This window comes from Pleurodeles waltl, chromosome 3_1 (genome assembly GCF_031143425.1).
Source record: "Pleurodeles waltl isolate 20211129_DDA chromosome 3_1, aPleWal1.hap1.20221129, whole genome shotgun sequence".
NCBI classification, from domain to species: Eukaryota; Metazoa; Chordata; class Amphibia; order Caudata; family Salamandridae; genus Pleurodeles; species Pleurodeles waltl.
This window is the reverse complement of record NC_090440.1, coordinates 308,537,662-308,681,840: the sequence shown is the minus strand read 5'-3', so window position 1 is coordinate 308,681,840 and position 144,179 is coordinate 308,537,662.

Genomic DNA, 144,179 nt, shown 5'->3' with positions numbered 1-144,179 from the left:
GCGGCGCAAATGCGCCGTTTTTAGCCACGCCCACTCCCGGGCGTCGCTTTTGCCCGGGAGTATACATACCACGTAAAGGCCTGGGAGTCATTTTTTAGACGGGAACGCCTCCCTTGCATATCATTAACGCAAGGAAGGGGTTCACGCTAAAAAATGACGCACATTCCGGGAACTTTGGCGCTATTCGCCTCTAACGCATAGTATAAATATGGCGTTAGTTGGCGTTAGTTTTGCGTCGAAATTGCGTAAAAAAAAACGACGCAATTTCGGCGCAAACGGAGTATAAATATGGCCCCAAGTGTTTTGGGCACAATGGGTACTTGAGTCAATTTTGGTTCCTTCCTCTGTTCTTTAACCCATACCCATCTAATCTATGAGTAGAAAAGATTGACTATAGCCGCCATGTTAAAAAAAAAACAGATAAGAAATATCTGATTATTTAACGAACGTCTTAATTCTTGCTTTGTCTTTAGAGTCGCACTAGGTGCAGAAGTCACGTACTCGAATCATACATACGCCATTTTTGGCTAAAATATGACCTCTCGTAAGAAACGGAGAGGGAGAGGTTTCCCAGCCTTAGCACTGTCATTCCCGCTCTCGACTTCTTGCAGCAATCTTCGCCTCGTGCTGCCAACGCACGTACACAGCTCCCTCTAGGCTTGGTTACCTAACACAGCAGGAGGAAAATGCTTGCCGATCAATAACCCGACTTTACATCTGTCCGTTTCCAAATTCACAAAACCCGCAGCCGCAGAAAGATTCAGCTCGGGATAATTTTGAAATTGCAGGTTTAAGTCTTACAGTTCTACTCTCCCTGCATGAACTAATCGCTTTATCAGGCTTTTTATATGCTGTCACAAAAAGAAGCCGAGAAAGAGCGAGTTGAATGTAAATAGAACATTGGGCGTCCCCGGAGATCAGATGCCCTATGTGGCCCTGGCCTCGTGCTCTCAAGCCAGGCTTGCGGCCATTTACTGTTCTGGCACTGCTGTCTTTCACTGCTCGTGGCTTTAGCCAGGTGGCGAGGGCCAGGCTCTGAAAAGCCCCCCAGGGATCTGTGCGTTCTAGGAACCATGAATGTGGACACTAACAGTTGGTCAGATCGCTGTATTTATTAAGCCTGGCATGTTCAGCATCATGCTGGTTGTTAGACTCCGGCTTAAAGTGAGCTTTGTGACTGCCAGCAAAACCCTGTTTATTCAAGTCAATTATAGATACAAAACGAGCAGCTTATTGTCAGCGTACAGTGTGTGTGGTAATCACCTAATGTTGGGATTTGATGAAAACGTCGCTTTACAGGTCCTCCCTTGCTCTTTGTCGTGTATTGTGGGTCAATAAGTAGCACAGCTCAGCCCCAGAAAGAAGCAAAGACAATTATAACTGACTCGTGAGTTTGTCAGGCCGCTTTCCTGTTACCCCATCCAGGGTCGGACTGGGGCCAAAAATATGCCTGGACCCCAAAACAAAGGTTCCCCCCATTTATGAATTAGATAGCTAAACAAGGATTTGCAATGCAATAGGTCTCGCATTTATTAGAGTTAGAGCTATTGGTGTTGTAAGTGCCTAACTGGACTTTTCTTGCACATAAATTGGTCAACAGTGTCTCACAATTTGGTCCTCTCTGCCCATAATTCCAGTGACCGGCATTTAACAAAAGCACTTCCATTTACTTTCTTCCTCTAGCTGCAACAAAAAATGAAAATGTTGCCATTTAGCATCCTAATTTAAATCTGCCATGCTAATTGCATTTGAACACCACTTTCACCACCCCACCATCAGAGTTGCTGGATGGCTAACACAATTTCCAAAAAAAGACACAAGACAGCCACGGAGGAGTAACAAGAGAAATAAACTAGTAAATATCAAGAGTGTTCAAACAGTTAGCCTGAATAATGGTTACAATTGCAATAAGGAGAGATTAATAAAAAAATACAATCATCATGTAAGCTCAATAAAAACCTTTATTAGAGCAACACGTCAAAAAGCAGCACATGCGCGTTGCTATGCTCGACCTAAAGAAGAGACTGCTTTCATTGGTAGGTTGGAGAAACCAGGAAAGGTAAGCAACTGTGAATATGTCACCAACTCAGTATGTTTTAAATAAAATCTATTTCTATATTTGTTGTCTTTCTCACATGATTTGATTGAATCTTCTAACCTTTTTCTTTCCACTAGTGTAAACATGCTAAGAGCTTGCAGCGAAGTACAGATACCGTTCATCATGCCCACTTTTTCCAAACGAGAAAACTGGAGAATATTACATTTTTACACACAAGTCAATTCGTGCACTGCACAGAAGCTCAAAATGTCATCAACAGGATTTTTAATGGTCCAATAAGTATAAAACAGACAATGTGACACTAGTATAAAACCTTGAGCCAAATCAACATTCATTTCTTAACACGCACATAATCCATTGGCACTTGTAGCAGTAGGAGACAAATCAACCAAGAAAAATATATAATATCAGAATGTGAGCATTGAGAGGGGGCACTCCCACATAAAGGAAATGTTGTGTACATTGGTAGGGTAATTCATGCCACTGCTCAATACACTGTAGTCCCTTGGCGCCATTTTTGTTTATCAATATCACAATCAAGAGCTGGAGTAAGCATTCAGTATGTTCCTAAACATGCTCTCATTAACAAAAAATGTCCTCTTCAGAAAATATAAGTGATTCTGAATGGGACCTTACCAGGATCACATCAAGAGTTTCCATTATCTTCAGCCAAAATGACTGACCTTAGAGCTTGCCATAAACCTCAAGTGTTACAAAAATAATCTGGAAAAGACAAAGCTCTCTTCAGTTGGCCGCTGATTTGAAGTAACGCATGTATTTCTTGCCTCGGGGTGCCTCCGTAACTCGAGGGATTCTTCCTGTTGGAAATGAGAAATACATACTTTTGGAGTCCTGAGGTGCAGAGTCATGAGGCACGGAGAGCATGTGAATGCCTTCAGCAACATAATGCATTTTAGGAACTGTAGTTGTAACCGGTAACTATGCAAAGCACTCCAATACCGCATATTGAGTTCGCGCTGTATAACTTCAAAGCACCATGGCTCCATTGACTACAAAGGGCAGAGAGAAAAGAAAAAAAGTAGTTCACCCTTGCTAAAGTATATGGGTGATCGTTTAAAAGTCCATGTAACAGGGTCAGTATCCAAGGTGTAACAAAACTGCCTCAAGGTGGGACAAACATAAACCATTTGACAATGAATTGAAGGGATTTTTGAAAGGCAGGCCCACAAAGTACATTACAACCCATCAAAAAGCAGCGCCTGCCCGCTACTATGCTCGACCTAAAAAGTTGCCCATGTTAGCAAACAAGGGTAGATTTGAACTTGTAAAGACATGGAGACATATTTACAAGCCCTTTGCGCTTCCTTGTGTCACATTAGCATAATTTTTTTAAGAGGCAATTTTCCCACGCCATATTTACAAAGTGGTGCAATGCAAGCATTACACCACTTTGTAACCCCTTGTGCCACATTATGCCTGCGCCAGGCAAAATGTATGAAAGGAGGGCGTTCCCCCTTTAGGATGCCCAAGATTTCACTGCACCATTTTTAGCGTAATTTCTAACGCCTGTCATAGGCAGGCATTAAGGTGACGCTCCCATTGTATTCAATGGGCCTCTCTTGACTTTGGTGGTTAGGGCCATGATTTTTGGTACTAATCCACCAATGCGCCACAATAGCTTCAACATTTTTTATGCTATTGGTCTAACATGTGCTATGGACACATGGTGTTGTTAGGGAGTGCAATGGGGTGCAAGAAAAGTCATGTATCATCTATGATGCGCCACATTCTTGAAAATATGCCCCATGGGGGCATATTTATATGCCCCTAGCACCAGCGGAGCATCACTTTTTGTAATGCTGGGGTGGCGTTGTGCACTGTGCCATTTTTACAAGGTGGTGCTAAGCCACTTTTTGTGGCTTAACATGTCTTGCAAATATGGCCCCTCCAAGGCAGTTTTCTCCTACTGAGAGGTGTGCAATGGGTGTTGCTCTGGGTGTTCCACCTCAATACCTGTTGCTTTTGACCCTGCCCCAGAATTTACAAGAATTTGTAAAACTGTGGCAGCGTGGAAAACAAACGCCACTGCAGGGGTGGTATTCGCATGGTACAATGAGGAGAATTACTTTTATTTCTCCTCGATTTTGCTTTTTCTATGCGTGCTGCGTTCTGTAGCACACTGAGAAAGAGCAAAATGCCATGAATGATCCTGCACATAAACAATCATTCAAAAATGACGATTTGCTACTTCTGTGTGTGCTTCATTATGCAGCACACTTAGAAGTAACAAATCACCACTGTAGATTGTTTATGTGCAAGAAGGGACACCTTCCTGCACATAAACAATCATTCTTGACGTTTTGCCCTTTCTAAGTGTGGGAAACACAGCGGTGCACCGTATTTGTGCAAATACGGTTCATCCTGCATTTGAGAAGTGACGCAGAGCGGCGCTGGCAGTTTTGGCGAAGCACTATGCTGCGCCATTTCTTTCTGCGTAAATATGCCACATGGTGTGCAAGTGATCTGCACGGCAGAAAATATTGCACAAATTTGTGGTTGCTGCAGTGAAGAGTAGTTTTATTATCAAGGAAATAAACAGTAAAAACCACTCAGCACACAACAAACAGGATAAGAAACAGCTAAAAAAAAAAAAAAAAACACCCACACACTGATCTGTGAGTCACGCATTTCCTTTACTGCCTGATTGTCCTATTGGCCAGCCTGACCTGTGCCCACCCACATGTAGGTTTTGTCCTACCCATTAATTTGTCACGCTATTCTTTTTGGTCTTCTTAAAGGAGAATTACCATTGTCTGATGTATATTCAAATGCATATAATTACTATCACTCTCACCAATTCTATTAATTACTTTTAAACAAGATATACTCTTTTGCATTATCATATAAAATCATCACCTATGTTACCAAAGTCCCTAAAACGGAATGTCGGAGACTCTCTGTTCAGGTTCTTCCACATTATTTCTTATTTAGAATGTTTACCAGGTTCTAAACTAACATAATATTTGTATCAGTAATTCAAAGTAGTTACTCACATAAAAAGTAGATGCGTTGCTAGGAGGAAAGCTGAGTCACTTGCAGCTGCTTAAGTGCAGCTACACTCCAACTTTTCCCAATGTTTTTGTACACCTGACAGGTGACCTGTCTGATTGCCCAGTGCTGGCAATTTGAATATTACAGGATTTTTAGTGCCCCGACCAATGCAGAAATTACCTAAGTACCCCTGAAAACGGCCTTCCGTCCTAAAATCTGTGAGAAGATGGACAAATTAAACACAGGCCTCATGACATAAAGGTCATCTTCAGCCATGCCGGCCTTTCTACCAACAACGCTTTGTATTCTTGGGCTTGTACTTTCACCTTCCTTAATCTATGTATAATTTCCAACATTTAGAGCTCTTATTGGCTAAAAACACTGGACAGCCGCTGCGATTCGATAATTACTAAATTTAGAGGTCGCGGTAACTGCAGCTTGTGCACCTCTGCTTCGCGTAATTTGAGGTTGTATGTAAGTACTTCAATAATAAAAAAATTAGTCTGAGATCCATATGGTGGCGTTAAAATCGTTTGAAATATATTGCTCCGTTTGAGTCAATTTTTTGTAATTAATTTCACTGAGAAAATATTTTTTCATAAAAAATAGTTAGAACATAATATTATTTTATAGATGATATTCGTCACAATATTGTAGTACCTTAAATCAAAATTGAATTGCCAGAGCTGAGGTCAAAACACCTATTGAGTTGAAATCTCATGAGTTGGGCTGCTGTTATACAGTTGTGAGGGAGATACTGTTACAATAACTCAACGCTGCCACTTTTGTCTGTTTTCAGGGGATGCTGACTTACAGTGTAAAGAGTCTGTGAAAATAAGATGAAGATGCAGAGCCACATAGTGTACACAAGACTGGAAAATGATACCTTTGAATAACTACACTCGTTTTCATTTCCATACTCACAAAATTACAGGTTTAGCGGTATTTGTAAGCACAACATCTACTGCATTGTTATGTTGGTGTCATATCCTTGCTTGTGGTTATCGCCATTGTCTTTCAGCCACATTAGTGACGCATGGATCATAGCCTAGTGTCCCCATATATTTGTGCCCCATTGAATCATTGTACCAAAGTTTCTATAGTACCATGTCTTTATGTGTGTATCCCCAAATCAGTGACTCATGCCTCTGTACCTGTGTCATTTTCCCAATGCTAGAATCTCTGTATATTTGTGGGTATTCCTGTTTCATTGTCACAGTACTAGTTCATACTTTTGGTTTTGTCATATGTGGCAGGGCTTTCTTGATCATACAGTGTACACAACCAACTGAATGCCAGTACGAGAACACTAACTAATTGTTGAAGGATGGTTATTCGTAGAGGTAAGTACACACCTACCTCTAGCAATAAGGTCCCCAAGACAATGTTAAGTCAAGTCAAGGTCTCAAAACATCAACCCCCTAGCTCAACCCCTCATGGCTTGTCAACGGGGAAGCAGGCTTAACTTAGGAGACAGTTATATAAAGCACTTAAATAGAACAATATATTAAATAAGTAAGACACCCAACACAAAAAAATCCCTCCCACACCAACTTATAAAATTAGTAAATATTGTTATCTTTAAAATAACACCAAAACGTCAAAAAGTCAATATAAGGAACTAAAGTTATGACATTTTTAGGATTACATTAAAAAAGTGCTTTCTCAAAGTTAGAGGCTGACCGCAATGGATCCCTGCTCGGATATACTGAGCAGGAGGCCTCAGTGCAAATTTTACCTTCACACTGAGAAACTTTTCTGGAGTTTTTCTCTCTCGACATCGTGCAGTCCTGCTCAGCAAGCCGATTTTGTTGCAGCGCTGTTGGACTGCTCTTCGGTGGGGCCCCGGTCAAATCCTGTAATCCTGGAGCTCTGGATCTTTTGAGTGGGTCAAACCTAAAATCATGGCTTGGTGACAGTTGAGGGTAGTCGGCTTGACTTTCGACGTCGAATCGGTCCATTTATGAAGCTTTTTACAAAAGTTGCTCCAAACTTCTCCAGACTTCTGGAACTTCTTCCTGAATTTTTTGAGGGTTCAAACTGTCCATAACACACATCCAAGGGTCTAGAAGCTCTGAGAGGATCTCTGGAAATTTAGGACCACAGTACCCACAATGCACCTGGCCAAATCCTTAAAAGTCCACTGGACGCACTCTGGGCTGGGAACATTTGTGATAGTTGGTGCAGGGAAGCTCTGTTAACCTGTTGTTTTCAGGGAGTCCATTCCTGAGTCCTTTTTTGAACCAAGGCAAAGTCCTTAGGGCTGTTGTTCCAGTGTGCAACAGGAGCAGTACTCCAGAGTGCAGTCCTAACGGTTGCAGTTCAGGGTTCCAGCAGGGCAGTCCTTCTTCTTCGTGTGATTTCAGGTAGCAGATCTGGGTGGCAGCTCAGCCACATTTATTCAATCATCTTGGGGGGACCAGCAATGGGGCGCACACCTGTCCAATGAGAAGCAGGGTACCACCCAAACGCATGACAGATTCCTCTGAAGTGTGAGATTTTCTTGTCCCATAAAGCACTACACTTTAAAAACCAAGATAGACGATTTTCCTTCAGAGGAGCAAGATCTGGTTAAACCAACCTACTAGTATGCCTCATTTCCAGTAACACCCTCCTCTAGACATCTGCAAATTTCTTTCCTGTGCCTGCTATCTATCTGGGGTGGGGGTACAGAGTGAGAGGGCAAGACTGGTGGGCATTCATTTCAGGCCTGCCTCCTTTGAAGCCTAGTTTGACTTACCCAGCCCCTTTCCTGGCCTGGCCTCTGCAGCTGCAAAACTCCCCACATCAGATAACCTCTGCTCAGTGCAGGCCACTTATCACCTCATCAAAGCCGCCTGTGTAATCCTGTTTAGGCCAATCAATCAGGAGAGGCTACTGGCAGGCTCAATTTTGGCTTACAGAAAAGAAAGTCCTATAACTTATTTTCTGCATTAGTTATGAGAAATGCAACAGCAGTAATTTGTTGGATTTAGAATTTCCAATATTCTGAGTCCTTTCATCACACTTTTAGCTCCTTCCTGGCAATATTTATGCCCATATAAAATATCCCATGTTAGACTATGGAGCTAAGTATCTATAATGAGGAAAAATGAAATGGGCATTTTTTCCCTCACCACAACCATATGCAACAGATTTTATCATGGCCCTGGTTATAGTTACATGGCACCTCACCCCTGGAGCACCTAGGGAAAACATTAGGGATGACAAATGTAAAATTAAGGTAGATTATCACTTTGGAAGGGTAAACATCCTTTATGCCGACTTTTTTATAACGAAGTCCTGGTTAACGAAAGCGGAACAACGCTTTCTTTAACCACAACATCGTTATTTTGTGCCTTAACCACGCATGTCCTGAACAACGAAGATGCATGGTTAAGGTACAAACAAGGTAGTCGGCTGAGGAGGATGATGCAGATGAGGCGACAACTCAGGTAAGTGGGGGGTTTTAGGTTTTGGGGAGGGGGTGGGGGGTTTTAGGTTTTGGGGTGGGATTGGGGGGTGGGGCGTTTTTGGTTTTGGCGAGGGGGTCGGGTTTTAGGTTTTGGGGTGGGGTTGGGGGGGTGGGGCGTTTTAGGTTTTGGGGAGGGGGTGGGGGGTCAGGGTTTTAGGTTTTGGGGTGGGGTTGGGGGGGTGGGGCGTTTTTGGTTTTGGGGAGGGGGTGGGGGGTCGGGGTTTTAGGTTTTGGGGTGGGGTTGGGGGGGTGGGGCGTTTTTGGTTTTGGGGAGGGGGTGGGTGGTCGGGGTTTTAGGTTTTGGGGTGGGGTTGGGGGGGTGGGGTGTTTTTGGTTTTGGGGAGGGGGTGGGGGGTCGGGGGTTTTAGGTTTTGGGGTGGGGTTGGGGGGTGGGGCGTTTTTGGTTTTGGGGAGGGGGTGGGGGGCTCGGGGGTTTTAGGTTTTGGGGTGGGGTTGGGGGGTGGGGCGTTTTTGGTTTTGGGGAGGGGGTGGGGGGTTGGGGTTTTAGGTTTTGGGGTGGGGTTGGGGGGGTGGGGTGAGGCATGCAGGATCAATGGGTGCCTGTTACTAATGACTTTACCAGGAATGCCTTTACAACGAAATATCGTTGTTAAGGCATTCGTGGTAAAGGCATTAGTAGTAACAACGAGGTCGGTGTTCCGACCTCGTTGTTTAGGCACCCGTTGTTTTGTCAGTCGGCATTCCGTCGTACATCCCTTTGGAAGCACCTTTAATTCCAACATTGAATTTGCACACAGTTTATTTTTTAAAGACAGTCTGCAAGGCAACACAGCAGTGCACACTCCAGTGCAGGAAATCTAATGGGCTTCTAAATGTCCCTCCCATATTATATACTAGTGACTTATAGGTAGTTTGCATCCCCTTGTCCGATTATCTACTAGGGACTTATAGGAGGCTGTCATTGCCAATTGTAATTGTGACACTTTACCATATATTTTTATTAAAGCACTGGACCTCGGCTTGGTTAGCATAGTCTAGGGCACAGTCAGGGTCATATACCACCATTATCAGTCAGATAAATTGAGGTGAACATGCTAAAAGGATACATTTCTCACGCTCATTATGGTGTGTCAGGTTTAAGGACTAGAAAACAAATATTTTGACTGGTAATGTTGATGGTGTATGCAAAGTTGCCATATTATTTTCAGACTTTTTTAGAACTGTAAGTTGACAGTAGTTGCTCTAACAAAACATACAGCTGAATCTTTCCGTTCTGAAATTCCGTATGAATGCAAGCAATGATTGGAGCTACAAGGCCATTCTCCCTCACACAAATCAGGCTTGGAAGGAAATTAAAGTGGCAACAGTTGCCTGGCTTCCATATTATTTTGTTGAAAAACATTGCTAGTGTTCAAGAGTAACAATTTGAGAAGCTGCACTTTTTTCCAGGTAGGGTGTGCCACAAATTGTTCCTCCTTGTGCTTGGGAGAGCTACCAGGGTATACTCCATGTGAAGTGAGATTCACAACTTCCTCTGTAAAACTTACTTTGCTTTTTGAATGCTTCAGAAAGAGAGAAAACTACAGGAAATAGAGAGCATTGATGTCTGATGGCGAGGCTAGAAGAAACATTTAATGGTCCAAAGAGTAAGCTATGAAGAATGCAAAGGTACAATGATGAGCCAGTCATTGTTATTTACTTTGCAATAAAAAAGGCAATACATTATAACTAAAAATGTCTATAATCTTCATGGACCTGTCTTGCACCTGCAACAGCATAAACAGATCACAACACTGGTCCATTCTTCTTGCTAAAGGTTTAAATAAAGACTTGATTGATTTTCGTTCTTAGACCTCGCCACCATGATCTCTCAGCCTCAGTCACATTCGCTGAAAAAGGAGAGTGTTCTAATTATTTCTCCTTAACCAAGGGATCCAAAAATGGTGTGTTCTTGCAGCAATACTGTTCGTGTTATATATCTCCAAATAAAAAGCATGACTCATTGAGTATGGTCAGGATAGGCTTTTAGTTAACAAAATGCCCCTGCCATTTCTTCTTCACATTGATGATTCAGTTTTGATTGGGGGGACCCCCAATGGCTTTAAAAAACTGATAAACGCCTTTGTAAACTTCTTGGAGGATTTGAACTTGGAAATTAATTTGTCCAAAAATGTTTTCATAGCCTGTGGTCATAAAAAACTGAAAATTCGAGCCTTTGTGATAAAGACACATCCGTTGTACCAGTTACTGTATTTGGGAGTAATTATTTCAGGCCAAGGCACCAGGGACACGTTCCTGTTGATCAAAAACAACAGTTGCCCAATCTTTAGGGTTTTTATTTAACCTGGCAGCGAGTATAAGCAGCAAACCAAATAGTTCATTTTTAGAAGTTTACAATCACAAATGCTTACCCATGTTATGGGTATGGCCCCTGGGGTTTAAAGGATGTAAGTAATCTCGGTTGAGGAAAATTGAGTTTGCAACGGCTGTTAGGAGTCCCTCCCAGAACAGGAAATCATGCAGTACATGGGTAGGCATAGTTTACTAGAGGATCATGTCAAGCTAGCTAGCCCCTTTTATGTTATGATGTTTCACGTGGGGTAATCAGCATGTAAATTTGAGCAAAGCCAAAATACAGGACTATGGGCCAGATGTAGGAAACTCTTTGCGACTCGCAAACAGCAAAAAATGCTGTTTGCGAGTCGCAAATGTGAGTTTCCAATGCAGAAATTCATTTTGCGAGTCGGGACCGACTGGCAAAATGCATTTCCGAATCGCAAATAGGAAGGGGTGTTCCCTTCCTATTTGCGATTCGCAGTGGTATGCAATACCATTTGAGACCGCCTATGCGGTCGCAAATGGTGTCGCAGTTACCATCCACTTGAAGTGGATGGTAACCCACTCGCAAATTGGAAGGGGTCCCCATGGGGCCCCTTCCCCTTTGTGAATGGACCACAAATTATTTTTTCAGGGCAGGTAGTGGTCCAAGGGACCACTACCTGCCATGAAAAAATACCGAAACTAAAGGTTTCGGATTTTTTTTTAAGTGCAGCTCGTTTTCCTTTAAGGAAAACGGGCTACACTTAAAAAAAAAAAAACTGCTTTATTTATAAGCAGTCACGAACATGGAGGTCTGCTGACTACAGCAGGCCTCCATGTTTGTGAGTGCCCATAGTCGCTATGGGGCCGCAATTTGCGACCCACCTCATTAATATTAATGAGGTGGGTCTTTGCGACCCCATACCGACTCGCAGACGGTGTCTGAGACACCGTTCTGCATTCCAAATACTGAGTTGCAATTTGCGAGTCGGAAGGACTCGCAAATTGCAACTCGCTATCTGTTTTTTTGCTACATCTGGCCCTATCTTTCCTTTGAATTGAGTACACAGACTCCCTGGAATTGTTATATCTGGGCCCGATAAACTAACTTCTGCAGGTCATCACTAATCAGTCATCCCCCGGGAAATACAAACATCGACAAAACATGAGTAAGACAGACCTGTCGGGCGGCTGGGATCATGGAGAGAAATGCACATGTACTTAGAATGCCCACTAATAGGGATAATTAAACATTTTAAACTTTTAATGGCTTGGAACCATATTTAGACCTTGTTATTTGTTAGGAGTGTTTGCTTCTTATCAGGTTTTGAATGCTCTAGTTGTTGGTAACTAAGGTTCCCTTGGAATCAGTTTGACAAGGTATCTATGTGCATATGTCAGTGTGGTGAAAGTTCTACACAGAGCCTGCTGCATTTTATCTTTTTTTGTAAGTTTTATGGAGTTTTTTCTAATAAAAAGGGCATGGGATTTCGGCAATGTAAACTGGTCTCAGTCTTTTTGGAAAGTCTTTCATCACTGGTTGAGCGTAGCAGAGTTTGCCAATTTGTAAAGTTCTGAATTCGTTCTCGCATGTCTATTATCTTTCAACAGAATGCCTTTGAAGAATCAATTTCTTCATTATAATATTTTAATATTTTATGGAATGTACTTTTTATTTTGGCTTCCTTTGGTTATACTTTGTTGTTTTATGATTATCATGATAACATTCCAATAAAATATTTTGATTGAGAATTGAAAAACACAAACCGTGATAAATAGATTTGCCAGCTTCATCTGCCAAAAGGGACTTCGGACAGAGTAAAACATCAATATGAACTTGCCAGACACTGCCAATCTCACCTGTTTCCATTTATGGCCTAGAAAACACATTAAACTGGCATCCAGGATGGCCTTGAGGACAGCTAACATTTTTGGGTTTAAATTGATCGGATGTCCTGACTAATAGACATGCTCTTTGTGCCTATGTTTCCAATTTTCAGATGCCATTGAAGATATTCTGGTGCTCATTTTACCTGATCATCCCATGACAGAAACACTGCTACTAAGCAGATAATGAAAATCATGCAAAAATCTCACCACAGTAAATTGTGCACTACATTTAAGAATGTGCTCACCAAATTGGAAGTGTGACTCATTGAATATGGTCAGGATATTCCATGTGTTAATAAAAAGCTCCTGCCAGTCCTTCTTTACATGGACAATGCAAGTTTAATCACTAGAACCCCAGAGGTCCGGAAAAAAACTGTTGATGCCTTAGTAAATGTCAGTGAATGATTGAACTTGGAAACTAATTTGTCTGAAACTATCTTTTTGGCCTGTGGTGATAAAAACCTGAAAACTCAGGCCTTCTTGATAAAGGGCCATCAGCTGTGAAGGTTGTAGCAGTTCCTGCATTCGGGGTAACTTTTGATGGAGCCAGTACCTGGGATCCCACTCTGTTGATCAAAAAACAACCATTTGCCCCATCTGTAGGCTTTTTACTTAGCCTGGCAGGGAGAATATTCAGTAAACTGATTAGTTCACACTTAGAAAGTTACAATCGCAAGTGTTTGCCTGTGTTATGTTTTAGATATAGCCTCTCAGTTGTTGTGTTAAAATATTTTGACTGAGAATTGAGAACTGAATGCACAAACCCTGATAAGTAGATTTTGACCCAGGAGAAGGTGCCAGTTCCACCTGCAGCAATGGAATTTGGGGAGAGTAAAACATTAATATGAACTTGCCGGGCTATGCCAATTTCACTTTATTCCATTAATGGTCTTGAAAAGAGCATTGACCTGGCATCCAGTGTGGCTTCCAGGACAGCATAAATGCTTGGGTTTATATTGATGAGATGTCCTGACTAATAGACCTGCTCCCTGTGCCTATCTCTCCGATTCTGAGATGTATTTGAAGATATTCTGATCATCCTTTTAACTGATCATCACATGACTTTTGTGATGGTAACACTGAATGCTGCTAAGCAGAAAATGAAAATCATGCAAAAATCTTACAACAATGAATTCGGCACCACATTTATGATCGTACTCACTGGCAGTCATATTCTAGATATGTTAGTCATAACGGACACATCACATCATGTCCACGGGGACTTTCCATTTGCACATGTTTCCCCCAGCCCCATCTAAGCCAACCAGACTTGCAAGGCAGAGTTCTATTCACAGTCAGATGTAGTATGAGTTTATTCCGAGTGATCGATACCATAACTATTAGTTGTAGTTCAAATAATTCTGTGTCGACAAACCTGTGTCTAGTGTTCTTATCTTCTTTCTTATGAACTGGCTTCAAATAATATTTGGGAGCTTTGTACCAGTCATGGACATTTCACAATCTATTAAGGCTTTGAGACTTGTTCAGAAAATCAACTTGATAATCACTTATCTTCCTGACACTTAATAAGGTAACTCTCTCTTTTGACATTGATATACCAGTTCTGAATTATGTACTTGCTGCACTTGATTCATTTGCACCCATTAACATAATCGTCTTTCAAGATTTGGGGGACAATTTATGTCTGGGTGAGCTTCCCATTTCTCAATCAGTGAAATGGAATAAATTACTCTGTTCTGTGAAGGCTGTACCACCCATCAGATTTAGAAACAACTGCCAACCTGCCTCCATTTGCCTTCACTCCGCAGGACTGTCAGAAGGGGTTAATCATGCTGAAGACAGAGTAGTATTAAACCTAAGATCTGCCCACATCTAAATTTGGAGGTTGGATCATTATCTTGGCTGTATAGATAGTCTGTTCCTGTTGCAACAGAGATTCTATACTGTCAGTATATAAATCAGGGCCTAAGTTCTCAAAAGGAGATAATCAGTATCTCCTTAGCCTCTGCTGTCTCGTTGTCCAGGTACTTTGCTCTTTCTTTGTCTGGGTGAAATGAAACATTCAATAGTCACACCATTATTTAATTGATCTACCTTTGATTAAGAAGACATGGTACCTATTGTGACAAAGAGTGAAACTGCATTGGAACAGAAGAGAGGGTGATGGTAGGCATAATATAAATAATAGATATTGAAAATGTAAAAGAGGCAGTGAGGAAAAGAGGATGACAATACAAGGGAGAAGATGAGGGCTGGTAGGGCAGGCCCTGCAAAAAACAAAAACTAATGAAAAAAATGGTGAAAATGCAGAGTAGGAAATCTGACATGCAAAACAAAAAAACGAGCACAAATTAGAACACAAAACTGAAGTGTAACAAAAATCCACTTTTTATCATAACCTTTTCAAAGGTTTATAGACTTACATGGTAAATATTAATTTATTGATATAAGTTATATCCATGAAAGTATTGTAATTGCCCTTTTTATAAGTCACTTTGTTTTGCATAAAATCAAATTGTTGACATATTTTGATGATTCATAGTAATGCCAAATCTCATACAGAACTCACAACATGTGATCCAGCATTTCTACCCATTGATCCCAAATATGTTTGCAGGATCATATTATACACATACTATCACAGATAATAAGACCCATTGAACAAAAGATTCACATTTAACACTATGGACCTCATTATGACATTGGCGGTAAATCCCACTTGCCGCCATGCTGACTGCCGCCAACTTACCACCGCCGCAGTGGACATCCGTTCACCATATTATGACACCCACTCATCAATCCTTCACTATTCAGCCACATACACAATTCTTCCACACCAAAGGTCAGTGCTAAACTGGCGTTATCAAAACCCACACCGCTACGCCAATAGAACAACGCCCGTAACATTATGACCCATGAATCACCACGGAGGACATTCAATGGCAGTAAACCATTGGCGGTACATACCGCGTTCTCAAAATACACACACACAAACAAAACAACACCACATTGGACAATTCAAACAACACACCTGACACCCATACACACACCACACCCACCCACTCACATCACTATAAGACATACACCCACATTACCCACAACCATTTACCATCACAAACCATTGGCAGAAGAGAGACACCAAGACCACAGACAGAACCAGAGCCACACACTACCTACACCTATACACCACCCACGCACCCCACATCACACACCCCAACACATTACCCTACATACCCTCACCTACACATCTCACACAACACCCATTGCACCACAAAGACACCCCTGATTCACAGAGGAGGAGCTAAGGGTCATGGTGGAGGAAATCATCAGGGTAGAGCCACAGCTATTTGGAGCACATAGAGCTAGGAAGATAGAGCTATGGTGGAGAATTGTGGACAGGTTCACACAAGAGAAAATCAGCTATCCCACCACATACCAACTTACACAAGTGAAAGCTGCCAGGGCAAATACAACCAAAGAGGGCAAGCAACGGATGCACAATATGTCAGACACAGAAACAATAACACATCATTTACATCCCCACAGGTATCCCAGCCAATGTCACTGGAGAGGAGGTGCCAGCAATATCCAGTCTCCCAACTGAAGAGGCCGACAGTGATGACAGCAACTCTGGTCTTCTGGATCTGGAGGACCAATCTGGCCCATCAGGGACCTCTGGACAGTCGGTTACCCAGGCCCAATCATACACCACCACAAAGCCTCCCCCACCAGGAAACACCACCACAGCACACACCCATTGTACCCACACCTCTGTCCAGAGGGCACATCAATCAGCAGTTTGTCCACCTCTACAAGGACCCCAGGCCACCCCTCATATCCAAGACAATCAGGGACCTGGGGTCAGTGGCAGTGGGCACGCGGTTCAGGGGGCAGAGGCACAGGCCAACAGGGAAACTGGGACGACTGCTGTGCGCCAGGGGGAGGACATGCCCAGGGAACCGACTCTCCAGGAAGCACTTGCAGAGATCCTGGGAGCATATCAACATTCCCAGGACACGATGGGCCAGATCCTGGACAATTTGCAGGAGAACAGGCGGCTGCAGAAGGGACAGTACCAGGGGATCAGGGAGGACTTGCAGGCCAACAACACCACCCTGTTCTCCATAGCAGGGGTGCTGGCAGACATGGCCAATATTATGAGGGAGGCAATCACACAACGGCGGGCCCCTGCCAATAGCCAGGCATCTGAACTGCCTTCCACCTCTGCTGACGCTAGTGGACAGGAGGCCCCGCCACAGGACCAACAGGTCACCAGCACCCCTCCCCCTGCAGAAGGAGAACCACCCTGCAAACGTTCCCTGTGATCCATACAGAAGCGAGAGACATTTGCCAAGACCCCATCAGGAAATGAGACTCTCCTGATTGTCACCCTTGTGTCCCACCCTGTCACCCTGTCCACCTTGAACTGCCATTGCTCCCCTTCCTATGCCCCCTTGGACAATGCATCTGTGCTACAGACTGGAACAATACCCTGGACTTTCCTCCATCATCACCCCATCCCGTTGCACTTGCCCCTCAATATTTTAGCACTTCAATAAACACCCTTGGAAAAATAGAAGTATGGAGTACATCAAATTTGTCAAGTATGTATTCATTGAACAATGTTCAAACATTGCAATTCAACTGTACAGTAAATGAGCATTGTTAATGACCTGTCGCCGGCTGCAGTGTTCAAACCAGGAGCTATTGTGAGGCACCAACATCTGTAAAATGAATTGGCAAAGGGTACAGTAAGTGGGCATAGAAGTGGGAAATAACAGCATTCCAGTGCCACAGAAATTCAAAATAATTACAATGAAATGTGAAGTAACACTGTCTTACCTGTGTGTCATTGGAAGTATTGTCTGCCTCCTTATCCTCACTGTCCACGGGGTCCACTGCTGCCACACAGGGATCTCCAGACTCCTCCTCCTGCAGAAAAGGCACACGGCATCTCAGGGCAAGGTTGTGCAACATGCAGCATGCCTCTATTATCTGGCAGGCCTTCTTGGGTGCGTAGCACAGGGATCAACCTGTTAGATGGAGGCACCGAAACCTGACCTTCAGGAGGCCAAAGGTTCTTTCAGTTATCCTTCTGGTTCGCCCATGTGCCTCATTATAACGTACTTCTGCCCTTGTCCTGGCATTCCTCACAGGGGTCAGCAACCAAGATAGCTTGGGGTAACCAGAGTCACCTGCAATATTGAGGAACATCATTTAGCCACACACTATCCCATATGTCCCACACCATACCCATACACCAACATATACTGGGTGGGGAACAGGGCTCACCTATTAGCCACACCCTGTGCCTCTGTAGTTGGGCCATCACATTTGGGATGCTGCTATTCCTCAGGACAAAGGCACCATGCACCGACCCAGGATACTTAGCATTGACATGGGAGATGTACTAGTCTGCCAAGCACACCCTCTATACATTCATAGAGTGGAAGCTCTTACAATTTCTGAACACCTGTTCATTTTGACGGGGGAGGGGGGACAAATGCAATATGTGTACCATCAATTGCCCAATTATGTTGAGGATATGTCCCATTGCATAGAAGTCGGCCTTCACTGTGGCCAAATCTTCTACCTGGGGAAATACAAAGTAGCTGCACATGTGTTTAATCAGGGCAGACAACAATCAAGGTGAGCACGTTTGAGTACATTGGCTGTGACATTCCTGCTGCCAAGCCCACTGTCACTTGGAAAGAACCAGTTGCCAGGAAATGGAGAACATGGAGAACTTGCACAAAAGGGCGGATCCCAGTGGGGTGATGGATAGCAGATATCAGGTCAGGCTCCAATTGGGCACACAGCTTTGTGATTGTGGCCCTGTGGTGAGGATGATGTGCCTGTCCTCCATTGTTGCCAAGTCCACCAGGGGACTGTACCTGGGAGTATGTCTCCATTTCCTATTCATCCACAGCGGTAGCAATCTATGGGCCAAAGGAGTGAGGAGCCGGTCACAAACTGAACCATGGGGCTAAAACAGAACATTGCATGCTGTTAACTCCTCCAGAGTATGTTGGCAAGTCACCCACTTGAGAGATTATGGCCTTGCACTCCCCAGGACCAAGCACTGGGCATGTTGACCCCTCCAGAGCATGTAGGCAAGTCACCCACTTGAGAGACTGTGGCCTATCACTCCCCAGGACCAGGCACAGGGCATGTTACCCCCTCCAGAACATGTGGGCAAGTCACCCACTTGAGAGACTGTTGACTTGCACTCCCCAGGACCAGGCACAGGGCATGTTGCCCCCTCCAGACACACAATACATTCTTCTATGTCTTTGCATAAACTGCAGTGGCAGTGGTTCATACACACCGATAGAGTTCAACACAGAGTCAATAGAAACTTGACAGGCTGAGTGAAGGCAAGGTACTAGACATAAAGTCCTCCTTCAGCCAAATAGCCTTTACTCTGTCCATTAGCCTTTAAAATAGGACCTCTCTTAGAATTCACCTGAGGGGACATTTCTACACCTCACCTGACCCCAGTGACATTTGCCTTCTTCAGTTAGCTCAGGGTGTGGTACACCCTGCAGCAGAGAACTGAAGAGGCTGGAAGCTTGCTAGTTTCCCCAATGCTGGTCATGTACAAAGAGTCAGGGCCGGAGGAAGGGAATGGTGAGGGGGAAGAAATCATGAAGTTGGGGCAGAGAAGGTGAGATAGCTCCATAAAGGAAATCGTGAGGTGGAGGCCTTGGGAGTCACAGTGAATAAAGCAATGCACTGCAAAGAATAGAACATGAGTGAAGACAGCAAGGCTCAGAAATTAGGGCCTTTACCTGGGGGAGGGGGGTGCAGTAATGAACCTGCAGTCCTTTGTGGCAGATGGAATGGCTTCCAACTGCCTCTAATGACCGATATTCTTTTTTAACCTTACAGGCTTTACACTTCTCAAACCTCATATGTTTAAAACAAATCAGAAAGTTGTAATTTACCAAATTTTGAAATGTAGCACTTCCGTATTCTATACATTGGCTTCTGGATGAGCGGAACATACAATTGAAATCTCTAAAAATAGTTTATAAGGCCTTTTATCACAATAAATATTTGGTGTCAAGAATGCTCATATATGAAGGCTGAACCCCAAGACCTGCTACATACTTTAAATGATAAGAGGAAGGTCATTTTGGGTATAGGTGGGCAACGTTTGGACTGTTCTACCCCTAAATGCAAGGCTGCTGTCTTACAGTCACTCAGGCCCTCATTTTGACATTGGCAGGCGGCATGCCATCCTGCCATCAGGCCACCTGTGCAGCCTGAACCCCACTGGCCCTATTATGTCTCCCTGTTGGGATGGCGGGCCGAAACAGAGTTTCCGCCCTCTGGCCCGGCGGGGTAAAGGGCCTTAACTTCCTAATGGAGCCAGCGGCAATATGGCAGTGCAGCGGGTGGAGCAGCACCCGTCACGCATTCGGGCAGTGGAATGCACAATGGAGCAGTGCAGGGGCCCCAGAGTGCCCCAAGTCCCTTATTGGTGTTTGCCGCCTTGGACAGGCTGGCAGATGGGGACTTGTAATCCCCAGGGCAGCGCTGCCCTGGTGAATTACAACCACCGGGACCACCAGGCTGCAGGCTGGCGGCAGCCTGGTGGTGTAGGTTGTTTGACCATGGCGGCTCCACCACGGTCATAATGTCGCAACCGGACCGAAACCACAACCCTGGCGGTATAGAGACTGCCAGGGTCATAATGACCCCCTCAGTTTCTTAACTTGCTTAACACCAGACCCTACCTATTTTAGACATCTGCCTCAAAATTGTGATTCTACATTGTGATATGTGCTGTTCTTATAAGACATCAAAATCCCAATTCTACCATCTGCTGACAACACACAGTTTTGTTTGAACTTCCTCTTCCAGACTAGATAGAAATAAGTCCTATAATGTGACTATTGTGTGCAAGAAGATTCTCAGGAATGGAGATATGGGACCTGATTTAGATATCGGTGGATGAGTTAGTCTGTCCCAAAGGTGATGAATATCCTGTCTGCCGAAATCTAAATCCCATAGGAAAAAATGGGATTTAGATTTCAGCGGACGGGATATCCATCACCTTTGTGATGGAGTAATCTGTCTGCCAATACCTAAATCAGGCCCATGGTTCCTCTAGGACCGTTAAGAGGTCAAACCTCATGCCCTTTAGTAGTAGTACAAAAGGAGACAGACATGAAGGGAATATAAACCCAGTCATATGTGGTACAGTCCAGAACAGTATATATGCAAGCAGCACTAATCCTGGATCACACACAGTACTGAACAAAGTAATAGCTTTCATGTAACGCAACACATATTTAAATGCCTTTGCAACCTATATTTGCAATTGTGTGTAGTCTTTTGCATTCATATACCTATAACTTAGATTTTGAAATGTACTCACTTATTACTTCTGTTTAAATCACTGATGCTATTTTTCTCAATATATTAATTATCTCTCCATTAAACTCGGTTTCTCCACTGCTGCTCTGTGGACTGCTTCTCAGGTGCTACTCCCCTTGTGTGGGAAGTTCCATCTCCCTATCAATGATTCATGTTTGGAAGGCCTGCTGAAATGGAATCACTGGGGGTGCAGTAGGAGGGGTGGTACCTCATTTGAAATTACCCTGTTACCCCTATACCCTGCCCCACTGCCAAATGACAGCTGCAGCCACTGGCCTCTCATCATTGGATTAGCGATGTTGTTTCCATTTCCATTTTCCATTTTACTTACTCTTGAATTTCCTTAGGATATTTGTTTTTTTCAGAGTTTTGTGTTTCTGTAGTTTTACTACATGCAACATCTTACTCATAAATAGGGTGTATTGTGAAAAGAGCTGCCTCTTTGTAACTTTATGACGTAAGGGTGGCTGTTTATAACATGCATCGATTCAGATCTGTGGGGTGCAGGCCATAGGCAGAGAGAATTTCCCACAGTACCTGTCAGTGAGTTAGAAATAGATTTAGAATAGATTGTCATCTAACCCTTTGCCTCTCTCAGAATATTAAGAGCAATGGCCAGGTGTGCCGATTGTAAATGTGATTTTATACGAACGAAAGTGAGTGAAAGAGGGATACAACTGTCAAAATGTTGCTAGGCCCGGAGATAAGGAAAATGGTTTGCTTACAAGAGAGTGACAGGTCAGTGAGAACATTTGTGTGTGAGGGGAAGGAGAAGCAAAAACGAATGAGCATGATGGAATGAAAAGAGGATGATGAAGAGGAAACAGCACATGGAGAGTTTATGAAAGATGTAAGGACAAAAAAATGCACGAGTGTAAGTGAGAGACTGCAGAAAAAGTGGGTCCAATTTACTAATGCTTTGCTCTGAGTTTGCAGCCCAAAAGTGACAAAACCTAGTGCAAATTGTTGGGCTGGGATTTACTATCCAGCGCAAACCAGGATTTGTCATGGAAAGTTCGCCAAAGTATCAATAGTTTGCACTATGTGCTACTTTGCATCACGAGGTGTTCCAGGGGTGATACCTGGGCGCAACCACCAAGGTGTTTTGAAACAAATCCCTATTTACTAACATCCATAGATAGGGTTTTTCACCAAAAACAATAATCCTCCTTTTAGCTGGAATTACAAGGAAATCTTTTTATCTCTCCTTATTTTTCCTTTGCACGTGTGCTGCATTTCCATCACACGTGCAAAATGGGAAAGTCTTAAAGGATAGTCTTGGTACTGGAAGTATCCCCTTCCACTACAAAGGTTATGCCTTAGACAGTGCAAACACTCTTGCACTATGGTGCAATAGTTTGCGTGCTGGTGCATGGCAGACAAAGTGTATACACGCTTGGACACAATCTTCATGATTGCCCGTTTTCATGTGGCTCCACCACTTCTGTCTGTGGCTCCCTCTTGCATCCCTCTAAAGTCCCTAGAATCATTTCTAAAGACACAACTGTCTCTGGGTAGAGGATCAGACTGCGTCCTTCTTACATGTGCCCTCAGTACGGCTCATGGAAATGCAGCTGAAACAGTCTGTGGGGTGTAATGTCAGGGAGAGGATGTCCCCAGATAAGAATGGGACCTCCCAGATGTATCGTTTTGGGGACGGCCATTGTGGGTCAGGCCATGGTGGAATTAGTAGACAATGGGTAGTGCCTGCTAACACACATTTGGTGTGTGAATTTCGGAATTGTTCCAGGGTCAATGCAGGTGGATGGCTCCCTGCCACCATAAGTTTCTCTTTCATGGATTCTATAGTTTTAAAGAAAATAGTGCTTCACAACTTTTCACAATCAAGTGCCCTACTCTAGAAAAGTCCAGCCAGACTTCCATTGAGGTCCAGAAAACTCAAGACTCAGAGAATAATTCTTAATAAATGACAGCATTACAGTTTAGCACTTAAAAAATAGAGCAAGGCCGAGTGGGATATGAACACCAGCCACTTATGTTACGTTTGTTTTTGTTCTTTCCATGCTCCCAATGTAGATTTTTTTCTCGCGATCTTTATGGCTTGGTGTCGTGAAAAGGCACATCTCATTCATTTTGTGCTTCATCCTGATGTGAAATGCCAGAAATTACACGTGAATATACTGTCCTAAATGAAATTTCATCCAGGCCCAAAGCACTCATTTATACATGCACCCAGTGGCTGTATATATTTGTGGTATTCTTTTCCTAATTGTGTCATGTCCTTGTGCAACACTTGCAGTGGAAAAAGGTTAGTGATTCTTGGCATTTGCATAACAATATCACTAGTGCTGTCTGAGGCCTCAGAATGTAGGAATGTTATAAGCTGTCAGCATCTATTTATGAAGTAACTCATTCAGGCATCCATTCATGCAGCGACTCATTCATTGAGCCATCAAGTAAAGTGCTCCCTCAGTCAACTTGTTATCAATGCACTCACCTACCTATGCATTAGTCACTCAGGCATTCATACATTCATGCCTTACCCCATCCACCCAGTCGTTGATCCATTTTCACATTTATCCACTCACCCTTCCACATAACCACAAACTCAAACTCGGCCATCAACTAAGAAGCCAGAACTACAGACTTTGCTAGTACTTGCCCTGTTCTTCATCTATAATAGTTACACTCCGACATTTTCATACGCAAAATGTACCACATAAATCTTAACCTCTGCCACCCAGTAGCACCCAGTACTAACTCTGACTATAATAAAATACATTTGGCAATGCATATGGGCCTTTATCAGTGGTCTGTACCTAACAGGGATTCCATTACCTCCAAGTACCTGGTTTAAGTACTTTTGGACGCGAAATTTGTTGTCCTCGCTCTCACTTTCACTAGAAATAAGCCTTTTCGATATTGCTTGATGAGTCACAAATTCAGCAGCATACCTAATAAATAGTGTTTACTGAATATGAACATATATATAGACTGTTAGACCTGACAGCCTTTCTCCCCCCATTTATCTGACCCTGTTTTTGCTGGTTTTAGGACTTTGCACACTTTACCACTGCTGACCAGTGCTAAAGTGCATGTGCTCTCTCCCCTAAACATGGTAATATTGGCTCTTACCCTATATACACCCACCTCCGAGTTCAGTGGACTCCATAGACCTAAATGTAGCTGCTTAGATAAACACAGTGTATTGTCAGTGTCCTCGGGCTCACTGCTTCATAAGGACGCTTGCAGCAAATGTGCTTTGTGCCCTACACCTTCTGATGGCTTCACTGAATGTTTTTGCACTTTTTGCTAGTTTTGCCCTGTTCTTCATCTATAATAGTTACACTCCGACATTTTCATACATAAAATGTACCACATAAATCTTAACCTCTGCCACCCAGTAGCACCCAGTACTAACTCTGACTATAATAAAATACATTTGGCAATGCATATGGGCCTTTATCAGTGGTCTGTCCCTAACAGGGATTCCATTACCTCCAAGTACCTGGTTTAAGTACTTTTGGACGCAAAATTTGTTGTCCTCGCTCTCACTTTCACTAGAAATAAGCCTTTTCGATGCTTTTATTGCAAGCGGCCACCCAATTGTGCCTTCAGTGGTCCTAACGCAGTACGGGCAACTCCCATAACCCACATTTCAGACTAAATAGGACTGTCATCGTACAGCCCCAAACTGTAATTTGGTAAGGACATCTGGTACACTTGTCTGTGTGGAGAGTGTATTCTACTGTATCGAAACACTGCTATTTAGGAGTTTTATAGGCATGCACCACTCGTATACCTGTGGATCTCAATAATGCCTTGTAATGTTAGACCAGTAAATGTGAAGAATATCTGGTGGGCTGTTGCCTTATTCTGCCTGAGCGAGCTACTAATATCCCAGCAACATAATGAAGACACCCATAGCTGAGTGATACTGAACGGTACTCTGGAAGATGCAAGTGGTGGCAGACATCTTGGCAGATTGCCTGGAACAGATTTAGCTCGGCTCAGTGATCTGTTTGTGAGTTTATGCAGTGGCGGTTCCTCCACTTGGGCAGAGGAGCGTCGCCCCTCCGCCAGCAGCAGAAGCTGAAAACCTTTCAAGAGGAAGCAACAATAAACTAAGTTTATTGTCCCTTCCTTGTGAATGGTGCAGGGCCATGGGGTGACGAGCAGTGAAGGGAGTGCTCTGAGCAGCATGCATCAGGATTGGCAGCAGGGCAGGCTGGGAGCCTGTGCCTGTAGCAACAAGATGGGAGAGAGGAGTGGAGCGGCGGGAAGTTTATTTTTTATTATTTATTAAAATTCCTTTACCTACCACCCCCCGCCCCGCCCGCCACCCCGCCCCACCCCACCCCCTGTAACCCTGGCGAGCCTCAACTGAGTTTATGAGTATAAATGTCTGTAAGGAATCCCCATAGGAATCACCAAGAATTCAAATGTTTCCATACTCAGTTGACTCGTGAAATATGAACCACTGTAAAACATTCTTGTTATTGCTTGATGTGTCACAAATTCAGCAGCATTCCTATTAAATAGTGTTTACTGAATATGAATATATATAGACTGTTAGACCTGACAGCCTTAGGGTGGTCATCCTCCAAAGTTTTGCCTTTCTCCCCCCATTTATCTGACCCTGTTTTTGCAGGTTTTAGGACTCTGCATACTTTACCACTGCTGACCAGTGCTAAAGTGCGTGTGCTCTCTCCCCTAAACATGGTAATATTGGCTCTTACCCTATTGCCATATTTCATTTACCTGTAAATCCCTAGTAAAGTGCACTAGAGGTGCCCAGGGTCTGTAAATTAAATGCTACTAGTGGGCCTGCAGCACTGGTTGTGCCACCCACATAAGTAGCCCCTTAACCATGTCTCAGGCCTGCCATTGCAAGGCCTGTGTGTGCAGTTGCACTGCCACTTCGACTTGGCATTTAAAATTACTTGCCAAGCCTTAAGCACCCCTTATTCTACATATATAGGTCACCCTTGAGGCAGGCCCTAGGTAACCTAAGGACAGGGTGCTATGTAAGTAAAAGGCGGGACACGTACTTATATGTTTTACATGTCCTGATAGTAAAATACACACAAATTCATTTTCCACTATTGTGAGGCCTGCTCCTCTCAAATGCCAGCATTAGAACTTGCGTCCTGTTCTGAAGTCTCTGGGCCACAAAGACTTCACCAAAGATCAGAAATACCCAGTGCATAGGAAAATCAATGGAACACCTGCAGAAATTAATGTAGTGCCTGGCTTGTGGTTGAAAAATCACTGCATCGCCTAACGGATTGACACAGCGCCTGCTCCTTCTCACCAGCATGTCAAGGATTTTCATCGCATCGTCCCTGGGTGTCAAAATATCCCCACATCACAGTTAGGGAAGAAGGCTGCACTCCTGGAAATCGACCCATCCTCTTGCAGCATGGAAAGAAACAACACATTGTCTGTGCCGTGCCGGAAAATCAGACGCATCTCCTCGGAACCAAGGCTGTGCTCCTGTAAATTAATGCCTCACCTTGCAGCGTGGAAAGAAACAAAGCATTATCTGTGCCGCACCAGAAAACTCTGACACAATATCTCTTTTTTCAACACATCTCGTCCTCTGTGACCCTGTGCGTCATTATTTTTGACACATCCCAGGTACTGTGTGTTACAAGGATACAACCACTGATTCTTAAGGATTGAGACTCATCTAAACCTTGACTTGTGCATATGGGATTTTGGGTGTTTTGATCCTATTTTATTCAGATAAATATTATCTATTTTTCTAAACTCTTGTGGAGTACTTCTTGTGGTGTTTTCACTGTGTTACTGTATGAGTTATTGCACAGAAACCTTACACATTGCCTTCTAAGTTAAGCCTGCCTGCTCGGTGCCAAGCTACCAGAGGGTGAGCACAGGATAATTTAGATTGTGTTGTGACTTACCCTGACTAGGACTGTGGTCCCTATTTGGACATGGGTGTATACCTATGCCAACTAGAGGCCCAATTTCTAACACAGACAGAAATCTATTTTACTACAGTGAAAACTGTTTTTTCTTACAGAGCTTGCTAGGACAGTTTTGCCCTTCCATAGAGCTGATGTTACAAATATTAATATTATCAAATTTAAAGGTACTCAATATGTGTCATTCTTCCAATTTCCTTTAAATATCTGCGTCTTCACCTTGGCCTCAGCTATTTAGTCCCTTTGGTTTCAAAGTAATATCCTCTGATGGCGACAAACTACTTATTCTGAAATCTGACAAATTAAATTAGGAATTTGGTGATTGCATAAACTCCTACTTCCCACAGTCTACTTCTGGATGAATGACAACTACCTCAATATCAACTCATCCAAGACTGGGGTCCTAATTCTCAGATAGAAGACACAATAGGGTAGCGAACTGTAGCCGACCTTCCAGGGAGACTCTCCATTTATTTCTCAGTAGGTAAAGAGCCTAGGTTTTGATTAGAAAAGGATCCTAATCAAGATCCCTTGATTCATTTGTTTGTATAATTCTATTATCTTCAGATCAGGTTATTGAAAGAGATCTGTACCAAAATCTCCTTCCAGGTTAGAGCTTGTGTTGTTAGTGACACAATTATGTTGCGATTGGACTATGTCAATGCTTAGTAGTCGGGGCTACTTTTCTCTGCTCTTCTGTTACAATTTGTTCAGAACTTGACAGTCTGAATGGTCTTTGGCCTTAGAAGATCAAACAACATATCATAGAAGCTGCACTCTTTATAAACTGGCAGAATCCAGCTAGCATAAATCAAAGTCCCTTTGTCTGGCACATAAGGCTAGTGGAGCAGAGACATTAGTTAAATATTTGATTTACTGCATAATCTTACAAACTCATCAAATCAGCAGTCCCCACTGTTATTCAGGTTAGGCCAACAGACCTTTGCCATAAGTGAGAATTATTCAGGAGCTACATATCAAACCAAATCAAACAGTCATCACAATTTTCAGATTCGGTCCTTTGGGAGTCAATGATGAGAGTTGGTGTGAGTTTCAAAGCTTTATTTAAAATCTTCTAGTAAGTAAATCTTTATTAATCAGTATCAGGAATAATTAGTTGATTATCAATATAATTAATTAACATCAGAGCAAGTGCAGAGCTCACATTCTATAAAGGATAAGTCCTAATTCTATGCTATGGAGGATGAAAGGAAAGCATCAGTTAGAACCTATAAAGAGCTCTAAATTGAGAGGTGAAAGCATGTATCAAATCTCAAATATTAATTCAAGCAGAACTTCCCATAAAGATGGGATAAAGAAATCAGTAGAGTCTCACAGCAGCGCAGATTCAGGGAGATAAAATGAAAGGGTCTTAGAATAAATCTGAGAGGCATATGCAAAGGGATCTGAAGAGAAGCCTGGAAAGGGTCTAAGCAGAATCTGTCCTTCCTAATCAAGAAACACATACTTTTATGCATCATATCAGTGTTCGAAACAAGTCATTTCCAGCTTCAAATCTGCTCATCCAATCAGTTTTCAGTGCCTTCATGAGAACAGGAAAACTTCTGTTGTATAAGCAGTCAGAAGACAAAGATATACAAATATTAACATTGGAATGAAACATTATGTGGAACATTTTGAAGAAGCTTAGGAGAGTTCTCACCATTAGCTTATCATGAAACAACTACAGTTCATGGTTATACCTCTGCATCACACTATTCGATAATAAGTTTCTCACCCATTCTAGCTAAGAAGACCTCTGTTCATACTGAAATGTTTTGTGGAAATTAAAATAAACACTTTAATAATTACATTAATTTCAATACTGAAAAATGTCTTCACAAGGCTTTTGTTGGTTCCTTATTTCCTACCATCCTACAGCAATAATGGAACCTTCACCAAAGTCACTGTCTTTGCTCTCTGTCCCTCATGTCCAAAATTCCATCCAGGTGGGCATACCTTTCCAAGAATTTCTTTCCTCCTCTAGAAAGCATTATTACTGCCCCTTCATTGAACTAAATGTCACTTGGCATTCCGTAAATGACTTATGAACTATCTATTTGTCTGAGCCCCCTCAAACAGAGTGTCAGTTTAACACTATAAAGCCCCTAAGAAAAAGTTTGCATTTCAAAAGAGCATTTCATTTAATTCATCCTGAAATATTTTGTGTTTACAAAATATGAGCTCCAAATAAAGGCATGCAATGCTTTTTGGGATACCTCACTGAAAAAACAAAGCGAGTTGGAAGACATTCTAGAATGAATATGGATCTTTGGAACTTAGTCAATGTTTTTAGAATCCAACACATGGAAGGTGTAGGGCTGCACTGTGTCTCACATGAGCATTCAACTTTATCCCACTTTTCCAAACCTAGGGTCTGATTTATATAATTACAGCCAGTCATTTCTACGACAGAGGCAGAAACCGTTGCCATGGCGGTTCCTATCTATGCTGTTTACAGTTTGCTGCAGGATTCTCTGTGTCAACATGACGGAACCTTGCACAAACCTCTTTGTTTTTTACATTCAAAAAGAAATACTGACAATGGATTTTTTTAAAAGATTTAAAGAAGAATGAAAATGTTCCTGTCTCTATGGTAGCCCTCTCCCATGTCAAGGGAAGCACTCAGCAGTTTTCCCTACCCCTTACCATCAGGGTTTTCCTGGCAGTGATATGGTGATGAGCAGTGAAAACTGACCTCTAATTCATCCCATGTGGGTGAAATTAGAGTTCGGCCTCTGATGGCCCTTACATCAGGAAAGTAGTCTCAATCGTAATTAAACCTAAGATCCGCCAGCTTTTAAATTTTGTGGGAAGACCATTATCTTGGTGGTATCTATACTCCATCTCCATTTCAACAGAATATATGTCACCAAGATATAAATCAGTTCCTTAATGTCATATTACGGCATACTTATCTAGTGTCATGGTTTAATGGCAGAATATATGCAGTGGGAATTAAGTTAGTAGTGCTCCTCTATACAGATGTAAAAATTGCTAGATATGGGTTTTTTTTTTGAATGGTGGAATTTTGCAAAAGTATAGACATTCTTTCAAGGACCCTTCAGTCTCATCATTGAAACGTAGCAGGAATTCCAGTGTCACAATAAGCTGAGGAACCCATATTTGCAGCTGAACAATCTGTTTAAGCCCTCGTTACAAGGGGTGCAAAAATATCTCATTGGTAACAACCATTAATGAATCAGTTGGAACATATCTAGCCATGTGGGATGGTCTGTGACTAATTTATATGTGTTTGGTTCCTGTCTGCAATGCACAGATTAAATACACTTTTTTCAGTATGTTCGCTTACTGACAGCTTAGGTGGAACCAATGTTCATAACCAATGTTTGGATCAAATTGATCTACATTTCAAAGTTAAAATGGGCCCCAAACACCTAAAGTGGCTGATGGATGAGAAAGGTGAAAAAATTGGTCTTTTGTAGTTTGGTCTCATCTGGGAAGGTTGTTGCAATGAAAACCCTGCATGGAAAGGCAACAGAGGTATTCTGCATTCAAAGTTGATGCATATGAGACTACAATGCCTTTATTCCCTGCTAGCTAGAAGGAGGCAGGGGCCATCTGTGAGGGGCTGATGATACAAAACTCCAGCTAGAAGCCTATGACACAGGACATGCAAAGGAGCATGTGTAAAGCAGACAGGGGCAGAACTACATTGCCCATATTCACTGTGGAGGAGGAGGAGGGCTGAATCAGCTGTAAGGGGATAAGACAAAACTCTGGCTAAGAGCTTGTGGTAAGGGACGCACCCTGGCACATGTCCGAGTTAAGTTGGGCCAAGAGCGAGCTTGTCTGCGTCTGTCTGTGGCTGTTCAGGGCCAAGGCCGACCAATATCTATTTCTTTCCCTCCTTTAATCTGTGGGCCTCAGACTACCATGGGTAAGCATAAGAATCCTGTATATGTTGCAACTGATGCAAACATTCCTTGATTATCTTGTTTCTAACATTGCCAGTAGGTGCATTGACTGATGAGATTATGTCAGTGGAAGAAGAGCTTGAAATTGGTGGAGGTAACAGAGATATGGATTCATTGGTGAATGAAATTGTGGTTTACAGCATGATCATTATGCTCAGTTGCAGAGCCCTCAGCAACACCAGGGGGTCTCAGTAATGTGTTGGTGCTTGCAGACACTTATCAGTCTCCTGAATTGGTTTTGTCTGAAACCATTGTCTCTGCTTATAAGAGGAAAAATAGAGATCCCCATGGGAACAAACCTACTGCCCCCTTCCTGGTGAGTTTGATGGAAATGGTCACAAGGAGTTCGGTGGCCTATTGTTAAAAAGGCAAAGGTAGCACCCAGAATTGTTTGAAACCTAAGTTGATAGCCCGCATTTTAGCAGATCCGTATGTTAAGGCAGAACTCTGCTGAGGCCGGTCCATTGGGTCTGAGGGGCCATGCCCCCTCACCTTTTGCCCCTCAAGAAGACTGTCTGTCAGGCTGAGTAAAGGTCAACCTGACAGACACTCCTCACTTTCAGGTCAGGCAGCCTAGAGCTAGGCATGTGCTAAACTGAGCTTTACTGGGCTGATGACGTCACAGCTCCTGTAAGCATGACCTCCTCAGCACAGCAAAGTCCTCAAGGCCTTCCCTCTCGGTGATGAGGAGTAGCGTCACTCATTGCCTCAAACCTGGTGTAAGGAAATGCCTCCTTGGCATGGTTACCCCCTGACTTTTTGCCTTTGCTGATGCTCTGTTTTGAATTGAAAGTGTGCTGAGGCCTGCTAACAGGCCCCAGCACCAGTGTTCTTTCCCTAACCTGTACTTTTGTATCCACAATTGGCACACCCTGGCATCCAGATAAGTCCCTTGTAAATGGTACCCCTGGTACCAAGGGCCCTGATGCCAAGGAAGGTCTCTAAGGGCTGCAGCATGTCTTATGCCACCCTGGAGACCCCTCACTCAGCACAGACACACTGCTTGCCAGCTTGTGTGTGCTGGTGAGAACAAAACGAGTAAGTCGACATGGCACTCCCCTCAGGGTACCATGCCAGTCTCTCACTGCCTATGCAGGTATAGATAAGTCACCCCTCTAGCAGGCTTTACAGCCCTAAGGCAGGGTGCACTATACCATAGGTGAGGGCACCAGTGCATGAGCACTGTGCCCCTACAGTGTCTAAACAAAACCTTAGACATTGTAAGTGCAGGGTAGCCATAAGAGTATATGGTCTGGGAGTCTGTTTTATACAAACTCCACAGCACCATAATGGCTACACTGAAAACTGGGAAGTTTGGTATCAAACTTCTTAGCACAATAAATGCACACTGATGCCAGTGTACATTTTATTGTAAAATACACCCCAGAGGGCACCTTAGAGGTGCCCCCTGAAACCTTAACCGACTATCTGTGTAGGCTGACAGATTTAAAGACCCCTGTAACTCCCTGCAAGAAGCGTGAGACTTGCAACACTGCACCCGGCGACCCGACTCGACTGGTGGAGAACCAACACCTCAGGGAGGACCCTCCGGCGACTCCGAGACCGTGAGTAACCAACGTTGTCCCCCTGAGCCCCCACAGCGACGCCTGCAGAGGGAATCCCGAGGCTCACCCTGACCGCGACTGTCTGAACTCTATTTCCCGACGGCTGGAAAAGACCCTGCACCCGCAGCCCCCAGCACCTCAAGGAACGGAACTTCTGTGCAGGAGTGACCCCCAGGAGGCCCTCTCCCTTGCCCAGGTGGTGGCTACCCCGAGGAGCCCCCCCCTTGCCTGCCTGCACCGCTGAAGAGATCCCTTGGTCTCTCATTGAAAACCATTGAAAACCCGACGCGTGTTTGCACACTGCACCCGGCCGCCCCCGCGCTGCTGAGGGTGTACTTTTTGTGCTGACTTGTGTCCCCCCCGGTGCCCTACAAAACCCCCCTGGTCTGCCCTCCGAAGACGCGGGTACTTACCTGCTGGCAGACTGGAACCGGGGCACCCCCTTCTCTCCATTGAAGCCTATGTGTTTTGGGCACCTCTTTGACCTTTGCACCTGACCGGCCCTGAGCTGCTGGTGTGATAACTTTGGGGTTGCTCTGAACCCCCAACGGTGGGCTACCTTGGACCCAAAACTGAAACCTGTAAGTGACTTACTTACCTGTGAAAACTAACAATACTTTACCCCCCCAGGAACTGTGAAAATTGCACTGTGTCCACTTTTAAAACAGCTTATTGTGTTTTATGTAAAAAGTATATATGCTACTGTGATTATTCAAAGTTCATAAAGTACTTACCTGCAATACCTTTCAAATGAGATATTACATGTAGAATTTGAACCTGTGGTTCTTAAAATAAACTAAGAAAATATATTTGTCTATAACAAAACCTATTGGCTGGATTTGTCTCTGAGTGTGTGTTCCTCATTTATTGCCTGTGTGTATGTACAACAAATGCTTAGCACTACTCCTTTGATAAGCCTACTGCTCGACCACACTACCACAAAATAGAGCATTAGTATTATCTCTTTTTGCCACTATCTTACCTCTAAGGGGAACCCTTGGACTCTGTGCATACTATTCCTTACTTTGAAATAGTGCATACAGAGCCAACGTCCTACATTGGTGGCAGCGGTGGGATACAAGACTTTGCATTTACTGGACTACTCAGCCAATACCTGATCACACGACAAATTCAAAAACTTTTCATTAGAAATTGATTTTTGCAATTTGAAATTTTTCTAAATTCTTTAAAGTCCTGCTAGGGCCTTGTGTTAGTCCCTGTTAGCATTGCTTTTAGAGTTTAAAAGTTTGGTAAAAGTTTGAATTAGATTCTAGAACTAGTTTTAGTTTCTTAAAAAGTATTCCAACTTTTAGAAGCATAATGTCTAATACAGATGTGAATGTGGTGGAACTCGACACCACACCTTACCTCCATCTACAGATGAGAGAGCTAAGGTCACTCTGTAAACTAAAGAAAATAGCAATGGGCTCCAGACCTTCCAAACTACAGCTCCAGGAGCTGTTGGCAGAGTTTGAAAGAGCCAACCCCTCTGAGGATGGCAACACAGAGGATGATGATAGTGACTTAGAGGGTGATTCCCCCCCACCAGTCCTATCTAGGGAGAACAGGGCCTCTCAAGCCCTGACTCCACAAATAATAGTCAGAGATGCTGGTTCCCTCACAGGAGGGACCAACCTCTCTGAAATCACTGAGGATAACTCCAGTGAAGAGGACATCCAGTTAGCCAGGATGGCCAAAAGATTGGCTTTGGAAAGACAGATCCTAGCCATAGAAAGGGAAAGACAAGAGATGGGCCTAGGACCCATCAATGGTGGCAGCAACATAAATAGGGTCAGAGATTCTCCTGACATGTTGAAAATCCCTAAAGGGATTGTAACTAAATATGAAGATGGTGATGACATCACCAAATGGTTCACAGCTTTTGAGAGGGCTTGTGTAACCAGAAAAGTGAACAAATCTCACTGGGGTGCTCTCCTTTGGGAAATGTTCGCAGGAAAGTGTAGGGATAGACTCTACACACTCTCTGGAAAAGATGCAGAATCTTATGACCTCATGAAGGGTACCCTGATTGAGGGCTTTGGATTCTCCACTGAGGAGTATAGGATTAGATTCAGGGGGGCTCAAAAATCCTCCAGCCAGACCTGGGTTGACTTTGTAGACTACTCAGTAAAAACACTAGATGGTTGGATTCAAGGCAGTGGTGTAAGTAATTATGATGGGCTGTACAATTTATTTGTGAAAGAACACCTGTTAAGTAATTGTTTCAATGATAAACTGCATCAGCATCTGGTGGACCTAGGACCAATTTCTCCCCAAGAATTGGGAAAGAAGGCGGACCATTGGGTCAAGACTAGGGTGTCCAAAACTTCCACAGGGGGTGACCAAAAGAAAGGGGTCACAAAACCTCCCCAGGGGAAGGGTGGTGAGACAGCCAAAAACAAAAATAGTAAAGAGTCTTCTACAGGCCCCCAAAAACCTGCACAGGAGGGTGGGCCCAGAGCCTCTTCACAAAACAATTCTGGGTACAAGGGTAAAAACTTTGATCCCAAAAAGGCCTGGTGTCGTAGCTGTAGTCAGTCTGGACACCAAACTGGAGACAGGGCCTGTCCCAAGAAAAATACCACTTCAAACTCCACTCCAGCTAACACTGGAATGGCTAGTCTCCAAGTGGGATCAACAGTGTGCCCAGAGCAAATCAGGTGTCACACTGAAGCTACATTAGTCTCTGAGGGTGGGGTGGATTTAGCCACACTGGCTGCCTGGCCCACTAACATGCAAAAATACAGGCAGCAGCTCTTAATTAATGGGACAAGTGTAGAGGGCCTGAGGGATACAGGTGCCAGTGTCACTGTGGTGACAGAGAAACTGGTTTCCCCTGGCCAATACCTGACTGGACAAACCTATCCAGTCACCAATGCTGACAATCAAACTAAAGTACATCCCATGGCAATGGTAACTTTAGAGTGGGGAGGGGTCAATGGCCTGAAACAGGTGGTGGTCTCCTCAAATATCCCAGTAGACTGTTTGCTTGGAAATGACCTGGAGTCCTCAGCATGGGCTGAGGTAGAACTGAAAACCCATGCAGCCATGCTGGGAATCCCTGAACTGGTGTGTGTCAAGACAAGGGCACAGTGCAAGGCACAGGGTGAAAAAGTAAAGCTGGAGTCTGGAAGAAAGGCCCAGCCTACCAAGAGAAAGTGAAAGTCAGCTGGGAAACCAGCTGCAACACAACAAGAAAAAGAGAACCTCTCTTCTCAGGAAGAAGTTCTGCCCTCTGAGAGAACTGAGCCTATGGAGCTGGAACCTTATCAGGTTGAGCTCTTGGGCCCAGGGGGACCCTCAAGGGAAGAGTTGTGTAAGGGACAAGAAACCTGTCCCTCTCTTGAAGGCCTTAGGCAGCAAGCTGCTGAAGAGTCCAAAGGCAAGAAAAATGGAACACATAGGGTCTATTGGGAAGATGGACTCCTGTACACTGAGGCAAGAGATACCAAACCTGGTGCCACTAGGAGAGTGGTAGTGCCTCAGAGTTTCAGAGAGTTTATTCTGACCTTAGCCCATAATATTCCCCTTGCTCGGCATTTGGGACAAACCAAGACGTGGGAGAGGTTAGTCAACCACTTCTACTGGCCCAATATGTCCCAGAAGGTTAAGGAGTTTTGCCTCTCCTGCCCCACCTGTCAAGCCAGTGGTAAGACAGGTGGGCATCCAAAGGCCCCCCTCATTCCACTTCCAGTGGTGGGGGTCCCCTTTGAAAGAGTGGGTGTGGACATAGTGGGTCCACTGGAACCTCCCACAGCCTCAGGAAATATGTACATCCTAGTAGTAGTGGATCATGCTACTAGGTATCCTGAAGCTATTCCCCTTAGGTCGACTACTGCCCCTGCAGTAGCCAAGGCCCTCATTGGTATCTTTACCAGAGTCGGTTTCCCTAAGGAGGTGGTGTCTGACAGAGGTACCAACTTCATGTCAGCATACCTTAAACACATGTGGAATGAGTGTGGAGTGACTTATAAATTCACTACACCATATCATCCACAAACTAATGGCCTTGTTGAGAGATTCAACAAGACATTAAAGGGCATGATCATGGGGCTCCCAGAAAAACTCAAAAGGAGATGGGATGTCCTCTTGCCATGTCTGCTTTTCGCTTACAGAGAGGTGCCTCAGAAGGGAGTAGGGTTCTCACCCTTTGAACTTCTGTTTGGCCACCCTGTAAGGGGACCACTTGCTCTTGTTAAAGAAGGCTGGGAGAGACCTCTTCATGAGCCTAAACAAGACACAGTGGACTATGTACTTGGCCTTCGCTCAAGAATGGCAGAGTACATGGAAAAGGCAAGTAAAAACCTTGAGGCCAGCCAACAGCTCCAGAAGTTTTGGTATGACCAAAAGGCTGCAATGGTTGAGTTCCAACCAGGGCAGAAAGTTTGGGTTTTGGAGCCTGTGGCTCCCAGGGCACTTCAGGACAGATGGAGTGGCCCTTACCCAATCCTGGAAAAGAAGAGTCAGGTCACCTACCTGGTGGACCTAGGCACAAGGAGGAGCCCCAAGAGGGTGATCCATGTAAACCGCCTAAAACTCTTCCATGATAGGGCTGATGTAAATCTGTTGATGGTAACAGATGAGGAGCAGGAAGCTGAGAGTGAGCCTCTCCCTGATCTCCTCTCATCAGACCCTAAAGATGGCTCAGTGGATGGAGTGATCTATTCAGACACCCTCTCTGGCCAACAGCAATCTGACTGTAGGAAGGTCCTGCAGCAGTTTGCTGAGCTCTTTTCCCTAACCCCTGGTCAGACACACCTGTGTACCCATGATGTGGACACAGGAGACAGCATGCCTGTCAAAAACAAAATATTCAGACAGTCTGATCAAGTTAAGGAAAGCATCAAGGTGGAAGTCCACAAGATGCTGGAATTGGGAGTAATTGAGCACTCTGACAGCCCCTGGGCTAGCCCAGTGGTCTTAGTCCCCAAACCTCACACCAAAGATGGAAAGAGAGAAATGATGTTTTGTGTGGACTACAGAGGTCTTAATTCTGTCACCAAGACAGATGCCCATCCCATTCCTAGAGCTGATGAGCTGATAGACAAATTAGGGGCTGCCAAATTCTTAAGTACCTTTGACTTAACAGCAGGGTACTAGCAAATCAAAATGGCCCCTGGAGCAAAAGAAAAGACAGCATTCTCCACACCTGATGGGCATTATCAGTTCACTGTTATGCCCTTTGGTTTAAAGAATGCCCCTGCCACCTTCCAAAGGTTGGTGAATCAAGTCCTTGCTGGGTTGGAATCCTGTAGTGCAGCTTATCTTGATGATATTGCTGTCTTCAGCTCCACCTGGCAGGATCACCTGGTCCACCTGAAGAAGGTTTTGAAGGCTCTGCAATCTGCAGGCCTCTCTATCAAGGCATCCAAATGCCAGATAGGGCAGGGAACTGTGGTTTACTTGGGACACCTTGTAGGTGGAGGCCAAGTTCAGCCACTCCAGCCTAAGATCCAGACTATTCTGGACTGGGTAGCTCCAAAAACCCAGACTCAAGTCAGGGCATTCCTTGGCTTGACTGGGTACTATAGGAGGTTTGTGAAGGGATATGGATCCATTGTGATAGCCCTCACAGAACTCACCTCCAAGAAAATGCCCAAGAAAGTAAACTGGACTGTAGAATGCCAACAGGCTTTTGACACCCTGAAACAAGCTATGTGCACAGCACCAGTTCTAAAAGCTCCAGATTACTCCAAGCAATTCATTGTGCAAACAGATGCCTCTGAACATGGGATAGGTGCAGTTTTGTCCCAAACAAATGATGATGGCCTTGACCAACCTGTTGCTTTCATTAGCAGGAGGATACTCCCCAGGGAGCAGCGTTGGAGTGCCATTGAGAGGGAGGCCTTTGCTGTGGTTTGGTCCCTGAAAAAGCTGAGACCATACCTCTTTGGTACTCACTTTGTAGTTCAAACCGACCACAGACCTCTCAGATGGCTGATGCAAATGAAAGGTGAAAATCCAAAACTGTTGAGGTGGTCCATCTCCCTACAGGGAATGGACTTTATAGTGGAACACAGACCTGGGACTGCCCATGCCAATGCAGATGGCCTTTCCAGGTTCTTCCACTTGGAAAATGAAGACTCTCTTGGGAAAGGTTAGTCTCATCCTCTTTCGTTTGGGGGGGGGTTGTGTAAGGAAATGCCTCCTTGGCATGGTTACCCCCTGACTTTTTGCCTTTGCTGATGCTATGTTTTGAATTGAAAGTGTGCTGAGGCCTGCTAACCAGGCCCCAGCACCAGTGTTCTTTCCCTAACCTGTACTATTGTATCCACTATTGGCACACCCTGGCATCCAGATAAGTCCCTTGTAAATGGTACCCCTGGTACCAAGGGCCCTGATGCCAAGGAAGGTCTCTAAGGGCTGCAGCATGTCTTATGCCACCCTGGAGACCCCTCACTCAGCACAGACACACTGCTTGCCAGCTTGTGTGTGCTGGTGAGAACAAAACGAGTAAGTCGACATGGCACTCCCCTCAGGGTGCTAAGCCAGCCTCTCACTGCCTATGCACGTATAGATAAGTCACCCCTCTAGCAGGCCTTACAGCCCTAAGGCAGGGTGCACTATACCATAGGTGAGGGCACCAGTGCATGAGCACTGTGCCCCTACAGTGTCTAAACAAAACCTTAGACATTGAAAGTGCAGGGTAGCCATAAGAGTATATGGTCTGGGAGTCTGTTTTACACAAACTCCACAGCACCATAATGGCTACACTGAAAACTGGGAAGTTTGGTATCAAACTTCTCAGCACAATAAATGCACACTGATGCCAGTGTACATTTTATTGTAAAATACACCCCAGAGGGCACCTTAGAGGTGCCCCCTGAAACCTTAACCGACTATCTGTGTAGGCTGACTGGTTCCAGCAGCCTGCCACAACCGAGACATGTTGCTGGCCCCATGGGGAGAGTGCCTTTGTCACTCTGAGGCCAGTAACAAAGCCTGCACTGGGTGGAGATGCTAACACCTCCCCCAGGCAGGAGCAGTAACACCTGGAGGTGAGCCTCAAAGGCTCACCCCCTTTGTTCCAGCACCACAGGGCACTCCAGCTAGTGGAGTTGCCCACCCCCTCCGGCCACGGCCCCACTTTTGGCGGCAAGGCCGGGGGAAATAATGAGAATAACAAGGAGGACTGGCCAGTCAGGACAGCCCCTAAGGTGTCCTGAGCTGAAGTGACTCTAACTTTTAGAAATCCTCCATCTTGCGGATGGAGGATTCCCCAATAGGATTAGGGTTGTGACCCCCTCCCCTTGGGAGGAGGCACAAAGAGGGTGTACCCACCCTCAGGGCTAGTAGCCATTGGCTACTAACCCCCCAGACCTAAACAGGCCCTTAAATTTAGTATTTAAGGGCTTCCCTGAACCTAAGAATTTAGATTCCTGAAACTACAAGAAGAAGAGGACTGCTGAGCTGAAAAACCCCTGCAGAGGAAGAACAGAAGACACCAACTGCTTTGGCCCCAGACTTACCGGCCTGTCTCCTGCCTTCCAAAGAAACCTGCTCCAGGGATGCTTTCCAAGGGACCAGCGACCTCTGAATCCTCTGAGGACTGCCCTGCTTCAAGAAAGACAAGAAACTCCCGAGGAGTTCGGCACTGCTCCAAAAGAACTGCAACTTTGTTTCAAGGAGCAGATTTAAAGACCCCTGCAACTCCCCGCAAGAAGCGTGAGACTTGCAACACTGCACCCGGCGACCCCGACTCGGCTGGTGGAGAACCAACACCTCAGGGAGGACCCTCCGGCGACTCCGAGACCGTGAGTAACCAACGTTGTCCCCCCTGGGCCCCCACAGCGATGCCTGCAGAGGAAATCCCGAGGCTCCCCCTGACCGCGACTGTCTGAACTCTATTTCCCGACGGCTGGAAAAGACCCTGCATCCGCAGCCCCCAGCACCTCAAGGAACGGAACTTCTGTGCAGGAGAGCCCCCCCCTTGCCTGCCTGCACCGCTGAAGAGATCCCTTGGTCTCTCATTGAAAACCATTGAAAACCCGACGCGTGTTTGCACACTGCACCCGGCCGCCCCCGCGCTGCTGAGGGTGTACTTTTTGTGCTGACTTGTGTCCCCCCCGGTGCCCTACAAAACCCCCCTGGTCTGCCCTCCGAAGACGCGGGTACTTACCTGCTGGCAGACTGGAACCGGGGCACCCCCTTCTCTCCATTGAAGCCTATGTGTTTTGGGCACCTCTTTGACCTTTGCACCTGACCGGCCCTAAGCTGCTGGTGTGATAACTTTGGGGTTGCTCTGAACCCCCAACGGTGGGCTACCTTGGACCCAAAACTGAAACCTGTAAGTGACTTACTTAGCTGTGAAAACTAACAATACTTTACCCCCCCAGGAACTGTGAAAATTGCACTGTGTCCACTTTTAAAACAGCTTATTGTGTTTTATGTAAAAAGTATATATGCTACTGTGATTATTCAAAGTTCCTAAAGTACTTACCTGCAATACCTTTCAAATGAGATATTACATGTAGAATGTGAACCTGTGGTTCTTAAAATAAACTAAGAAAATATATTTTTCTATAACAAAACCTATTGGCTGGATTTGTCTCTGAGTGTGTGTTCCTCATTTATTGCCTGTGTGTATGTACAACAAATGCTTAACACTACTCCTTTGATAAGCCTACTGCTCGACCACACTACCACAAAATAGAGCATTAGTATTATCTCTTTTTGCCACTATCTTACCTCTAAGGGGAACCCTTGGACTCTGTGCATACTATTCCTTACTTTGAAATAGTGCATACAGAGCCAACTTCCTACACCTGGGTACTTCAGTTTTAAGCAATGAAGCACCCAGGGCCGAGTGTTAATCTATGACACTGATCCCATCCCATTCTGTGACGAGGTTATGACTGTTGCCTTTCCTCATTGGCTGAGGGAAGGCAGCAGTCCCAACCCTCCTGGGACGTCCAAGGCAGAGCTGCAGGTTTGTGTGTGTGTGTTTTTTTTTTATTAATGTTTGGTACATGCATGCGTGTTTGAATCTTTAATAAATATAATGAGTGTTGTGAATGGATGGGTGTGTGCATGCCTGTGTGTGAATGAAAGGGTGGTGAGTGATTGTGCATGTGAGTGTGTGTGTGCACCGTCTGCCCACTCCCTCCTAAAATTACCGGTTGCCACTGGCAGAGCTTCTACTAAAGAGCTCTGGAAACAATCTACAACAGGCTGTCATCAATTTTCAAATCTGACATATGTTCGAGAGACACTTTTCCTCCAAAGCTAAAAACTGGTAGTGATCTGGTGAACACTGCCTCTGGACCTGTTTTGAAATCTCATGTCCTGGTGGGAACGGTAGGAGGTAGGGATGGGGATAATTGTGTGATGTTTCTTAATCTGCAAATCTAGCTAGTAGCACAAAGTTCCTTGTTAATATAGATAATGCTCCTCCTTTCCCTCCACTTAAACACCTGGTGACAAATTTCCCTATTAATTTCCCTATTCCTTCTGGAAGGCCTGTCCACGAGAGGGTGGATAGGTCTTGTAGTATGAATAATAATAAATCACACGTCCCTCCTTACAGATTGAACGTCTCACCAGAAGCCACCCCTTTTACAATCATCATGACGAATGTACCAACACTGAAGAAGGTGGCAGCTGAAAGTACCCAGCTGTTCATTAACAAAGTGGTGCATCAGTGCAATGGGCAGGTGGGTGGTGGTTTGTTTCTATTCAACCATATAAATATGGCAAAGCATGTAGACTGGATTGGGGGGGGGGCAGACCTTTGAAGAGGACTTTGTAGTGATTAATTTTGACACGTTTGAGATTGCTGGTAAATTGTTCTTGCAGCTTTACTCTACCCATAGCAATAACTCAACCATACAGTTGTGGCCACTGGTATTTGTTCATTCCCACTACTCTGTTACAAGCTAAATATATCCAGACAGGACAAGAGCCCACAGATGGATCTTGGGGCTCAACCAACCTTTAGCATTCCTACTACAAATTCTTTTGAGCAGCTTTGTTCTCTGAGAATGAATGATTAACTGGTCTTTTCTGTTGCTACTGCTGCCAATGTCCCTGTTTCTCTAGTTGGTGATGCTATAATAATTCCCAGTAAGGCTTACAATACATTGAAAATGTTATGTTACAAAGTTGCTGGATATGTACAAAGTAAAAAGATAGTTTGTGGCTTGATTTCATGTGTAGCTTCAATGTTCTTTTCAAGAGATGCAGGCGGTTTGGAATTCTTTTTCATGGATGGGTTTAGTTCCCTTCTTCCCTAACAATTTCTAAAATATCAGGCAGAGTTAAAGGCGGTTTAATTACACTGATTTCTTTGAAAATTGATAATAGTGTTTCTTTACTTGATTCTGGCACACCCAACTTATTAGTGGTAGTATTGTGGGTTTTTAAAAGAGACAGGCAATTGCTGCTCAATTGTTACAGCTCTCCCTCTGGCCAGTGAAACTCTGATCATTTGCTAGCCTTAAAGGCCTTTTTAGAGTGCAATGAAGAATATAGGGCCATATGTATGACACATTTTACTGGTTGCAAATGGCTCATCTGCAAATGGCGGTTTGCAACCAGTAAAATGCATTTCCTTATGTACTAACCCTATTTTGCGAGTCAGTAGCTATACTGACTTGCAAAATAGGATTTGCGAGTCACTATTAGGGAGTGGGGTGTAAAGGGCGTCTGTTAGACTTGGCACCCTTTGGCGTGTTTTCCTTGTCTTTTTCCCTTCTGATCTCCTGTTTTTATAGTATACTGGACTTGGTATTTGATGGTTTATTGCCTTTGCGCATTTTACCATTGCAGATCAGTGCTAAGGTGCACATGATCCCTGTATACATTGTATTGGTGATTAGTTTATCCCTGATTGGCACATTTGATTTACTTGTAAGTCTCTAGCAAAGTGCACTAGAAGTACCCAGGACCTGTTAATCAAATGCTATTAGTGGGCCTGCAGCACTGATTGTGCCACTCACATGAGTAGCCCTTTAAACATCTCTCAGACCTGCCATTGCAGTGTCTGTATGTGTAGTTTTGCACTGTTAAACTGACCTGGCAAGTGTACCCATTTGCCAGGCCCAAACCTTCTCTGTTACTCCATGTAAGTCACCCCTAAGGTAGGCCCTAGGTAACTCCATGGGCAGGGTGCAGTGTATTTAAAAGGTAGGATATGTACTGGTGTGTTTTACATGTCCTGATAGTGAAACAATGCCTAATTCGGTTTTCACTATTGCAAGACCCATTTCTTCCATAGGTTAACATGGGAAATGCCTTTAAATATCGTTTAAGTGCAGTTTCCCATTGGGCACAGATCGAGATTATGAGTTTGGGGTCTCCAAATTCACAATTTAAAAATACATCTTTTGGTAGATTTGTTTTTTTATATTTTGTATTTGAAAATGCCACTTTTAGAAGGTGGGCATTTTCCTGCTTAACAATTTTGGGTCTCCTGTAGAATCCATGTCTAGGCCAGACTGACAGTTGGGCTGTTTGTGAATTCCCTCTAAACAGTGACACAAAAGCAGCTGAGGTGTGTCCTGCATATCCTGATGAGTCGTCCTGGGCTAGAGTGAGATTCCCTCTGCCGTTGCCCAAAACTCTCCTCTGAAACTCGCGGCTGCTGCATTTAAATGTGCAAGCAAAGCATACTGAGGCAGCATAATCCTGAAGTCATCTTTAATTCATTTATAGCCACCCTCTGTCACGACTCACGTGCTGCTTGCGCCTGGAGTTTGCAGATCTTGAGGCGTGGATCTTGAGGGTTCGACTTTGTCCCAAAAAGGGGCGACTCTTTCTGGTAGCCACGGTGCTGTAGGCGAGGAAACGCCAAGGACAGACCGTGACCGTGAGAAAGTAGCGCCAGAGGGAAAAAACCCCTTCAGAAGAAGAGGAAAAAACCTCCCAGAAGATTCGCAGGGGATTCCTGGAACAAGAACAGAGGAACAGGAATCAAAGGAACTGACGTAACACAGAAATGGCGAAATCCAGAGCCAAGGGCTAGGAAATCAGGAGCGAGGACACTAACTGAAACAGAGAGTGTTGCAGCGCAAAGAGGGAAAGAAAAAACACCCTTAAATACCATAAAACAGGAAGTGACCCACAGGAAGAAAAAGGACACCATCTTGCATAGGGAAAAGTAGATAGAATAGACTGGAGCAGAAACCATAGAGAATAGGGAAGGAGGAATGCTGGGAAGACAGAGGTAACCTGGGAAGGGGAAAAGACATAAAGGACAGAGGAGAAAACAGACCCAAAAAGAAAGAAAGACAGAAAAGAAGAAAGAGGAGTCCCCAAACAGGTAAGAGGGGTCAGGAGACCCCAACAAGACGGAGGGAGAGCGCAGCGCGAGGCCCCTAGTAAGTCCTGGGGCCTCGCAAGGTGCAAGAAAGGCTCGGGGCACGCCGCGTCTTAGAGACGCGAAGCGCGGCCCGAGCCGAACGCGCGGCTTGTGCCGAACGCTCGGCTCGCGCCGCGCGGTGCGGCGCGACAGTAGGCCCCCCTCCCGAAGGCCCTGGTTTGAAAGGAAATAAACGGTGAAAGCGCTGAGTCAGAAGAGGAGCATGAACAGAAGATGCATCTTCCCAAGAACACTCACTGAGAGGATAACCCTTCCAATGAATCAGATACTGCAGACGGGTGTGAAAAAGACGAGAGTCACAAATCTCCTGAACCTCATATTCAGGAACATCATCCACTAAGACAGGAGGAGGACAGGAAAACTGACGGGAGTACGGATCTGGTACATAAGGTTTGAGTTGGGAGACATGGAAGACTGGATGAATCTTCCATGTGTGAGGCAAGTGAAGACGGACAGTGACGGGATTAAGCAACTGGAGAATACGGAAAGGCCCGTAATAGCGAGGTGTGAATTTGTTCTGAGAAAGACGTGAGGGTAAGAATTTAGAAGAAAGCCAAACTTTATCCTGTGGAAGGTAGTCCGGAGTTGCCCTACGTTTCTTGTCTGCTACTTTCTTCATATATCTCTTGGTGTGTAAGAGATTAGAACGAATCAGTCTATGGATTTGTAGAAGACGTTTGGAAAAATGAGTAATAGCGGGTAAGGGAGTGGGAGACAGAGAAGAAGTAGGAAAAGAGGTAGGATGAAAACCATAAGAACAGAAAAAAGGAGTGGTCTTGGAGGCACTATGGACTGAGTTATTATAAGAGAACTCAGCGATAGGGAGATAAGTGTTCCAGTTGCTTTGAGTTGAGTTGCAAAAACAACGAAGGTATTGTTCTAAGCCCTGGTTCAGACGCTCGGTCTGTCCATTGGTCTGGGGATGGAAGCCCGATGACAAAGCTCTATCGATGTTTAGTGTCTTACAAAAATACCTCCAGAACCGGGAAATGTACTGACGACCTCTATCAGATATAAGAGTATGAGGAAGTCCATGAAGACGGAAGATATGTTCAATGAATATCTGGCTTAATTCTTGGGATGTAGGTAGTTTTTTCAAGGCAGTGAAGTGAGCCATCTTAGTAAAAGAGTCCACAGTGACCATGATTACCCGGTTTCCTGCTGAGAGTGGTAACGAACACATGAAATCGGTGGAGATGGTGTGCCATGGAGTTGGCGGAACCGGCAAGGGCTGGAGTAAACCCGCAGGCCTGGTTCGGGGAATCTTGACTTGAGCGCATGTGGGACAAGCCTGAACGTATGTTTCAATATCTTTTTTCCAAGTAGGCCACCAGAAAAATCGGGATAACAGTTCTTGTGTGGCCTTGATGCCTCTATGACCAGCAACCGGTGAATCATGACACATTTGTAATGCCTTTTCTCTCACTCTGTTAGTGGGGATGAATAACAGATCGTGATAATAATAGTATCCTTGTCTCTTATGTAAAAGAGGCCTTAAGTTCTCTATTTCATCATCAGATAGATTGGGGTACTCCAGTTGTACCTCCTCCAGAAAAGACTGGGCTACCCCAATGATCTTACTAGGTTCCAGTAGGGGTTGAGCTGGGACAGGAGTACAATCTGGATAACGACGCGATAGAGCATCAGCCAGAATGTTTTGGGAACCAGGAATATATGTAATGTAGAAATCATACTGGCTGAAGAAGAAGGCCCAACGAGCTTGACGACTATTTTGGCATACGAAATTTCGTAAACATTGTAAGTTTCGATGGTCTGTTCTCACTTCAAAAGGTTCCTTGGAACCCATCAAAAACTGCCTCCATTCAATACAAGCTGTTTTCAGAGCCAACAATTCTCTTTCCAATACTGAGTAATGTTGTTCTGCAATAGAGAGTATATGAGATAAATAGAAAACAGGATGTTCAAGACCATCGTCTTCTTGTTGTTGGAGTAGAACGGCACCAATGGCTTTTTCAGAAGCATCGGTGACGACAATAAATCGTTTGTTGGTATCTGGATGTCTTAAGATGGGAGCTTGTGTAAATGCCTTCTTTAATTCTTGAAAAGCTGTTTCAGCAGTTTTAGTCCAGACAAACCCTTTAATAAGATTTTCCTTCTTTAAAGTGTGAGTTATGTGGCTAGTTTGTTTAGCAAAGTCTGCGATGAATTGTCGATAGAAGTTCGCCAATCCTAGAAAGCATTGTGTTTCTTTAATGGAGGATGGAGAAGGCCAATCTAGGATAGCTTGCACCTTTTCTTGATCCATGGCTACTCCGGTGGTACTTAAATGATATCCTAGATATTTGACTTCCGTCTGGTCAAACTCACACTTTTCGGGTTTGCAAAACAGTTGATGTGCCCGGAGTCGTTGAAGAACTTGTTTAACATGGGAAGAATGGAGTTTGGGATTTCTGGAAAAAATAAGAATATCATCAAGGTAGATTACAACTGTCTGATTCAGGAGATCCGAGAATACTGAGTCCATAAATCTCTGAAAAATTGCCGGGGCATTAGTAAGACCGAAAGGCATTACCCTGTATTCAAAATGACCAAATGGAGTCCTAAAGGCCGTTTTCCACTCATCTCCTTCTTTAATGCGTAAGAGGTGATAGGCTCCCCGTAGATCTAGTTTGGTAAACCGTTGAGCCCCTCTGACTGCCTCTAAAATGTCCCTTATGAGAGGCAAAGGATAACGATCTTTAATAGTTATTTTATTCAGGCCTCGAAAATCCAGGCAAGGGCGAAGGTCCTTTGTCTTCTTGGGTACGAAAAAGAGAGGAGCCCCAGCCGGAGAAGACGATGGAACAATAAGCCCACTTTGAATATTTTCATCCAAATACTCCTTTAGTACTTCCTTTTCAGTTTCCGTGAGGGAATACATCCTGCCAAAAGGAACGATAGTGCCAGGTTCCAAGGGAATAGCACAATCGTAATCTCGATGTGGAGGTAACACAGGTTTGGAAGGTTTTTGGAAGACATCTTGAAATTCCAAATAGTGTTCAGGAACTCCTTGGACTGTATTTATGGTCGAACCGGTGGTGCCCTCCGTGATAATTGACCTCTTAGGCGACCAATACTTGTCTGAAGCAAAACAGTGCTCGTGACAGAACTGTGAAGACAAGGAAACCGTCCGGGTAGCCCAGTTCACATATGGATTATGTCTGATGAACCACGGGATTCCAAGAATGATGGTATGATTGGGGGAAGTTATAAGATCAAAGGAAATGTGTTCCTGATGGTTACTGATCTGTAGATTTAGCATCAGGGTAGTTGTATCTACTGGACCCGATGATATCAAAGATCCATCCACCGTGTGAACTTGTTCTGGAACCTCCTTAGGTTGTATAGGAACTTGTTGAGTGGTGGCCCACTTCTTATCCATATAAATGCCACTAGCTCCACAATCTAGTAGTGCCATAGTCTTCTCTAGACGGCCATCAGGTAATTGTAACATTACTGGTAAAGTGAACAAGGATGTGGTATTGTCGTTGAAAGAACTGATGGAAGGTATGGCTGCTAATCCCGTCCCCTCCCTTCTTACAGAGGACGGGAAGCGGCGTTTCCCGATGGCCTTGATGGACGTACTGGACAGGTACGCAGTATGTGGCCGGCAGATCCGCAGTATAAACACAACCCCTTCTTTCGTCTTTCTTCTCGTTCGCTAGGGGAGAGAGGGCCTCGAGTTGTATCCACCTGCATGGGTTCTCCTTCGGTGTCTCTGACAGGAGGGCGAGGTTCCTCAGAACGATGTGGAAAAACTCGTGAGGTGCTTGGTTGAAAAGACCCCCTGCTTTTTCTCTTCTCTGCTCTCCGTTCCTGAAGGCGATACTCGATGGAGAGGGCTTGATCCATCAGGCCACGAAGATCCTCCACTCTGGTGGAATGTACTAGTTCGTCTTTGATCTCTTCTTTGAGTCCTCTACGAAACAAAGTCACCAAAGTACGTTCCACCCAGGTGGTCTCTGCCGCTAGTTGACGAAAGCGTGTAATGTATTGAAGGACTTCTTGTGAACCTTGATGAATATCGCATAAGGCCTCTTCTGCTGAAGCCTCCAATCCCGGACGACTAAACATCAGCTTGAAACGGTTCACAAAGGCAGAATAGTCCGACAATACCGGATCGTTAGATGATACCATCGGGGTTGCCCAGGCCAAGGCAGGACCAGATAGGGCACTGATGAGATAACCCACCTTTGTTCTGTCGTGGGAGAATTGGGTGGGTCGGAAGGCAAAGTACACTGTCAAGGAGTCAAGGAACTCTCGCAGCTTGGTTGGTTCACCCGAAAAACGATGGGTAGAGGCGGAGAGCGTCGGGACATCACCACTACGGAAGGCCAAGGCCTGTCGCAACGCAGCATTCTCACTGCGTAGTTGCTGTAATTCTTGAGCTTGTTGCTGAATTGTAGTTAGCAGAGCTTGATCCGGATCCGCAGCAGCTACCACAGTGTCTTCCATGGTGTTAGAAGACGTCGGGATGGTTGGGCGCTGCAATCTGTCACGACTCACGTGCTGCTTGCGCCTGGAGTTTGCAGATCTTGAGGCGTGGATCTTGAGGGTTCGACTTTGTCCCAAAAAGGGGCGACTCTTTCTGGTAGCCACGGTGCTGTAGGCGAGGAAACGCCAAGGACAGACCGTGACCGTGAGAAAGTAGCGCCAGAGGGAAAAAACCCCTTCAGAAGAAGAGGAAAAAACCTCCCAGAAGATTCGCAGGGGATTCCTGGAACAAGAACAGAGGAACAGGAATCAAAGGAACTGACGTAACACAGAAATGGCGAAATCCAGAGCCAAGGGCTAGGAAATCAGGAGCGAGGACACTAACTGAAACAGAGAGTGTTGCAGCGCAAAGAGGGAAAGAAAAAACACCCTTAAATACCATAAAACAGGAAGTGACCCACAGGAAGAAAAAGGACACCATCTTGCATAGGGAAAAGTAGATAGAATAGACTGGAGCAGAAACCATAGAGAATAGGGAAGGAGGAATGCTGGGAAGACAGAGGTAACCTGGGAAGGGGAAAAGACATAAAGGACAGAGGAGAAAACAGACCCAAAAAGAAAGAAAGACAGAAAAGAAGAAAGAGGAGTCCCCAAACAGGTAAGAGGGGTCAGGAGACCCCAACAAGACGGAGGGAGAGCGCAGCGCGAGGCCCCTAGTAAGTCCTGGGGCCTCGCAAGGTGCAAGAAAGGCTCGGGGCGCGCCGCGTCTTAGAGACGCGAAGCGCGGCCCGAGCCGAACGCGCGGCTTGTGCCGAACGCTCGGCTCGCGCCGCGCGGTGCGGCGCGACACCCTCTGCCCCTTCAGCTCACTCTTGCAACTTTCTGCTTTCTCCCTTTGTGAGGCTTTTCCATCTTTCTCTTCCTCCCTCTTTCCCACATGTGTCTTATGCTCGCATTAAATGCCTGATGCTGACAAATAAGGGCCGGTCCCTAAAAATAAGTCTTGGTGCTCCCCAGCAGAAACCACATGCTTAAATTAAGTACTGCTTTCAGCTATATCAAAAAGTGACATAGTTCCACCTTTTTATTTACAAAGTCAGAGACCCCAGTGTTAACATAGGCTTGAAAGACAGCATTTGTTCAATTCCATGTAGTGGTTTATAAAAGTATTTGGGTTATGTAAATGAAGTAAATGCATCCTTTGTACAACATATTCAAACCTAAACCCACTCAAAGAGTTCAAACAGGTGTTGCTGCTAAACTCAGTGGCAATCATTTTATCAGCCTGTTGAGGATAAGAAGCTAATATGACCCTTCTTGCATTAAAGTTGTGAACTTGCAGGTAGAACCTTTTCAGTAGCACCCATGTTAACTGCTGATGCTTGTTAACAGAAATAATAACGTGCTTCAGCTCCCATGGGAACTGTTTTGAGCTAATTTATTTATGTGAGTTGTCTGAGTGCCTTAGTGCTGTGATTCCGGAGCATACTGTAAGTAAAATATGAGCTGATTTGTAAGAGCTCTGTGGACGTGTCAGTGCTGGGTACCACTGCATTTTTCGAACTGGGATGAGCTGCAGTGTGAGAAAACTGTGCATGTCTCAGGAGTGGGATGATTCAACGTTGTGCTGGTTTCAAGAGTCATATCATCAGAGCCCCATAAAGACCCACATCTGAATTCAGAGAATTGTGCAGTCCAGGATAGAGTCGAACGTGATAGTTGTACTAATGTCACAGCACCGGATTGCAGCTCTCACAAAAGTAAACTAACTATATTTAGAGAAATAGGAGAATGAAGTTGGTGTCCAGCTCAGACAGTCATACAATTACATCATCTCTAACCTTGGAGCCAGCCAAGAACATTCTGCCTTATCCCTACTCTACTTATGTGCACTTGGGTGTAAGAAAGGGCCATAAGATTGTTGAAAACTATTAACTAATGTTATTGACTGACTGTAGTCAGGAATGCTACTATCTTATTTACATTTGGTTATTGCACAGAGTTTATAGTTAGGATGTTGTGTATTTTTCAGAAAGTAATTCTCCCTTGCACTGGCATTCCAAAGCACCCAACCCTCTTTCCCCCTAACCCGTCTCCCATTATTCCTTATTGCACAGTTTGTAGCACCATCGTATTTAGTTGTGTATCCTTGTCCGCCTAATTATGGGAAAGCAATCTCAAGTTCACAGCCTCTAAATGTTGCTGACTAAAGTAGGGCTGTAGGACTACAGTTGATTGGTGAGTACTTCTTTGAAGAAGTAGGATCCATAGCAAGATGGTGTCATGTTGGCTTAGATACATGGATTGATAGTGCATTATTTTACTATCAATTAGCTGATGATTAAGGGAGAAAAGCCCTTACTAAGCATCCTATCTTATGCAGAGGTCAAAATCCAGTCCCTTCAAGCCCAGCCCCATACAGTGGGTTTCAGTTACCGTGGAGTGAATGCCTATTGCTATGGAAGGACCAGTACAAATAAAGTGGACCAGTAAAAGTAGCAATGCAATAAAAAGGAGGTCAATGAGAATGGTCCCATCGGAAATAAATATATGCACAGCATTTAAATATAAAATTTGTTGAACGCAATTGATAAATATTTGACAAGGGCACATAGTCAAGAAAGGCATAAACTGAATATTTAGGTTAATGCAATAAATTCACAAGCCATGCTGGTCTACGTGGAAAATATTTTGGTATTCATTGTCTACCACAGAATTCCATTTGGTGCAAAATATATTTTTATGTGCGCAACTGCTTTATCCCTGTAAGTCCTTTTGAATATCTGAATAACAATGGGGCTTGTCAAAGCACATTATGATTTAGAAGGTTATAAAAACAGATGTATTATAATCACTAGCTCTGAAAATCGTTTTACTGCAGTGCATACTTGGTGAAAGAATAAGTGCCAGACCCCAAAGATTTTCTCAGAATTCTGATATCAATCAATCAAGAATTTGTACATCACAGCAAATCACCTATGAGGGTTTCAAGTTGCTGGAGTTGTTGCTTACTTCATGGTGATCTGGTCATTCAAACAGCCGGTTCTTGAGTCCTTTCCTGAATTGCTGATGCAATAGTGTAGTCCTGAGCTGCAGGGAAAGGTTGTTCCAAGCTTTGGCCGCCTGGTGTGAGAAGGAGCATCCTCTGCTGTTGCTTTGGTAGATCTGGGGGGTGCCTGTGAGGAGGAGGGAGACAGATCATATGTGTGTGATTGGTTGGTGGAATGTCAACCGTTTTTTGATGTAGGCTGGTCCTTTGTTGTGAAGGGCTTTGTATGCATGGGTTAACATCTTGAACTGGCATCTCCTCTTATTTGGAAGCTAGTGTAGCTTCTTGAGGTGAGATGATGTGTGATGCTATCAGTGCTGCTGAATGTCTCAGATGTCGAATACCAAGATTGCCTAGCCTTGATTCCACTCATATCTTTTTCATATACCACCATCTACTCCATGCCTCTTTTTCTCAGTCTTGCTGGCTAATTTTCATCCCTGTTATTTCCCTTTGTCATTGTTTCCCCTTATTTCCCTTCATTTTCCTCTTCATTCTTTCTGACTTTCTCTCATTTTTTCTGTGGCAAAATATGATAAAGAAAAATAGCTCCTATTCACAAACATGAGTGCTGCTGGGCCCCACTTGCAGTCAGTCTTAAATTAAGCATTTCTTTACAGCAGTGTAATATAATATCAAAGGAAAACAATGAAATCATTAGCTTTTGAATTATATTAAAACTACAAACATACAGGAAGTTGCTGCAGCATGCCGTTAAGAGTGCAGGTGCCCCACCCCTCCACCTTTTTCCAAGCAGGAAGAGTTCCTGTCAGGCTGAGCAAAGGTCAGACTGACAGACACTCTTCATGACTAGCAGACACACAGGAGCTGTACAAATGCTAAATGTGCAGTGCCTGGCTGCCTGAGCTGACATTTGCTTGGCTGAAGACTTCACAGTCCAATGGGCATGACCTCCTCAGCCTGGCAAGGTTTTCTGTGAACTACACACCCCATGACGAGGGGCAGTGTCACTCCTAGTCTCAGTTTTAAACCCTTCTTCAGTTTTAAGCCCTGCAGCACTCAGGGCTGAGTGTTTATCTGTGACATTCATCCTAGAGTGGGGTGAGTTTAGCAGTCTTACTGACCCCATCCCATTCTCTAATGAGTAAGGGACTGTCGCCGCCTCTCACTAGCTGATTCCTAACAAGGTCAGTCAATGAGAGAAGGTGGCGTACCCAAGCCTCCAGGAACCAGAGGCTTTCCTCCTGCTACCCGAGATCATGACTGTAGTCCAGTACTTTTCTTTTTATGTTGGGTTTGTGCGTGTGTGTGAATATTTGAGCATGTGTACATGCGTTCATCTCATGGAAGGGTGTGTATGTGCTGGGTGTATGTGTGTGCGTCTGTGCCCACCTGACCCCTACTGCATATTATAGGTCATCACTTACAGGGAGCTATACACGATGGTGCCAAATCAAAAGAAGCATAATTAATAGTAAAACATATGACACTCCACTCCCAGTGTCGAACTATATGGTTTAGGTTTACTTTTAAAATAACGTGTGAAGTTACATACAATGAGGAATTAGTTTAGCATTTGTTTGTTCTATTCCAAAAACGCCTTCCAATCAAAGATTAATGAAGTAGGCCCCTGTAGCTTAACTCAGAGAACGTGATTTTAAATTAACGTCCTCATTAGAGCTAAGTGTGGAGTTAATTACATCCAGCCCCGTGTAATTTGAAATTTCTGCTTGGTCCCGCGGACCCTAACACGGTCCGTTTTATACCAGTGTGCTTCCCGCAATCTCATTTCTTTGTTCTACTGTCCTGCTTTAATAACAGCCTGCAGCAAAAGATATTCATGAAGCACAGAGCTGTCCAGATAAGAGGAAAGGTCACGACCCCGCACTGCACGCATCTCAGAGGACGGACACCAATCTGAAAATAAGAGGATACCTGTCAATATGTTCGTGGCGGCAGGAGCAGAACAGCAAATTGAAGCAAATGAATACCCTACATTTGAACTGGCCACAAACCTTACACACAATCAATAATAAACCAACTATTACACTAAGAAATCGCTGAATCGTACGGAGCAACGGCCCCGGTGAAAAGATATGCACGCACTTTGGAAAATTGTTAATGAAGCAAACTACGCTGCCAAATGCGCATATTCTCTGTTGTGATTATTTCAATAATAATGCACGGATTAGAGATGGAGCGATGTGTTGGAAATTGCAGAAAAAATGTTGTTTGACCATTAGATTGGAACAATCTGTAGAACTTCGGCTTCTTAAATAATAATGCATACTTAACAAATGTTCCATGGGAAAATCTTCAGAATGAAAACTCAGAACCCGGCTTTACCGCTACTAAGAATGGAAACTCAGAACCCGGCCTTACCGCTACTAAGAATGGAAACTCAGAACCCGGCTTTACCGCTGCTATTCATGGTAAGGTGCAAAGCAATGGGTGTATTCTACAAGCAGAGGTATGCGGTATCTGTCAGCTTGCCGAATGTCATGTAGAGGACTTTGAGCCTGTGCTTTCTTTTTAGCCCTAGCAGTAAGCATAATGCCGCGTGCAGTTACATTTTTATTTTGTTTAATCCGGCGTAATATTACATAGCAACAGGCATTCCATGTTACCTTTGTGATGTGTAATGCTCAATATTTTGCCATTATGTCACATTCCCTTGAAATTCATTTCATGTTGAATTTCTACTCTAAAAATTCCACAAAGAGTGAGGCTACTGTGCATACAGCAGCAACATATTCATTCTGTCCTTCTATTCGCCGTGTTCCCCTGTACATGTACCCTTTGATTTTGTGCATATTTGGGAAATCGAGTAAGTTCAGTTTAATTCTTTGCAAAACATTTTCTATGACAGGCTGATAGTTGGCAGTCACAACCATTAGTGTTTTTTTGTTCTTTTGGGTTTGTATTATGTTTTTTGGTGGGCCTAGGAGTCTGGATAAAGGGACTCCATGTGAAGTAGTAAGGGCTGATGATTGTAAGAGCATTGTGTATTTGAGGGGTGGTGAATGCTTGGGGATATATGTCCTCTCCTTTATCTTTGGTTTAGATTTTTATTATACCTGGTATTTTACTACTAGAGGTCTAGTCTGTTTCAGATCATTGATATTTTCTGAGTCATTGTAATGGAGTTTTAGTATTCTCACTCCTGCTGTGTTAAAGATATGTTATGGGGCTGTGGATGCCAAATGTGAAGTCATGCCAAATAGGTTATCTTTGGCTGTATGTTCGTGACCTGTGGGGCAAGTGCTCAGGCAGCCAGACATTTTTCTTCGATCTCAGTTGCCTTCGTGCCCACAGGCTTGTCCACAATTTTCTGTGTGTCTCCCTGAGATGGTCGAATAATATATTCTTTAAACACTTTCAACGTGCTTGGTTGGGGTAATTGAGCTTAGAGCTGTTTGCTGTTTGTGTTTGGGGAAGTTTTTAAATGTATTTTATGTGGTTCGTCAATTTCTAACTTGCTTTATTTGATTCGCTACCTTATTAGTGGTACATAGGTCTTTGGATGGGCCTTGGCACATTTTGGGTATACATTTGCTCTGGCTGGAGTGTGAGCCTTTGCCTCCCATGACTTGAGGGTAGGGTTGACAAAAAGACAGATACTAAAATGAAATTGAAAAAAAAAATGCAGCAGCCAGGGAACAGGAACGAAAGTAAAAGTAAAGTATAAAAATACGACAGATTGGGAAGAAAAGAGTAACACTGGTGTTCGGTATGTGGGAGAACAGGAAGTAGGAGCAGATTGGACTGAGGAGTCAAAGTGGCCAAAGTGACCACTAGCCCTGTTCACGCTTTGCATGAACTTGCAACATGTGAAGTATGTCCTTGCATTGAATTGCAGAAGTGAGGTGCCATACTGAGTTTTCACATAATTCTAAGGGATTTTACAAAATGACCTAAAGAAAAATCAAACAAATGATACTAACACTGGATATAAAAAAAACATCTCTCACTGATTTCCTTTCTGCAGTGTATGTGGGACATCACAAATCCCTTGTGAAATAAAAATGATATGGTACACTGAAGTAATTGTTTTACAGATGAATTGTAACGCCGGTTCTTGATCAGAATTCAAAACGTCGTTTAAACGTCGTTTAAGGAATTAAAGTGACGACTAGAGTTTTTGCCCCCTCTTTTCAGAACTTTCCCCAGGAAGCTTACTGTATTATACAAATCGTATACAGTTATGAGCGTTTGTTTATTAGCAGCACTGCTCGAGTACTAGAAAGCGGAAATCTGTGTGCACATTGGCAAACATTAATTACACTGCTTCACACATGACTGTAACAAATAATTAACTGCATATAGAGGTGTTTATTTTCTCAGAGCAGATTCAATATTAATTTTAAAAACATAATCTAATATTCTTTGTAAGAAGAAGCAAGAGATCAATAATTTAAAACATTGTTGCAAGGCAGGCGACGTTGTGTGTGACCATGTGCTGCAAGGAAAGAACTAGCTTCTATTGTAAGTTTAAAACATAGTACAAGTCACTCAGTAGTCTGTTACATTATAACGGAAATCAGCCTTTTGCCTTGTTCTTCTTTATGCTCAGAGAACGTCTCATTGCCTTGCAATATTTTAGTGACATACAATGACGGTACTTTATCTCAGACTTAAATTGAGCGGGTTTCCTGTGTTTGTCATCACTTAATTGTTAACATTGGCACTGGTGACAGTCTGGCACAAGGTGACATTGTTTGGCTAATTTAGAGATGACCACAACAACAGTTAATTATTAATTCAATATACTTTAAAATTACTATTACCTGCCTCCGAAGCCATTCCTATACCATAGGTGGCCTGGAACTGTCTGACTTGCCATACTTGTAAGAGTGTGATGGTTAGTAGTTGTGTTGTTGCCATCATTAGCATCATGGGAGGGGCAATGTGTGGTGTGAGTTGCAGTGACCTGTTGATGCTAGCCCTGTCATTATTTTTTTTCTCACAAATCATGAACTTCTTTATCTCTGTTTGACTTGGGGTCTCTAGTTGGCCGTCAGTTAACATCATGTCCAAATAGGGACCCTCTATCTAGTCAGGGTAAGGGAAATACACAGCTCAGATAACCCATGCTCACCCTTTGGTAGCTTGGCACAAGCAGTCATGCTTATCTCAGATGAAATGAATAAAGTATTTGTACCAACTCACATAGTAACACAGTAAAAACAACACAAGAGGACTTCACAACAGATTAGAAAAATAGCCAATATTAATCTAAATCAAACAAGACCAAAACAACAAAAATCCAACACACACAAGCAAATATATGAATTTTTAAAGTAAAAATAGTCTTAATCCATAGAAATCAATTGGTGGATTGCCTTAGCACAAAGTACCAGGTATGTGTCAAAAACAAAAAGCTGCACGGGTGAACGTGCATCAGAAAAGCAAGTGATGCCTCAATTTCTTACTCACAAGTGAGGCAGTGCATTGTTTCTTTCTCCACAGGGCAAGCAATGCTTCGATTTATTCCTCACAGGGAAGGAATGCCTCGATTCCCGGACAACCAGCCTCAGTTACCTGCAGTGATGTTGAAGATTTTGATGCCCAGGGTTGATGCATAGAAAATTCTGATGCGCTGTGGGATGGGTCCTGTTGGACCTGGCTTTTTGACAGGGACATCCCCAAACTTTTTGCCTCCTTCCTCCTATTTTTTCTGACCTGCTGTTGTTGGCTTTTGACCTCTGAGCACTTTACCACTGCTAACCAGTGCTAAAGTGCATATGCTCTCTGTGTAAATTGTACTATTGATTGGTTTATCCATGATTGACTATTTAATCTACCTGTAAGTCCCTATTAGAGTGCACTACATGTGCCTAGGGCCTGTAGATTAAATGCTACTAGGGGGCCTGCAGCACTGGTTGTGCCACCCACCTCAGTAGCCCCTTAACCTTGTCTCAGGCCTGCCATTGCAAGGCCTGTGTGTGCAGTTTCACTGCCACTTCGACTTGGCATTTAAAAGTACTTGCCAAGCCTAGAACTCCCCTTTTTCTACATATAAGTCATCCCTAATGTGTGCCCTAGGTAACCCCTAGAGCAGGGTGCTGTGTAGGTAAAAGGCAGGACATGTACCTGTGTAGTTATATGTCCTGGTAGTGTAAAACTCCTAAATTCGTTTTTACACTACTGTGAGGCCTGCTCCCTTCATAGGCTAACATTGGGGCTGCCCTCATACACTGTTGAAGTGGCAGCTGCTGATCTGAAAGGAGCAGGAAGGTCATATTTGGTATGGCCAGAATGGTAATATAAAATCCTGCTGACTGGTGAAGTCGGATTTAATATTACTATTCTAGAAATGCCACTTTTAGAAAGTAAGCATTTCTTTGCACTAAAAACTTGTTGTGCCCTTCAATCCACGTCTGGCTAGGTTTAGTTGACAGCTCCTTGTGCATTCACTCAGACACACCCCAAACACAGGGTACTCAGCCTCACTTGCATACATCTGCATTTTGAATGGGTCTTCCTGGGCTGGGAGGGTGGAGGGCCTGCCCTCACACAAAGGACTGCCACACCCCCTACTGGGACTCTGGCAGACAGGATTGAACTGAAAGGGAACTTGGTGCATTTCTTAGAGACTCTTTGAAGTCACCCCCACTTCAAAGGCACAACTTAGTATAAAACAGGGCCTCTGCCCTACCTCATCAGACACTTGCTGGAGAAGAAACCTGAACCAGAAACTACATCCTGCCAAGAAGAACTGCCTGGCTGCTCAAAGGACTCACCTGTCTGCTTTCTCCAAAGGACTGCTGTCTTGCTGTTGCCCTGCTGCCTTGCTGAACTCTTGTCTGGCTGTGAAAGTGCTCTCCAAGGGCTTGGATAGAGCTTGCCTCCTGTTCCTTGAAGTCTCAGGACCAAAAAGACTTCTTCCTTTCACATGGACGCTCCGTGCGCCGAAAATTTCGACGCACAGCTTGTTTCGCGGCGAGAAAAACGCCGCACACCGACGCTGATCAACACGACGCCCTCGGGACGATCGAGACTTCGACGCACAACCTCGCAAGGACAAAGCCGCCCGACTTCCAAGGAGAAATCGACGCGACGCCTACCGTGAGTGCGAAACTTTGACGCACGGCCTCGCAAGGACAACGCCGCCCGACTTCCAAGGAGAAATCGACGCGACGCCTGCCGTGAGACCAAAATTTCGACGCACGGCCTCGCAAGGACAACGCCGCCCGACTTCCAAGGAGAAATCGACGCGACGCCGACCGTGAGATCGAAACTTCGACGCGCAGCCCCGCAGAACGACGCGCAGCCGGAAAATAAGCAGGAGAATCCACGCACAGACCCGGGACATCTGGTAATCCTCGCGATCCACAAAAAGAGACTGTCTGCGCGCCGGAAAACGACGCCCGACTTCCCCGCGTGGAAAAGAACGACGCAAGTCTGTGTGTGCTGAGCGGAAAACGACGCACACACCCCTTTTTCCACGCATCTCTTCTCCTGTGGCCCTCTGAGGAGATTTCCCACCAGAAACCAGGTACTCTGTGCTTGAAAGACACTTTATTGCTTTTTAAAGACTTAAAGACTCTTAATATCACTGTTCAGTGATATCTTTACAAATTCGTATTGCAACTTTGATCGTTTTGACCTACAATTATCCAGATAAATATTCTATATTTTTCTAAACACTGTGTGGTGTATTTTTGTGGTGTTATACTATGGTGTTGTATGATTTATTGCACAAATGCTTTACACATTGCCTTCTAAGTTAAGCCTGACTGCTCGTGCCAAGCTACCGGAGGGTGAGCACAGGCTGATTTTGGATTGTGTGTGACTTACCCTGACTAGAGTGAGGGTTCTTGCTTGGACAGAGGACAACCTATCTGCCAACCAAAAACCCCATTTCTAACAGGTCCGCATTGAGAACAGCCGCTACGTCCATTCTCTAGCCACAAGGCAGGCGGTGTGTCAAAGTTTCAGCTGCAGGACAGGCGCTGTGTCGATTTTTCTGACGCACACCCAGCAGTGAGTGGATTTCCCCCGCAGGTTACCAGTTTCCACTTTTAAGGTCCCAGGGACTGGATTTTGCGCCACTTAGCAAGTCAGGACTCTCAGCAGAAGCCCATTCACTGGCAGATGAAGCATTTCATGTCCCTGAGACATCAGAACAGGGGCAACATCAGTCTAAGCCCTTGGAGAAAATTCACAAGCAGGATTTCAGAAAGCAAAGTCCAGTTCTTTTCCTATCAAGGTAGAAGCAGCAACAGCAGCCCAGCAGGGTAAAGCAACAGGCAGAGTGGCAGATCATCCCAAAGCATCTTCTCCCTGGCAGACGTTCCGCTTGATCCAAAGTAATCTAAAAGTCTGGTGTTTTGGGTTCACTACATATATTCACTTTTACCTTTAAAGTAGGCAAAGTTCAAAGGAAAGTCTCAGTTGTTCATAAGATCCTGCCTGGCCCCAGAGACACTCCAGGGGGTTGGATACTGCATTGTGTGAGGACAGGCACAACCTTTTCAGTGACAGCTCCTCCCTCCAACTCTAGGTCAGGGGGACTCATCAGGATATGCAGGGCACACCTCAGCTCCCTTTATGTCACTGTCTAGAGGGAATTCACAACAGCCCAACTAAACCGCTGACCAAGACCTAGATTCCACAGGCAGGCAGAAGCACAGAAAGGTTAAGCAAGAAAATGCCTACTTTCTAAAAGTGTAATTTTCAAACAGATAATCTAAAAAACAACTTAACCAAAAGATGTATTTTTAATTGGGAGTTCTGAGAACCCAAACTCCCCACCTCTATCTGCTCCCAATGGGAAACAGTACTTAAAAGATATTTAAAGGCAATCCCCATGTTAACGTGTGGGAGAGAAGGGTCTTGCAATAGTGAAAACCGAATTTGGCAGTATTTAACTATCAGGATGTGTAAAACACATTAGTACATGTCCTACCTTTTAAATACACTGCACCCTGCCCATGGGGCTACCTAGGGTCTAACTTACGGGTGACTTACATGTAGTAAAATGGAAGGTTTGGGCCTGGCAAGTGGGTACACATGTCAGGTCGACTTGGCAGTGCAAAAACTGCACACACAGACACTGCAGTGGCAGGTCTGAGACATGTTTACATGTCTATTCATGTGAGTGGCACAATCAGTGCTGCAGGCCCACTGGCAGCATTTGATTTACAGGCCCTGGGCATCAATAGTGCAGTTTAATAGGGATGTACCAGTAAATCAAATGTGCCAATCATGAAAAACCAATGACCAATATCTTTAGACAGAAAGGACTTCCACTTAACCCCTTCTGTGCCGCGGACGTAGTGGTTACGTCCCGCGGCACAGTGCTGCTGTGCCGAGGACGTAACCACTACGTCCTCGGCACACAGCCCAGAGGGAGCGCTCTCGCTCCCTCTGTGTGCTTCCCCCCCACCCCCCAAAGTCAGGGATGGAAGGGGAAGCCCTTCCCCTTCCACCCCGACCCCCCCATAATGACGTCAGCGCGCGATCGCCCGCTGACTTCATTATGGGATTCTCGCCGCACAGGAAGCCATTTGCTTCCTGTGCGGCGACGAGTGAAGAGGTGAGTTCCTCTTCCCGGTGGGTGGGGGGTTGGGGCTAAAGAGGCACCGGGGAAAAGGAAAGGCTTTTCCTTTTCCCCGGTGTCTCTTTGAGCATTCCTGCAGCAGGAATGCCCACTAGACACCAGGGATTTGTTTTTTTTTGTTGTACTTTCTGTTTCTGGCTTGCGGGGAGCGGCCCCTTTGGCAAGGGTCGCTCCCCTTTAGGGGGCAATTACTTAGGCCATTTCTGCCCCCCTACACTAGATCACCAGGGATTTATATTGTTGTGTGCATTTATGTGTGGGGGGGTGCCCCCTTGGGCAAGGGGCGCCCCCCCCAAGGGGGCAGAGAACTGTTGGCCTTTTCTGCCCCCCTTGGGGGCAGATCGGCCTATTTTTTTTAGGTCCATCTGCCCCCAAGGGGGGCAGAAGCCACTTAGGCACCAGGGATTGTGTGTGTAGTGGATGGGGGGGCGCCCCCTTGGGCAAGGGTCGCTCCCCTTTGGGGGGCATGTCTTTTAGGGCCATTTCTTACCCCCTTGAGGGCAGATTGGCTACTTTTTAGCCAGATCTGCCCCCAAGGGGGGCAGAAAACACTAGATCACCAGGGTTTTTTATTTTTATGTGTATTTATGTGGGGGGGTGCCGCCTTGGGCAAGGGGCGCCCCCCCCCCCAAGGGGGCAGAGAACTGTTGGCCTTTTCTGCCCCCCTTGGGGGCAAATCAGCCTATTTTTTTTAGGTCCAGGGGCAGAAGCCACTTAGGCACCAGGGATTGTGTGTGTAGTGGATGGGGGGGCGCCGCCTTGGGCAAGGGTCGCTCCCCTTTGGGGGGCATGTCTTTTAGGGCCATTTCTGCCCCCCTTGAGGGCAGATCAGCCTATTATTTTTAGGCTGATCTGCCCCAAGGGGGGCAGAAACCAATAGAACGCCAGGGATTTTTTTTTATGTGTTTATTTTTGTGGGGGGGTGTCCCCTTGGGCACGGGGCGCCCCCCCAGGGGGGGCAGAGAACTGTTGGCCTTTTCTGCCCCCCTTGGGGGCAGATCGGCCTATTTTTTTTAGGTCCATCTGCCCCCAAGGGGGGCAGAAGCCACTTAGGCACCAGGGATTGTGTGTGTAGTGGATGGGGGGGCGCCGCCTTGGGCAAGGGTCGCTCCCCTTTGGGGGGCATGTCTTTTAGGGCCATTTCTGCCCCCCTTGAGGGCAGATCAGCCTATTATTTTTAGGCTGATCTGCCCCAAGGGGGGCAGAAACCAATAGAACGCCAGGGATTTTTTTTTATGTGTTTATTTTTGTGGGGGGGCATTGACCTGTTGGCCATTTCTGCCCCCCCTTGGGGCAGATGGGCCTATTGTTGTAGGCCCACCTGCCCCCAAGGGGGGCAGAAGCCACTTAGACACCAGGGATAGTGTGTGTGTGTGTTAGTGGATGGGGGGGGGGCCTTGGGCAAGGGTCGCCCCCCACTTGGTCGCCCCCCACTTGGTCGCCCCCCACTTGGTCACGGGGTGCCCCCCCAAGGGGGGCATTGACCTGTTGGCCATTTCTACACCCCCTGGGGGCAGATGGGCCTATTATGTTAGGCCCACCTGCCCCCAAGGGGGGCAGAAGCCACTTAGACACCAGGGATAGTGTGTGTGTGTGTGTGTGTGTGTGTTTTAGTGGATAGGGGGGGCCTTGGGCAAGGGTCGCCCCCCACTTTGGGGGCACATGTACCCAGGCCATTTCTGCACCCCTTGGAGGCAGATCAGCCTATTATTTTTAGGCTGGTCTGCCCCCGAGGGGGGCAGAAACCACTAGAACGCCAGGGATTTATTTTAATTTGTTTATTTTTGTGGGGGGGCGTCCCCTTGGTCACGGGGTGCCCCCCCAAGGGGGGCATTGACCTTTTGGCCATTTCTACACCCCCTGGGGGCAGATGGGCCTATTTTGTTAGGCCCACCTTCCCCCAAGGGGGGCAGAAGCCACTTAGACACCAGGGATAGTGTGTGTGTGTGTGTGTGTTAGTGGATGGGGGTGGCCTTGGGCAAGGGTCGCCCCCCACTTTGGGGGCACATGTACCCAGGCCATTTCTGCACCCCTTGGAGACAGATCAGCCTATTATTTTTGGGCTGGTCTGCCCCCAAGGGGGGCAGAAACCACTAGAACGCCAGGGATTTTTTTAAATTTGTTTATTTTTGTGGGGGGGCGTCCCCTTGGACCTGTTGGCCATTTCTACACCCCCTGGGGGCAGATGGGCCTATTTTCTTAGGCCCACCTGCCCCCAAGGGGGGCAGAAGCCACTTAGGCACAGGGATAGTGTTGTGTGTGTTTTTTTGTTTTTTTGTTTGTTTGAGGGCTGTCCCCTTTGGCAAGGGTCGCTCTCCATGGGGACACACTACTAAAGGTATTTTCTGGCTTCCTTGGGGCAGACAGGCCTATTCTTTTAGTAGGCCCATCTGCCCCTATGGCAGAATCCACTTAGGCACCAATTTCTAAATGTTTGATGGTGGGGTGTTTGTCAACTGAAGAAGTCCTTGCATTTGTGATAAAAAATGTTTTCCTCCTTTTTGTTCTAGTTCAAAGCTTTTGCTTTATTTGCTGTGGCTCCTTGCGGTTTTGGCGGTGGTTGACCTGCAGTTTGCACAGTTGCATGTTTTAGGTAAGTAAAAACAATTTACTCCAAAGGAGTATTGTTGCAATGCATGAATGACATGTTTGTAGGGGGTGTACTAAATGCAGGATTGTGTGTGAAATTGTCCTTAGGTTTGTGCACAATGATATTTGTTTTGTCTTATTTCTAATTTGCCTTTCTTTCTTTATTTTTAGTGGGATATCATTGGTGATTGCTGTGTAGTTGCTGGTGAATCAAGCTTTTTCAGGCAAGTGAGCGGTATAGTTTGTGAGTTTATAACTCTTACTAACAAAGCTACACTTTGTTACTTGTCTTACACAGTGCTGGTTGTTGGTGGTGAATTTGTCCAGTTAATTTTAGCAGGAGAGATTATGGCTAGCCGCAGGATGACCGCTCAGCAGGTGGTTGGTATGCTTTTTGAGTCACAGTCTGATCATGACTATGAGACGGACTCTGCATCTGAGGCAGAGGAGGAAGTCAGAGATTCTGGCAGTGATGTTTCTGTTGGAGGGGAATCTTCTGATGATGAAGCCACACTCAGTGCAGATGAAGGGCCTGTTTTAGAGGAGGACATTGATGTGCCAATAGTGCAGCAACCTGGGGCTGAAAGGTTTCCCGTTATAAGACCTGATGTCTGGGTTGCCCCAAACATGGAGCAGCCAGGGTTGCCTACCTTTACTGGTCTCCCGGGGTGTAACGCCAATACAGAGAACTTTATGCCTATCAATTTCTTTGAGTTATTCATGGATGATATGTTTTTGGAAGAGATTGTTGAGCAGACTAATTTGTATGCGGAGCAGCATTTGAGGGACAACGCTGCTAGACTTAGGCCACACTCTAGAGCTGCCCAGTGGATTCCCACAAAATTGGAGGAGTTCAAAAAGTTTTTGGGTTTGACTTTTTTGATGGGGTTGATAAGGAAGCCGTCACTGGCTTCGTATTGGTCTACTAGTCCCTTGATGGCAACAGCTATATTTCCAGCGACCATGAGTCGTAATCGGTATTTGCTTCTTCTTAGGATGCTGCATTTTGTTGACAATGCATTAGCCTTGCCACGAGATCACCCAGATTCTGACCATCTTTTTAAGATTAGGCCTGTACTTGATCATTTTGTAGATCGGTTTTCGGAGGTCTATGTTCCAGGCAAAGAGTTAAGTGTGGACGAGTCTTTGGTCCTCTTCAAGGGTCGTTTGGTTTTTAGGCAGTACATTCCTAGCAAAAGGGCACGATATGGAATTAAATTGTATATGCTGTCTGAAAGTAGGACAGGATATGTGTATAGTTTCCGTGTGTACACTGGTAGGGATTCCAGTATTGACCCCCCTGGTTGTCCTCCCACTTTTGGAGTTACTGAGAAAATTGTGTGGGATCTTGGTAGACGACTGTTCAACAAAGGTCACCATTTGTATGTAGATAACTTCTACACTGGTGTGCAATTGTTCAAGGAATTGTTTAAAGTGGACACAGTTGCTTGTGGCACAATCCGTTCTAACCGGAAAGGCTATCCAAGGGAGCTTGTCTGTAAAAAACTTGAGAGAGGACAGTGCTGTGCCTTGCGGAACGAGGAGCTGCTAGCTTTGAAATTTTCAGACAAGAGGGATGTCTACATGCTAAGTACCATCCATGATGAGAGTACTTCCCCTGTGACTGTTTGGGGCCAGGTTGCTGAAGTGCGCAAACCTGTGTGCATATTAGATTATAATAAGCACATGGGAGGTGTAGATAGAGTTGACCAGAGGTTGGAACCTTATACTGCTATTCGTAAGTCTTACGTTTGGTATAAGAAGTTAGCACTTCACCTCTTCCACTTAGCAACCTTCAATGCTTTTATTGTGTTTAGGGATAGGTCTCCAGAGTCAAAGATGACATTTGTGAAATTTCAGGAGTCAGTGATAGAGAGCCTTATTGTGGTGGAACAGGCCAGAGTTCCTAGAGAAGCAGTGGTGGAGGATGTGGCTAGATTGAAAGATCGCCACTTTGCTGAGCACATTCCTCCCACACCCAAAAAAGACTTTCCAGCTAAGAAATGTAGAGTGTGTTTTCGAAGAGGTATCCGGAGGGAGACTCGAATGGACTGCCCAGAATGTCCTTCAAAGCCTGGGCTGTGTGTCGGTGCTTGTTTTAAGAATTACCACACCCAGAAGAATTTCTGGGAACAACCATGAGTGTAAACTCATGTCTGTTTTGTATTTTCATGTGTTTAGTTTCATGGTTAGCATTTCTGTCATGTTCTTAGTTAGAGCTTTTGTGTTTGTAGTTTTGTAATTCTTTCTACTTAGTTAGGGGTGCCTCTGTTAAAAAAAAAAAAAAAAAAATGATGCCATTGTGTGTGGAGTGGGGCTTGGCTGAGAGTGTACATATTGACTTGCTGTTGGCTACTGCAACACACTGCCAGCCAAACACCAGTCCACACACTCCCATCAGCTGGTGTGATTGTTTTATCAGGCATGTGGGCGTATGTAAGTGATGGGCCCTTGAGTGGCGCTGTCTGTCGATGTGAGTGTTGTAATGTGCTGGGCCCGTGGCTGGCGGTGTGAATGGCCTTGTGTGTGTCATGTATGAAAGTTGTGTGAATGGACTGTAAAGCGGTTGGTGCCTTGTCGCGGCTTTACAGCTCACGAGCTGTGAGTCATTGGTTCAGTTTTTTGCCTTTCAGTTACTAACCATGCATTTCATTTTTGTGAAAGCTCTTCTGTTAGTAAAATTTGATCCACTGAACCATCACTCACCCTCGTGCCAAATCCAACCAGTATGTGTGGTAAAAATGACAAAACCTGCTCCGCTGTAATCAGGCGTCGCAGCACACCTGTGACACGCTAGGTGCCTCAGGTGGGACCCCAATGATGAAGCATGCCACCAACTTGGTTGGTGGGTGAGGGGTCTTTTTCACATAACCTAAGTGTGTTTCTTTTCAAAATTTTAGTGTTTGGCACATCACGGACGTATGTGGGCACATCAAAACGATATATTACAAAACTACCTGTGTTTGGGGGGGAGAGGGCACCTATGTTTTTGGTCCTGTGTGCGGCCTTCATCTAGGGAAACCTACCAAACCCAGACATTTTTTAAAACTAGACACCCCAAGGAGTCCAGGGAGGTGCGGCTTGCGTGGATCCCCCAACATTTTCTTACCCAGACTCCTCTGTAAACCTCAAAATGTGCTTAAAAAAGCATATTTTCCTTACTTTTCTTCGTAAGATCACCACTCCAGCACAAAATTCCTACTCCCCAGTGTTCCCCTCAGTCTCCCAAGTAAAATGACACCTCACTTATGTGGGTCCCCAAAGCAGAGTCAGTCTAAAGATGTATAAAAGAATATGTCCTTATAAACTTGCTGTGCTATCCCCTCTATCTCTACAAGTTTTGGGCCTTATTCTGTTGCAGGCACCTGGCCCACCCACACAAGTGAGGTATCATTTTTATCGGGAGACTTGGGGGAACGCTGGGTGGAAGGAAATTTGTGGCTCCACTCAGATTCCAGAACTTTCTGTCACCGAAATGTGTGGGAAATGTGTTTTTTTAGACAGAATTTGAGGTTTGCAAAGGATTCTGGGTAACAGAACCTGGTCAGAGCCCCGCAAGTCACCCCATCTTGGATTCCCCTAGGTCTCTAGGTTTAAATAATGCACAGGTTTGGTAGGTTTCCCTAGGTGCCGGCTGAGCTAGAGGCCAAAATCTACAGGTAGGCACTGTTTTCAATGAAAAAATGTGATGTGTCCACGTTGCGTTTTGGGGTGTCTGCTGTCGCGGGCGCTAGGCCTACCCACACAAGTGAGGTATCATTTTTATCGGGAGACGTGGGGGAACGCTGGGTGGAAGGAAATTTGTGGCTCCTCTCAGATTCCAGAACTTTCTGCCACAGAAATGTTAGGAACATATGTTTTTTTAGCCAAATTTTGAGATTTGCAAAGGATTCTGGGTAACAGAACCTGGTCAGAGCCACACAAGTCACCCCATCTTGGATTCCCCTTGGTCTCTAGTTTTAAAAAATGCACAGGTTTGGTAGGTTTCACTAGGTGGCGGCTGAGCTACAAGCCAAAATCTACAGGTAGGCACTTTGCAAAAAACACCTCTGTTTTCCTTCACAAATTTGGATGTGTCCATGTTGCGCTTTGGGGCGTTTCCTGTCGCGGGCGCTAGGCCTACCCACACAAGTGAGGTATCATTTTTATCGGGAGATGTGGGGGAACGCTGGGTGGAAGGAAATTCGTGGCTCCTCTCAGATTCCAGAACTTTCTGCCACAGAAATGTGAGGAACATGTGTTTTTTTAGCCAAATTTTGAGGTTTGCAAAGGATTCTGGGTAACAGAACATGGTCCGAGCCACACAAGTCACCCCATCTTGGATTCCCCTTGGTCTCTAGTTTTCAGAAATGCTCAGGTTTGGTAGGTTTCCCTAGGTGGCAAATGAGCTACAAGCCAAAATCTACAGGTAGGCACTTTGCAAAAAACACCTCTGTTTTCCTTCAAAAATTTGGCTGTGTCCACGTTGCGCTTTGGGGCGTTTCCTGTCGCGGGCGCTAGGCCTACCCACACAAGTGAGGTATCATTTTTATCGGGAGACGTGGGGGAACCCTGGGTGGAAGGAAATTTGTGGCTCCTCTCAGATTCCAGAACTTTCTGCCACAGAAATGTGAGGAACATGTGTTTTTTTAGCCAAATTTTGAGATTTGCAAAGGATTCTGGGTAACAGAACCTGGTCCGAGCCACACAAGTCACCCCATCTTGGATTCCCCTAGGTCTCTAGTTTTCAGAAATGCACAGGTTTGGTAGGTTTCCCTAGGTGGCGGCTGAGCTACAGGCCAAAATCTACGTGTAGGCACTTTGCAAAAAACACCTCTGTTTTCCTTCAAAAATTTGGCTGTGTCCACGTAGTGCTTTGGGGCATTTCCTGTCACGGGCGCTAGGCCTAAGCACACAAGTGAGGTATCATTTTTATCGGGAGATTTGGGGCAACGCTGGGTGGAAGGAAATTCGTGGCTCCTCTCAGATTCCAGAACTTTCTGCCACAGAAATGTGAGGAACATGTGTTTTTTTAGCCAAATTTTGAGGTTTGCAAAGGATTCTGGGTAACAGAACCTGGTCCGAGCCACACAAGTCACCCCATCTTGGATTCCCCTAGGTCTCTAGTTTTCAGAAATGCACAGGTTTGGTAGGTTTCCCTAGGTGGCGGCTGAGCTACAAGCCAAAACCTACAGGTAGGCACTTTGCAAAAAACACCTCTGTTTTCCTTCACAAATTTGGATGTGTCCACGTTGCGCTTTGGGGCGTTTCCTGTCGCGGGCGCTAGGCCTACCCACACAAGTGAGGTATCATTTTTATCAGGAGACGTGGGGGAACGCTGGGTGGAAGGAAATTCGTGGCTCCTCTCAGATTCCAGAACTTTCTGCCACAGAAACGTGAGGAACATGTGTTTTTTTAGCCAAATTTTGAGATTTGCAAAGGATTCTGGGTAACAGAACCTGGTCCGAGCCACACAAGTCACCCCATCTTGGATTCCCCTAGGTCTCTAGTTTTCAGAAATGCACAGGTTTGGCAGGTTTCCCTAGGTGGCGGCTGAGCTACAGGCCAAAATCTACAGGTAGGCACTTTGCAAAAAACACCTCTGTTTTCCTTCACAAATTTGGATGTGTCCACGTTGCGCTTTGGGGCGTTTCCTGTCGCGGGCGCTAGGCCTACCCACACAAGTGAGGTATCATTTTTATCGGGAGATGTGGGGGAACGCTGGGTGGAAGGAAATTTGTGGCTCCTCTCAGATTCCAGAACTTTCTGCCACAGAAATGTTAGGAACATGTGTTTTTTTAGCCAAATTTTGAGGTTTGCAAAGGATTCTGGGTAACAGAACCTGGTCCGAGCCACACAAGTCACCCCATCTTGGATTCCCCTAGGTCTCTAGTTTTCAGCAATGCACAGGTTTGGTAGGTTTCCCTAGGTGGCGGCTGAGCTACAGGCCAAAATCTACAGGTAGTCACTTTGCAAAAAACACCTCTGTTTTCCTTCACAAATTTGGATGTGTCCACGTTGCGCTTTGGGGCGTTTCCTGTCGCGGGCGCTAGGCCTACCCACACAAGTGAGGTATCATTTTTATCGGGAGACGTGGGGGAACGCTGGGTGGAAGGAAATTTGTGGCTCCTCTCAGATTCCAGAACTTTCTGCCACAGAAATGTTAGGAACATGTGTTTTTTTAGCCAAATTTTGAGGTTTGCAAAGGATTCTGGGTAACAGAACCTGGTCCGAGCCACACAAGTCACCCCATCTTGGATTCCCCTAGGTCTCTATTTCTCAGCAATGCACAGGTTTGGTAGGTTTCCCTAGGTGGCGGCTGAGTTACAGGCCAAAATCTACAGGTAGGCACTTTGCAAAACACACCTCTGTTTTCCTTCAAAAATTTGGCTGTGTCCACGTTGCGCTTTGGGGCGTTTCCTGTCACGGGCGCTAGGCCTACGCACACAAGTGAGGTATCATTTTTATCGGGAGATGTGGGGGAACGCTGGGTGGAAGGAAATTTGTGGCTCCTCTCAGATTCCAGAAGTTTCTGCCACAGAAATTTGAGGAACATGTGTTTTTTTAGCCAAATTGTGAGATTTGCAAAGGATTCTGGGCAACAGAACCTGGTCCGAGCCACACAAGTCACCCCATCTTGGATTCCCTTAGGTCTCTAGTTTTCAGAAATGCACAGGTTTGGTAGGTTTCCCTAGGTGGCGGCTGAGGTACAGGCCAAAATCTACAGGTAGTCACTTTGCAAAAAACACCTCTGTTTTCCTTCACAAATTTGGATGTGTCCACGTTGCGCTTTGGGGCGTTTCCTGTCGCGGGCGCTAGGCCTACCCACACAAGTGAGGTATCATTTTTATCGGGAGACGTGGGGGAACCCTGGGTGGAAGGAAATTTGTGGCTCCTCTCAGATTCCAGAACTTTCTGCCACAGAAATGTGAGGAACATGTGTTTTTTTAGCCAAATTTTGAGATTTGCAAAGGATTCTGGGTAACAGAACCTGGTCCGAGCCACACAAGTCACCCCATCTTGGATTCCCCTAGGTCTCTAGTTTTCAGAAATGCACAGGTTTGGTAGGTTTCCCTAGGTGGCGGCTGAGCTACAGGCCAAAATCTACGTGTAGGCACTTTGCAAAAAACACCTCTGTTTTCCTTCAAAAATTTGGCTGTGTCCACGTAGCGCTTTGGGGCATTTCCTGTCACGGGCGCTAGGCCTAAGCACACAAGTGAGGTATCATTTTTATCGGGAGATTTGGGGCAACGCTGGGTGGAAGGAAATTCGTGGCTCCTCTCAGATTCCAGAACTTTCTGCCACAGAAATGTGAGGAACATGTGTTTTTTTAGCCAAATTTTGAGGTTTGCAAAGGATTCTGGGTAACAGAACCTGGTCCGAGCCACACAAGTCACCCCATCTTGGATTCCCCTAGGTCTCTAGTTTTCAGAAATGCACAGGTTTGGTAGGTTTCCCTAGGTGGCGGCTGAGCTACAAGCCAAAACCTACAGGTAGGCACTTTGCAAAAAACACCTCTGTTTTCCTTCACAAATTTGGATGTGTCCACGTTGCGCTTTGGGGCGTTTCCTGTCGCGGGCGCTAGGCCTACCCACACAAGTGAGGTATCATTTTTATCAGGAGACGTGGGGGAACGCTGGGTGGAAGGAAATTCGTGGCTCCTCTCAGATTCCAGAACTTTCTGCCACAGAAACGTGAGGAACATGTGTTTTTTTAGCCAAATTTTGAGATTTGCAAAGGATTCTGGGTAACAGAACCTGGTCCGAGCCACACAAGTCACCCCATCTTGGATTCCCCTAGGTCTCTAGTTTTCAGAAATGCACAGGTTTGGCAGGTTTCCCTAGGTGGCGGCTGAGCTACAGGCCAAAATCTACAGGTAGGCACTTTGCAAAAAACACCTCTGTTTTCCTTCACAAATTTGGATGTGTCCACGTTGCGCTTTGGGGCGTTTCCTGTCGCGGGCGCTAGGCCTACCCACACAAGTGAGGTATCATTTTTATCGGGAGATGTGGGGGAACGCTGGGTGGAAGGAAATTTGTGGCTCCTCTCAGATTCCAGAACTTTCTGCCACAGAAATGTTAGGAACATGTGTTTTTTTAGCCAAATTTTGAGGTTTGCAAAGGATTCTGGGTAACAGAACCTGGTCCGAGCCACACAAGTCACCCCATCTTGGATTCCCCTAGGTCTCTAGTTTTCAGCAATGCACAGGTTTGGTAGGTTTCCCTAGGTGGCGGCTGAGCTACAGGCCAAAATCTACAGGTAGTCACTTTGCAAAAAACACCTCTGTTTTCCTTCACAAATTTGGATGTGTCCACGTTGCGCTTTGGGGCGTTTCCTGTCGCGGGCGCTAGGCCTACCCACACAAGTGAGGTATCATTTTTATCGGGAGACGTGGGGGAACGCTGGGTGGAAGGAAATTTGTGGCTCCTCTCAGATTCCAGAACTTTCTGCCACAGAAATGTTAGGAACATGTGTTTTTTTAGCCAAATTTTGAGGTTTGCAAAGGATTCTGGGTAACAGAACCTGGTCCGAGCCACACAAGTCACCCCATCTTGGATTCCCCTAGGTCTCTATTTCTCAGCAATGCACAGGTTTGGTAGGTTTCCCTAGGTGGCGGCTGAGTTACAGGCCAAAATCTACAGGTAGGCACTTTGCAAAACACACCTCTGTTTTCCTTCAAAAATTTGGCTGTGTCCACGTTGCGCTTTGGGGCGTTTCCTGTCACGGGCGCTAGGCCTACGCACACAAGTGAGGTATCATTTTTATCGGGAGATGTGGGGGAACGCTGGGTGGAAGGAAATTTGTGGCTCCTCTCAGATTCCAGAAGTTTCTGCCACAGAAATTTGAGGAACATGTGTTTTTTTAGCCAAATTGTGAGATTTGCAAAGGATTCTGGGCAACAGAACCTGGTCCGAGACACACAAGTCACCCCATCTTGGATTCCCTTAGGTCTCTAGTTTTCAGAAATGCACAGGTTTGGTAGGTTTCCCTAGGTGGCGGCTGAGGTACAGGCCAAAATCTACAGGTAGTCACTTTGCAAAAAACACCTCTGTTTTCCTTCACAAATTTGGATGTGTCCATGTTGCGCTTTGGGGCGTTTCCTGTCGCGGGCGCTAGGCCTACCCACACAAGTGAGGTATCATTTTTATCGGGAGACGTGGGGGAACGCTGGGTGGAAGGAAATTTGTGGCTCCTCTCAGATTCCAGAACTTTCTGCCACAGAAATGTGAGGAACATGTGTTTTTTTAGCCAAATTTTGAGGTTTGCAAAGGATTCTGGGTAACAGAACCTGGTCCGAGCCACACAAGTCACCCCATCTTGGATTCCTCTAGGTCTCTAGTTTTCAGAAATGCACAGGTTTGGTAGGTTTCCCTAGGTGGCGGCTGAGCTACAGGCCAAAATCTACAGGTAGGCACTTTGCAAAACACACCTCTGTTTTCCTTCAAAAATTTGGCTGTGTCCACGTTGCGCTTTGGGGCGTTTCCTGTCACGGGCGCTAGGCCTACGCACACAAGTGAGGTATCATTTTTATTGGGAGATGTGGGGGAACGCTGGGTGGAAGGAAATTCGTGGCTCCTCTGAGATTCCAGAACTTTCTGCCACAGAAATGTGAGGAACATGTGTTTTTTTAGCCAAATTTTGAGGTTTGCAAAGGATTCTGGGTAACAGAACCTGGTCCGAGCCACACAAGTCACCCCATCTTGGATTCCCCTAGGTCTCTAGTTTTCAGAAATGCACAGGTTTGGTAGGTTTCCCTAGGTGGCGGCTGAGCTACAAGCCAAAATCTACAGGTAGGCACTTTGCAAAAAACACCTCTGTTTTCCTTCACAAATTTGGATGTGTCCACGTTGCGCTTTGGGGCGTTTTCTGTCACGGGCGCTAGGCCTACCCACACAAGTGAGGTATCATTTTTATCGGGAGACGTGGGGGAACGCTGGGTGGAAGGAAATTTGTGGCTCCTCTCAGATTCCAGAACTTTCTGCCACAGAAATTTGAGGAACATGTGTTTTTTTAGCCAAATTTTGAGATTTGCAAAGGATTCTGGGCAACAGAACCTGGTCCGAGCCACACAAGTCACCCCATCTTGGATTCCCCTAGGTCTCTAGTTTTCAGAAATGCACAGGTTTGGTAGGTTTCCCTAGGTGGCGGCTGAGCTACAGGCCAAAATCTACAGGTAGGCACTTTGCAAAAAACACCTCTGTTTTCCTTCACAAATTTGGATGTGTCCACGTTGCGCTTTGGGGCGTTTCCTGTCGCGGGCGCTAGGCCTACCCACACAAGTGAGGTATCATTTTTATCGGGAGACGTGGGGGAACGCTGGGTGGAAGGAAATTTGTGGCTCCTCTCAGATTCCAGAACTTTCTGTCACCGAAATGTGTGGAAAATGTGTTTTTTTAGACAGAATTTGAGGTTTGCAAAGGATTCTGGGTAACAGAACCTGGTCAGAGCCCCGCAAGTCACCCCATCTTGGATTCCCCTAGGTCTCTAGGTTTAAAAAATGCACAGGTTTGGTAGGTTTCCCTAGGTGCCGGCTGAGCTAGAGGCCAAAATCTACAGGTAGGCACTGTTTTCAATGAAAAAATGTGATGTGTCCACGTTGCGTTTTGGGGTGTCTGCTGTCGCGGGCGCTAGGCCTACCCACACAAGTGAGGTATCATTTTTATCGGGAGACGTGGGGGACACTGGGTGGAAGGAAATTTGTGGCTCCTCTCAGATTCCAGAACTTTCTGCCACAGAAATGTTAGGAACATTTGTTTTTTTAGCCAAATTTTGAGGTTTGCAAAGGATTCTGGGTAACAGAACCTGGTCCGAGCCACACAAGTCACCCCATCTTGGATTCCCCTTGGTCTCTAGTTTTAAAAAATGCACAGGTTTGGTAGGTTTCACTAGGTGGCGGCTGAGCTACAAGCCAAAATCTACAGGTAGGCACTTTGCTAAAAACACCTCTGTTTTCCTTCACAAATTTGGATGTGTCCATGTTGCGCTTTGGGGCGTTTCCTGTCGCAGGCGCTAGGCCTACCCACACAAGTGAGGTATCATTTTTATCGGGAGACGTGGGGGAACGCTGGGTGGAAGGAAATTCGTGGCTCCTCTCAGATTCCAGAACTTTCTGCCACAGAAATGTGAGGAACATGTGTTTTTTTAGCCAAATTTTGAGGTTTGCAAAGGATTCTGGGTAACAGAACATGGTCCGAGCCACACAAGTCACCCCATCTTGGATTCCCCTTGGTCTCTAGTTTTCAGAAATGCACAGGTTTGGTAGGTTTCCCTAGGTGGCGGATGAGCTACAAGCCAAAATCTACAGGTAGGCACTTTGCAAAAAACACCTCTGTTTTCCTTCACAAATTTGGATGTGTCCACGTTGCGCTTTGGGGCGTTTCCTGTCACGGGCGCTAGGCCTACCCACACAAGTGAGGTATCATTTTTATGGGGAGACGTGGGGGAACCCTGGGTGGAAGCAAATTTGTGGCTCCTCTCAGATTCCAGAACTTTCTGCCACAGAAATGTGAGGAACATGTGTTTTTTTAGCCAAATTTTGAGATTTGCAAAGGATTCTGGGTAACAGAACCTGGTCCGAGCCACACAAGTCACCCCATCTTGGATTCCCCTAGGTCTCTAGTTTTCAGAAATGCACAGGTTTGGTAGGTTTCCCTAGGTGGCGGCTGAGCTACAGGCCAAAATCTACAGGTAGGCACTTTGCAAAAAACACCTCTGTTTTCCTTCAAAAATTTGGCTGTGTCCACGATGCGCTTTGGGGCATTTCCTGTCACGGGCGCTAGGCCTAAGCACACAAGTGAGGTATCATTTTTATCGGGAGATGTGGGGCAACGCTGGGTGGAAGGAAATTCGTGGCTCCTCTCAGATTCCAGAACTTTCTGCCACAGAAATGTGAGGAACATGTGTTTTTTTAGCCAAATTTTGAGGTTTGCAAAGGATTCTGGGTAACAGAACCTGGTCCGAGCCACACAAGTCACCCCATCTTGGATTCCCCTAGGTCTCTAGTTTTCAGAAATGCACAGGTTTGGTAGGTTTCCCTAGGTGGCAGCTGAGCTACAAGCCAAAACCTACAGGTAGGCACTTTGCAAAAAACACCTCTGTTTTCCTTCACAAATTTGGATGTGTCCACGTTGCGCTTTGGGGCGTTTCCTGTCGCGGGTGCTAGGCCTACCCACACAAGTGAGGTATCATTTTTATCAGGAGACGTGGGGGAACGCTGGGTGGAAGGAAATTTGTGGCTCCTCTCAGATTCCAGAACTTTCTGCCACAGAAACGTGAGGAACATGTGTTTTTTTAGCCAAATTTTGAGATTTGCAAAGGATTCTGGGTAACAGAACCTGGTCCGAGCCACACAAGTCACCCCATCTTGGATTCCCCTAGGTCTCTAGTTTTCAGAAATGCACAGGTTTGGCAGGTTTCCCTAGGTGGCGGCTGAGCTACAGGCCAAAATCTACAGGTAGTCACTTTGCAAAAAACACCTCTGTTTTCCTTCACAAATTTGGATGTGTCCACGTTGCGCTTTGGGGCGTTTCCTGTCGCGGGCGCTAGGCCTACCCACACAAGTGAGGTATCATTTTTATCGGGAGACGTGGGGGAACGCTGGGTGGAAGGAAATTTGTGGCTCCTCTCAGATTCCAGAACTTTCTGCCACAGAAATGTTAGGAACATGTGTTTTTTTAGCCAAATTTTGAGGTTTGCAAAGGATTCTGGGTAACAGAACCTGGTCCGAGCCACACAAGTCACCCCATCTTGGATTCCCCTAGGTCTCTAGTTTTCAGAAATGCACAGGTTTGGTAGGTTTCCCTAGGTGGCGGCTGAGCTACAGGCCAAAATCTACAGGTAGGCACTTTGCAAAACACACCTCTGTTTTCCTTCAAAAATTTGGCTGTGTCCACGTTGCGCTTTGGGGCGTTTCCTGTCACGGGCGCTAGGCCTATGCACACAAGTGAGGTATCATTTTTATCGGGAGATGTGGGGGAACGCTGGGTGGAAGGAAATTTGTGGCTCCTCTCAGATTCCAGAACTTTCTGCCACAGAAATTTGAGGAACATGTGTTTTTTTAGCCAAATTTTGAGATTTGCAAAGGATTCTGGGCAACAGAACCTGGTCCGAGCCACACAAGTCACCCCATCTTGGATTCCCCTAGGTCTCTAGTTTTCAGAAATGCACAGGTTTGGTAGGTTTTCCTAGGTGGCGGCTGAGCTACAGGCCAAAATATACAGGTAGTCACTTTGCAAAAAACACCTCTGTTTTCCTTCACAAATTTGGATGTGTCCACGTTGCGCTTTGGGGCGTTTCCTGTCGCGGGCGCTAGGTCTACCCACACAAGTGAGGTATCATTTTTATCGGGAGACGTGGGGGAACGCTGGGTGGAAGGAAATTTGTGGCTCCTCTCAGATTCCAGAACTTTCTGCCACAGAAATGTGAGGAACATGTGTTTTTTTAGCCAAATTTTGAGGTTTGAAAAGGATTCTGGGTAACAGAACCTGGTCCGAGCCACACAAGTCACCCCATCTTGGATTCCCCTAGGTCTCTAGTTTTCAGAAATGCACAGGTTTGGTAGGTTTCCCTAGGTGGCGGCTGAGCTACAGGCCAAAATCTACAGGTAGGCACTTTGCAAAACACACCTCTGTTTTCCTTCAAAAATTTGGCTGTGTCCACGTTGCGCTTTGGGGCGTTTCCTGTCACGGGCGCTAGGCCTACGCACACAAGTGAGGTATCATTTTTATTTGGAGACGTGGGGGAACGCTGGGTGGAAGGAAATTCGTGGCTCCTCTGAGATTCCAGAACTTTCTGCCACAGAAATGTGAGGAACATGTGTTTTTTTAGCCAAATTTTGAGATTTGCAAAGGATTTTGGGTAACAGAACCTGGTCCGAGCCACACAAGTCACCCCATCTTGGATTCCCCTAGGTCTCTAGTTTTCAGAAATGCACAGGTTTGGTAGGTTTCCCTAGGTGGCGGCTGAGCTACAGGCCAAAATCTACAGGTAGGCACTTTGCAAAAAACACCTCTGTTTTCCTTCAAAAATTTGGCTGTGTCCACGTTGCGCTTTGGGGCATTTCCTGTCACGGGCGCTAGGCCTACCCACACAAGTGAGGTATCATTTTTATCAGGAGACGTGGGGGAACGCTGGGTGGAAGGAAATTTGTGGCTCCTCTCAGATTCCAGAACTTTCTGCCACAGAAACGTGAGGAACATGTGTTTTTTTAGCCAAATTTTGAGATTTGCAAAGGATTCTGGGTAACAGAACCTGGTCCGAGCCACACAAGTCACCCCATCTTGGATTCCCCTAGGTCTCTAGTTTTCAGAAATGCACAGGTTTGGCAGGTTTCCCTAGGTGGCGGCTGAGCTACAGGCCAAAATCTACAGGTAGTCACTTTGCAAAAAACACCTCTGTTTTCCTTCACAAATTTGGGTGTGTCCACGTTGCGCTTTGGGGCGTTTCCTGTCGCGGGCGCTAGGCCTACCCACACAAGTGAGGTATCATTTTTATCGGGAGACGTGGGGGAACGCTGGGTGGAAGGAAATTTGTGGCTCCTCTCAGATTCCAGAACTTTCTGCCACAGAAATGTTAGGAACATGTGTTTTTTTAGCCAAATTTGGAGGTTTGCAAAGGATTCTGGGTAACAGAACCTGGTCCGAGCCACACAAGTCACCCCATCTTGGATTCCCCTAGGTCTCTAGTTTTCAGAAATGCACAGGTTTGGTAGGTTTCCCTAGGTGGCGGCTGAGCTACAGGCCAAAATCTACAGGTAGGCACTTTGCAAAACACACCTCTGTTTTCCTTCAAAAATTTGGCTGTGTCCACGTTGCGCTTTGGGGCGTTTCCTGTCACGGGCGCTAGGCCTATGCACACAAGTGAGGTATCATTTTTATCGGGAGATGTGGGGGAAAGCTGGGTGGAAGGAAATTTGTGGCTCCTCTCAGATTCCAGAAGTTTCTGCCACAGAAATTTGAGGAACATGTGTTTTTTTAGCCAAATTTTGAGATTTGCAAAGGATTCTGGGCAACAGAACCTGGTCCGAGCCACACAAGTCACCCCATCTTGGATTCCCCTAGGTCTCTAGTTTTCAGAAATGCACAGGTTTGGTAGGTTTTCCTAGGTGGCGGCTGAGCTACAGGCCAAAATATACAGGTAGTCACTTTGCAAAAAACACCTCTGTTTTCCTTCACAAATTTGGATGTGTCCACGTTGCGCTTTGGGGCGTTTCCTGTCGCGGGCGCTAGGTCTACCCACACAAGTGAGGTATCATTTTTATCGGGAGACGTGGGGGAACGCTGGGTGGAAGGAAATTTGTGGCTCCTCTCAGATTCCAGAACTTTCTGCCACAGAAATGTGAGGAACATGTGTTTTTTTAGCCAAATTTTGAGGTTTGAAAAGGATTCTGGGTAACAGAACCTGGTCTGAGCCACACAAGTCACCCCATCTTGGATTCCCCTAGGTCTCTAGTTTTCAGAAATGCACAGGTTTGGTAGGTTTCCCTAGGTGGCGGCTGAGCTACAGGCCAAAATCTACAGGTAGGCACTTTGCAAAACACACCTCTGTTTTCCTTCAAAAATTTGGCTGTGTCCACGTTGCGCTTTGGGGCGTTTCCTGTCACGGGCGCTAGGCCTACGCACACAAGTGAGGTATCATTTTTATTGGGAGACGTGGGGGAACGCTGGGTGGAAGGAAATTCGTGGCTCCTCTGAGATTCCAGAACTTTCTGCCACAGAAATGTGAGGAACATGTGTTTTTTTAGCCAAATTTTGAGATTTGCAAAGGATTCTGGGTAACAGAACCTGGTCCGAGCCACACAAGTCACCCCATCTTGGATTCCCCTAGGTCTCTAGTTTTCAGAAATGCACAGGTTTGGTAGGTTTCCCTAGGTGGCGGCTGAGCTACAGGCCAAAATCTACAGGTAGGCACTTTGCAAAAAACACCTCTGTTTTCCTTCAAAAATTTGGCTGTGTCCACGTTGCGCTTTGGGGCATTTCCTGTCACGGGCGCTAGGCCTAAGCACACAAGTGAGGTATCATTTTTATCGGGAGATGTGGGGCAACGCTGGGTGGAAGGAAATTCGTGGCTCCTCTCAGATTCCAGAACTTTCTGCCACAGAAATGTGAGGAACATGTGTTTTTTTAGCCAAATTTTGAGGTTTGCAAAGGATTCTGGGTAACAGAACCTGGTCCGAGCCACACAAGTCACCCCATCTTGGATTCCCCTAGGTCTCTAGTTTTCAGAAATGCACAGGTTTGGTAGGTTTCCCTAGGTGGCAGCTGAGCTAAAAGCCAAAACCTACAGGTAGGCACTTTGCAAAAAACACCTCTGTTTTCCTTCACAAATTTGGATGTGTCCACGTTGCGCTTTGGGGCGTTTCCTGTCGCGGGCGCTAGGCCTACCCACACAAGTGAGGTATCATTTTTATCAGGAGACGTGGGGGAACGCTGGGTGGAAGGAAATTTGTGGCTCCTCTCAGATTCCAGAACTTTCTGCCACAGAAACGTGAGGAACATGTGTTTTTTTAGCCAAATTTTGAGATTTGCAAAGGATTCTGGGTAACAGAACCTGGTCCGAGCCACACAAGTCACCCCATCTTGGATTCCCCTAGGTCTCTAGTTTTCAGAAATGCACAGGTTTGGCAGGTTTCCCTAGGTGGCGGCTGAGCTACAGGCCAAAATCTACAGGTAGTCACTTTGCAAAAAACACCTCTGTTTTCCTTCACAAATTTGGGTGTGTCCACGTTGCGCTTTGGGGCGTTTCCTGTCGCGGGCGCTAGGCCTACCCACACAAGTGAGGTATCATTTTTATCGGGAGACGTGGGGGAACGCTGGGTGGAAGGAAATTTGTGGCTCCTCTCAGATTCCAGAACTTTCTGCCACAGAAATGTTAGGAACATGTGTTTTTTTAGCCAAATTTTGAGGTTTGCAAAGGATTCTGGGTAACAGAACCTGGTCCGAGCCACACAAGTCACCCCATCTTGGATTCCCCAAGGTCTCTAGTTTTCAGAAATGCACAGGTTTGGTAGGTTTCCCTAGGTGGCGGCTGAGCTACAGGCCAAAATCTACAGGTAGGCACTTTGCAAAACACACCTCTGTTTTCCTTCAAAAATTTGGCTGTGTCCACGTTGCGCTTTGGGGCGTTTCCTGTCACGGGCGCTAGGCCTACGCACACAAGTGAGGTATCATTTTTATCGGGAGATGTGGGGGAACGCTGGGTGGAAGGAAATTTGTGGCTCCTCTCAGATTCCAGAAGTTTCTGCCACAGAAATTTGAGGAACATGTGTTTTTTTAGCCAAATTTTGAGATTTGCAAAGGATTCTGGGCAACAGAACCTGGTCCGAGCCACACAAGTCACCCCATCTTGGATTCCCCTAGGTCTCTAGTTTTCAGAAATGCACAGGTTTGGTAGGTTTTCCTAGGTGGCGGCTGAGCTACAGGCCAAAATCTACAGGTAGTCACTTTGCAAAAAACACCTCTGTTTTCCTTCACAAATTTGGATGTGTCCACGTTGCGCTTTGGGGCGTTTCCTGTCGCGGGCGCTAGGCCTACCCACACAAGTGAGGTATCATTTTTATCGGGAGACGTGGGGGAAAGCTGGGTGGAAGGAAATTTGTGGCTCCTCTCAGATTCCAGAACTTTCTGCCACAGAAATGTGAGGAACATGTGTTTTTTTAGCCAAATTTTGAGGTTTGAAAAGGATTCTGGGTAACAGAACCTGGTCCGAGCCACACAAGTCACCCCATCTTGGATTCCCCTAGGTCTCTAGTTTTCAGAAATGCACAGGTTTGGTAGGTTTCCCTAGGTGGCGGCTGAGCTACAGGCCAAAATCTACAGGTAGGCACTTTGCAAAACACACCTCTGTTTTCCTTCAAAAATTTGGCTGTGTCCACGTTGCGCTTTGGGGCGTTTCCTGTCACGGGCGCTAGGCCTACGCACACAAGTGAGGTATCATTTTTATTGGGAGACGTGGGGGAACGCTGGGTGGAAGGAAATTCGTGGCTCCTCTGAGATTCCAGAACTTTCTGCCACAGAAATGTGAGGAACATGTGTTTTTTTAGGCAAATTTTGAGATTTGCAAAGGATTCTGGGTAACAGAACCTGGTCCGAGCCACACAAGTCACCCCATCTTGGATTCCCCTAGGTCTCTAGTTTTCAGAAATGCACAGGTTTGGTAGGTTTCCCTAGGTGGCGGCTGAGCTACAGGCCAAAATCTACAGGTAGGCACTTTGCAAAAAACACCTCTGTTTTCCTTCAAAAATTTGGCTGTGTCCACGTTGCGCTTTGGGGCATTTCCTGTCACGGGCGCTAGGCCTAAGCACACAAGTGAGGTATCATTTTTATCAGGAGATGTGGGGCAACGCTGGGTGGAAGGAAATTCGTGGCTCCTCTCAGATTCCAGAACTTTCTGCCACAGAAATGTGAGGAACATGTGTTTTTTTAGCCAAATTTTGAGGTTTGCAAAGGATTCTGGGTAACAGAACCTGGTCCGAGCCACACAAGTCACCCCATCTTGGATTCCCCTAGGTCTCTAGTTTTCAGAAATGCACAGGTTTGGTAGGTTTCCCTAGGTGGCAGCTGAGCTACAAGCCAAAACCTACAGGTAGGCACTTTGCAAAAAACACCTCTGTTTTCCTTCACAAATTTGGATGTGTCCACGTTGCGCTTTGGGGCGTTTCCTGTCGCGGGCGCTAGGCCTACCCACACAAGTGAGGTATCATTTTTATCAGGAGACGTGGGGGAACGCTGGGTGGAAGGAAATTTGTGGCTCCTCTCAGATTCCAGAACTTTCTGCCACAGAAACGTGAGGAACATGTGTTTTTTTAGCCAAATTTTGAGATTTGCAAAGGATTCTGGGTAACAGAACCTGGTCTGAGCCACACAAGTCACCCCATCTTGGATTCCCCTAGGTCTCTAGTTTTCAGAAATGCACAGGTTTGGCTAGGTGGCGGCTGAGCTACAGGCCAAAATCTACAGGTAGTCACTTTGCAAAAAACACCTCTGTTTTCCTTCACAAATTTGGGTGTGTCCACGTTGCGCTTTGGGGCGTTTCCTGTCGCGGGCGCTAGGCCTACCCACACAAGTGAGGTATCATTTTTATCGGGAGACGTGGGGGAACGCTGGGTGGAAGGAAATTTGTGGCTCCTCTCAGATTCCAGAACTTTCTGCCACAGAAATGTTAGGAACATGTGTTTTTTTAGCCAAATTTTGAGGTTTGCAAAGGATTCTGGGTAACAGAACCTGGTCCGAGCCACACAAGTCACCCCATCTTGGATTCCCCAAGGTCTCTAGTTTTCAGAAATGCACAGGTTTGGTAGGTTTCCCTAGGTGGCGGCTGAGCTACAGGCCAAAATCTACAGGTAGGCACTTTGCAAAACACACCTCTGTTTTCCTTCAAAAATTTGGCTGTGTCCACGTTGCGCTTTGGGGCGTTTCCTGTCACGGGCGCTAGGCCTACGCACACAAGTGAGGTATCATTTTTATTGGGAGACGTGGGGGAACGCTGGGTGGAAGGAAATTCGTGGCTCCTCTGAGATTCCAGAACTTTCTGCCACAGAAATGTGAGGAACATGTGTTTTTTTTAGCCAAATGTTGAGGTTTGCAAAGGATTCTGGGTAACAGAACCTGGTCCGAGTCACACAAGTCACCCCATCTTGGATTCCCCTAGGTCTCTAGTTTTCAGAAATGCACAGGTTTGGTAGGTTTCCCTAGGTGGCGGCTGAGCTACAAGCCAAAATCTACAGGTAGGCACTTTGCAAAAAACACCTCTGTTTTCCTTCACAAATTTGGATGTGTCCACGTTGCGCTTTGGGGCGTTTTCTGTCACGGGCGCTAGGCCTACCCACACAAGTGAGGTATCATTTTTATCGGGAGACGTGGGGGAACGCTGGGTGGAAGGAAATTTGTGGCTCCTCTCAGATTCCAGAACTTTCTGCCACAGAAATTTGAGGAACATGTGTTTTTTTAGTCAAATTTTGAGATTTGCAAAGGATTCTGGGCAACAGAACCTGGTCCGAGCCACACAAGTCACCCCATCTTGGATTCCCCTAGGTCTCTAGTTTTCAGAAATGCACAGGTTTGGTAGGTTTCCCTAGGTGGCGGCTGAGCTACAGGCCAAAATCTACAGGTAGGCACTTTGCAAAAAACACCTCTGTTTTCCTTCACAAATTTGGATGTGTCCACTTTGCGCTTTGGGGCGTTTCCTGTCGCGGGCGCTAGGCCTACCCACACAAGTGAGGTATCATTTTTATCGGGAGACATGGGGGAACGCTGGGTGGAAGGAAATTTGTGGCTCCTCTCAGATTCCAGAACTTTCTGCCACAGAAATGTTAGGAACATGTGTTTTTTTAGCCAAATTTTGAGGTTTGCAAAGGATTCTGGGTAACAGAACCTGGTCCGAGCCACACAAGTCACCCCATCTTGGATTCCCCTAGGTCTCTAGTTTTCAGCAATGCACAGGTTTAGTAGGTTTCCCTAGGTGGCGGCTGAGCTACAGGCCAAAATCTACAGGTAGTCACTTTGCAAAAAACACCTCTGTTTTCCTTCAAAAATTTGGCTGTGTCCACGTTGCGCTTTGGGGCATTTCCTGTCACGGGCGCTAGGCCTACGCACACAAGTGAGGTATCATTTTTATCGGGAGACGTGGGGGAATGCTGGGTGGAAGGAAATTCGTGGCTCCTCTCTGATTCCAGAACTTTCTGCCACAGAAATGTGAGGAACATGTGTTTTTTTAGCCAAATTTTGAGGTTTGTAAAGGATTCTGGGTAACAGAACCTGGTCCGAGCCACACAAGTCACCCCATCGTGGATTCCCCTAGGTCTCTAGTTTTCAGAAATGCACAGGTTTGGTAGGTTTCCCTAGGTGGCGGCTGAGCTACAAGCCAAAATCTACAGGTAGTCACTTTGCAAAAAACACCTCTGTTTTCCTTCACAAATTTGGATGTGTCCACGTTGCGCTTTGGGGCGTTTCCTGTCACGGGCGCTAGGCCTACCCACACAAGTGAGGTATCATTTTTATCGGGAGACGTGGGGGAACGCTGGGTGGAAGGAAATTCGTGGCTCCTCTCAGATTCCAGAACTTTATGCCACAGAAATATGAGGAACATGTGTTTTTTTAGCCTAATTTTGATGTTTGCAAAGGATTCTGGGTAACAGAACCTGGTCCGAGCCACACAAGTCACCCCATCTTGGATTCCCCTAGGTCTCTAGTTTTCAGAAATGCACAGGTTTGGTAGGTTTCCCTAGGTGGCGGCTGAGCTAGAGGCCAAAATCTACAGGTAGGCACTTTGCTAAAAACAGCTCTGTTTTCTGTGATGTGTCCACGTTGTGTTTTGGGGCATATCCTGTCGCGGGCCCTAGGCCTACCCACACAAGTGAGGTATCATTTTTATCGGGAGACTTGGGGGAACATAGAATAGCAAAACAAGTGTTATTGCCCCTTGTCTTTCTCTACATTTTTTCCTTCCAAATGGAAGACACTGTGTAAAAAAGACATCTATTTCAGAAATGCCCTGTAATTCACATGCTAGTATGGGCACCCCAGAATTCAGAGATGTGCAAATAACCACTGCTTCTCAACACCTTATCATGTGCCCTTTTTGGAAATACAAAGGTTTTCTTGATAGCTATTTTTTACTCTTTATATTTCAGCAAATGAATAGCTGTATACCCGGCATAGATTGAAAACCCACTGCAGGGTGCAGGTCATTTATTGGCTCTGGGTACCTAGAGTTCTTGATGAACCTATAAGCCCTATATCCCCACAACCAGAAGAGTCCAGCAGACGTAACGGTATATTGCTTTCGAAAATCTGACATTGCTGGAAAAAGTTACAGAGTAAAACGTAGAGAAAAATTGATGTTTTTTTCACCTCAATTTCAATATTTTTCTTTTTCAGTTGTTATTTTCTGTAGGAAACCCTTGTAGGATCTACTCAAATTACCCCTTGCTGAATTCGGATTTTTGTCTACTTTCCAAAAATGTTGCGGTTTCTGGGATCCAGCATTGGTTTCATGCCCATTTCGGTCACTGACTGGAAGGAGGCTGAATGCACAGAAAAGCGTAAAAATGGGGTATGTCCCCGTAAAATGCCAAAATTGTCTTGAAAAATTGGGTTTTCTGATTCAAGTCTGCCTGTTCCTGAAAGCTGGGAAGCTGGTGATTTTATCACCGCAAACCCTTTGTTGATGCCCTTTTCAGGGAAAAAACCACAAGCCTTCTTCTGCAGCCCATTTTTCCCAATTTTTTGAAAAAAACGAAATTTTCACTGTTTTTTGGCTAATTTCTTGGCCTCCTTCTGGGGAACCCACAAAGTCTGGGTACCTCTAGAATCCCTAGGATGTTGGAAAAAAAGGACGCAAATTTGGCGTGGGTAGCTTATGTGAACAAAAAGTTATGAGGGCCTAAGCGCGAACTGCTCCAAATAGCCAAAAAAAGGCTCTGCACAGGAGGGGGAAAAGGCCTGGCAGCGAAGGGGTTAAGCACTGTTTAGCAGTGTTAAGTGACCAGAGTATCAAAACCAGTAATAAAACTAATTACAGCACAGGGTCCAAAATCAGGAGGTCAGAAGCAAAAAGTACAGGGCAACCACACCAAGAGCTGCCAGGTCTAACACTATCATACATAAATCAACACTGTGAACCATTCAAATTGAAAAAGGAATTAAAGAAAATGTATATTGATTCAAAAATGTGGAATAGATATTTCTCTTCCACCTGTGTAATCACATATGGACAAAATCCTGCCCTGAAAACCGCAAAGCATTACTATGCAGACTTAACAAGCATCCATCCATCCATCCTTTACCCATCCATCCATCATTATGACGTTTACCACAGAGTAAGCACTCACTAAATGAAGCCATAAATGTGAGAAACAAAAAACACTAACTTCTGACCTAGTTATTCAGGCCCATATTTATACTTTTTGACGCTAAACTGTGCTAACGCAGTTTAGCGTAAAAAAATTTAGCGCCGTCTAACGCCATTCTGAAGCGCCATGCGGGCGCCGTATTTATGGAATGGCGTTAGCCGGCGCAAGCAGACCGGCGCTGCCTGGTGTGCGTGGAAAAAAAACACGTAGACCAGGCAGCGCCGGCGTTGGGAAAAAATGACGTTAGGGCGTCTTAAAATGGGGCAAGTCAGGTTGAGGCAAAAACCCGCCTCAACCCGATTTGCGCCCAGACGCCATTTCATGACTCCTGTCTTAGTAATGACAGGAGTCATGCCCCCTTGCCCAATGGCCATGCCCAGGGGACGTGTGTCCCCTGGGCATGGTCATTGGGCATAGTGGCATGTAGGGGGGCACAAATAAGGCCCCCCTATGCCACCCAAAAAAAATAAAAAAATATAAAAAATTATACTTACCTGAACTTACCTGAATGTCCCTGGGGTGGGTCCCTCCATCCTTAGGTGTCCTCCTGGGGTGGGCAGGGGTGGCAGGGGGGGTCCCTGGGGGCAGGGGAGGGCACCTGTGGGCTCATTTTGAGCCCACAGGCCCCTTAACGCCTACCCTGACCCAGGCGTTAAATAGTGGCGCAAATGCGGGGTTTTTTGACCCGCCACCTCCCGGGCGTGATTTTTGCCCGGGAGTATAAATACGACGCATTTGCGTCGCCGTCATTTTTTTAGACGGGAACGCCTTCCTTGCATCTCATTAACGCAAGGAAGGCGTTCACGCAAAAAAATGACGCTATTTGCCCATACTTTGGCGCTAGACGCGCCTAACGCCAAAGTATAAATATGGCGTTAGTTTTGCGCCGAATTTGCGTCGAAAAAAACGACGCTAATTCGGCGCAAACGGAGTATAAATACGGGCCTCAGTGTCTTAAGTTTAAGGATTTGTTGTTGGTGTTGCGCAATATGATTTCTTTAGTGAGTGAAAAGTCAGAAATAAGTAGAAATAAGTATGCACAAATGAGGAAACATTGATATGTATTATAAAACAAAGAAATATTGCCTTCACACAGCATTGGCTCTTGTCTGCTATTATTCTGTACACTGTTCATCAGAAATCATGTCCTTGAGTCTTCCTAAGTTTCTCTCCCTTCTATTTTGATTGGTCCCTCGTGCTTTCTGAGCACTGGTACGGCCTTCAGAGTGCCTGCAGGTAATGTTCAATGTTTTCTACTTTTTGTTGTTGGAATACATTGATGTTGACTGTTGTAATGATCCTTGGAGTGAGAAGCAATGAAATACGACAACTAACATAAAATAAAACATACAACCATAAATTGCTTGAAGTCAACAGAAACAATTTTACTTATGTAGTGGAGTTTTTAACCTGAAGGGAAATTGTGTTTCCTAGAATGCTTTTATGTTTACTGTGATGTTGAAGACTCCTTGACTAGAGGTTGCACAGTGCATATTTGTTAAACCTGACATTCGTGGGGCAGTTCCCCCTAACATTTTTGCCTTCAGACTTCTTGCTTTTCCTGAGCTCGTTTTTGTTAGCCTTAGGATTGTGCTCACTTTACTACTGCTAACCAGTGATAAAGTTCATGCGCTCTTCCCCTAAAACATGGTAACATTGGCATATACCCTATTGGCACATGTAATTTACTTATAAGTCCCTAGTAGAGTGCACTACATGTGCCAAGGGTTTGTAAATTAAATGCTACTAGTGAGCCTGCTGCACTGATTGTGCTGCCTACCTAGGTCAACCATATGTCATCTCTCAGGCCTACCATTGCAGAGCCTATGTGAGCAGTTTTGAACTGCCATGTCCACCTGGTTAAATAAACCATTTTGTCAGGCCCAAACCTTCCTTTTTTATACATATATCCCCCCATGATAGGCCCTGGACAGCCCAGAGGGCAGGGTAAAATGTAGGACATGGACATTTACATTTTACTTTCCTGGTGGTGAAAAACTCTTAACTTCGTTTTTCACCACTGCTAGGTCTATCTCCCCTATAGACTAAAAGTGAAATCACCTTATTACAGTTTATAAACGTAGTTTCCAAATGGGAAGAGAGGCTCCTTCAAGTTTAGCTCACTGGAATCACAATTGAAAAAATCCTAACTTATTGTTTAGTCAGATTTTAATGTGCAATTCTGAAAATGCCACTTTTATGAAGTTGACATTTCTTGCCTTAGCCATTTGGGGTCTGTAGCCTGTCTCTGGTCATGACTGAGTGACTGGGCACCTGGTCATCTAGTCTGCCAATTGCCTGTGGTCCCCAGTGCCTTCTTGTTCCAGCCTGATCCTGTCACCATTCCTCCTACCAACAGAAGCCTTGCTCACCCTAGGACATACTCAATGCAGGCTGCAGTGCAACCATGCTAGTAGGCACCTGGGCACCTAGCCTGCCACTTGTCTGTGGCCTCAAGTTCCTACTTGTCCAGCCCGATCCAGTTGTCTCCATGACCAAGTGAAACTGTTGCTGCATGTGTTTTATCTCCTGATTTTCCTGCTCAATGTTCTTCCCACCAACAGAAGCTCCACCCACCCCAGGACCCATCTAATGGGGGCCACAGCGTGGCTGCACAGCGGGCCTTCCCAAAGCTAAACCTATCTGCACCTGTCCATTTCTGGGCCATGCCCCATGCAGTGACCCCTGGCCCTCCCCCTCACAGTTATATCATTACCAAGCAATACACTCTCGACCCCAGACAACACAACAAACACTGCCACTGCACTGCCCACTCTTAATGGTATAGCCTTTCTCCTTCACCCACTGCCACTTCATCTGCCACAACACACACCTACCCATAGACCAGCTCCACCCAAACACACCACAGACAACACCTGAACATAAACATCAGCTCACATGCACCCTTCTCAACACACGCTCACTATGCAAGTAGACCACTGAGATTTGGGACCTCATCTCCACCCTCACACCCAACATCCTCTTGTTCACTGGAGAACTTGCTCAACCCCGCTTCTGCATCCAACATCGCTACCACAACACCCAAAGGATACAAGATCACCCACTGTTACTGCATCAGCAAGATTGGCAGAGAGATCTTCATCATACACAAGGAATCACTCCAATGCACCACCACAAATAAAAACATCATCCCAGTCATGGAACACCTCAACTTCTGACTCCAAACAGACAACAAAACCTCCATCAGAGGCACCCTCGCCTACCATCCTCCAAGACCACGTCCAGTCTTCTGCAACTTCACTGTCGACTTCATCGCCCCCCACATCATAGACTCCAACAACTACATTTGCCTCAGCAACCTCAACTTCCATTTTAACAGCCACCACATCAACAGTACCAACCTCCTTGAAAACATGAACAACATTGGATTCACCCAACTATTCCATGACCCCAAGCACATTGCAGCCCACATGCTAGACCTCATTGTCACCTCTAGCAACCACATCAAGTATGGACACACCAAGGAACTCACCTGGGCTGACCACTCCATCGTTCACTTCAACATCAACATTTCACGGACCTCCTCCCCATGTCTTCCCAATGCTCTCCACCGCAGCTGGAGCAAAGTCTCAAAGGATGCATGGATCAATACCCTCAATTTCACCCACCCTTTCTCCTCCAGTAACCTAGATCAGAACATCAGACACTTCAACAATTGGATAACTAACTGCATTTACAGCCACAGAAGGTCTACCAACTAGGCCAGCTGGTACACTGAAGACCTCAGAACAGCAAAACAACACTTCAAACAACTGGAAAGGAGATGGCATGCTCCAGCAAGGGCACGGCCAACAAGACTGCCTTCAAGAGAGCCCTCAACCTTTACCCCATACAGTTGAGAGAATTGAAGATAAAGATCCCAGCCTCACGCATCAAATCCATCTCCAATAACGGCAAAATGCTCTTCAAAATCGTCAGAGTTCTCCAACTCCTCAGCTGTAACAAACAACGTTCCCCCGCACAGAAAATCTGCAACAAACTTGCAGACTTCTTCCACAACAAGATTGCCAACAAGTACAGAAACTTCAAACCCTAGCCCAAAGCCACTGACTTTTTCAAGCTACACAATGACCCTGCTACCACCAAAGACATCTGAATAACCAAATAGAGCCAGCTCGCATCACAGGACCGCACCTCCATCATGAACTCGGTCCAACTGAACCATCCCCTTACTACATCGTCAACCTAGGTGAAGCCAGAATCAGCCACATACTCACCACAATGTTCAACGTCTCAATTGCCATAGCCACCTTCTCAGAGGACTGGAAACATGCAGCAGTCAACACACTACTTAAGAAACCATCGGCAGACCAAAACAAATTAAGTACTTTCCAACTGATATCTCTGCTCATATTCCCAGTCAAAGTATTAGAAAAAGCTATCAACCACCAACTCTCCTCACATCTGGAATGGAGCCTACTATTCAACTCCTCTCAATTCAAATTCTGCAGCAACCACTGCACAGAGACAGCCCTAATTGTGGCTACTGATGGCATCTGAGCCCCCCCTCGACTGAGGAGAGACTGCAACTTTGATCCTCCTGGACCTCTTGGCAGCATTCAATAAAGTCTTGCACCACATACTCATCACAAGGCTGCACAACATAGGCATCCAAGGAGCAGCTCTCATTTGTATCACTTCTTTCTTTACCAGAAGAATTATAAAAATCAGCCTATCCCCCTTCATCTCAACCCCAAGGAAATCATCTGTGGAGTGTCCCAAGGATCCTTGGTTAGGATCACCCTCTTCAACACTTATATGACACCCCTGGCAGGCATCGTCAATACCCCCAGAATCAACATCATATCTTATGCCAGAGACACACAACTCATGCTCTCCCTCTCCTAAGACACCAACATCACCAAGACTAACTTCCACAACTGCATGACAGACATCACCAACTGGATGAAGGACAAATGTCTGAAACTCAACACAGATGAGAGAGAAGTACTGATCCTCAGAAACAAAAGCTCTCCATTGGATGCATCTTGGGGCCCATCATAACTCAGACCTGCTCCTTTCCCATTCTGGACAACAAGCTAACCACTATAACTCATGTCAACTCTGTCTCCTCCTCCTTCAGTTTTTTCATCCTCTGCATGCTTCATAAAATATTTGAATGGCTAACCCAAAGCTCAAAACACACAATCACTCAGGCCCTAACCTCCAGCCGACTAGACTACAGCAAAGCTGTCTACACAGGGATCACAGTTCACCTCCTCCAAAGACTGCAGACCACACAAAATGCTATAGGCAAACTCATCCTAGATCTCCGTAGACGAACCCACATCGCCCCCAAATCAGGGAACTCCATGGGTTTTCTGTACAGAAAAGATAACAGTTCAAGTTACTGGCCCACACATACGAGGTGTTGCAATAGGGTTCCACCCATCCAGTACGCCTGGATTTTTTTCATTCTAGTACGCCTCGATTTTTGGCTTTTTTGATCATATGGTTTTGGACTTGTTGGGTGAGTGTGTCTCACTAAAAGTGTCTCGCCCATGGTCATCACATGACAAATGGATGTACATGTTTACCACCAGTGTCCGCCTATGGTACACATGTTCAGGCTGCACGTGGGAGTCTACTGTCATGCACAGCCCAATAACTGTGAACAGATGCCTGGTACAAAAGGGACTCTGTAGGGTTAGGTATTCACCCATAAGATTAGAGTACACTAATAGTGAAAGTCAGTATGATTTACTGTGTTGTCTATGGTGACACTCTACTATTCACATAGGGGTTGAGCTGTCTTACAAACCAGTTTCGCTTCCCTTTGGCCTACAAAGACCATTGACGTACTGAATTGGAGTGTAACCTGTGTGGGAAAATGAATTATGTAACTTCCAAAATTATATCTGTATACCTTATGGGTCATTCAAAGTTTTCATATTTCCCTGGCTCATCCCAGGACGAAGCCCAGGCTATCACCCTGCTTTGCCCAGTTAAATACATTTCTCTTGAGCACAAGGGACAAAAGTCACGCCACACAAAAGGAGCAATTAGCAGTACTTCTCCTGGCCTCTGAGGAGGAAAGTGGTGGAGTGACATCATCAATCACTCAGCTGTCAAACTGTTCCTTGGATGGGACTACCCAATCCCACTGAGCAAAGTAGAGTGACCGGACAACCGGAACCAACCCAGCAGAGAAGCTTGCTTTGAACTTTTTTGTGCGCAAGGCCCTGCCAATGATGTCAGTGAATGGTGGGGCTGAGACCCAAGGAGCTGATGTGACCAGTGACTCCTCGATGATAACATTTAAAAATGTCACAGTATGTTGTGCAGGAGGGTTGGAATAGAGGTGGAGAGGTGACTAGGCACCCGAGAACTGGCCAAAGGTGATGGATTTCTGGAACATTCCTCTCCCCTTTGAATACTCTTGCACAAAGGGGAGACTCTTCTCTTGCCTGTGGATTTTTTTTACACATCATTGCTGGATCCTGGGACCACCATGGAGAACTGGAAGGAGGAACCCCTCTCGTCCACTCAAAAATAGGGACTCTGTCCATTTGACCACAGGACCAGTGCATCTCCCCAGGGGCCAGTGAGGAAGACACATTTACACTCACTGAGGACCAGTTGGGTGGAAAACCCTGGACTTTTTTTGCCCAGAAACAAGGCCAGGAGGCAAGCTAGTGTAGAGAGCCAGAGAATCTGCTCCTTAAGGACTGCACCACGTTGGAGGTGAGGAGGGTTGCTGCAACTGACCCTGATGAATAGAACTCACCACAGGGCTAAAATAAGCCCAACATCATTCAAATCGGCATCAAAGGGCCTGAGTTATGGCATTTTAAAGTTTGGCAACATTTGACTTTTCTCTGGTGATGAAGTGCGTGGGACTCCATTGCTGTTTCTTCATTTAGCCCTAGGTGGGCCAGGACCTGGGAATCAGTGCATATTTATGCCCCAGGGAGAATGCTTGTATGGGGCCCCTTCCCTTTATTCTTTCAAGAACCTGAGAACCCCGTGCTATGGGTGAGATCCTTTTAGAGGAGGCTGGGACCTCATCCCTAACTTCTGCATGCTGAAATGATGGGGAAAGCACCTTTGCACTCCCCCAGCAATGGACAGCCAGCCCTGCTCCCCGTGCCCATGCCTGGGGCAAGAGGAGGCTGCCATGGAATCCAGTGCCTGCCTGCAGGAGTGGGCAAGCAGATAGACCTTGCTGACTCCCACAGCAGCAAGAGAGAGTGTTGCCCAGTTGGGGTAGCCAGTGTGGGTTCCCTGGGCAATCCCCCAAAGTGAATAAAGTGTGCAGTGCCCTGTCAGGACATGGCACCCCAGAGAACAAGAAGAAACAAAGAAAACTACAACTGCAGCTCTCCCAGCTCAAAGGGAGCTGATAATAAAATAATCACTGCCACTGAAAGAGCACCCCATAATGCCCTATGGGGCCAAATTAGTATTGGCTATTTTCACCCTAGTTTTGGATGTTTCTCTCCTTATGGTGGGCCCAGGACAATGGCGTCACCACCAACAACATCATGGAGGTGCAGCCTTTCCCCACAAAGGATATAAGGAGTCGCTACTCTAAGGTGGAGTGGGACTCAAAAACTCTAACCTACTCAGGATTTTCCCCTTGTTTTCAAGCATTTCCTAGTCTGGAGTTTTGCTCTACATCTGGGAATGCTGTACCTTTTAAGGATTATGCATATGATTACATGTATTATGGCTTGAAAGGACTAAAGGTGGTTAAAGGAAGTACAGGGACCAAGTGTATGGTCACAAGGCAGTGTCATTGCATTACCTACAGACTGTTTTTATAATTGTAGACTGTTGGTGAAAAATCTATAAAAAGTATTCCCAAACACAGGTCTTACTCATTCTAAATGCTGCATTAGTTCCACATAATGATAATAATGATTACTGCTCACAATATATGTTTTAGTAGCATTACTATGTGCATTCAGACCAAATTATTATTTTTGATAATTGCATTTAAGTACAAAATGATGATTTTAACATGGTTTGTTGCTCTTAAACATTGACACAAGCAATATACTCACTTGATACATTTGTGGGACCCCTTTAGGCTGTAAAAGGTGATTATACAATGTCATATATGGTATTTTCCATCTGCCAATGTACACATTCGTAAATTATAACATAGTATTTTGTAGTGTGTGTGTGTAATAAATATACTTCTCCTTTTTCTAAAGAAACATTGAATAGTGATTACTAGCTCATACCTCCTCCCATGAGTTGGCCTTGGACTGCTCTGCTTTGCTAACCTGAAAGAGTCAAGAGCTACAATGGGGTGCTTGGTTCACAGCAGTGAAACTGTTGACCTATTACTTGTGCAGGCCACACAACTAATAACACAAGGCCTTACACAACTGTGGACCCACCTATTGAATCATCACCTGAACTTCCATCAGCCTACTGGACACCTCCACTCTGCTTACCTTTCCCTAACCCTCATCCCGCATCTGACTTAGCAGATACAGAGGTTGTTCCTTCTCCTATCTAGAAGCAAATACATTAAACAAGCTACTGCTTCATTAACAGACCTCCCCTTCTCTTCCAGAGTTCTAAAAGTCCATGAAAACCCGACTATTCTGATAATCAGTTCAACCCTGCCAGCACCTGGATACCCTCATGGGTGAATAGAAGCTCTCTACATATCTATTGATTGATTGAAAGTTGATAGTTGGGCTTTGTGTATTCCCCTTAGACAGCCATGCACAGTGGGAACTCAAGTGTGACTGGATGGGCCACCATGGTCAGGATTGCAGAGAGGATCTGGGCACAGCCTCACTTATACCTGAATAGACTGTGTCCTGTCCCCACAAAAAGGGCTGCATGCCCCCTGTACTTAGTGTAGAGTCAGGGCAGGGAGGGCAGGACATCTGTGTACTTCTTTGGAAATCTGTGCACAGTCTTTGAAGTGTCCCCATTTCAAAGACACTACTGAGTGTTCTCTAACACTACATTACAAAAAGTGCTTTGAAGCGTTCCTGATAAAAAAGGAAATGTTGTTCCAGAATTTGGGGCAAAGGCCTGATGTCTTGCTTTTTTTTTACACATATTAGCAGATCGACTGATGGTGTCCTAGCTATGGGTGTACTGAGAACCACCAGAGATGGTAAGTTTGTCTGCAAGGTAAGTAGGGGTGCTCACCATTACAGGCCCTTGTGGTGACAGGGGTTCATCTCACTGCTTGAACCTTCAAAAAACTACTTATTTTGTCTTTCATCTCTGCATACCTTTTAAACACATCTCTCTACTGGTTGCTTAAGAGAGACAACCCTTACTAGTGGACAACCTTGCAGATCATGAAACGTTTTGATTCACATCATACTTAGATTTACCTTCAGACCTATTATACCTGGTTAGCCTCTTAAACAAAATGGTTGATGCCCTTGGGGTTTATCAAGAATGATGACACTGGTCTCTCGATGAAGATCAATAAATGAACATTGCCTGATTGATTAGAAAATGTTTCTGCTGGTGGAATTCATTTGTACACTTTCCACCATTTGTAAATTACTCTGAAGCAACAAGTGAGTGCAATAATTCATAAAACCTCAAAATAAGTAACCACATAACATTGTACACATTCTTAATTCAACTACATAGCCATATTCTCTGTAACCTACTACCCACACCTATTTGTTCCTTTATCAGTATATACCTTTGTCCTCTGCCCGAAAGGAATTGGTATAATTTCAACCTAACTTATCAGCTGTACAATATCCAACTGTTTACATCATGATTGTGTTAAACATTGATCCTTAATCGATTTTCACTCTTCCACTAGCCCATTCCCAGTTTTACTTCCTTTTGCAATACACCTTGCCACAGATTCCCTAAATCCACATTCCAATGTTATCTTCCTACCCAGTTATTGCCACATTATTTATTTAGCACTATGGGGGTCATTACGACCCTGGGGGTCGGCGGAGAAGCGGCGGTCTTACCGCCAACAGGCTGGCAGTAAACATTTTGAAATTATGACCATGGCGGTTACCGCCATAGTCATCCTCCACTTCTCCGTTCCGCCCGCCAGGGCGGAGACGACTGCTGGGCTGGAGACCTGGGTCTCCAGCCCGGCGGTCGTCACAATACCGCCGGCGTATTTATGACCCGGCTAACCGCCATGGATTTCATGGGGTTTGGAACCGCCATGAAATCCATGGCGGTAAGCACTATCAATGCCAGGGAATTCTTTCCCTGGCACTGATAGGGGTCTCCCCCACCCCGAGTCCTTCCCCTACACCCCCCACCACCCCACCACCCCCCAAAGGTGGCAGGACCCCCCTCCCCACCCCTACCCCCAACATCACCTTACACATACACACCCGACACGCACGCAGACACCACCAACACACATACCTGCACACACATCAACATACATGCCAACAGCCACACACACAGTCATACACGCACACCCACATCCAGACATACATGCACACATCCATACAGACATACAGACATACATACAGACAGACAGGCACTCATTTCCAAACACACAACACCCCCGCATGCATACATGCACTCACACTCCCCCTCTACATACACACACGCACACCCCCATGCACCCACACAACACACAACACACCCCACCCCCCTCCCCTAACGGACGATCAACTTACCTGGTCCGTTGATCCTCCGGGAGGGGACGAGATCCATGGGGACTGCTCCACCGCCACCACACCGTCAACAGAACACCGCCACACCGAATCACAGGACGTGATTCGGTGGGCGGTGTTCTGTTGACGTGGCAGTGGAGGTGGAGCAACCTCCACTTCCCTGCCGCCCTCCAGTATGGCTGCTGGCGGCTCTCCATCCGAAAAAGGACGGAGGGCTACCAGCAGTCATAATACGCCGAGCGGAAAACCGCCACCACTGGCGGTCTTCAGCACAGCGGTCCCTCAGCGGTCTTGGCAAAAGACCGCTGAGGTCAAAATGACCCCCCATGTCTTTGCTCATGGTTTTTCCTACTATCCACTGAGTTTCTTTGCTATTACTACTGCACACCAACCCCTTTTTATCGTGAACCTATACTGCACCTAAATTTAATGAATCATCCTACAGCACTTTGTGTGCCTCTTATCTTGTTTTGCTCCTTGCCATGAAAATCCATATTGATGACCTGGGATTCTGAGAACCTCATACAGCACAAACACTATTATAAGCAACCAGAACATATGGAGCATGACAGGAGCTCATGCAAGGCTAGTCTTAAGATCTACCACACAAATACCTGCCTAACCAAGATAATTTCTTTCATTACCCACATTCACAAAAGTTCAAGCTCATTAAAGAGTCTTCCTAACTGGCAGCAAATACCCAATCCATTTCTTCCTCTGCTATCCTATGATCTGCTTTGCTGACGTATTTTGTAACAAAATTAAAAATCTTTATGAAAGTTTGAACCTACAACCTTCACTGAACTCTCTTCCTTTTATTAACCATCCCTCTGCTAATGCTAAGGCAGCATCTCTCTTCAACGTTGACCCTATCAATTTAGAAGCAGTTGCCAAATGTATGCTATCTATGATGTCAGGCTCATCTGACCAATGCCACCTCTACCACATCCTCACAGTGTGTCAAGCTACTTTAGAACCAGCTATCACCAGCCGTCTTCATCCATCATTGACATCAGCCATTTTTCCATCTGTCTGGAACCATGCTAAAGTTCTACATTTCCTAAAAAAAACTCAGCGGACCTTAGCACTCTATCCAACTATATATGTGTTTCTTTACTGTTCTACTAGCTAAGACCTTTGAAATACTGATGAATAGTTATCTAGCTACCTGAAAACTAATCAATTATTAGATACCTCCTTGTCAGGATTCCGGCCAACTCACAGTACAGACACATACTTGTTGTGGCCATGGACAATATATATCACATTCTGATCCAGGGAGCTTCCACTACCCTTATAATATTAGACTTGTCTGAGGCATTTGGCATGATACCGTTAAACTTGTCTGAGGCATTTGGCATGGTGCCATATGCTATGCTGCTAAACACCTCCATAACTTCAGAATTTGCTTTAATGCCCTCAAATGACTTTAATCCTTCCTTTCTGATCACTCTCCAGTATCTTTCCAGTCCTCACTTCCCAAATTGCCTGCGGAGTTCCCTAGGGTCCTGCCTTGAGCCCTAAGTTCCTCATGGCATACATAGGGCCTTATGCAGATATCAGCAGATTTTTGGGCTTTGAGTGCATATCTTACACTTACAACACTCAACTGATCATCTCCATATCTAATGGCATCCGCACCACTAAAACCAGCTTCAGCGTGTGTATGATAAATTTGCTGACTGGATATGAGACAATTGCCCCAAATTAAATGTTCACAAGACTGTGGTTGTACTGTTTGCAAAAATCACAACACATTGCTCTGACGACTGGTAGCAACGAGAATTAGATCCCATTCCTTTTCTGGTCACCACAGGTAGACATCTAGGAACCATTGTTGATAACCAACTTATAATGGCTAATCAAGCCATGGTGGCCTCAGACACCCACTTTTTATTCTCAAACTTCTCAGTGAAACCTTTTTGTTGCTGCCCTTATATATATATGTATATTTGTTACACTAGCCCTAATCACCAGTTCATTGGTATATGGGAGTGCTCTCTATGTATGTATTCCAGAATATAGGTGGTCATTACAACCCTGGCGGACGGCATTAAAGCTGCGGTAATACCGCAAACAGACCGGCGGACAAAAAAAGGGAATTATGATCCTGGCGGAAACCGCCAACAAAGACAGCCACTTTAACACACCGCCCGCCACGGCGGTACAGACAAGCAGCGCCAACAGACAGGCGGAAGTCAATGTACCGCCCATAGTATTACAACCCGCCAATCCACCACCTTTTCCGGGGCGGATAAACCGTGGATAAAAACACGGCGGAAACTGCTTTTGCAATGGGAAAACGCTCACCTGAACACATCCCACGAGGAAGGAGGACTCCATGGAGCCCGAACTCCAAATACTCCCAGCGCTTGCCTTTCTGCTCCTCTATGACCACCATCTACGTAGTCACCGAAGACAACAGTGAGTACTGCACCTACGACATGGGGGAGGGGGAGGCCAAAGTTAGGGGGACACCCACGAAACACTCCCACCCCCACCCTCGCATATTACAACATACCTACCAATGCATTTCCAAACCTCACAGTAACAACCCACAATCCCCCCGGAAGAATGCAAAGACAAAGCGAGATCCGTTCAAACATTGTAATGTTGCAATAAACAAGTTTACCAAAAATATACAGATATATACGAAAATGTTTCAGAAATATATACAGTACGAGAAGTAGTGCAGATATGTACATATCAATGTCCGTGCACCACTAGTCCAAAAATGCATGGGCGAGGCCCACAAAAGATACCTGACGACAATCGGAGAGAACACTGCTGGGGCATCAAATAGAAATACTACAGGCACCTCAGGGGGAAGGGAAGGGGGGGCACCTCAGCCGGATGACTGCAAAGCCAGATCCACGACGGGGCTCCATGCCCACTGTGCCATCCTGGGGAGTGCAAAGCCACAGTCTCTCAAGTCTCACAAGTGGGTGGTTTGCCCACTGTGCCATCCTGGGGAGTGCAAAGCCACAGTCTCTCAAGCCTCTACAGTGGGTGGGTTGCCCACTGTGCCATCCTGGGGAGTGCAAAGCCACAGTCTCTCAAGCCTCTACAGTGGGTGGCTTGCCCACTGTGCCATCCTGGGGAGTGCAAAGCCACAGTCTCTCAAGTCTCTACAGTGGGTGGGTTGCCCACTGTGCCATCCTGGGGAGTGCAAAGGCTCAATTACGCAAGTAGATAACATCCGCCAGTGGCTCGTGAGGGGGACTGGTGCCCAGACTGGATTAGTCTCCCCGTGAAAGTGCTTGTCCCGTCACTGTCCCAGCTGCACATGGGATAAGGATGCTTGATGTGGCGGTCTATTCATTCTTACCCGGTGCATGCCCTGTTCAGCGGTCTTCACTATGGCGGTGGTTGCCCTGTTCAGCGGTCTTCACCATGGCAGTTCTGGACTGTTCAGCGGACTTCACCATGGCGGTGCTTGCCCTGTTCAGCGGTCTTCACCATGGCGGTTCGGGACTGTTCAGCAGTGCTTTGCCATGGCGGTGCTTGCCCTGTTCAGCGGTCTTCACCATGGCGGTTCGGGACTGTTCAGCGGTGCTTTGCCATGGCAGTTCTGGACTGTTCAGCGGTCTTCACCATGGCGGTTCGGGACTGTTCAGCGGTGCTTTGCCATGGCAGTTCTGGACTGTTCAGCGGTCATCACCATGGCGGTGCTTGCCCTGTTCAGCGGTCTTCACCATGGCGGTGCTTGCCCTGTTCAGCGGTGCTTTGCCATGGCAGTTCTGGACTGTTCAGCGGTCTTCACCATGGCGGTGCTTGCCCTGTTCAGCGGTCTTCACCATGGCGGTGCTTGCCCTGTTCAGCGGTGCTTTGCCATGGCGGTTCTGGTCCGGACATTGGTGTGTGGCATGACGTTCCCTAGACTGGGCATTGGTGTGTTGCATGACGTTCCCTAGACTGGGCATTGGTGTGTGGCATGACGTTCCCTCATAGCCCACCTGGGCTGTGGCAGCCGGGGCCCTCCTGGGTACTGACTCCGGCTGTGGTCTCCTGACCAGTGACGATACTTGGGCCCTCCTGGGTACTGACTCCGGCGGTGGTCTCCTGACCAGTGACTATACTTGGGCCCTCCTGGGCTATGACTCCGGCGGTGGTGTCCTAAGCAGTGACGATACTTGGGCCCTCCTGGGCTATGACTCTGGCGGTGGTCTCCTGACCAATGACGATACTTGGGCCCTCCTGGGCTATGACTCTGGCGGTGGTCTCCTGACCAGTGACGATACTTGGGCCCTCCTGGGCTATGACTCTGGCGGTGGTCTCCTGACCAGTGACGATACTTGGGCCCTCCTGGGCACTGACTCCGGCGGTGGCGGTGGTCTCCTGACCAGTGACGACAGTGCTGGCGGTTGGGTCTCGACCGCTGGGAATGATGGCGCCCTTCTCCGCCGTGATACTCACAACATGCTGGCCAGACTTCCTCTGGGCCTTCCCCACCTTTGGTGGAGTCACAGCTGACTCTCAATCCCCTTGGAACCCATGTGAGTTGGTTTCCCACCAGGAGGCTTCACACGGTCCCGTCGTCCACTCTCCAATTTCAGAGCCTTTACAGGGGGTGGGCTGCCAGTGCCTTGGCTCCGGGTCCCACTGCCTGCCCTGGTGGCCGGTGCACTCCACATACCTTGAACAGGCACCACTGGTATTGGAGGCTTTTTGGCTGAGGCACTACGACGGGACTGATGAATTGGAGGGGGGGGGGGCAAAAAGGTAAACTTTACAGAGGGACAGTTTCTGACGGAAACTGGGATGGGTAGTTGGAGGGGGTCTGGGAGTGGAGGAAGAGGAGGTGGTTGTAAGAGGTGTCACTTTAGGTGATTTGGGTGCAGGTACTGGAGGCTGTCGTGAGGTGGATGGATGTTGGGTGTGTGATTGCCGGCGTTTGTGTACTTTGGGAGGGGGCAACACAGACACACTGGGAGAGGACACAGGGGACGAGTAAATGGCAGTGGAGGTGGTGAGTGCAGGTGAGCGGCTTGTGGTGCTGGGTGTCCTGGTGCGATTCCTGGTGCCTGTAGATGTGGTGCATGCAGGTGTGTGTGTAGACGAGACTGGGAGGGAGAAGGGAGAAGAGGAGGAGGGGGACACAGTGGAGGCAGTTGATGTTGCTGTGTCTGTATGTGTGTGATGCTTGCGGGAGTGCCTGTGGGTTGTGTGGTGCCTATGTTTGCTTGAGCTACTTGTGTGTGCTGACTTGTGTGCATGCTGGTCTGTAGGTGTGCTTGGGATGGGCTGGGGTACAGGGGATTGGGTCTGGGTGGAGGAAGTTGGATGGGGGAGGCTAGACACAGGGACAATGGCTGCCATCAGTGCTGAGGCCAGAGATTGCAGGGTTCGCTGAAGGAGAGCCTGACCAGAATGAATGCCCTCCAGGAATGCACTACCGTGTTGCAACTCTCGTTCTACACCCTGGATGGCATTCACAATGGTAGACTGCCCAACAGTGAGTGACCTGAGGAGGTCAATGGCCTCCTCACTGAGGGCAGCAGGGGTGACTGGGGCAGGGCCTGAGGTGCCTGGGGCGAAGGTGATGCCCACCCTCCTGGGTGAGCGGGCACGTGGCGAAGGTTGAGGGGCTGCTGGGAGGGTGGTGCTGGTACCTGTAGAAATGGGGCGCACAGATGGTGCCGCCACCATAATGGAGCTCCCATCGTCGGACGAGTCTGTGTCGCTGGTTGGTGATCCGGTGGCCGACGTGAAGCTCCCCTCGCCCTCCGTCCCACTGGTGCATTCTGAGTCCGTGTTTTGGCCCTCCATGGCCATGAGGGATGCAGCTCCCTCGTGCTCCGGTGCCACTGTACCTCCGCCTGATGATGCTGATGAACAAAAGAACAGGGAGAGCAGAACAAGGGGGGGGGAGAAAGAAGAAAGACAGGTTGAGTGCATGGCATACCGCTACCGTTGGCGGACAAGACAGACACAGCAGCCCCCTGCACTACGCCGTGCTCCTGCCCTCTGCATATGCAATTTTTGGGATATGGCATACATGGCAATGGTGGACATCTGCACACGTGGATGCCACAGGGGCAACTATACCTCGACTTGGCACTCTACTGAGGTGGGGTAGAGTGCCACATGGGCTGCAACACAGAGGGGCCTAGTCTTCGTGTTTCTGCCTGGCCTAGGTACACCCACAGGCCTCCTCCCCCACCCAGACCCCTCTACTGCACGCAAAGTCCGCAGAATGAGGTTGTACTCACCCCCTTGTGTCTGCTGTGATGCCCTCAAGCGCCCATCCAACTCCAGGTAGGCCACGGCCAGGATCCGGAACATCAGGGGGGTCATGGTGCGACGGGCATCCCTCCCACGTTGGGAGGCCATCCCCAGCTGAGCCTCCGCCGTCTTTTTGCTGCAGCAGCGTATGTCCTCCCATCTTTTCCGGCAGTGGGTGCCCCGTCTCTGGTGGCCCCCCAGTGTCCGGACCTCCTTGGCGATGGCACGCCAAATTTCCCTCTTCTGGTGGGCGCTGACCTACATGACATGCACAAGGGGAGCAGAGAAGTCATTACCAACTGCACCGTCGATATGAGTGGCCCCCCTCCCTACTCTAGCCATGTGGCCCATTCATTGACATGCATTATTGTTCACTGAACTCTGCCCCCTTCCCTCTTCCAACCAGCCCTCTCCACCCAGGCCTAGCCCATACAACGTGCTCCCTGTGTACTAACCTGTTGGTCTGGAGGACCGTAGAGTAGCGTGTACTGGGGGAGGACCCCGCCTACCAGTTTCTCCAACTCCTGAGCAGTGAAGGCAGGGGCCCTTTCCCCAGACGCAGCAGCCATTATCGCTTCCAGACCGAGGTCACAGCAGCACTTGCAGTGTAGGTCCTCTCCTGTCGAAGGTCAGGTATCTAGTGATTGAACAGATAGAAAATGGCGGTGACGTCCGCGGCAGTGCGCATCATCACTGCCGGCGCACCTGTTCATTGGCTCCTGGGACCCATAGGGTCCAGTGTTAACCAATGCTGCATTGCGCCGCGGTCTACGACCGCCTACCGCCACGGTGTGCAACGCCAGCGCTGTTACCCCACAATCCCATTGTCCCAGTTTAGAGGTCAGACAGCCGCCATTTCAGGGGCCCACATGGCTTCATTTCATTCTGCGTCACACATAGCTAGGCCTACACTCAACACACATACAGGAAGGTTTTTTTCATTCATGCAGTCTTGTGTGTAACTGTGGGTACATACCTGGATGAAAAATTACTGATTCGTCGCTGTTGTCCTTCGTAGGCACCATCAGCTGGGACATGTGAGAAGATGGCGGAATCCTCCAGTGTACCGACCGCTGGTGGACCTGTTGACAATGGAAAAACGATATGTGATCATCACCTACAGGTTTGACCGTGCCACAATCCAGGAACTATGTACCCAGTTAGAGCCAGACCTGATGTCACCAATCCGCCATCCCACTGGAATCCCCCCTGACGTGCAGGTGCTGTCAGTGCTCCATTTCCTTGCAAGTGGGTCATTTCTGACAACAGTTGCCATGGCATCAGGGATGTCCCAGCCTATGTTTTCCAACGTTTTGTCCAGAGTGTTGTCTGCCCTGCTGAAACACGTAAGGAGATACATCATTTTCCCTGAGGTGGAAGATTTGCCTACAGTGAAAGGTGACTTCTATGCCCTTGGACATATCCCAAACGTCATGGGTGCCATTGATGGCACCCATGTAGCTCTAGTCCCCCCCCCACAGGAGTGAACAGGTGTACAGGAACAGGAAGAGTTATCATTCCATGAATGTTCATATGGTCTGTTTGGCAGACCAGTACATCTCGCAGGTAAATGCTATGTTCCCTGGCTCAGTGCATGACGCCTACATCCTGTGGAATAGCAGCATCCCTGATATGATGGGTCAACTCCAGAGGCACCGTGTGTGGCTATTGGGGGACTCTGGCTACCCCAACCTGTCCTGGCTACTGACCCCAGTGAGGAATCCCAGGACCAGGGCAGAGGAACGCTACAATGAGGCCCATGGGCGGACTAGGAGGGTGATCGAACGCACCTTCGGCCTCCTGAAGGCCAGGTTCAGGTGCCTCCATATGACAGGTGGTTCCCTATTCTACTCACCGAAGAAGGTGTGCGAGATCATCATCGCCTGCTCCATGCTTCATAATTTGGCTTTGCGACGCCGGGTGCCTTTTCTGCAGGAGGATGGTCCAGATGACGGTGTTGTGGCAGCTGTGGAGCCTGTGAAGTCTGTGGACAGTGATGAGGAGGAAGCTGAGGAAGAAGACAACGACAACAGGGAGTCAGTCATACAGCAACATTTCCAGTGACACACAGGTGAGAACATTTTCATTTTTTCCATTACATTAACTTTCACAAGTCTACCTCTATCCTGTCTGTCGATATCAACCAGTATTTGGTAACTGAGTTGTTCCTTTCCATTACGGTTTCACAGGTGTGGTTACCAACGTGTGTTATCTGCTTGCATCCTTCAAGGACTTGTGATGTGTGACATAGGTATGTTGGCTTTACAATGGGGAACGCATTATGACTCTGTCATTGATAATACATATTTACAATCTCACAGACTGACTCAAGATTGTTTTTTGTTTCAAGGGTGTTTATTGAAGTGCTCAGAATTGGGAGGGGGTTGTAATATGAGGATGGGTGAGGGTGGAGGAATGTCCATGGCAGAGTCCAGTCTATTAGTCTCACAGGTGCTTTGCCCATCTGGGCATAGGAAGTGGAGCTGGGGCAGTTCAAGTATGGACAGGGTAACAAAGTGGGTCAGTGGGGGGACAATCAGGGTGGTCTCATTTTCTGGAGGGAGTCTTGCCATCTTGCTCTGTCCTGTTCCTGGCTCTCAGGGACCGCTTGCATGGTGGTTGTCCATCTGCAGGGGTTGGGGTGCTGGTGTGGTGGTCCTGTGGCGGGGCGTCCTGTCCACTAGCGCGGGTGGAGGTGGTGGGCAGTTCATCGTCCTGGCTGGTGTCAGGGGCCCCTTGGAGTGCCACGGTGTCTCTCGTGGTTTTTTGTATGTCCTTCAGCACCCCTACGATGGTGCCCAGGGCGGAGCTGATGGTCCTGAGCTCCTCCCTGAACCCCAAATACTGGTCCTCCTGCAGGCGCTGGGTCTCCTGAAACTTGGCCAGGACCGTAGCCATCGTCTCCTGGGAGTGGTGGTATGCTCCCATGATGGAGGATAGGGCCTCGTGGAGAGAGGGTTCCCTTGGCCTGTCCTCCCCCTGTCACACAGCAGCCCTCCCAGTTTGTGATGCTATTAATTTTGTTTGACCAATGACTTTGTGTTTCACCACTGCGCATATTAGTTGCTCAATGTTCACCAGTAGCACATTATGGGGGTCATTCCGACCCCGGCGGGCGGCGGGCGCCGCCCAAACACCGCCCCTCGGTCAAATGACCGCGGGGACCATTCCAACTTTCCCGCTGGGCCGGCGGGCGACCTTCAAAAGATCGCCCGCCGGCCCAGCGGGAAAGCCCGCATGGAGCCGGCGGATTTGCTGGGGTGCGACGGGTGCAGACACTGAAAATCTTAATGGGGCCCTGTTAGGGGGCCCCTGCACTGCCCATGCCAGTGGCATGCCAGTGGCATGGGCAGTGCAGGGGCCCCCAGGGGGCATTTTGTATTCAGCTCAGCTGCCTATTGGCTTTGACATGATATTAGACATTGCATTTTGTATTCTGTTCAGCTGCCTATTGGCTTTGACATGACATTAGACATTACATTTGATATTTAGGTTAGCTGCCTATTGCCTTTAACGTGGAGTTAGACATTGCAGTTGAGAATCCAAGCTGTATTTTTCCAAGCTATGTTTTTGCCACAAGATGAACCAAGATGTTTTCTTCACACCAGACTAGACCTGATAAGAGAGAGTACATTTGGTGTTTTCCTTTCTGCTCAGGCTTGGGAAGAGGAGAAGTCTAGGAGATCTGGCCAGTCTCCAAAGGCTTGCGTAGTTTCCCCAAGTCTGAGAGGAGGGGGCACGCTTTTGTAAGGATGACCCGGGGCTTCGGAGATTCAGATTTGAATCTGCTTGACTTCGGGCTGGAACTTGGTGCCAGTTGCCAGTCTCCCGTGTGGGTAGATAATCTCTTTCTCGCAGTTGACCGGAGTCATCAACTTGAAGACCCCAGAAAGATGAAGCTGTAAATAGTTTCTCACACGGTGAAGTATTTGTTTTGCTTTGCATTCAATATCTTATCAATATCTTATATATATAACCTGCTGTGTACATTGCAACTGAGAAGTACTGTGATATATTTTGTTTTCATTGCTGCAATACTTTTACTCATTTGAACGTGTGCTTGAAATCTAATAATTCGTCTCTCACGAACTTGTGGGTGGGGAAGAATTAACAACAATAAAGGTCTTCTTTGAACTCAGAAGTGCATTCTTGATATGTTCTGTAAGCTCTGATACGAGATAAGAAGGAAAGCAGAACACAGTTCCCCTGTGTTCCTGTGCCTCCGTCCACTGGACCGTGTGCCCACTACCACTGCCCCCAGGTCCCTGTTGTTGTTGGGGTGGTGTGTTATCCTGGGTTCCCTGTAGTGGTGGACACACAGCTGATTGACCTGTCCTGGGTACGGAGGTTTGGGCCCGCTGGGTGGGTGCTGTGCTGGTGTTACCAGAGGGTGGAAGGTCTGTGGTGGGCTGTGCGAGGGGAACCGACTGTCCCGAGGCCCATGATGGTCCTGGCTGGTCATCAGGATCCAGTAGGGCAGAACTGCTGTCGTCACTGTGGGCCTCTTCTGGGGGTGGAGTGGTGTTGTCTGGACCCTCTGGTGTGGTGACGGTCCTTCGGGTTCCTGCAGGGGCATAAGAGCATGATTATAGCATGTGTGTGTGTTATGTTGTGCAATGGGTGGGTGTCTGTGTACCCCAGTGGTAGCATTCCTGTGTGGGGGCTTGTGTGATGATGGTTAGGGGGTGTTCTGGGTATGTGCAGTGGGCATGCTTTAGTGAGGGGTGACCATGCTTAGTTGCGTCATGCAGGACTTCGTGTTGGGATGGGTGGTTTGTGTTCTTAGTACATTAGTGAGGAGTTGGAGTGATAGGGGAGGGGATGAGGGTGGGGGTGTGTGATAGCATGCAGGTAGGGTGGGCGATTAGATAGTTAAGATTTGACTTACCATTGTCCCATCCTCCACCGACTCCTCCGAGGCCCTTTGGATGCATGATGGTCAAGACTTGCTCCTCCCATGTTGTTACTTGTGGGGGAGGAGGTGGGGGTCCGCCGCCAGTCCGCTGCACCGCGATGTTGTGCCTGGAGACCGTTGAACGCACCTTCCCCCGTAGGTCATTCCACCTCTTCCTGATGTCCTCCCTATTTCTTGGGTGTTGTCCCACGGCGTTGACCCTGTCGACGATTCTGCGCCATAGCTCCATCTTCCTGGCTATGGAGGTGTGCCGTACATGTGAGCCAAATAGCTGTGGCTCTACCTGGATGATTTCCTCCTCCATGACCCTGAGCTCCTCCTCGGAGAAGCGGGGGTGTCTTTGGCGTGAAGATGGGGTGGTGTGTGTGATGTGTGGGGCGGTGTGAGTGTTGATGTGTGTGGTGATGTGTAGTGGTGTGTGGTGTTTTGTGCGTGGATGTGGTGTGGGTGATGGTGTTGTGTGCCTCTGTATGGTCGTTTTGTCTTGGCTGTGCTGTCTCTCTGGCCTTCGTCCGTAAATGTTGGTCATAGGGGTTTGTGGGTGATGTGGGTGTGTGTTTTATATTGTGTTGGGTGTGTGGGAGTGTTGTTTGTATGTGTGTCAGGTGTGTGTATTTGTAATTGTCCAATGTGGCGGTATTTTGGAGATGTGTGGGTATTTTGAGCACGGCGGTGTGTACCGCCAATGGAATACCTCGGTTTAAAGACCGCCACGTGGATTCGTGGGTCGTAATAGCATGGGCGTGTTTCTGTTGGCGTGGAGGTGGAGGTTTTGTTTTTGCCAGTTTAACACTGACCTTTAGTGTGGCGGACTTGTGTGGGTGTCTGTATTTCGGCGGATTCCGTGATGTGTGTCATAATAGCTGTGGCTGACTACTACGGCGGCGGCGGTGTCCTGGCAGTCTTCTGCACGGCAGTAAGCGCCTTTTAGCGCCAATGTTGTAATGACCCCCATACTGTTGAAAGATTACTAGCATTGCAAACTGCTGCAGCAAGACTTGTCTTGAATCTTCATACTCATCGATCACTTACCCCTTTAGGGATTTTCATTGGCTCCCTGTGCACACAAGTGTGGAGGAACTCTTATTGATGCCAGCAAAGAGTCCAGGAACTGGGTCACGTCCTGAGGATTAGGAGTCACTCCAGAAGAAGCCAGCAATTCCAGGCAGGCCCAGTTGGTGCTGGTCAGTTGCAGAGAGGTCTCTGGAAGATTGTTGTGTCTCTGAACCTCTCATAGAAGATCAGCCAACTGACCCTTGGAGTCACTTTTATATTCAAAGATCAAGATAAACAGACTCAATCTTGTTTCTTCAGATATGAAGGTAGTCCTCCAAGCAACAGGGCAGCCCTGGCAGCAGAGTAGTCCTTCTACTGAATATTCCACATACCCAGGAGTGTTCTGATGAGTTGTTATAAATGTCCTCTTTTTATACTTGGTGCTAGCATTTGAGTGGGTGGGGGGGGGATTCCCTGTTCTAGCTGTAAATCTGGTTCTAGTCCGTTCTTCCCCCTCCCATGGGTTTGGCTCCAAACTGCCTAGGGTGACAGAAAGCAGATCAGTCCTGATGTCAGTTTTCTTGTGTGTATTGGGGCAAGATCCTTTAAAATGTAATCAGGGCAGGACACAGCTCCTTCCCAGCCATTCAGCCAGGAGGAGCCTCTCTTCCTTTGAGGTAAACACATATTTTCTCTCTGCTCCCAATCTGAAGTTAGCACTTATTAACTGAAATAAGATAACCTACTTAAACACACATGTCTACATGCACCCTGACCTAGGAGCCCTTAGGGCCTCGCTTAAGGGTGACTTATGAGTATTAAAACGGAAGGTTTAGGCTTGGCTAAAGGTTGATATTTCACCAGGCCAAAATGACAGTTTAAAACTGCAGTACAGGCTGTAGTAGCATGACTAGGACATATTTTGAAAGTCTACTTTAGTGTATGGCATAATGAGTGCTGCAGCTCAAAAACACAATTTAATTTACAGTCCTTGCTTACATATAGATCCATATACTAGGGACTTACAAGTAAATTAAATGTGCCAATCAGGTGTAGGCCAATTTTGGCATGTTTTGAAGGGAGAGCACAAGCACTTTACCACTGAATCGCTCTCATTGTTGCAGTCACAGAAGATACCCATTTCTGGAGGAATGGCTCATTGTGGCTCCCATGCACTTTTGTTATTGTTATTGGAAGAGCAGTGATAGCATCGAAGCTCGCGCCTAGAAAACCCTATCATTTTTACTTAAACAAAAGGCAAGAAAGAAAGAACAACCTGAATTTTAATTCTATTTATTGGGCGAACTGAGGGTTCTGTAAATGAGCAATCATTATAAATGCATTAGTCATAGGACAAAACATTCTTTTAACAGAGTCTCAAATGTACAACAATTGCATACTTCATTTTGAAGAGTCATTTATTTCAGAGACTAGATCTTACTTAGTTGCATTTATAATGTAGATGTTGCTTCTGTTTGAGTAAAACATTTTGAGTTATTTAAAAGAAAGGTACATCTGAACAGTTTACAGTTTCATTTTCTGAGTTCAAACTTTTGACTGAGCTGTTATAAACAATGCATATTTAATATTTAACGACAAATATTGTTTTAAAGAGAAGTGTTACACATGTTAAATAAATGTACAATGTATTAAAATTAATTGTATTACTAAGCAACTTCTTCAATACTCATGGTGATGAACCAAAAAGTAAACATATAAGTGGATTCCACTGTTGCAGCCAAGGAATGTGACTGGTAGACAAAGGCCAGGGCCACATTACCCTTAGCGCCTGATCTTGATCTTGATTACAGCTGTGCCGCTGTGTTTGCGGACCCAGGTACTCCTTCAACCTGATGAAGTTCCAACTGCCATATTTAAATCTATGGTGGTTTAACCTTGTTCCATGTTGACAGAGTATACTCTGTCACCTGAGCAGTATTCCACAGCCAATACGGCGGACTTCAATGCAGGCATTAAGCATTCCATCACCGTTGAGATGGTGGTATTGCGTCCACCATATTACATAACACAGTCATGAGTCTGTCACGGGACCCGTTTAGCATTGTACTATGACTGTGGCTATTGGATGGATGCTAGCAGTTCACACCCAATAATTATTGGACAATTGTGAACACTTGCAAACCACACTATAAAACAGATTACTTTTCAGACCATGACCCTTTGCCATTATGATGCAAAACACTGTTTCGCTGCTGAAATTGGCACTAAGGACACAGGTTTTTCTCTGTTTTTGTCTCCCTTTTTCCCTTTCCTTTCATTTAATTAATTTTTCAGCAACTTTTGGGGCACTAGATATTTTTTGGGACACTCACAATAGGAGGGAGGAGGACTTCATGTTTTACACAGGGAGAATTGCCAGTCATGGTGGGTGAAATTATAGGAGTGGAGTCACAATTGTTTGGAGCAGAAGTACAAAATACAACCATACCTCATAAAAGGAAAATTTGGACCAAAACAGTGGACAGAGTGAATGCTGTAGCTAACAATCTACACCCAAAACAGGAAATTAGGAAGAAGTTGAATGACCTGTAGGGGAGAGTGCTTTCACTGGCCTACAAGATGTCACGTGGAGGCGCAGAGGACTGGTGGTGGTTCTCCCAGCCCCCTTTCAACTCTTTCCCTGGGAGGAGAAGGTTTTGCGGATCCCACACCCTGAAGGCTTGGCAGGAATCCCTGGAGGAGTGGATACTGGTAAGTTAAACCTAGCAATGTCCCAGTAATTGCAAATGGAGCTTTTGCCCTTAAGTTAGCTGCACAGTTTTTTAAGTTATCAAAACATAAAAATCTAAACGTAAACCTTGAAAATATCTTGTTTCATCTAGAAAGCTAGCATCATGCTTCTATCTCTCTTTTTAATAATGCTTAAAATATTTTGTTAGATTGTGTTGTTCTCCATGGATTATCCCCAGCATTTGCCTAGTCCCTTGCTTTATCTCATGTTCCAAACTCCATCTATTTTACATGAAGGAATAGCGCTTATAAGCGTTTTTAGACCTATTAACGATATTCATATATCTGTGTATATATTGTAAATTTGTGTTCATTTTCACTGTAGATGTTTAAATAGATGTAACTCACATTTGACAAGTATTGTCAATAATGTTAAAGCATTACTACAATTGCCTGGATGCTCTATTTTTGTCTCTGTAAGACAGTAGTACAATGTGATGTTGCTCAACCTCCTTTTTCTTCCATATATGCACAAATATCAAAGTTGTATGTGTTTGACAGTCACCATTTCATGCAATGTGTGAACATTTAATTTACTGTGTTAGTCTAGTATGTTGTCCTCTTCTTCTTACTCCATTGAATTGATGTAATTGCTTACATAATTGATAGTTTATTGATTCAAAGATTTCCAATCATGTCCTGTGGCATGCTGAATATAAGTAGTATTGATACACAATTTACTTTGCAATGTTCATATGATGACCAATGCCATTAACTCTAACTGTATTGTACCATAGTTTGTTTTTGAGGCTGCTAGGCCTTGGAATGGTTTAGCTCTCAAATATAATCTCTACTATGTTATGCTGCAAATCTGACACATGTAATGTACACTTTCAAATTAACATTTTGTATTTCAGGACATCGTGCCTTCATTAATTACTGAAGTTTGCATCTATGTAATTAATCTGCACAATTTTTACTTTTAGGTTGCTTCATTTTTTGCTAAAGACACATTTGAGGTATAATTAATACACTCTCTCAAGAGCACATAGGGGTCATGGGAGGGAATCTGTGGACCAGAAAAATTGGGCTACTGGGTACACTGTCACCCGGACCACCATCAACCAAGTCTTTGGAGCACTACAGCAGTCCCAAGACATGATGGGCTAGGTCATAACAGACCTCTGGGAGGTGAAGCAGGTGAAGAGGGAGCAAAATATAGTACTTCCTGACGGGCATGATGTATGATATTTATCATCACATGTGCAGGGCTTTTGCCATACTATCTACCCCTATCTGTGTCCTTCCACGTCAGGGCAAACTACACCTGCCACAGACAAAGAGGCCCTGCCACAACAGGAAACTGCTCCACCAACCCAGACCCTGCAACTGTGGATCCTCCCCCCAAGAAAAGACGCTCATCCAAGCCACAAGGAGAGGATGGCAACACCCCCACCAATATCTACAAGAGACTAATTCCCTCTAGTTCATATCTACCATTCACTCTGTGAACTATTTCATGGACACATTCACCTTTTTTGTGGACAGTTGTATTTTGTACATTGGATTTCAAACACTTTTTGCTCACCAAATATAGTTTCATCCATCTTGATGAACTTTATTTCTTTTTACTTATTCTTTTTTTTCATGTTTGAAAGTTTTCTAAGTTAATTTGTTTTCTCAAAAAATATTCACATAAGACAATGTCAAGGACTGGTATAGTATTTATTTTTGTATTTCCTTTTGCATGTCTTTCCTACACCATCATTGTCTAAACCTATCAATCAATAAGATTCAAATCAGAATAAGAGACAGCAATTTGATAATGTGTTCCCTATGTTAAAAAAGATTAAAAAATGAAACCCATCAATCTCAATGTATTGGTGTCATACGTTTGTAGGTAACAATTATTTGACAAAATCCTAGATGATATTCACAAACCATGCATAACTTAAATAGTCTGTGACATTTAGATTTTAACCCTCCACCACGTTGACACCATGAAGGAAAGGGGAAATGTAAAAAAAAATTAAATAGGCAAACTATTATTGATTCATGATATCAGGAGGAACCAAACATCCTGCCTCACAATAGGAATCCTACATCAATAACATCAATAGTCAAATTCTTGGCAGGACAACATTTTCGGGCCACATGATCATTTTGATACACTGCAGCAGTATCTGGTGGAATGTTACAACCACCTGCCTGTGTGGTGCTACCGAAAGATGTTTCATCCACGATAAGACAAGCTACATACACTTAACACAAAATTAAGATTTAGCCAATGTGAATAGAGATGAGTATGCTATGGCTTGATTTATGCATGTGGTTAGAACAAGTTAAGAAGCACACATTGCTTTGGTGGCTGCATTCAACAGAAAACAGGTCTAATAACATCTTAAGAACTTCCATTCACTCACTATGGAAGTTATCTCTGTGCAAGATCTATACATCCAAAGTTGTTGTCTGTCACAGAGCACAGGATTAACACAGCAATGTATCACTGCAAATGTTACAACTTTGAAATGTCCAAATGAAGATGCCATAGTGAAAGATCCTAAACCAGAATAACAAGACAAAATGAATTATTTCTCATAGGAAAATGTACTCTAAAGATAAGTTAGGATTACACATATAGGTAGCATGAGCAAAGATAATCAATGTCAATAAACACATCAGTCAATCTATGGAAACTTTGATCAACAAACATCTTTGTCCTGGAGCTTTCTGAACTAACCACTACAACTAAGTAACTATCACAGTCTGAGATGTTCACTATACTAGAAGTTGTTATGACATTTGCTGTTGCAATATGTGAAGGTAAGCTTACACTGAGGTGAGTAAGTGGTCAACAACATTTTGATGTATGTCAGTTCTTTCCTCTTCACCACTGTCATCTTCATTTCGCATTTCAACATCCTCATCCGGTGGCACTTCATGGTCTCCAACCTCTGCGATGATTGTGAAGTTCTGTCGCAGGGCTATGCTATGCAACATGCAGCAGGCAATCATGATTTGGCACACCTTATCGGGTGATTAGAGGAGGGCTGCATCGTATTTGTCTAGACATCCAAATCTGGCCTTCAGGAACCCAAAAGCCCGCTCCATTAGCCTCTGTCTTCTTCCATGGCTCTGATTGAAGCAGACTTCCCCTGGTGTTGTTGGATTCCTCCTCAGTGCTACCAACCATCGTGGGTTAGGATACACTGAGTCTCCTATATGAAAGAAAGTAAAAAGTATATGGAGCAAAAATATCTCAACTTATAGTACATAGCTAAACTATGAATACAGCAAATGATCCTCATGCCATATTTTAGTTACCAACAAGCCATCCCTCTCAGGTCTGAATTGTGAAATTTGAAGGGGTATAGTGCTACTCTGTAGTACAAATAGTATAAAGGAATTTTGTGTTGACCCTGGGAAACAGGCACACATGCATGTGATGTACAAAGCAGGTAGTCAGACAACTTGCACATTGACTGAATGGCAGTTCTTCCAACTGTGGTAAACCTTTTCGGTGGTCTTTGGTGGTACAAAGGCAATATGTATGCCATCTATTGCTCCAACCACATATGATATGCCACCCAAAGCATTAAAATCTCCTTCACATTGGCAAAATCCTGATGTTATGGAAACTGAAAGAAGCTACTGAAGAAAGGACTTGCTGTAGCACACCACTGAAAGTTGGTTGTGACATGCCTCCAGATAATGCCAAAGTGTATTGGAAAGATCTTGTGACCTCAACATGAAGTACTGCCATGAGTTTCACTATTGGTGTGATGGCTGCTGTATTATTATTGTTAGGCAGAAGATTAACCTCCAGCTGCCGACATAAATCCAGAATAGTTTGCCTATTCAATCTGTATTTTGTTATGATGCCCCTTTCTTCCCTGCTGGCAAGGTCTGGAGAACGTCTGAAGACCTACCCCTCGCTGTGTACATATGTCTGAATTTAGGAAATATAAAATATCACTTGAAATTGTCCTACAGTACTTAAATCATCAACACAAATCTCATGTCTTTGCAAAAAACACCTCTTTTTGTGACTTATAAGTAGACATCTTGTTTATGTTATGTTTCAACTTAGAATAACAATTATTTTACATGTCTGAGACTTTTTTTGTAAATAATGTGTGAATAATACATTTGGAATGTATGATTTACACATTCTTTTTTTTTATTTTGTTTTTCAAACATCCATCAGCAGAAGTATAAAATACACTGCGTCACTATCAATGTTAAACACAGTAGTTGTTTACATTTTAATGTGTCTTAATTTGAAAAAAACTAAATTGTTGTTTTTCTCTTTCTTTTGTAAGGAGATTAGCCACAATTTTGAGGGTTGATGATACACATCAACTCAAAACTATAATGCTTCACATCCTAAAATGGGGGGGGTCGCTGACCTTGCTGTCAGGACACAAGCTATCCAGAGGCCGTTGGCATAAGTTGGCCATGTAGTAGGTCTGACACTTCACGACCGACACAACCATAGTCTAACACGTGTGACAGCTCTACATAAAAGAAAATGGCTGTGCCCATTTCTGTTGCAGATCATGTTTGACATGGACTTGTACACAGCATCTAAAAAAAAAGCTCCCTTGCCTCCTAACACTACAGCAACAACACCTCCTCTTAATGCTGTTACAGACCTCCGGGAGCCAGGATTCCAGGTGAAGCAAGTGACAGGGCCCCTAACCTCTACCCTGAGAAGTTGGGACAGCTCACCATGTAGGCAATGTCCATGTACAGCCAGCTGTATAGGAACCCAGAGGAAGAGGTATATGTTTGAATTGGAAATGTTTTTCTAAGTAACTTGTTTCTTCCTCACACTAGTTACGTTCATGGGTAAAGTGTTAATTTAGCAGGGGAAATTATGATGTTTGACAATGTTTGAAAAGTCTGTAAATTTAAATGAAAAGTCATCTGAATGAATGAGCTGACTTTCAAGTTCATTTTAGTCACAAATCCAGATTTCATTTGACAAACCACATATTCCTTCTTTCCAGTGGCCAGTAGACAGTGTCCCAGTAATATGATTGAAAAATGCAGACAAATGTTGAAATGAGAGAAATGTAAAGTGCAACAAGAAACTTTCAAGTAATGGAGTTGTCTGATGTTTTTGTTTCAATTTGAACTACATCCCATCTTCTGAAAGATGAGTGTCTGTATCTTTTAGCCAGGTAATGGTGCCACATATGAGAAAAGGTATATCCTGTGCTGAAAGTGTAAATGACTCAGACTCACAATTACCCATACAAGTATTTCCCATTACTACACACATGTGTTCATACATCACCCAAAATTGTGCTCTCACTAACACATGGTGGCCCTTCCAAACTGCCCTTAGTCATTGTCTGTGTTTCAAACCATAGTATTGCCTCTAAAAATGTTTGCATTAAGCCAATATAGCTGTGCATGGGGGTGTGGTGTAACATTGTACAAGTTCTTTCGCCTTTTGTAGCTCATAATGATAAGTGCTGGTCAGGAGTGGCTCTCACTGCAGGAAGGGTTTCAGACCCCTGGCCTAGATGATGTTTGTGGCCTGTATTAATAACATGAGGACATTGCAACTGATGACAATACTCAACAACTAACTAGACATTTTTATTACCTAGGAAAAATTAAATATTACAAAATAATCTGTACTGACTTATGTTACTGTACTGACCCCTAAGGTGGGCTGTGGGTAGCCATTGGACCTAGTGCTATGTTCTTAAAAGGTAAGACATGTACTTTGAGGTTTCACTGAGTGTTACACTTGCACTTACAGACCCATACACCCAGTTTTACAATCAGTCCCCTACCCTTACTTCAACTCACACACCTGTTTACAAAATCATAGAGCTACTTACACACCCAATTAAACAGTGACAGAGGTACTTGTACATTCACTAACTCATCCACACAGTACTTATGTATCCAGCAGTATCAGAGCCAGTTGCACACACAGTTACATACCCCTATACTCACTAACACAGCCATTAAGCTATTCATACAACCACTTACATACACATTAAGAGACCTACTAAGACCATATACTTATTAAGAGAGACAGGCATATACCAGCATATATACTTCATCATCTGGTGGCATACCGATAGAGGGACTGATACACTCACTCAGATATGGTGTCAAGTACTGACACAACCTACTCTCCCATCTAGACAAGTAATCCTTTATACATGTCTCAGGTCTGCTACTGCAGAGCTTGTGTGCGAAAGTATATTGCCAGATCAGATTGGCATTGAAAACCTCTTTCTATGCCTAAAATGCTTTTTTAACTACATATAGGTGACCCCTAAGGTAAGCTGTAGGTAGGCCATAGGGCAGTGTGCTTTGCAGTGAAATGTGATTTTAAGTTGACTTATACATGCATTTACAGACCCATAAGCCCAGTTATACATCCAGTCTCCCACCCACACTGCAACTCACATATGTTTACAAACACATAGAGCCACTCACACACTGTCAGATAGTGACAGAGGCACTTGTTCATTAACTCATACACCCACACAGCAGCTGCGTATCCAGCAGTATCAAAGCTAGTTGACCACAGAGTTACATACCCCTTTATTTACTAACACAGCCAGTAAGCAATTCATACAGCCACAAACTACCAGATCTAGAGACCCATAGAGCAACTAAAAGAGCCAGTCAAATAGCTGCATACATACTCAAACATCTGGAGGCACACGCATAGAGGGAGTGATTCGCTCACTCAGATATGTAGTCAAGTACTGACACAACCTACTCTCCCATCCACACAAGTAGTCCTTTAGACATGTCTGGGGTGTGCCACTGAAGAGCTTTTGTGTGTAATTGTACTGCCAGGTTGAATTAGCATTGAAAACCTCTTTCAAAGCATAAAACCCCTCTTCAACTACATAGAAGTCACCCCTAAGGTAGTCTGTAGGTAGGACATAGGGCAGTGTGCTTTGTGCTTAAATGTGCTTTTAAGTTTCACTAAATTACACGTGCACTTACAGACCCATACGCCCAGTTAAACATCCAGTTTCCCACCCATACTGCAACTCACATACCTGTTTACAAAAACATAGGCCCTCATTCTGACCCTGGCGGTCGGTGATAAAGCGGCGGCCAAGCCGCCAACAGGCCGGCGGTCTAAAATATGCAATTCTGACCCTGGCGGGAACCGCCAACACAGCCCGCCAACTTAACACTCCGACCACCACAGCGGTACAAACAAACAGCGCGGCGGTTCCCGCCAACAGCCCGGCGGCAGACAATGTACCGCCCACCCTATTACGACCCACCAATCTGCCACCTTTTCCGGGGCGGGAGCACCGCCGATAAGAACACGGCGGAAACAGACTACGAACGGGAAAACGCTCACCTCTACGCGCTCCACGCGAGATTCCGGCAGTATGGAGCCAGAGTTGCAGGTCATCCCCGCACTCCTATTCCTGCTCATATACCAGGAGCACGCCCGGCGGCGCGGAAGACATCGGTGAGTACTGCACCTACGACACAGGGGAGGGAAAAGATTACCGGCACACACCCACCCACCCACACCCACTACAACACACACATCAATGCATTCCCACAGATCACTGTCACAACCCACAAACCACCCCCCTCCGAAATAATGCAAAGACCAAAAGAAGAGATCATAAACGGGCAGATATATTGAAATATGTACACCAGTAATCCCAATAAATAAATAAACTATGTACAAAATATATACAGCTACTAAATGTAGTCCAACCACTGTCCGTGGATCACAGGGGTCCTGTGCAAAGGGGCAAGGCCCAGTCCCACGACAAGAACTCCACGGAGAGAACACTGCAGGGGCATCAGAAAGAAAATAGGACAGGCACCTCAGGGGGAAGGGAAGGGGGGGCACCTCAGCCACTTGAGTACACGACGCCAGATCCACGAGGGGACTCCATGACCACTGGCCCATCCTGGGGAGAGCAAAGCCACAGTCCAAACAGTCCATACAGTGGGTGGCCTGCCCACTGGGCCATCCTGGGGAGAGCAAAGCCACAGTCCAAACAATCCATACAGTGGGTGGCCTGCCCACTGGGCCATCCTGGGGAGAGCAAAGCCACAGTCCATACAGTCCATACAGTGGGTGGCCTGCCCACTGGGCCATCCTGGGGAGAGCAAAGCCACAGTCCATACAGTCCATACAGTGGGTGGCCTGCCCACTGGGCCATCCTGGGGAGAGCAAAGCCACAGTCCATACAGTCCATACAGTGGGTGGCCTGCCCACTGGGCCATCCTGGGGAGAGCAAAGCCACAGTCCATACAGTCCATACAGTGGGTGGCCTGCCCACTGGGCCATCCTGGGGAGAGCAAAGCCACAGTCCATACAGTCCATACAGTGGGTGGCCTGCCCACTGGGCCATCCTGGGGAGAGCAAAGCCACAGTCCATACAGTCCATAACAGACCCCACTGCCACTGGAGGAGGCAAGTTGGCCAGAGGACATCCTGCAGCCCTGCCCGAGATAGATCCTGCCCTGCCACGTCTGCCAAAGGGCCAGCGGTTCTTGCCCTGAAGGGCCCAGTTCAGCGGTTCTTGAGACGGCGGGGCCCAGTTCAGCGGTGCGTGAGACGGCGGGCCCAGTTCAGCGGTTCTTGAGACGGCGGGGCCCAGTTCAGCGGTCCTTGCCCTGAAGGGCCCAGTTCAGCGGTTCTTGAGACGGCGGGGCCCAGTTCAGCGCTCCTTGCCTTGAAGGGCCCAGTTCAGCGGTTCTTGAGATGGCGGGGCCCAGCGGAGCGGTGCGTGAGACGGCGGGGCCCAGCGGAGCGGTGCTTGAGACGGCGGGGCCCAGTTCAGCGGTCCTTGCCCTGAAGGGCCCAGTTCAGCGGTTCTTGAGACGGCGGGGCCCAGTTCAGCGGTCCTTGCCCTGAAGGGCCCAGTTCAGCGGTTCTTGAGACGGCGGGGCCCAGTTCAGCGGTTCTTGCCCTGAAGGGCCCAGTTCAGCGGTTCTTGAGACGGCGGGGCCCAGTTCAGCGGTGCGTGAGACGGCGGGGCCCAGTTCAGCGGTTCTTGAGACGGCGGGGCCCAGCGGAGCGGTGCGTGAGATGGCGGGGCCCAGTTCAGCGGTTCTTGAGACGGCGGGGCCCAGTTCAGCGGTTCTTGAGAAGGCGGGGCCCAGCGGAGTGGTGCGTGAGACGGCGGGGCCCAGTTCAGCGGTTCTTGAGACGGCGGGGCCCAGTTCAGCGCTCCTTGCCTTGAAGGGCCCAGTTCAGCGCTCCTTGCCTTGTAGGGCCCAGTTCAGCGGTCCTTGCCCTGAAGGGCCCAGTTCAGCGGTTCTTGAGACGGCGGGGCCCAGTTCAGCGCTCCTTGCCCTGAAGGGCCCAGTTCAGCGGTTCTTGAGACGGCGGGGCCCAGTTCAGCGGTGCGTGAGACGGCGGGGCCCAGTTCAGCGGTTCTTGAGACGGCGGGGCCCAGTTCAGCGGTCCTTGCCCTGAAGGGCCCAGTTCAGCGGTTCTTGAGACGGCGGGGCCCAGTTCAGCGCTCCTTGCCCTGAAGGGCCCAGTTCAGCGGTTCTTGAGACGGCGGGGCCCAGTTCAGCGGTGCGTGAGACGGCGGGGCCTAGTTCAGCGGTTCTTGAGACGGCGGGGCCCAGTTCAGCGGTCCTTGCCCTGAAGGGCCCAGTTCAGCGGTTCTTGAGACGCCGGGGCCCAGTTCAGCGCTCCTTGCCCTGAAGGGCCCAGTTCAGCGGTTCTTGAGACGGCGGGGCCCAGTTCAGCGGTGCGTGAGACGGCGGTGCCCAGTTCAGCGGTTCTTGAGACGGCGGGGCCCAGTTCAGCGGTCCTTGCCCTGAAGGGCCCAGTTCAGCGGTTCTTGAGACGGCGGACGGTCTATGGCCAACTGCTAATTGCCTGGTGGTGCCCTCCTGGGCAGCGGGGATGGTGCTCCTTCACTGCCCACCTGGGCTGTGGGTGGTGGGGCCCTCCTGGCCAGCTGGGCTGGGTCCTCCCTGGGCAGCGGCTATGGGGGTGGTGGGCTCTCCCGGGGCAGCTGTGCCGGTTCCTCCCGGGGCAGCGGCTATGGGGGTTGTGGGCTCCTCCTGGGCAGCAGGCCTGCTGCCTGACCTCTCCGACTTGCTGCCCTTGCCCTCCTTAGTCCTGGGCCTGTGGCCCTTTCCTCCCTTTGGAGCTGTGGCTGGTGACTGTCTCTGGGTGGTGTCCGGGGGGGATGTAGAAGGCGGGCTCCTGCGGCGACCCTTCCGCCTTCTGCTCCTCTTCCCAGGGGGTGGGCTGGCTGTCCCCTTGCTGCTGGGCGAAGATCCAGACATGCGGGCTGGCGGGCTCCAATACCCCTGCACCCTTGTCAAGGGGGCTGCAGGGCTGGTGGTGGCTGAGGTGCTCTTCTTACCCCGACGAGAAGGAGGGGGGGCTCAGGGTCAGGAAAGAAGTTAGTAGTGGCGAGGAAGAGCTTCTTGGGACAATGGAGAGTGGTAGGTACAGTGGGAATGGGAGTGGAGGGAGAGGATGTGGTTGTAGGTGAGTCACGTTTGCTGTCTTTGGGTGCAGGTGCAGGAGGGATAGGCTGTCGTGAGGTGGATGGCTGTTGGGTGGGTGGGTGGCTGCGTTTGTGTGGTGTGGAAGAGGGGGTGACAGACACAGTGGGAGAGGACACAGGGGACGTGTAAATGGCAGTGGGGGTGGTGACTGCACGTGTGCGGACTGGAGTGGAGGGTGTGCTGGTGATGGAAACACTGGCTGATGGTGAGGTGAATGGAGGTGTGAGTGTAGACGTCACAGGGAGGGAGGAGGGAGACGAGGAGGTGGGGGTCACAGAGGTGGTAGTGACTGTTGGCATGTCTGCATCGGAATGTTGCGTGTGTGAATGTCTGCGTGATCTGTGGTGCTTATGTTTGGATGAGCTTCTCTTGGGTGTTGAGGTGTGTGCAGGCTGGTCTGATGGTGTGGGTGGGACAGGCAGAGGAACAGGAGACTGGGAGGAGGGAGTTAGTAGAGGCAGGCAGGAGACAGGGACAATGGCTGCCGTCAGTGCTGAGGCCAGAGCCTGGAACGATCGCTGATGGGCAGCCTGACCCGAATGAATGCCCTCCAGGTACGCATTGCTGCGATGAACCTCCCTCTCCACCCCCTGGATGGCATTCAAAAGGGTAGTCTGCCCAACAATGAGCGTTCGGAGGAGGTCAATGACCTCCTCACTGAGGGCAGCGGGGGTAACAGGGGCAGGGCCTGAGGTGCCTGGGGCGAAGGAGATGCCCGGCTTCCTGGCAGAGCGGGCACGGGGCGAACGCTGAGGGGCTGCTGGGAGGGCGGAGATGGTGCGCTGGGTGGCGGCTGTACCTGTAATGGCGGGGGGCACGGGTGGTGCCACCCCCGCAAGGGAGCCCCCTTCCGAGGATGTGTCCGTGTCGCTGCAGGGTCCAGTCGTCCCCGTCGTGGAGCTCCCCTCGCCCTCCGTCTCACTGGTCCAGTCTGACTCTGTGGCATGGCCCTCCTGGGCCATGTGAGATGCAGCTCCCTCCTGCCACGATGCCACTTCTCCTCCGCCTGATGATGCTGATGCACACAAGCACAGAAAGACAAACAAAAAGGGGGGGGGAGAGAGAAATAAAGGGATATTGAGTACATGGATCTCCGGTACAGTTAGCGGACATGACAGACACAGATGCCCCCTGCACTAAGTTGCGCACTTGGGGTCCGCTACGCATTCCGTGGAACATGCCCTACACGCCTAGAGTTGACAACTGCACCCATGGATGACACGGCCCAGGGATGGCTGTACTGACAAACTACTGAGGGTGGTGGCTGGGGACACAGGGGCTTACGGGGGTGCCCAGCCTACAGATATCGCCCTGGCCTAGGGGGACCCCCAGCCCTCCTCCCCCACCCAGACACCTCCACTGCGCGACAACAGAGTAGATAATGCTTGTACTCACCCCCTTGTGTCTGCTGTGCTGCCCTCACGCGCCCATCCAATTCAGGGTAGGCCACCGCCAGGATCCGGAACATCAGGGGGCTCAGTTGACGGCAGGCACCCCGCCTACGTTGGGAGGCCATCCCCAGCAGAGACTCGGCGGTCTTCTTGGTCCTGCGGCGGATGTCCTCCCACCTCTTGCCGCAGTGGGTGCCCCGTCGATGGTGGACCCCCAGGGTCCGGACTTCCTTGGCGATGGCACGCCAAATCCCGATCTTCTCATGGGCGCGGACCTATGTGACACGTACAGGGAGGGAGAAATACCACGTTCAAGTTTCTCAGCATTTTCCTTTCCAGTGGCCCAACGCCCCCCATCCCCGCCAGGCCCCCCGCCATGCCCCCCGCCAGGCCCAACATGCCCCCCATCCCCGCCAGGCCCCCCGCCATGCCCCCCGCCAGGCCCAACATGCCCCCCATCCCCGCCATGCCCCACGCCAGGCCCAACATGCCCCCCATCCCCGCCAGGCCCCCCGCCATGCCCCCCGCCAGGCCCAACATGCCCCCCATCCCCGCAAGGCCCCCCGCCATGCCCCCCGCCAGGCCCAACATGCCCCCCATCCCCGCCATGCCCCCCGCCAGGCCCAACATGCCCCCCATCCCCGCCAGGCCCCCCGCCATGCCCCCGCCAGGCCCAACATGCCCCCCATCCCCGCCATGCCCCCCGCCAGGACCCCCGCCATGCCCCCCGCCAGGCCCAACATGCCCCCCATCCCCGCCAGGCCCCCTGCCATGCCCCCCGCCAGGCCCAACATGCCCCCCATCCTCGCCAGGCCCCCCGCCATGCCCCCCGCCAGGCCCAACATGCCCCCCATCCCCGCCATGCCCCACGCCAGGCCCAACATGCCCCCCATCCCCGCCAGGCCCCCCGCCAGGCCCCCCGCCATGCCCCCCGCCAGGCCCAACATGCCCCCCATCCCCGCCATGCCCCCCGCCAGGACCCCCGCCATGCCCCCCGCCAGGCCCAACATGCCCCCCATCCCCGCCAGGCCCCCGCCATGCCCCCCGCCAGGCCCAACATGCCCCCCATCCCCGCAAGGCCCCCCGCCATGCCCCCCGCCAGGCCCAACATGCCCCCCATCCCCGCCAGGCCCCCAGCCAGGCCCCCCGCCAGGCCCAACATGCCCCCCATCCCCGCCAGGCCCCCCGCCATGCCCCCCGCCAGGCCCAACATGCCCCCCATCCCCGCCAGGCCCCCCGCCAGGCCCCCAAGCCAGCCAGTGGCCCCAAATCCATATTGAATTAAACTCACTTGTTGGTCTGGAGGACCGTAGAGTAGGGCATACTGGGGGAGGACCCCATCCACAAGTTTCTCCAACTCCTCTCCAGTGAAGGCAGGGGCCCTTTCCCCAGGCGCAGCAGCCATTGTCCCTTCCAGACCGAGGTCACAGCAACACTTGCAGTATAGGTCCTCTCCTGTGAAAGTTCAAGTCGCAAGTGGATAAGTAGATAGAAAATGGCGGTGACGTCCGCGGCGGTGCGTACCGCGGCGGTGCGTCCCGCCACCGCCGGCGCCCTTCGCCATTGGCTCCTGAAACCCATAGGCTTCAATGTTAACCAATGCGGCTTTGCGCCGCGGTCTTCGCCCGCCGCCCGCCGCGGTGTGCCACGCCAGCGCATTGACCTCACATCCCATTGTCACACTTCACAGGTCAGGCAGCCGCCATTTCCAGGGCCCACATGGCTCAATTTCAACAGCGTCACACAGGCCTAGGCCTTGCATAGCCACTCAGACACGCCATTCACTGCATAGAGAATCGTTTACTGTGCTAGCTGTGAGTACGTACCTGTGGGTTGCTTGACTGTGTGCTCCATGTTGTCCTTCCTAGGCACCGTCCGCTGGGTTGGGCGAGGAGACGGATGAATCCTCCCGTGTACCGACCGCTGGTGGACCTGTCGACAATGGAAGAACGCCACATTATCCTGACCTACCGTCTTAACCGTGCCACTATCCATGAACTGTGTGCCCAGCTGGAGCCCGACCTGATGTCCCCCATCCGCCAACCCACAGGGATTCCCCCTCTGGTGCAGGTCATGTCAGTACTCCATTTCTTGGCAAGTGGGTCATTTCAGACAACCATGGGAATTGCTTCTGGGATGTCTCAGCCCATGTTTTCGAAGGTGTTATCCAGAGTGTTGTCTGCCCTGATGAAATCCGTGAGGAGCTACATCATTTTCCCTGAGGTGGGCGAATTGGCTACAGTGAAGGGTGATTTCTACGCCCTTGGACATATTCCCAACGTAATTGGTGCCATTGATGGGACCCATGTGGCTTTGGTTCCCCCAAGAGACAGGGAGCAGGTGTACAGGAACAGAAAAAATTACCATTCAATGAACATCCAGGTGGTGTGTTTGGCTGACCAGTACATCTCGCATGTAAATGCCAAATTCCCAGGGTCAGTGCATGACGCCTACATCCTCAGGAATAGCAGCGTCCCTTACGTGATGGAACAGCTACAGAGACACCGTGTATGGCTAGTGGGGGACTCTGGGTACCCCAACCTGTCGTGGCTACTGACCCCAGTAAGGAACCCCCGGACCAGGGCAGAGGAACGGTACAATGAGGCCCATGGGCGTACTAGGAGGGTGATCGAACGCACCTTTGGCCTCCTAAAGGCCAGGTTTCGCTGCCTGCATATGACAGGTGGATCCCTAATGTACTCACCTAAGAAGGTGTGTCACATCATCGTGGCCTGCTGCATGCTTCACAACCTGGCTTTGCGCCGCCAGGTGCCTTTCCTGCAGGAGGATGGTCGAGACGGTGGTGTTGTGGCAGCGGTGGAACCTGAGGAGAGTGACGAGGAGGAAGACGACGGGGCTGAAACAGACAACAGGGACAGAATCATTGAACAGTACTTCCAATAGGACACAGGTAACATTTCAAAGATAATTTAGTAAATGTTAACTACTCTCCAGCATCTCTGCTGCCTGTCTATTTGCCCCAGTGTATGATGACTGAGTTTTGGCTTTCCCCTCCCTATTTCAGATCTGGGGTCCCCACTACGAGTCCTGTGCTTCGTTTCCCCATGGACTACAGCTTTGTGGCAGCTGTTTGTTGACTTCACCATGTACAAGGACATATTTGCACTGTCATGTCAATTACAATCTATTGTAATCACAGCCAGACTCCTGATATTTTGGTGCAAAATAGGTGTTTATTTAAGTGCTCAAAATGGGATGGGTGGTTTCAAGTGGGTGGGGGCTATGGTGAAGGAATGTCCATGGCAGAGTCCAGAGTAACAGTCACACAGGTGCATTGTCCAGAGGCCTGTGGAGAGATGGAGCATGGGCAGTTCAAGGATGGACAGGGTGACAATGTGGGACAGTGGGATGACATCAGGTGGTATCCATTGCTGGCGGGGGTCTTGACATCCTACTCTGTCCACTAGCGCCGGCGGAGGTGGTTGGCTGTTCTTGGTCCAGGCTAGTGGCAGGGGCCCTTGGGTGTTGTTCAGTGTCCGCCCTGTTGTTGACGAGGTCCTGCAGCAGCCCTACCATGGTAACCAGGGTGGTGTTGATGGCTCTGATGTCCTCCCTGTACCCCCGATAGTGTTCCTCCTGCAGCACCTGGATCTCCTGGAACTGGGCCAGTACCGTCGCCATCGTCTCCTGGGAGCGGTTGTATGCTCCCATGATGGTGGTGAGGACCTCGTGGAGAGTGGGTTCCCTGGGCCTCTCCTCCCCCCCCTGTCGCACAGCTGCCCTCCGAGTTCCCCTGTTTCCCTGGGCCTCTGCCCCCTGGCCGGTGTGCCCACTACCACTGCCCCCAGGTCCCTGTTGTTGTTGGGGTGGTGGGTTATCCTGGGTGCCCTGTAGTGGTAGACACACCGCAGATTGACGCGCCCTGGAGACAGAGGCATGGGCCCGCTGGGTGGGAGCTGTGCTGGTGTTCCCAGAGGGGTTTGGGTCTGTAGTGGCCTGGGCCTGTGTGAGGGGAACCGACTGTCCAGAGGTCCCCGATGGTCCGGGCTGGTCATCGGTGTCCAGGTCGACAGAGCTGCTGTCATCGCTGACGGCCTCTTGGGTGGGGGGTGTGGAGAATTCTGGCCCCTCCGCCGCGGTGTGTTGACGGTCGGGTCCTGCAGGGGTATAGAGGTATGGTTATAGTTTCAATGTGTGGCATATGGGTGTATCTGTGGGTTCTCGTGTCCCCAAGTGCTGGCATTCGTGTGTGGGGGCTTTGGTGAGGGTGGCTTGTGGGGGGGATGTGTATATGCATTGGGCATGCTTTGGTGATGGGTGTCCATGCTTAGTGGACGCATGCAGGCCTAGGTTTTGGGATGTGTGGGTTGTGATGGTGAGACATTGGCGGGGAATAGGTGTGCTGGGGGTGGGGGTGAGGATGGTGGTGGGGGTGAGGATGGTGGTGGGGGTGAGGGTGGGGGTGACGATGGGGGTGGGGGTGAGGGTGGGGTTCGAGGATGGGGGTGAGGTTTGGGGTCTGATTTGGCATGCAGGTGGGGGGGAAGCAGTATTGAAGCTTCAACTTACCAGTATCCATTCCTCCGCCGACTCCTGCGAGGCCGTCAGGATGCAGGATGTTCAAGACTTCCTCCTCCCATGATGTGAATTGTGGGGGTTGAGGTGGGGGTCCTCCGCCAGTCTTCTGCACGGCGATGTTGTGCCTGGATACCATGGAACGCACCTTCCCCCGTAGGTCGTTCCATCGCTTCCTGATGTCTTCCCGATTTCTGGGGTGCTGTCCCACTGCGTTCACCCTGTCGACAATCCTCTGCCATAGCTCCGTCCTCCGGGCAATGCTGGTGTATTGTATCTGTGTGCCGAACAGCTGGGGCTCTACCCGAACGATTTCCTCCACCATGACCCTGAGTTCTTCGTCTGTGAAGCGGGGTTGTCTTTGGGGTGCCATGGGGTGGTGTGTATGATGTGTGGGGTGGAGTATGTGTATTTAAGTGAGTTGAGTGTGGTGGTGTGTGTTGTTTTGTGTGTGGATAGTGTGTGGGTGATGGTGTTGAGTGGCTGTGGCTGTTATTTTTTGGATGCTGGTGTCTCGCTCTTGCCTTCTTGACGAATTTTTTAGCGTAGGGGTTTGTGGGTGATGTGGGTGTGTGTTTTATATTGTATTGTGTGTGTGGGAGTGGTGTGTGTATGTGTATCAGGTGTGTGGGATTCAAATCGTCCAATGTGGCTGAGTTTTGTTCGTTTGTGTGTATTCTGACCGCGGCGGTGTGTCCCGCCAATGGAATACCGCGTTTGAATGACCGCCGCGTGGATTCGTGGGTCGTAATGGGATGGGCGTATTTCTGTTGGCGTGACGGTGGAGGTTTTGTGACCTCCACCTTTCCGCCGACCGCTGGTCTGGCGGTCTGTTGTGGCGGTCGGATTTTCGGAGGTTTGCCTTCTGCGGGTCAGAATGACCGTGGCGGGTTTCCGCGACCGCGGCGGGATTATGGAGGATTTCTGACCGGCGGTAGGCGCCTTTTACCGCCGAGGTCAGAATGACCCCCATAGTCACTCACACGCCCAGTCAGACAGTGACAGAGTCACTTATACTTTCACTCACATACCTACACAGCAGTTATGTACCCAGCCGTATCAGAGTCAGTTGCAGACACAGTTACATACCCCCATACTTACTAACACAACCAGTAATCAATTCAGACAGCCACTTATATACAGATTTAGAGACCCATAGACTTACTAAAATAGCCAGGGAGAAACTTGAATATTTACCTCAATATTTGTTGGCACAGCCATAGAGAGACAGATACACTTACTCAAGTATATAGTCATTTAATGACACATCCTAGTCACCCATTCAGACAAGTAGCCTTTTAAACATGTTTCGGGTCTACTACTGCAGAGACTAAGGCCCTCTTTACGAGTTTGGTGGGCAGAAAAGGCCGCCCACCAAACTCTAGAGGTCAGGTTACCGCCAGTGTGTTGACCTTTCTACTGCAATTATTATGAGTTTCCCACTGGTCAGCTGGCCCTTTGGGAAACAGCCCACAACATTGATACCGGCTCATAATCAAGTCAGCAGCAATGTTGCAGTATGTAGGGTGCAACAGCACCTGTCATGCTTTTCACTGTCTGCTAAGGCGACGGGGCTGTCTATGGGGGCTCCTGTACTGCCCATGCCATGTGCATGGGCAGTGCAGGGGCCCCATGGGGCCCCCTGCACCACATCTGTACCAGCTTTTACATGCTGGTGTTACTGTCATGCAAAAGCTGGCAGAAAGGGGACTCGTAATCCCCAGGGCAGCGCTGCATGAAGTGCTGCCCTAGTGGATTAGGACCGCCAGTACCACCAGCCCCTTCTGTGGATGAAAACTGGCAGTGCCAGCGGTCCGAACGTGGTGCTTTTGCCATGGTCACTATGTGGTGGTCTGACCACCACCATACTCGTAAGGAGGGCCTATGTGTCCAGTTTCACTGCCAGTAAAACTGGGAATTCAGAACCCCTTTGCCAAACCATAAACTCTCCTTTTACTACATATACATCACCTCTAAGGTAGCCGGTAGGTACCCTATTGAGTAGGGTGCTGTGTGCTTGAAAGGTAAGATGTACTTTGAAGGTTTGCTGAGTGCACATGCACTTACAGACCAAAACGTCCAGTTATACATCCAGTCTCCCACCCATATTGCACCTCACATACCTAGTTACAAAATCATGGAGTTACTCACACATACAGTCAGACAGCGACAGAGGCACTTGTACATTCACTCACACACCCACAGGGCAGTTATGTTTTCTGCAGTATCTAGGCTAGTTGCACACGCCATTATAGACCCCTGTACTCACTAATACAGCCAGTAAGCAATTCATACAGCCATTTAAAGAACATTTGAAGACCCATAGACTTACTAAAAGAACCACATACGGGCACAATTACTTATGGCACACCCATGGATGGACTGATATTCTGATATGTAGTCAAGTACTGAAAAAAACAACTCTGCCATTTATCTTCATATAAAGCACAAATTGCCAAGAGACGGTGCTCAACCCTAATGCTGTAACTGGTCTGCCAGTTGCAATGTTTAATTAAACAAAACATTTCCTGTTTTGCCAGATTCCTCTTGTTTTTCTAATGTAAATTTTCATTCGAACAACTTTTTGGTGAGCCAGCCAGGAACTGATTGGTTCTTCAAACTCAACTGCGACCAAAGGGAGGGGACCCAACCTGGATGGATTCACATTTGCACAAACAAGAAAGGTAAGCAGACGCCAAAATTGATTGAAAGTTCTGCTGAATCTGTGGGGCAGAGGTCCATCCTGAAACTGTCATGACAAGGGTAAGAGACATTTGGCGTGTGGCAAATTAGGAAAAATCATAATGCACAGAAGTCACTTTCTTGACAGTCAGTGTCAGAAAGAGTGATCGCTTGGACCAATGGGCATAATACAGGGTTTTTGGGTTGCAGTCCACTTGGACCTCTAAGCATGACACAGATGGTACGCAAAACACTCTGGGTGTGACATAGCATCAGCTCTCTGTTTTAAGAGGTGTCTTTGTTTGGACCACAGAGTGTGATGCAGTTGGTACGCATAGGCTCTGGGTATGATATAGGGCCCACATCTTGATCTTATTAGGCTATCCTGGTTTTCACAGTGCCACCAGTTTCCTAATACTGGTGGTATTTGAAAGAAGTGAGAGGTGTGCTTCGTTGGGACCACTGGGCATGACAAAGATGGTATGCAGGACTCCTGGGTGCAACACAGGAGAAATTCCGATGTTAGGGTACTAGATCCATTGGGATCCAGGAGATTAGGCATAGCTGTGTTTTGCCAAGAAGGGCCTATGGTTTTTTAATCAAGTCCTTTCTTTCTCCACATAAATTGTTGCAATATTTTCCCTTTAGCTAGTATCAACAAAGATTATCAGGCTCCCCCCGGTTACATGCAAAGCAGATCTTCTCTTTGTCACCAGGATAATATGCGCTAGGGGTGGGCACGGCTAAGTTATTGTGGGTAGGTTGTTCCCCTCATTTTCTGGGGCCTTGTCGGTATCTCCCATGCCAGTTGAAATAGTGTTATTTTGATATTATCATACTGATAGACCAATGTGACTGTGTTTGTCTTAATGTTATGTTCTTTGTCAATGTCTAATGTATAAATGAAGAAATTGTTGATTCACACAAATTGTTCTTTGATGCCAATGTAAGACTCACTATTTTGTCACTGGATTGCAGGTAGCTGTGAACTAACAATTGCACTTTTTATAGTTTTGTGAATCTTCATTCATTTCTTTGTTAAATTACTCTTCTGATGCATCTCTGAATAACGTTGAGCTCATTTCCTCTGTGTATGTCCTCCCTCACCAGATTAGATTTGGTAAACCTAGGTAGTTATAGTTATAGTTTGGAGCATTTTTTCCATAGACGGAGAGTTTTTTGCTTTGCCAATAACTTTGGCACCACTTGACAAATCTTCATGAAAGTTTCAAAATGTATACTTTGGTCAGTTCAACTGCTATCTTGAAAGAGTTGGTGTGATCTGTGAAGTGGGGGATGAAATAAAGAGGGGGCCTCAAAACACTTTTTCTCCATTTTGTGTCTAAGGGGATTTTCAATTTTTAGACACACCTACAGCCCGAACCTCTGAGCAGAATTACACCAAATTTGAAACAAAGCTAGATTCTGTTCCACAGATCAAACTTTTTTGGTTTGGTGTAAATTCATTCAGTAGTTTTGGAGTAAGTTACGGCCAAATAATATAGATATCTAGAGTCAGTCTGAGTTAGTAACCACTGGTATCAGTCAAAACGTTTGGGGGTGACCTGGGCAAAAAGTAGGACTATATTAAAACATATATGTATATTTTAGGAAAACTTTCCTTTTTGCTCTGGTCATCTCAAGACTTTTTGACTGATACTCGTGGTTACTGACTCTGGCTGTGCCCTGGGTACTGCTTGCCAGTCCCAGGGCCAGTGTTGTGTGTAAAATGGAATAAGCAAATTCGGCTAATTATAATTGGCTGTACCAACCTACCTATAAGTCCCTAGTATATTTCAAGTCCATATACGTTTATGAACTTCAGCATAGGTAGAACATCCGTAGGTGCACTGCTATGGTGCCCAGATTCATTAGAAAGGCAGGTGTGCCTTCCTGGCTGCTTTTAAGTTAAAGTTAACCACAAATTCAACTTTGCAATTAAAAGTACTTCCAAAGTCTCAAGCTTGTTTTACATATGTCACCCCTATGGTATGCCCAAGTGCCCCCATGGTTGGGTGCAGTGTAACTATAAGCAGAGAATTTATAAAATATGTTTTATAAGCCCTGGTGAGGGAAAATAGCTAAATTCATTTTTTGCCATTGTACTGAATGGGCTCTATAGGCTAACATTGAGAGACTTTATTTTAAAATATTAAAGTCTTTTTTCCATAGGAAAGAGCTACATGTGGATGGGATTTAATATCAACTAAAAAGTTATAATACATCCACCAGTTTGCCACTGTTGAATCCAATACTACTTGTGCCTAGAAAGAGTTTTAGAGCTCGGGGAAATAGAGTGGATGTCCCAAATGTCCTTCCCTCCTTTGAGGTCCAGTTTGGCTGTTCTGCCCCATCCTGTTCTACCATCTGCTGAGGCAGATCACCCCCCAACAGATGCTTCCTTTGTTTCAGCCCGGGAGACTTCACACCTCATCAAGGCAGCTTGGGTCAGGCTGCCAGAGGCTGACCAATCAGAGAAGGGCACTACAGGGCTGAAGTTGGTAACTTTTAGGAAGAGTTCTAAAACTCCTCCCAGGTAAAAGTTATATTAAATTCAACAGTGGCAAGTTGTTGGATTTATTATAACTTTTAATTTGACACTAAGCATGCCTTATTGAGCTCCTTCTTATGAAAAATAAGATGTTATTTGTTTTTAAATAAAGTCTCTCCATGTTAGCCTATGGAGCCCATTCTCTACAATGCGGGAAAACAAGTTTATCTATTTTTCCATCACCAGGGCTTTTTAAAACATCTTTTATAAAGTCCCTGCTTATAGTTACACTGCACTCAACCCTGGGCACACTTAGGGCACATCTTAGGGGTGACATGCGTGTAAAACTAAGGTAGCTTAGGAATTTGGAAGTGCTTTTAATTCCAAAGTCGAATTTGGGGTTAACTTTAACCTAAAAGCAGTCAGCAAGGCAGGCCTGCCTTTAAAATGACACTAGGCACCACAGCAGTGCATCTATGTGTATACTTTCTATGCTGAAGTCCCTAAACCTATCTAGCCTACCATATACTAGGGACTGAAAGGTAGGTTGGTACAGCCAATTATAATTAGCCTAATTTGCATATTAATTTGAATCAGAGCACAGGCCCTGAACTGTTCAGCAGTGCCTGTGGCACCATCAGAGTCTGAAAAAACCCAGCTTAAGTTAAAAATGTGGGCAAAACGTTAGGAGGCCCCCACCCAGCCAACATGGCCAGGAGACTCAGCCCAACCCTGGGAGAGTCTTCCTGGCTTGTGAGGCGAGGAAGACAGTGAGGAAAACTGGCTGTCCTTTTGCAGGGCCTAGTCTGCCTTACATCCTCCTGTCAGAGTCACTCCCTCCTCCCTCTGGGTAGTGAACCCAACCCAACAGTGAAGTGTCCCATTTTAGTTTGAAACTTCTCTCTGGGGGGGTCTTCCTCCTCTCTGTCTGCCAACATGGCTAGTGAGGTGCCCTACCTCCCCTAACTTTAAAAGGGCAGCACCTAACTTACCCACAGGCGTTATCCAACACTTGACCAACCCCAACACAACAGGGTCAGCAGAGGACCTACTCTGCTTTTGTCCCTGGGCTCTGCCTCCCAGGCCAAGAACAGTGTTACTATGAAGGCCAGCACCCAGCAGAGGGTAATAGCTGCTGTCAGAACCCAGAACCACACCCTAAGCTCACCACTGACAGGTGGGGGAGCTGTTGTAGGGTCAGCTGTGGGGACCTGGGACCCCCTTGCTCTTTAGATTGGAGGGGGGGTCACCATATCCTGTAGTATACACCCTACCTCCACTCTCTCTTCTGTTGGTGCAGGTGCAGCACCCAACAGCTGGACAGCTGCCTGACTACTCAGGACTTCCTTCAGGTCAGGTCAGGTGAGGCCTCCCTAGAGACAACTCTGGGCTTCCCCCTTACTGGGGTAGAAGGTCTTTGGCTCAGTGGACCTCTCTTAAAAAGTGGCCTACCCTTACTTTTCTTTTTACCTTTTCTTGGGGACTCCTGTCTCTAACTGTAGGGACTGATTCCCCAGGACTTTGAGTTGCAGGGACACCCTGGGCGACCACCCCATTTGGGATCAGACTAACCTCTGGGAGGTCATTGCCGAGGATACAATAGAAGGGGAGGTCAGCACTGACCACCACCCTATACCAGTCATAGATACCCTCCCTGTCTGGGGATATTATGGTTACAGATTTGGTGGTAACCTCACCTGTGGTTACTTTGACTCTCCTTGTTTCCCCTGGGACATACATGTCTAGGGACACCAACCGGTCACTCACTATGGTGGTGCTGGCAAATGTGTCTCCCAGGCCAGTGGTAGGGATCCCATTTAGCTGAATGGAATGAGATTGCCTACTCCCACTTTTAGGGATCAGCAGTTTATCGTCTGGACCTGCCTCCCAGCCCAATGCTATGAGGACCTCATCATCTGAGGATTTCGCCTTTATGGCTACACTGGACAGCCCAGTGCCAACCACATTCTTGGAACAGGCTGCATCTCCTCTGAAGTGACTTGGCTCTTCTTGCCAGAGTCGGGGTGGGATTCACTCTTCTCCTTCTTAGGCTTCTGGGGTACAGAGGGAGTCTCTGTGGTGGACTAACCACCTCCCTCTTTAGGTTTTTGGGGACTTGTTACCCCCTTCTTGAAGTCCCCCCCCCCGGGACTTGACAACTACTTTTGTTCTTACAAATCATCAGCTGCCTCCCCCAGCTCTCTTGGTATGGTCATCTTAGAGCCTACTAGATGCTGGCATAACCTCTCTAAGATACAATTGGTCACGTCAAATTGACATAGTGGAGCAATGCATGCATTGAGCCACATTGTAAACCTTTGCGCTATATTATGCCTGTGCCAGGGGCTGAAAAAATTGTAGATTTTCTTTCAGCACTTTTAACGCCTGCTCAGAGCAGGCATTGAAAGAAGGCACACCGTTGTTTTCAATGGGCCTCAATTGGCTTTGCAGGATTGGCATCACCATTTTTTATGCTAATCCTGAAAAGCTCCCCTAATTACCGCCATGGCGCGCAGTATCTCAGATACCTGGCACATATGGTGGAATTAGGGGGGCACTAAGGGGCGCAAGAAAAATGGCCACTTTTCATAAATAATGCCCTTAATAATTTTTATTTTTAGCACAAAGAAACTAAAAGCACCAATCTGAACATCTGGTCGGACTCGACAGGGGGAAGTACAAATCTGCGGCCAACCGCGATAGAGCCCTGCTTGGCTACAGGTGGTCTCAGTCAAAGTTTTACCTACGGACTTAGGCCCTCATTATGACAATGGAGGTAAGTACCACTTACTGCCATGCTGTCTGCCGGCAACATACCGCTGCCGCAGTGGATTACCGCTACCCATATTATGATACACACATAGCAATCTGTCACTATACAGCCACACACACAAGTCCGCCAACCCAAAGGTCGGTGAAAAACTGGCAGCATTCAATCCCACACGGTTACGCCAACCGAACTACGCCCATAACATTATGACCCACGAATCACCACGGCGGACATTCAATGGCGTAAAACCATTGGCAGTACATACCGCTGCGCTCAAATTATACACACACATAGAAAACAACACCACATTGGACAATTCAAACTACACACACCTGACACTCATACACACACCACACCCACACACCCACACCACTATATAACCCACACCCACATTACCCACAACCCTTTACAACTAAAAACAAGTGCCACAAGAGAGATAGCAAGACCACAGCCAAACACCACCATCACCTATACACCATCCACACACCTTACATCACACACCCCAGCACATCACACTCATACCCTCACCCACACCACTTACACTTCACCCATGGCACCACAACAACACCCCAGGTTCTCAGCGGAGGAGCTAAGGGTCATGGTGGAGGAAATAATCTGGGTAGAGCCACAGCTATTCGGATCACAGGTGCAGCAGACATCCATTGTTAGGAAGATGGAGCTATAGCAGAGAATCGTGGACAGGGTCAATGCCGTGGGACTCCACCCCAGAACAAGGGATGACATCAGGAAGAGGTGAAACAACCTACGGGGGAAGGTACATTCTGTGGCAGCAAGACACCAAATAGTTGTACAGAGGACTGGTGGTGGACCCCCGCCTCCTCCCCCACAACTAACAATATGGGAGGAGCAAGTCTTGGCAGTCATACATCCTGAGGGCCTGGCAGGAGTAGCAGGAGGACTGGACTCTGGTAAGTCAACTCCTTACTACTTTCACACCCCCTACCTGCATGCCAAATACATACCCCCACCCTTACCCTCACTCCCATCACTCCACCACCTCCCACATAACCCACCATCATAACCCACCCATCCCAATAACAAACCCTACATGCAACACCAATGCATGGACACCCATCACAGACCTGCATGGACACTTATCACCAAAGCATGCACACTAGAGGGAAACATCTAGCCCTCCAAATAACAACTCACACAAGGCAATGCTGCCAGGGCAATAACAACCATAGAGGGGAACATACCCTTGCACAAGATGTCACATGCAGAAACAATAACACTGCATTTACATCCCCACAGGTCCCCCAGCCAATGTCACCAGAGAGGAGGTGCCAGCAATATCCAGCCCCCCCCAGAAGAGGCCCACAGTGATGACAGCAGCTCTGGGCGCCTGGATCTGGATGACCAACCTGGCGCATCAGGGATCTCCAGACAGTCGGTTAACCAGGCACAGTCCCACACCACCACAGAGCCTCCCCTGTCAGGAAACACCAGCACAGTACCCACCCAGCGGGTCCATACCTCTGTCCCAGGAGACATCAATCAGCAGTGTGTCCACCACTACAGGGACCCCAGGCCACCTCACAAACACAGGACGATCAGGGACCTGGGTTCAGTGGCAGTGCGCACACGGTTCTGGGGACAGAGGCACAGGACAACAGGGAAGCTGGGAGGACTGTAGTGCGACAGGGGGAGGACAGGCCCCAGGAATAGACCCTCCAGGAGGCACTCACCGTGATCCTGGGAGCATACCATCATTCCCTGGATACGCTGGGCCAGATACTGGACAAGTTGCAGTAGAACATGCAGCTGAAGGAGGGACAGTACCTGGGGATCAGGGAGGACTTGAAGGACATCAACAGCACCCTGGTCTCCATTGCAGGGGTGCTGGCAGACATACCCAACACCATGAGGGAGGCAGTGGCACACCACCGGGCCCCTACCATTAGCCAAACTAATGAACAGCCCTCCACCTCCGCTGCCGCTAGTGGACAGGAGGCCCTTCCACAGGACCAACAGGCCACCAGCACCCCTCCCCCTGCAGAAGGAGAACCACCCTGCAAATGGTCCCTGCGACCCAGGCAGCAGCCAGGGACTATTGCCAAGGCCCCCGCAAGGAAATAAGGGCCAGATGTAGGTAGGAAAAAATGAGCGAGTCGGAAATTGCGAGTCGTTGCGACTCGCAATTTCCGACTTGCTAAATGGTATGCAAGAAGAAAAAGCGACTTCATTTTGTGACTCGCAAATGAAGTCGCACTGCAGATTGCGCGTCTGCTGTTTGCGAGGTCGCTTTTCGCGACCGCGCTAAAAACGAACACGCAAATTGCGAGTGGGTGTCGCAAATTGAATGCAGGTGCAGCAGAACACTCTGGAAAACACTTCCTGGCTCTTGATGATGACATCACAGCCAGGAAGTTTACTAATACACCTGAGAGGAGGGAGGACCACACCCATTTTAAACTGCTGAACAGCCAACAGGAGGAACAGCAGCTACAATTGCAGACACTCCTAGAAAAAGAAAATTGAAATGTGCTGAAAAAGAACTGGAGGTGCTGACTGAGGAATGCTGCCAGCACCACAAATGACTTTTTGGGAGGGCAGCCCTCAGTGTGCCTGAGGTGGAAAAAAGACATATTTGGACAGAAATACAGGACAAGGTCAACTCCTTGGGTGTGAGCCACCGGAGTATCGAGGAATTGAAGAAACAGTGGTATGACCTGTGATCCCGGATCAAGGAGAGGGTGGCAGAGTGGCTCCGGGAGATGAGGGGCACTGGAAGGGGACCATCCACCATACCACCACCCACACCCTTGGAGGAAACAGTGGAGGAGACCTTGGAGCCAGAGGCAGTGTCCGGGATGGGAGAGCTGGACCACGTCAGCGCCAGGACCATCAACCGGTGAGTACCATGAGACATGCATGTACACCCATATCTGTCATACCCCCACCCACCTAGTACACAGCAGCATGCACAACCAAAATAGCTCCATTTCAGAGTAGCAACCACCTGCATGGTGCATTATGGGCAATGTAGTCAAGTAGGCAGTTGATAGGTAACAGTTTATTAGGAAGCAGATAACAGATGGTAGATACTGACAGTGTGTTCCGTATGTCCCACAGGTCACCCACACAACACCACCTCCAGCCACAGCGTCCAGGGGCCACAGGTCAGCCACCAGCCAGCACAGGACTCAGGACCAGCCACCACAGGGACCTGCACCACCCAAACACAGTCCCCTCCTGATGCACCAGTGGCCATACTGGAGAGTGAGCCAGCACCCGGTCCCAGCCACAGTGCCGGTGTACAGGACACGGAACCTCCACTGCGTCGCAGGCGACGTCTCAATGTCCTTCCAGTGCCACAGGGTGAAGCAGGGGACGCCTCCATGTCCACCGCCGAGGCTGCACTCCTACGTGGTCAGCGCCTGCAGACACGAGAGATAAGAAACATATCAGGGGCCATGCGGCGCATGGAACGGAACCAGAACACAGGGCTGCAACTGGTACACACTGAGCTGCAACAGCTAAATACCCATGTTGGTGACCTTGCGCTCTCAATGAGACAACTGGTGTCAGAACTAATCACTGAGAGAGAGGGTGCAAGGCGCCGTGACCGGCAGCTCATCCACGGGCTGGACCGCATGTCTGAATCCATCGTCCGGCTGGCGGTTAACACCACTGGCTGTCATGGCGCATGGTCAGCCTCCAGGTGGACATGGGCCACTTTGCCAGTGATGTGGCACGTGGGCTGGGACGTATCAGTCACACAGTAGATCTTATGGAGGCACAATAGGTGGCTAGGGGCGCGGCAGACATGCCGCAGGACAGTGAGGAAGGCTCCACTGTTAGCAGTGTCTCAGCCACAGACACCAGGGTGTTGCGCAATGGTAGCTCAAGCCAGGGCACTGAGGACGCACCAGGAACCAGCCGTGCTGGGCGAGCATGGCGTAGAGTGTGAGCTACGCACTGTCCTTGACTGGAGGCACATGAGGTTAATGTGTCCTCATGCCAGGTGGACTTTAACAGCCCCTGAACTGTAGTTTATGTAAATAGTTTTTTGGTGCACATTATTAAATTCCTTGTTTGTTCCACTTCACACCTGGACTCTTTGTGTGTGACATTAGTGAGTGAGGTGTCATTTGCCACGTACCTTCCAAAGTATTAGTTTGCAATGTGGTCCTGTCTCTGTCTGCCTTGATTTGCAATGCTTCTATCCCCATGATGGCGATGTGGTAGCTCTTGCTCGTCATCCTCTGAATCTGGGTCTTCTGGGGTGAGAGGTAGCCCACTTCTGGTGGCAATGTTGTGCAGTATAGCACATGCGCGAACGATCTTGAAAGCTGTTATTGGGGCATACTAGAGAGCACCTCCACTTCTGTGGAGACATCTGAATCTTGCCTTCAGCAGGCCAAAGGTCCTTTCTATAATATTTCGGGTTCTCCTATGTGCGCTGTTGTATCGCCTCTCTGTCTCATTGCTGGGTGTTAAGTACGGGGTAAGTATCCATGGACGTAGCGCATATGCACTGTCACCTGTTTGGCATAAATGGACAATGTTAGCAGGGCATTGATGGTTTCAACAGTGACCTGTGTGAATGGCTTCAGGGTGTATTCAGCAATACCTAAGAGATAGCCGTCTCCAAACTCCCCATGTTCTAGGCGTTGGTGTATCCCACTGTGCCTGAAAATGTAGGAGTCATGTGTACTCCCTGGAAATTTGGCAACCATGTCAGTGATAACATAATGGGCGTCACATACCACCTGGATGTTCAGTGAGTGGGTACACTTCCTGTTGCGGAACAGATATTCCAGATTTGCAGGAGGGCATATTTGTATATGTGTCCCGTCTACACACCCTATTACATGGGGGAAGTTGGCAATCCTGTAGAATTCCAACTTGGTGCTGTTGATTTCTGCCTCATTCCTGGGTAGGTATATGTATCTGGACATGTGTGTGAGTGTGGCATCTAGGAATGCTCTGAAGAACCGTGAGAGTACACTTTGGGATACCCCACCTGCCATGGCAAAGACCCTCTGATAGCTACCCGAGGCCAAGAGGTGCAGTGAGCGTAGCACTTGCACATGTGTGGGGATGGCGCAGCCGCGCACAGTCTGGCGTTGTAGCTGCGGATTGAGTAGATCTACTAAATCTAGGATTGCTGCACTGATACGTCTGTGTTTATCATATATCTTCTCCTCAGTTTGTTGGAAAAGTGTCTGCCTGGTTCTGTATATCTTCTCCTGTCTCTGGCTCCTCCTCCTCATCTGCTGTGCAGCGTGGGCTCTCCTCCTTCTTGCTATCACATATATCTGCGCCATCTTGAGTAACCCAGGTGCCTCCTGGGTCTCCTTTTATACTTTGGTTCTGGTTACCACCTGCTCTGAGTTAGTGGTAAATTGGAAGTGCAAAATGGGCTTTTTGCGACTAGTCGCAATTTGCGAGTGGCTATTGCATATGGTTTGCGACTCGCAAATAGCGACTTCCTATTTGCGGGTCACAAAATGGGGTCGCTATTTTTGCGAGTCGGTAATGGCTTGTATCGCATTTTGCGAGTCGGAAATGGGATTTTTGCATCCCATTTCTGATTTTGCGGGGTCGCAAATTGCGATTCGGGCCATTTGCGACTCGCAAAAGTTTGCTACATCTGCCCATAAGACTCTCCTGAATGTCACCCTTGTGTCCTATCCTGTCACCCTGTCCACCTTGAACTGCCATTGCTCCACTTCCTATGCCCCCTTGGACAATGCACCTGTGATCCACATAGACTGGATTCTATCCTGGACTTTCCTCCACCATCACCCCAGCCCATTGCACATCCACCTCTACGTATTAGCACTTAAGTAAACACCCTTTGAAAAAATACAATTTTGGAGTATGTCAAGTAATTCAAGTATGTATTTGTTTAACAAGCTTAAACATTGAAAACCAACTGTATAGTTATGTGTACATAGGATTGACCTATAGTTGGCTGCAGTCAACAGAGCAGGAGCGATAGTGGGGCACAAATATCTGCAAATAGAGATGCCAAAGGGTACAGTGAGTGGCCAGGAATTGGAAAAATCAGCCTGCGAGTGACAATGTCAAACACAAAACAGTCCATTAAATGTGAAGTTACTCTGTCTTACCTGTGAGTCATTGGAAGTATTGACAAATTATTACACTAGTGTTGTGCGCATCCTCATCCTCATCCTCTTCCTCCTCATCTTCACTGTCCACAGGGTCCACTGCTGCCACACGGCCATCTTCAGCCTCATCCTCCTGCAGAAAAGGCACCTGGTGACGTAAGGCAAGGTTGTGCAACACACAGCATGACACGATGATCGGGCAGACCTTCTTGGGTGAGTAGCACAGGGGTCCACCAATTAGATGGAGGCAATGAAACCCAGCCTTTAGGAAGCTGAAAGTCCTCTCTATAATTCTTCAGGTTTGACCATGTGCCTCACTGTAGCGCTCCTCTGCCCTTGTCCTGGCATTCCTCACAGGGGTCAGTAGCAATGAGAGGATGGGGTAACCAGAGTCACCTGCAAATATCGAGGGACAACTGTTAGACATACACTAATCCTTAGGGCCCACACCAGACCCATACACCAACATCCACTGGGTGAGAACTAGGGCTCACCTATTAGCCACACCCGGTGCCTCTGGAGTTGAGCCACCACATATGGGATGCTGCTATTCCTCAGGATAAAGGCATCATGCACAGACCCATGATATTTGCATTGACATGGGAGATTTACTGGTCCAACAGGCACCCTATCTGCACATTCATTGAGTGAAAGCTCTTTCAATTTCTGAACACCTGTTCATTTCTCCGCGGGGGGACAAATGCACTATGTGTACCATCAATTGCCCCAATAATGTTGGGGATATGTCCCATTGCATAGAAATCAGCTTTCACTGTGGCCAAATCCTCCACCTGGGGGAAAACGATGTAGCTGCGCATGTGTTCAATCAGGGCAGACAACACTCTGGTCAGCAGTATTGAGAACATTGGCTGAAACATTCCTGCTGCTAAGCCCACTGTCCTTTGGAAGCAGCCAGTTGCCAGGAAATGGAGAACAGATAGGACTTGCACAAGAGGGAGGATCCCGGTAGGGTGAAGGATAGCAGATATCAGGTCAGGCTCCAATTGGGCACACATCTCTGTGATTGTGGCCCTGTCCAGTCTATAGGTGAGGATAATGTACCT